The sequence below is a fragment of the Lepisosteus oculatus genome, chromosome 9 (assembly GCF_040954835.1).
Source record: "Lepisosteus oculatus isolate fLepOcu1 chromosome 9, fLepOcu1.hap2, whole genome shotgun sequence".
In the NCBI taxonomy this organism is placed as follows: domain Eukaryota; kingdom Metazoa; phylum Chordata; class Actinopteri; order Semionotiformes; family Lepisosteidae; genus Lepisosteus; species Lepisosteus oculatus.
In genome coordinates this window covers 9,164,510-9,304,446 of record NC_090704.1, presented here as the reverse complement: position 1 = coordinate 9,304,446, position 139,937 = coordinate 9,164,510, and the positions used below count along the sequence as shown (strand labels likewise).

Below are 139,937 nucleotides of genomic sequence, written 5' to 3'. Positions count from 1 at the left end.
AATTTTAGGCTGCAGGATACCTGCCCTACCCTAGATGCTGGCAGAGCTTGTAACAGTGGGAGAGTGCTTATCATTTTTCCACATTATTCTTCTAGACCTCGGGAAGTGTACTGGAATATGTTTTCTTCATGTTTAATGTTTATCTGTTGCTTTCTTCTTTCCATAGATATACTGTACAGTTGAACAGAAAAATAAAGCAGAGCTTGGAACATTTGACATATGGGAATGAGTGAAGAATCTAAACAGGTGGTCAACAGCTTCTTCTGTGCAGCAGAAACAAAAGGATAATACTGCAGCTATAGAGTATACTGTATTTTTTAAATTGGGCTCACATTTCCCTTTATATACAGCACTTTCATTATTATCAGTAAGATAACATTCTTAGCTTTACTCAAACCCAGCGTTACTCATTTTAAAAAACACAGAAGGGTGTTTTTTCTATGCCACCAAGCCTTGATGATTTTCTTGTTTTATTAGATCTAATTAAATGGTTACATCCACTGGACTTCTATTGTTGTACAGTATTTTATTTTCTCAAAGTTTAAGCCTCACTGTGCGAAGAAATCTGTATTGTTGACAATACACATGGCGTAATAAGAAGTAAATAGGATAAAATATAAAATACTTAGTTCAGCATTATACTGTATATAGCAGCTTAGTGATAGAAAGAGGAGTAGCTTTGCTTGCTGCTGTAATGGCTTAAATATGATTCCATGAAATAAGAGGATCACAATCCTGAGCCTCAGTATTACCAAAGAATAAGGACATGTTTAAAGCTGTTCTTTTAGGGGGACAAAAGACAATGACATTAAAATGTTGTCTAAAAGCAGTTATGTAATAAAGAGTTAATCTGTTCTTGAATTTTAAGGAGCGAGACTTAAAGCCCGCTATCTTGCGCGGTTTTTTAAACATCTCTCTGTCCTCGATATGAAAAACATTCATCACATGTCCCTGTCATCTCTATCCAGTCTCTGTACAACAGTAACATTTGCAATAGTAATTGTTGCTTGCTCTTGCCCCATGATTGCTCAACTGTGCCTTTGCATTATCTGTGTTTTTTGTTTATATCTTTCCCTGCAATCTCACCACAGCATCACAATGAGTAATTTTCACAATATAATACCGCCAAATACAGCACCTGCAATAGCTGCACTGAGTATAGTGCTGTGTGGGCATTTCTGAAATATCCTTCTTGAAACCCCAAAACTAAACCTCATGAATATTGCTCTAAACTGCTGTTCCAATCTGTATTCCATCACACATGTATGCGAGTGTTGCTGTTGCTCATAGTTTTGGGAATATGAATCTTCTACAGGTGGTTCTGAAGACTGACAATATTTTTTATCATTTTTTTCTTTGAAAATGTCATATCTAAAAGTTCAGGGGAGGGGAGTAAAATAAGGATAGTACTAAGCACAGTCTTTAACAATAACTCCCTAGGTATAGCCAGCATAAGTAAAAGATTCACTAAATAACTGCATTCTATATTGTAATTAAAATCAATAATGCTAGGAGTCTTATTTGATTTTCCTTTTAGTCTTTGTGTACAGCCATTTCTCATAGTCAAAAATGATCTTTTTAGACATTGTGCATCATGGAATTGGCTTACAATAAGGAAGAAAATAGGCTTAACAAGGATGTCTGGCTTGTAAAACTGACATTTATAAATGGAGCTGAATTTCATGTTCCTGTGACTCCAACCTAGCAGTAGATATTTCAGTGATAAGTTCAAACTCAGGCTCAGCTATCTTTTGAACTAAGTAATCAGCCAAAGGCAGAATATTCATCCAGATCCCTGAATGGAAGGGCAATAGCTAATTATAATATTTTTAATTTTGGATCTGTAATCAAGTGTGATTTATTACAAAGTGCGACAGCAGCTTTTAAAGAAACAGCCGCATTTGTAAAGGTAACTCATAATTCTAGATAGATAGGCTATAGTTAGTGTTAGTTAATAATAATTACAATTTAATTTTGTTTAACACATATTTTTAGAAAGCATTCTTGTTCACCTTGGTATCAGCAATCTAGACCGTATCCTCTCTGAGACTGGGATTCTAATGTAAATGTTTATAATATGTGTTTTGAAAAGTGTTTCATTATTGGAAGGCCTTGTGTCAAAAAAGGGACTTTCTACTTAAAAACTTTCTGTTTGGCTTCCCAAAAAGACTAAGTTTTAAAAACGTATGGTTTTTACACCGTAAAAAAGCACTTTGTTATTGCCTTTCTTTCTATATACTAGATAATATGCAGATTTTGGTTCTGCACTTTTCATCAGATTGTTCAAAGTTTGTTCAAAGATTCTTCATTTATCAAAATGCACACAGAGATTAATGAATGAATGTATCACTTTCATGTTAAAACCAAAGCACCTTTTTCAGTTGACAAAGTACAACGTGGCTTTAAACCACTAACAACAAGTGCTGATGCAGCAAAGGAGTTTGATGTGCTATGAAATGCATCACTCATTGCTGATTAAATGTAAGCTTTTGAGACCAGAGGACCTATGGTGGGATATCACTTTACCGATAACTAAACTCCATTTAATTTAATTAGTGAAACGTGTCTGATAAAAGTGTTAACAAGGTAATATTATTTATCTCAGACTAAAACTTAGTTTATATTGCCTTGAAAACAGAAACATACAGTAATATGTGTTCCTGGCTGTAACAATTTATTCAATAGAACTTTCTGTGAACCCAGAAAGGGGTCATGCATAATATAGTTTTTCGATAAAATTGTAAAATATTCCATATAGCTTTAAATTTACATAGTTTATATTCCTTTTTGCTCTAAATGTAATTCATATTGTTCATCACTTGAGCACATTATTATTCTAATCGGGAATATAAAAGCTCATTTTTTGTCGAAAAAGTAAGATCTAGTCAAATTCAGTGTGCTCTGCATTGATGCAAATCTAATATAAAAGCAAACAAACCTTCTTGGGTTTGTTTGCAAAATAAATAGAATATGAAATCCATACATTTTAAAATGTTAGGCCGGTTCTTACATTCATTTCATTTGGTATACCTTATGGAAAAGTGTCAGCAGCTCAGATGGCTTCTACAGATAAAATCATTTGAAACCTCCAGAGTTGATTTTAATGTGAAATTATTTCAAAGAGCACCACAAAGCTGAAGGGTCCTAGTCATGGAAAAGCGAGTGCAAAATAGCAATGTTTTTATTTGGTTTGGCCGATTTGGAAGAAGTCCATGTCCTGTGTGTCTTGGAGATTAAAGTTTCAATTTCTGGAGCTGCCTCAGCAAAAGGCCTGTCTCCCTTGTTTAGCAAGGTAGACATCAGGGACAGAATGAAGGCTGGCCTTAATAGGCCCAGGCATCAGTGTGGGGTGTGAACTGACACAAACCGCTATGAGTGAAAAGGCTCAAGGCCTTTCACAGCTACACAGGTGAACACATTTTTTTTTTCTAATTGTATATACTTGACTGGTAACTAGAGAAACTTAGTTAAGACAGACAGCCTGACACCTGGATTGTGATTAGTGTCACAACTTGGGAAGTGTTGTAAAGCAACCTACAATACCTATATACTGTAGACACATACTGTATACAGTAGCAATCATCCCTGGCTGAAACGAGGGTATGGCTCTGACCAAAATCTCAGCGTCATTTAAAAAAGGAATGGAGCGAAATATTACTGGCCCAAAACCAAACAAATTATTACATATTTTACTACTTCTTCCATATTTTTGCATTATTCCTTCTGACTAATGGTACGGGATTCTTAGCACAGAACTTCATAGCATTTATTTTGTCAATTCATTAGTTCAGAGAAATGTACTGTAGCATCACCATTAGGGGCTTCCAATTTCAGTTTCCAACCTGATTAACTGTAATTTATAATAATTGACCATTCCATAGTGGGTGTGGAAAAAAATAACAAATATTCGCCATACAAAATCTCAGAATGCTGTTCTATTGGACATTATTTTTTTTATTATATCACTGTGAGTCCCTCACCAGTGTTATTCTTCTTAATATTTTATGCATCACAAATGTTCAAGGCAACTGTGGCTGACAAAATACAAAAGAATACACCCCCACTACACACACCCTCAACATGCTTATACATTAATAATATTACAGGGGAATCTGATGTTTCAGGATGGAGAGTGAATTACTCATTTAAGAACCATATACCGTTATCTGTCTTTATCTTTCTCTCAGTGTGAGGCTTAATGGCTCTGATTGTTTTCAAAATTACATTTAGACAGGATATTACTGTTACATGAGCTCTCTCCAACAATGCCATTTCCCTTGCTTACACAGTACATTACCCAGCAATGTTCATCTGCACAAATCCTTTACAAAAATAATTCTGAAATCTTATGGCTCTGTGAACAATAGCAGTGCAATCAGTGATTTCAAAATGTATTTAAGGAGATGTAATTGAAATCCTCATGTAAGTATGTTGCAGATTTGGTTATTTGTTATCTTAAAGTTTGAAGTGAGAGGGAAAAGATTTCCATGACATGGAAATAACTATTTTTTAAAATGGATTAGTCATTAGTTATTTTGCCCATTAAGGGCTATTATCCCATTAGAATCTGGGATTTGGAAAATACTGAGTTGACTTATACTTGTCCTAAAATATAGTATGTGCTACAGGGAGGCCTATCAAGCTCAGAACTATAGAATAAATCATGTATGACATGTTTTGAACATTTTCAAAGAGCGCCTTTGATTTTTAAGGAATTCAACCTCAAGTCTCATTGATAGCATAGCCTCTTTATGTTATCGTTCATCCAAACCCTGCCAGGGCTGGGCCATTAATGATTATTTAACAAAATGCATTCCTATTCAAACCCGCAGGAAGGTTCTCAATGACAGCTCACATGACAAAAGGTCAGAAGAAGACTGGTCAGCATTAATTAAGTAAAATTGGTGAATGTCAGAACTGTAAAGGTCAGTCTTAATCTCCTGTTATTGCCTCCCTCTCTTACAGCAACTATGTTGTAGTAGTTAGGCTTATATAAATGCTTTACTTTCCAAGTAGAATTTTAAGATAAAAATATATTTTTGCTATATTTTAACAATCATACTGAAATAATACATTAAATAAACCCATTTACTGTACTAATAGAACAAAGGATAACTTGAGAAGCTATCTACATACGATAGTTCTCATTATACAGATATGAAGTGGGCAGAAAACAATATTTAAGCAATCAACCTTCTGTTCTCTGTAAAACATTATGAAAAATAATTAAATCCCAATTTTAATTAAGAATTAGCACAATAATCTTCAGACTCGAAATGTTCTGCAAAATAATACACTGAAATATTAGGCAGCCTTCAGATGGATGCATTACAACAAACAGGTGATACTCTGAATATTGTATAATATATTTAGCTCACTTTAGTTTATGGTTTATAATTCTGTATTACTCAAAGCCAGATGCTTTATATAAAGACCACTTAATGTTTGATAAATATTACAGTATGTGATTACAAGGATGACAAAGATTCAGCTTTAAAAATATAACACCACAGTAATTATGTCCTACTGATCATGTTCACACTATAAGTATTTTTAGAGGTAAGCGCTGTCCTGATTGTATCATCTGAGTGCAGTAATAACTAATGGACTTTTTTTGTGTTTGCATACTGTACAATATATCCTACAGTGTTCAGTCCTAGATAAAAAAAATCCTGTATTTTGTTTTCTTGTTGTTTCATGGATGTAAATTAATTAAAACATTTAGTTATTGAACTTAATCCTATATACTGTACTGAATATCATTATATCAGTCAGTACAATAGCCTAGTAATAGTACTAATTGTAAAATAGTGCACATTTCTAATATTGTCTTTGGGAAGCACAGTGTAGTGTTAAGGTCACACTTAAAAATGTGTTGTTTTAGTTTTTGTACAGACGGAAATCAAAAAATTATTTTGGTCCAAGCATTATCCTGTTCTGTGTGAATATTTCCAACTACTGAAAATCTCTGCTCTCTGCATTTTATATTTTATAATGTGCAATATCTCCCAGATCCCTGGTGACTGCTCATATTGATCATTAGCTTTCTCTGCGTACTCCGTTTTAACATAATTGCTTTGTCTTTGTGAAGTCTTGTATTTTCATCTGTGCTTGTGGAGCTTCATAAATAGAATGAAATACTAGATTCACCATTATCTGTTTTTTATAATGTCTATTATTTCTGGGGCAACAAAATCATTTTCAACTGAAAGATACTTTTGAATCTTACTTGTTAAAACAAATAAGATTCAACTTTTGTTTAACTTAAAACAATAAACACTTTAAAGCATCCAAAATTATATTGGGCTTTAGAACCTAGAACACTATACAATATGTATACAGTATATACAGTATAATTTGTACACAACACAATTCCTGTTGAAGTATTATTTCACATTAGTGGTACTTATAATTATTAGTATAAATGTGCTTACTGTATATATAAGTCCAGTATAAGGTTTCTCTTGCACATATTTAATAATTGGGCAATTTGCACATATTCTGTAATAATAGTGGATTGATTTTGCTGTCCGTATTTAGCACTGAGCTTTTTTATGTTCTATCAGTGGTGCTGCAGAACAATAAATAAATAGCAGATATTGCCGTCCTAAATGAAATTCACAGTTAACACCCCACTCGCGCTCAGTACATCAAGTATCCAGAGAAATGACCTGCTTGTCAAGCAGAAAATGCATTTTGTCAAGCAATATCAGTGTCTGTCCTGTCAGACGTTACATTTATTGGTTCTGAATGTGGCTGTATTGCAAGATCATGAAGTATTGTTTGATAGTACAGCTGGGTGCCTCAACAGCTCACAGACCAAGTATTAACTTGTCAGCCCTGCTGACAATTACACAATGCTGTAATACCAGCTGCTGTCCAGGCCTTCCCTGCTCCTCACTTGTAGAAATACAATTTACATTACAATTAAAACATTTCTAATGGATGCAGGTTGATGTTTCCTCTGTAGGGGGTAATACGACTCCTTCACAATACCATATTAAATTATGTATTTGAATCTGCTTATGCAATCTCTGGAAGTGCTCTTGCTCTAATTGCTGAAAATATGGCTTTTATAGCTTACAATATTATGAAAAAATGATAGGAAATTATTTTTTAAAACTCATGTAAAACATGACAATACTTAATACATTTACCTTACACTTTTGCTATTATGAGGTTCAAAAACGAATGAAAAATTACATATTGTTACATATTTTAATTGATATCCCTTTTTTTGATCAGCATGTGCCATCAGTCATTTATGCCGTTTTCCAAAGTACAGTAGATCCACCTGTACATATTGATTTCAACTACTTCACAAATCAAGCTCCTTTGGCTTAATTTAAACTCAGATTGTGTTTAGTAATATAGAACAAAAACAGATCTACGCAAATTGTATGAACCGGTAACAGAATTTAGTGATACAGCAATTTAATAAAAACTTAATTGATAGGACATGGAACACAGAATTCAAAAACAAAAATATGGAGGAAACGGAAAGCAAAATTCCGTGAATGAAAAAAATATAGAAAACAGAAGTAATTTAATTTTTTATTTAGCGAGAAAAAGCATAAAGCCATTTCCATCTAATATTAAATAAAATGCCTCTGTGTTCAGAAAAAAACAATCCCTACCTTATTTGCCTGTAAATTATAAAGATATACAGCTATTTACAGTACCTTGTAATATCACATCTGAGACAGAAATAATTTATATTGTAACACAATACATTACACGCTATTTTAAAAGGTTACAAAGGAGAGGAGGCTATTCAGTGTATATAACTTGTTTGGTTGCTAGTGGCGAATTGATGTGAAGAACTTATCAAGCTGTTCCTTGAACAACTGCCTTTGTTTTTTTTTAAAGAAAAGCTATGTGTCGTGTGTACTACCTATAGTACTACTGTATATGGTTGTGAAACCTAGACCAAAAATAAATGTGAAATCTCTAGATGTCTCAAAGAAACATAGTGAAAAAATACAGAATTGCAAATTAGAAACATTTTTAAAAAAACTACACAGGGGTTTTAATGCATTGAATCTTTTAATAAAAATGCCATGGTGCCTTAATAAAGCAAGGTTTTAATAAAGCATAGTACCTTAATACACACCATGCAGTTCTGGGAAACAATTCTACAGAGCAGTAACACATAGTAATAGATTTTAGTTCCCTGGCTGGACTTGAACCTGGTCTTCAGGGTGTCTTTAACTAGGAAATTTCCACTGTGTCATATTTGCACTTTACTTTGGGTCTCCTGGCTGTTTAGAATCATTAATGTTTTCTAAATGCTCCAGTGCTTTCAAAGCTCATAGTGTACACTGAACTGTAACACATCGCCTGCAGGGAGACAGATAAAGGAAGGAGCTGGAGGATTTTAAAATAAAATCAAAGACTAGCTTTACTAGTGTGGTTTAGATTTGTCTGTAATGAAAGGCTTTTTTAAAAAGAAAATAACTTCTGAGTAGGTCAGGACCAGAAGGCTGTCATGGAAATCATATGACACTTGGTAATGAAATTTTGTGATGTGGCTATTGATGAATAGATCACCAAAGGATTCTGTATGTACTACCTTCTCAAGTACACAGACGATTTCCCAATTATTCCGGGTGCACAAATAGATGCACTATCCTGTAAGAAGCAGTTTACTGTATGTTTTTTTAACTATATACTGTATATTAAAAAGGTAGTGTAATACACCTGGTGAACAAACCTAAAAAGACATTTGGAAAAGGCAGTCTTAACATAAAAAATAATACCCAATAAGGAAAAATATTATATTTGTGTTTAATACTGTATATTCATCATTTGAAAGAAAAGAAATAATACAGAAGCTTCAAAATTCAGTGTATTCACAATGTAGAGATACTATGGACATTGTGTACTTGAAAGAAATTGTAATAATCAAATGCTTGTTTTCCATGCCAAAAGGTGATACACAAAGCATCACAACATACTGTAAGCTACTTTACTTTAATTCTGTACCTCTAATGGCAGCTGTTATCTTATCATCTACAGTATCTGCTCAATGAACTATGGCTTCACTGGCCATTGTATTATATTATATTTATACTATGATGCTGGACTAAGAATTCAGTCACCGTGAAATTTAAATTACTCCTTTTCCCACCCAGGGATATCATGAATTGCACAATGTTCTGTATAGATAATTGGGCAAGAAAAAATGTATCCACTTCCAAGTTAGTGTCCAAGAAAGTAAAAAAATTTTATGAACACATCTCAACTTTGGAAACAGAGTGGTCTCAATAGACTTTTTATTCTGCTTCACTCATTTTTCGTCAAGGCAAGATACAGTATTTCCAAAATGTAAGAAATAAATATTTGTATATTTAAAAAAAAAACAGAATTGTGCAAAGTAAGTGTTAGGAAGCTGCATAGATTAAAAAAACAAATATTGTACTTAGTTAAAAAGTATTCTAATTGCCATGCCTTATTATTTCAAGTCATTCTTGTTTTACAATCCTGTGAATGTCTTTAAGAGCTACATTAATCAAAGCCTTTCAATTAAACTATTTTTCCTCGGGATAAAAAAATGTAGTTCTGCATACAGCGAAAAGGCAAGAGAACTATGAAATGAAGTGACTTACTTTTTTTTGTTTTATTTTTTAATTTAAGTGTGTCTGGCACTTTTTCATCGTTAGGTTTTGTGATGTTTACAAATTGTCATTGAAAACTGAAATGTAAGCATTAGGAAAGCTAAACGTTGAAAACTGCAATGCAGAATTTCACAATTGCAACATAGATTGCCCTGATCTATAAAAAGGGGCCACATCCAACTGTACCGTACATCCAGCTGAATTAACAGGGTCTAAAAATGTCAAACCCTGCCACTGCTGTTGCACTGCAGAAAAAAGTAATATAATACATATTGCAGCTATGCAGCACTCATGGATATGGATAATGTTTTCAGTAATTAGCACTTCTGTTTGGTAGTGAAATGTGAGTGATGGGCTTGTGTCAGAGTGGCAGAACTTGATCATGAATCCCTGCAGACTTGGCTACAGAAAAGTCAATGTGCAATGTACAGTTAAATGTGCTTTTAACAGGCTAGCCTATAACCTGTTACATATGCAAGAAAGACAGTTCTGAAAAGCCCTTCACTAGGGACTGCATCACCCTGTGTTAGTGTTTAATGCACATACTGTACTGTACATTCAAGTTGCAGTGAGTAGTTTGCTGGTGAAGGTCAGAAATATGAAATCCAATAGCCCAAAAGCAGAATGAAACAGGCAATGTTACAGTAGTTCTAAACTTTTCACAACCTGTTTAAACCAGAAATGATTACTTTAGGAAAGAAACAGTCAACTATTCTGATTTTATTTTAGTATTCATAGGAGATGTTTTGACATACATTTTGTTATAAAAAATATTATTCGATTATTTGTCTTTTAAAGAGTAATATGAAAAAAAGAAAAATAGGAAATAACTGAGTTCTAATGTGAATAAGATTACTAAATTAATACATTTTTAAGAGGCAGCAAGATAAATTGTAGTTAATTGTTAAATTAACTTTAAACTTGGTTACTATCTCCTTCTGAATATTTGTTGTAAACTAAAACAGTCTACCTTAAAATAGGGTGCTGAGGTGCTGAGGAATGCATTATAAATTGACTAATAAAATAGAATATTCATAATACAATAGAAGGCCTTTGCCATTTCACAAAAAGTAATTAAAATAAAAGTGCAATAAGAAATAATATATTGTATATCTTGTGAAAGAGAAACTATGCCTTTCTATAAGTAAAATGATATTCTCTAAAGGACTAGGGAAGATTACAGTATTGTACACACTTTTGTGGCTGCTTGCCTTCATAAATAATGCACAGAAATGCTCTGCTCATTTCCATCTGAGATAGCCCTGCATTATGAAGTGCAAGTTAATGGATAAACTAATTGCAATAAACAGGAGTGGTGTTTAATGCAGTGAACACTTTAATAGGGAAAACAGTCCTAATTAGTGACTGTAACTGATGTGACAGCGGGTGCAGCAGAGTTCTTCATTCATCAATGGGGGGCTGAAGCTTATGGCAGCTTTCTGATCATCTCCCTCACCGCAAGACCTGAAAGCACCTTCAAAAAGCTTTTCTCCCATTGATCTGCAGTCAGAGACTGACTGAGAAGCAAGTACTACTGCCAGCAACAAGATGGATAGACTTTATACTGTAAAATGAAAAATGCCCCCCCTTTAATAAAACACAAACAACATGTTTAACAAAGGCATGAGTATTAATGTATACAATTAAACCCCAACATGATTTCTGCAATGCTTTGAAGAAGCGCCATATTAGAATAAATGGCTACTGTACTGTTCTGTAAAAAAAGCAGGCACATCTCTAAAATACATTGAAGAGATGCCAGACTAAAAGCAGAATGGCATGCTACTGCTGAATACCACAGTTTTGCTCAACACATCATATCTTTGACGTGTACTACTGTAGATCAGTAAAAAATAAAAAAAACATCATCCATTTAAATGAAATGGAATTCAGGAGTTTGCGGGTCATTGTTTTACACAAAGTTAGTGGCAATGAACCCTTTTTACAGTATGTTGGGGGAAAATGCTGTATTGTTTCCTTTCTTAAAAGCCTAAGGCAATGTTTTTCAATACACTCCTTTGGACAAGCAAGAAACAGGGGTCTTGTTTCAATCAAAAGATTAAATATTTATTTCCTATACTCACTGTTTTACAGAGCTGACACTCTCCCTTAAACACACACAAGCACACACGCAGAGACACACTCGGTTATGACTCAAGGACAGATGTTTCTGAGGCAAATGAAAGAGAAATAAACTATTACTTGGAAATGAGTCCGTATAGTAAAATAAACTGTATAGCTATACAATACTACTTCAGACTTTAAAACAAGAATTGAAAAAGAAAATAAACAAAAAAAATACTTGATTAAATTGATACTTAATTATTATTCCATAGAACAATAAATACATATTAAATAAATCTTTATCCATTTCATTTGAATGGTTTTGCTTTTAATTATGTTCTTGGTGTGAATTTCAATAACAAGATTTAAGTAAGTCAAACAAAAGAGATCATTCCACCTTCTGTATCTTACAATGAAGGTTACTGTACATGTCATCTTTAAAACAAGCTAAAGTGACTTTCGTTGTATCCTATTATTGAAAAACTTCATGTATTTTCTCCCATAATTTAACTATATTTTAAAAATGTATACAAATCTTTCAGGGAGATTTTGAAAGGAAACAAAATGTGTTTGATACTATATTGATGGTTTATGAAAGGAATATAACTTACCAAAACTGTTTTACTATTCAGAGGTGTCAGAACCTGTAACCTTATCCTAAACCCTAGACCTTTTTTTGTGTTTAATCCCAATGTTCACTCTTGCTCAGTTCTAGTCCTAACCCTCTTGTGACTCTACTCCTTACGCTAATGCTAACACAAACAACAAGAGGTAGCCCAAACACTAATTCTAAACTAATTCTAATGCAGAATATGCCAATAACTCTTATCAAAAACTCTTATCACAAACCCCAAACCTAACCATAGTCAGTCCTAGCAATTTAAACCTGATCTAAAGGTTAATCCTAACCCTAGTAAAAAACAATAACACTTTACTCTTTTGCCGCAACCTAATGTATCAATTCTAATCAATTGTGTAACCCAACCTAGATCTCCATCCTTATCACAAATAGACTTAACTCTATGCTTCTTGAGTTGAGGCCAAATTTTAATCCTTTTGCTTAGGCCTCCACCGAATTCATAAAACATGATCCTAACCCCAAACCTTAATCAAAACCCAGTAAGATTTAATGTTATCCTAACCTGCTTTTTCTTCAGTTATCAACATCAGAAACTGCCACATCTCTACTCTTATTGTCCAATTTTAACTGTAAATGGTAATTTTATGCATGTAATTTCCCCCATAATGTGTAATTAATCCTTTTCTGTATAATTTGGTTTCATTTGATAGCCAATAGTTGTTACCTTAAAAAAAAAACACTAAACCATAATTATAAGGTTAAACATAATTCTGAAGAAAAGAAAGTGATAGCTTGCCATTACAACCATCAATGAGTATTTCAGTAAATGGTCCTGGCAGATCCACTGGCCTCTGGAAGAGAAGTTGTCGCCCTTAACTGAACTAAAGAGTAATCTGACTAATTGGGATAGTTTCTTTTTTCTTATGAACATTGCCACTTCCCACCTTCCATAAAATGATGCGAATGGTCCTAATGTTGGCATTGTAAACACCAATTTAGATGGTTAATAATTGGAATGCACGTAGCACTTTGCTAAAAATGTACAAGGAAAACCCCAAAGGACATGTTGGGTCGCAGCTTTCAGATTAACATAACTGTGACAACACCCCAACTTATGAATGTTCAGAGGTATGCTAATTAAAGCCTAAGTTTAAATCAATACCTCTGAGGAAACATTGCTACAAAACCTAACTGAACTGCTGTTCCTTTACAAAGGGCTCATTAAAGTAAGTCAGCGCTATCATTGTGTTACTGCTGAAATTGTTCTATTTACTGAAATCTCGCAATGGCCTCCTAATGCACTGCTTTAAATTTTAATGCTCTGTTCACACTTGAGGGTCCGGGGCCATCAAGCATATCAAACCCAGATGCCCATCTTTCCAGAAGATGTAGAAGTATTACATTAGACAGTAAATCAACACTGCTTGTTAATTATTTAGGAAAACAAAGTGCTGTAGTCATAGACACTCCACTGTGGAGCTGCAATGTTTAATCTACATAATGTATCTGGAGGATGGAAAAGCAGAAAATGTTAAGGCCTCTGTCTGAAGGCTTTTGGTGAAAACTGCAGTGATGTTTCTTAAAAAGCATTTAAAAAACATGTACATTTAAAGACTTAGAGGCTGGCCTCTCAATTTAGTAATAATAATTTTATTACAAATATGTATTTACTAGCCAGATAATTATGGACTACAACACAGATTGATGTGGAATCAATGTAAAGCATCATTGAAACGCAGTGATCATCAAATCAAAGATATAGGCACTACTGTGCAGTACTGTATATAGCAGTATATTATATGAGGAGGTGCATTTGAAGAGCTAATTTGTAAGTACAGTAAGTGCCTGAGTCACTAAGCCTCATGCTGTTATGCACGTATTGTATTTCTACACAGCTTACTACCTACCCATACGTTTGTGACTATTTACAGCCTGATTTCATGCAAACATTTATAAGAGACCAGTACATTATAATTAGTTTATGGTCTCTGCAGATTTTGAGGAGACGTGTTAAAAACATGGTACAGCATTTATTGTCTCAAAGCAAAACTGGCAGAACTCCATAACGACTGATGAAGTTCAAGTGAAGTTTTCAAAATTGTATTTGTTAGTGTATGCGCTTGCATTCATGTAAATTACTGTGCTTCATGCCATTTTTGACTTTCTTTGTTCTTATTAATGTTTCTAAAATAGCATTTTCTTTGTTTACATAGAATCATTGTGATAACATCGAGAAAGCACTGCAAAATAATATGTTACAATATGTTTTATATATGTGTGTGTGTTTGTGCGTGGGTGGGTTTGGGTGTGTGTACGCTTCTGTAAAAACTGCTGCTATCATTGTTGTTTGTTAAAATTATGCACATGGGCCGCTTACGAATCTGAAAAAAAAATAAGTAGGAGGATTTGGCATAAGGTCAAGAAATAATAGGGGAATGTGAGAATGTGCACTGCACAGCAACCATAAGCCTAATTATTTAAATAAGCTCTTTTTCCCTAGGAAGCACAATGCTATTCAGTGTCTAGATACATGTAGCAAGATCCTTCTGTTCACTGGCTTTTCTCTGCTTACTGTGACCTCCTCCTTCTGTCACTCATTAAAACAACACCAGCTAATTGAGGAGAAAAAAAGTAAGGTGCAGTTTGTCAGTCTTAATGCGTGATTGAATTTTACAAACTTTTTTGTCTTTAAGATGAAACATACTCTGCCATATCAGAGACAACTGTTTTAACACCTTTTCCTCCACCTTGAGCTATCAGCTGATGACATTCTTGAATCTTTAAAATGTAGATAAGTATAGCGTATCATATACTGTACCTCTAGACCTAGTCATTTTCCTGAATATGGAAAATATGGCAAATATCATCTCTTCATCTGCTGCAAAGTTCACACAGAGTAAAAGATGTTTCCATTTTCTGTTGTGTGTCTTACTTGCATTCATCATTCTGAAAGAACCATCTGACAACACGGTTTATAATGTCTTGAAGAAAGGGTAATGTAGATTATCATGCAAATAAAACAGAATGCAAATAAAATAGCCAGGGTAGTGCTAGACATTGATATTAAGTTGATCTTGTGTCAGTAGTGAGATATGTCATTTCATTTAATCAGGCTGTTTTCTGTTGAACATTTTGTTTTACAGCAAAATTGACTTATTTTTGTTTCATTTTATTCCTTGCTTCTATATTTATAAGAGTCTGTGATTAGGTAAACTATCTTCCCAGTTCTCACTCCCCATATCTCTCTAGCATTAGAGAAATTCCAATGTACATTATAATGAGTTTTGAATTTACAATATATTTACAATATGATTTACTACCCTGCATTCTGTTTGATTAACAGTCTGTGCGAGCGATTTGTCACGTATGCTATTTGCTACAAACAAATTTAGAAGCACTGGGTTGTTGTACAAAAAACATAAGGAAGGAAATCTTCTTGAATGGAATTACATATAACTTGGAAGCCTGAAAACTGTAGCATTTGATAACACTTTCTATTATGTTGTGTACATGTTTTACTTGCGATTAGAATTCTATTTTATATATAGATACTGAATAAATCAAAACTAAATATGATAACATCAGTTATTATTTATACTCTTCCTTTCTTTTTAGATTCAAACCTGACTTTTAATAAAGCAAATCTAATTAATGCGAAATTTATTTTGTTTTTAGTTGACTTTTGACATATTCAGCAAAACCACACACAACTGTTCATTTACTTGATGTTCAGTATTTTCTAATTGGAATTGTTGCTTCGATAATAATGTTATGATTTATTTCGGGGAGGTTTTCAGTGTTTCTATCCTGTTGTATAAATACAGTTTTCTCAAGCAGATGGAATAATATTTTTTTTCAGGTGTTTACAAAAAATCTATTCTTAACTTTCTGCATTACCAGTTCTGCAGAAAGTGTTTGTGACTTCAAGTCAAGTTTCAACTCATTACAATAAAGTTATTTATTCATTTTTAACACATATTGTGTTAGAAAGTTAGAAACAAGTCACATTCATTAATCATCTAACAGGTTACTTCTTAACCAGACAAACAATACAGTATCTCTTTCTTTTGATGTTTCTAATAGGAAAACAATACTGGATAATCTATAATATAATGTACTGTATACATTCATCCTTTGTTAATAGGTTTGTTTAAATGCAAGAAGTAAGAAATTTCTTATAGTCCAGAAACTTCCACGGCTGAGGGTGTTTGTTCATATGAAATAGTGTTCAAATACAAGTTAATCTACACTGTCTGAGCAATTTCCATAACTCACGTTTTTCAGAGGCAGTCATTAGAATGCTAATGTTTGATAACAGAGCACAGTGGAAGTATTGAAATCCTGATCTCCTTTATAGAAATGCTTTCAAAGATAAATTATTTAAAAATGCTGAGCATTTTAGCATCTCATAGAAAGATTAAAAAAAACATACTGCCTAGCTGCTAGTGAGTCCTGAGTTCAATACAGGTTCAACATGAGTACAGTCACATTTAATTTAGACTTCAGGAAACAGACTACAGTATGTGTAGCTAGTGGAAAGTAAAATATTTGATTATTTATGAGATAATTTTATTCAATAGTTGTACCAGTCACTGAAACTTTGGCTCTTCTGCAAGCTACATGTAGGTTGATAACAAACAGTGCATATTGAAAAGTGTGCTAGCACTAGTTGGGTGAACTGTTAACTATACATTAAAAAGCAGATAATCTGTAATCATGTTCAATGTCATACAGTATATACTACAGTTATGCAGAAAAGAACTGCAACACATAAGCCTAAAGGATTTGATCTGAAATGTTTAAATAGAGTTAAGAAACAAAAATACAGAAAAATTAGCACATATTGTATCAAAGAATCCTGATATTATTTTATGTAATGTGACTGTCAAAATGAAAGCATTTTGAAACTAGTTTCAGGTATGACCTCCCCTTCCATTAACACAACCTTGGCAGTATTCACACATGTAGATCAGATCAGTCCCGTGATAAACTGCTGTGGCATGTTCTGCAACTGTGTAGCTGCAGTCAGCTGGCAAATGTTGGTTGATCATGGTCGTCTCCTGTTGATGTTATTAATGAGTTGGTCCTACATATGTTCTATTGATTAGGAGATAACCCTGGTCACAGCAAGACATTGACATGTTTTTCTTTTTTTTCTGGTGTCATGCAATCATAATCTGGGCTCTGAGAGGTCTTGAATTGTCCTGCTGGAGATTGACACTTCTGGCCTGGCTTGTAGAAGGAGAAAAACTGTTGACTCTAGAACTTTGTCAATGCATGATGGAGTGGTAAGATTGCTGTCCATCTAACTCAGACAATTTTGTGCTAAAGGATATTCCTTCCCACATCATCAAACGTCTACTGCCACACCTGTAGGCTTGAATAATGCACCAGTCAGCATGACACACATCATGATACCATCACACATGCTACCTTCTGTCAGGTCTGTCAAAAGCAAAACCACATTCATTGGAGGTTACAACACTTCATCTTTCACCATCTCTAGATGTTTTCTAGCTCAGAAGAATTAGTGGTCCTGTCTCTCAGTACCATGACATAATATGGAACACTTGAATGGCCTCTGAGCATACAGATCATTTTCTTGCACAAACTGAAATACAGCAGCATGCTGAAAACAATTATGCATATGGATCAGAGGGGTGTGACAATCCTAAAGTAAACCTCTGCCTTCCAGAACTTGACCTGTCCCTCACATAGATGGTTTCCTTTTTTTGGGGGGGGTCTAATTTGTGGACAGAAACGTTTAACTCATAGACTAGCCACCTTTAATCGGATAGATTGCAACTCAACAACCTCCATTACTAAATCAGGGCATGATCATAGTTTCCACTGTTGTTGTGATAATTAATATCATATCTCTTTAAATGGCAATTTATACAGATTCTTTATTTTTTAATTGTACCTTAATACAAATACCAAATATGAAGAACATACACTGCAGGATTTGAATTCCGTATTTGGTATTAGAAGGATTTTAGTGCTCAGTTAATCAAGTAAACTACCCGTTAACTATTCAAAATATAAATGACATTAGATACTGTAATACCTTCTGAGCTATTGATGTAAAGTGTAGACTATTTATTTTTTCAAAGTACTTCAGTATAAACTGTATACATTTAAAAAGGCATCAGAAACACAACAACTGAGTACTGAAACCTAAAACGTGTTATGTTTTATGTCTAGTTGCAGACATAAGCATTTGTACGTTCAATTTAAAACAGCATTATTCCAAAATGTATTTGATTTAAAAAGATTGTTAGTATTATGATGGGTATATTAAGTAGTGAGAGCTTTTGTCAGAAATGGTTTAATTCATACAAATTCTTCAGACATACTACTATGGGCTTGGATCAGTCAAGCTCATACTTCAGTAAGCTTTGAATAGATAGAATTGATCAATAGTCATGGCTCAGCAAACAATATTAAACTAAATGAAATACTGTAAGTGAATAACATACAGTAGTTTATAAAGAAGGGTGAAAATCTATTTGTTCACAGCCATATGTACAGCATGTAGCATGTATATGGTAGTTTATATATGCTTTTGATTTATTGTTTGCTTGTTGTCTCTTATCTTTTTTGCAGAACACACTTGTTTTTCCTTCATTTTTTTATTTCTCTAATTTCTCTCTGATTAGCTTGTAATTTTCTCTTTTTTTGTTTCTTGAGAAACTTAATTGGATTTCACAGGTTAAAGGTCTACATGCTGAAAGTTCAAGATAATTCTTTTTAATTAGAGGCAGCAATTAAATTGCATGTGTTTTTTGGGGAGCGTGTCAATCCGTGTGTATGATCGCTGTCACTGACGTTATGATAGAAAGGGGTCACGTTATGCAAGCAGGAGCAACGGAACAAACAGTAATTGTAAGTGGGGGAGGTGTGTGGGGATGGCTGTGTGTGATGTGTGTGTGTGTTTCTCACTGTGCAGGTTCTGTAACAGTTCTGTTATTTCCTGTTAAATACAACAGAAAGTACCTCAGATGTTTTTCAAGTCAAAATCATTAATTTTAGACATATTTCTTTTGAACAATTAATACTACTAATGTCTTCATCGGTGTGATGCAAAGGCCCAAAATAAACATAGCGTAGCTTATATTTGATATACTGCCTTCAGAGATGGTCACTGACATTTCCTTTTTCTTCCGTACAAATGTATTTGTGTTTGCAAGATCTACACCTGACCAGTCTGTTGGCGTTTGTCTATTCAGAAATAGGGGATAATAAACTAAGAACTAAACAATGTCTTGGAGAGAAATAATGTTTGGTTTAATGGAGTCAGAGGCATCATAATGCATCATATGACATTCTTGGATCAATTAGCTGCTGAAAAACCAAATTAGCTAGATGGGCTGAATGGCCCCCTCTTGTTGTAACTGTTCTTATGTTCCACTATTCTTTAGGTGAGAATTTTCCAGTCTCAAAATTAAAAAATATATTTAACCATTAATGAACAGGCAAAAATATTTCCCAGTATTTCCTAGGTAGCTTCAGTCTAAATATCATTTATTTACATTTGCTGTTCTCAATGTAGATTAATAAGCCCGGGCTATGAAGACGCTGTGCTAAGAAACAAATGAGCATTTTCAAAATCATACACTTTCTCACTAACTTCAGCAATTTAGTTAGTTATAAGCTGTGAATCGTTGTTCATCCGATACATAAAAAGGGTATGCTTTTACTGCTTTAAGATTTTGTTATTATTTTTTTTAATTCTTACCCGCAATGAAGTAAATTATAATAAAAATAGTTCTTATGTTCCCTCTCTTGTATTAGCATACAATTTCTTTCTTTAAAAAGTGAAACAAAATAACTACAGTGGCCACAAAATGTGCTGAAAATCCTAGACCACTTTAGAAAGTAACCCAATGTCCTCAACTGCTTCAGTAATGCCAGACTAACAGATTGTACCACAAAATTGTCTTTAAAATCTTAAACTTTGGTTATTTCAGATAAAGGGCTTTGCAACTCATCATAATCATTGACAATGTAGTCAATAACCATAATGGTTACTTACTGTAGCTCAAATGTCCTGCTATCATTTACCTTTACCTTTCTTCTTTTTTCATTTTCATTTCCTTATTTGGGAACCTGTATTTGAAGGCACCTTTCAAAACACTATATTTCAGGAAAACATATATCTTTATAAATGTAAGTTAATGTTGCACATGGTATATTACTGACCAGAAGACATCTATTCTGAATGTTTCCACGGTAACAAAAAGCTGACCAAACAGCAATAAACTGCATTCTGTGACTTAACAGCAGCTGGAAAACATGGACAGGAGAGTCAGAGTGAATGAAAGCAAAAAGCTGAAGGAGGGATGAAGAGCAGGGACTAGCAAAGGGAAAGAAAAAACATATTTTGATGGAGACAAAAGGCATGATGGGAAAGAAAAAGATAGTGATACAGTAATATGGGGGTACAGAAGGAGTATGAGGAAGAAACAGAGTAATAAAATCTTGGTAAAAATAAAACAGTATGTGGAGAGCTGTGGTGCATATTATTTATTTTGCATCAAAAGATCATCTGAAGATTTTTTTCTGACTTTATCCAGGCATGTTATCTCTAATCCTATGCAACAGCTGCAGAATGGCATACCTTTAGATGACAAAGTCTGTTGAAATAAAACGATTGTACTTTCATTATCCAGCCGTGCCTGAAATAAAACTAAAAGTTTCACACTTGGAATATGCATTGTTTTGTTCGTTGGATGAAAAGTTTGCTAGAATAGTGCACACAGAAAAAAAAAGTCTTTCAACGGTGCCTTCAGATCTTTCTGCGTTTGGTTTAAAAACAGTAAATCTCTGATGGGGCTCTATCTAATGCACCAAAATACACCCACTAAAGAAAAGAAAATACCCGTCATATTGAAATACCTGTGCTGCTGTATTCTGTCAAAAGTTATTACTGTTCATGTCAAGTTTATCATAAACAAGACTCAAAGTACTCTTTAGATTCTTTACAAAACTGCTTCTGTTTATTCATGCTAAAATCACTCCCTCTTCCATGTTCCTCCAAGAGTGAGGCAGCATCTTTGCTGACTTGAACCCCAACGTCCCATTAAAATATTTCTGCAGCAGTGGGAACATTATAATTATTACGTTATATGGCATTACTTGATCAGAAGCTCAGTACTAACTCTGCAGTGAATGTCATTTAACCATCATCACCCTCTTTAGTCTGCTAAATATATTCCTTCACAATACATTCTTGTTTATTAATATAACATATGCCTGTATTTGTGTAGTAAAAGACAAATTGGAATAAAATGCCATGATTTATTTTTAAGAATGTGAATACTAGAATGAACTCTGCTAATCGAAATACTTAAATTATTGTAGCATAAAATGCGAACTTAATATCATTTTGTATGATGTTAACACAATAGGCGTTTATGAAAGTATTAAGTAAATTGGTAAAATACTAATTTTAGTATTAAACTACTGCTCATCTAACATTGCTTTCATCATTCTTTTAGCCAACAATCCAATAGATTTTATAAGACCCTCCAATATAAAAATTGTAATACCCACAATTATCATTTGAATTTAACATTTAAAAGACAAAAAATAAACTTATCATGCAATAACTAATTTATAGTAACCCACCAACTACAGAAAATATGTTATTATTGGACTTGCAATAACTAGGCAAACTAGATTACAAACTGATAACAAACTTTAAAATAGATTTTTAACAGTTATTTGTGTTAGAAATACAGGGTTTGATATTAAATCCAATGAGATACTGTAGTATTGTATAAAAGGGCCTTTTTTTGTGGAAAAGGGACAAAGAACACCCAAACAATTTCATTTAAAAAAGCTGTGTCACCAGGGCCGGGTTATTTTCTTGTAAGAGTGGAATTAAATTGTCTTTCTAATTAGAAACTACAGTGTTTTTGACAGCAAAATGGATTTTTAAGTCTCCTTGCTTAAAATGCAATGTGTTGTAAGCTTCTAAAGGGTTGCCTGCATTTTCTTAAGCATAGATTCTCCAAAAAAATGATTGCTAGAGAGTTTTGGCATAATTGGCTCTAATGCGTCCTACATTATCCATTTTAGGAGCTGCATTCAGAAACAGCAGCAATAAGGGATTTTCTAAAGGCAGTCTGGTTTGCAACACTAATGGACCTAACAGGAAGGAAATGCAATTTGAAAGAAGCTGATCTATGTAACCTATTGTTGAGGGGTAATGTTGATCTAATTATTAACTGTCAGTGATGGAACAGTAATACTCGATGGCTTCCAGTCAGACAGATTTTGGGATTCTGCCATGCAGCAAAATGAAGAGCAGTGTGTACAGGATTCATGGGGTTTCTGCACACTATTGGCATGTACAACAGTGTAGTCTGGAACACATTCATCTTAATATCTTTTGTCATGCATTTATAACATTGTGTTTTCTAGGAATATAATTCATATCCATTTTAAATATGATAGGGTGATATATTTTCCCATGCTATTTCTGAGGTGCAAATCAATGGGACTGTTGAGAGCAAATGAAACCACAGCAAAATGTTGCTTGTTTATACTGTATGACTGGAGCATATTGTAACAAGTCAGTCAGATTGCCCTCACTACCGTGTACTGTATGCCAAATAGACAGCAGTATGGTAAAGGCAACTGATCCTAAAAGCTTGAACTGGATTATAACATTTTTAAATTGGGGTGCAAAGTCTGCTGAATCATTTGAGTTTGAGGCACAGAAGTACTGTTATGCAGTTTCACCAGATTTGCTTACTGATCCTATGTATGTGTACTGAATGTGTATCAGTAGCTCATGTTAATTTGGTGTAAGTTCCTGTGCATGTGTTTTCTGCTTTCTTTGTTAATCTTACAGTATCTCCTGGACCCACTCTTGTCCTTATCACATTTCAAAAGGCAGGGAGTCTCCCCTAGAAGCTTAAATTCTGAGTGTAACACTTTAGGATACAAAGTGCTTTCTTAAATCCAGAGGAAATTAAGAGAAATTATCTGGTAAAAAAGTGCAATAGTATATAACAGAATCAAATACAAACTACTGTACATACTCCTGTGGTTTGGCTGCAAAAGAAGATAGCTACAGCATACTGTACTGTATGTGTTTTATAAGCAACTGTAATTTTACAATTGAAGAGAATGTACTGCTTTATTTTCCTTTTCCATCATAATATAAGCAGGTGACACATACTTAAATAACTAATCACAGCGCACACACAATGAGGCACTGCTGCAGTAACTAAGTAGCTACAGTAACTGCAGCTAGAAATTATTAATGCCGTATGTGAATGGGGATAGAACATTAAAACACTATGCCAATATAAAAACTAAATCCTAAGCACAGAGGGGTACAGTACTAATAACAATTAAAGCAAATTCAGTAGATGAAAAGTAAAACCTAATATTTTAATTTCTCAGTTCTAGAAAATACTTTCAGAGGCTAGTCCTAAGACTAATAAAGGAACTGCAATAATTTTCTGAGATTCAACAAAAGGAAAAAACTGATGCCGATTTTAATTCTTATTTTGAGTGGCACTAGTTAACTTTTCGATATTGCGAGTGGTGACATTTTTAATCTTTCTCTCTGATGAACATCACCGTAATACAATAAGCCAACTGCTGACGTTAAATGGAGGTGAGGTTTTTATCATTTCCATATCATCACTATGTGTAATAGAGCACTTGTTCTGAGGTTGTGTATGTTTGTGGCAGAAAGGAACAACATTTTGAATTAGATACAATTTACAATAAAAAATAGAAAGTCACCATGTTTCAACTCCATAAAATGTTAAAGTTTCTAATAAGTACTGTATTCATTTATATTTTTATAGAATATATATTGTATTTCCTTCTCCTTTTACAAGAAATTCATTAAAGACTAAACCCCATTTAAAGATATGTAATAAAGAATACTTACTAAGATTAAAACAGTGTACTGTATGTTTTCAAACTGTATTATTTCGGTAAAGCACAGACTTTTTTCTCCCCTTGTGGAAAACTGTATTTTGTGTCATCATTGCCAATTCATCAGCACAAGACTACATCTAATTCTGACCTGACTTTCCTGATTAAATAAAGCTTATAATTAACTAACATGATTAATTAATCATTCAAATACTTCATAATAAATATGTAATTCTTCAATATGGGGTGTTCTGAGAATTTCGAAAGACAGACTCATTCTATAGTAATGTTTTCATGAATACCTTCAAAACTCTAGATTAGTATTTGTAATAAGTTCTAGTTTTGTAATACGTTTATTTGGGTAAATAACTGTAAATGTTTATAATATACATACAGTATCTTCCAAAAATCATGTTCTGAAGCTTTAGATTTACTGAGATTGGTAAGCTGTGGTAACGCAATAACAGTTATGTGCTTTTTGCTGAACTTTTAAAAAGCTACTGTCAGTACTGTAGGTTGTACATTGGAAAGCAAATATTCAAATAAAGAGATTTAAGCTTTTGCTGAGCAAAAATAAATGCTTGAATATCAAGTTTAAATCAATCAGCCTAACAAATTCTATTATATAGCAGAAAGATAATAAGATTTGCTATAAATGACCTTTTCAGTATTCTATGCATTAACAATCTAGAATCCACATAGAAAAAGACCTGACCTTTGTAAAATTATAATAATATTGTCTAATCTGGATAGCTGTGGAGCAGGGTTTTCCAGCTTGTATCAAAGGTTACATAGACCACATATTAATATGTTTCAAGGATGTTCTGTATATGTGAATCTAAATCAAAATCTTCACATTAAAATCCAGCATTGTCATGTGTATTTCAAGATCAACTGTCTACAAAGGTCAATCTTATGTCTTTTCATACAGGTTTGCACTCTTAAAATTGATTAGCATTGGGAATAAGTTTACAGAATTCTAACTCAACGAACTGTGCTGTTGTAGCTTTGATGTGCTTTCAATTAGCCATTAACATTGAAACACATTTTCTGTCTGGTATTACCTTAAATGACCCAAATCTCCTATCAATAATTAATGTTTATAGCCACCACAGAGAAAATGAATTCAATGGCTATAATTATATTGGTGAAATCCAACTCTATATGGTCAATAGTATCCCTTAAAAATAATTACTTATAAAAACGTATATCTCATTTATACCTCAAACTTCATTTAACTTAGGAAATAAATATTTATACATTTTGCAAAGTTAATAATAAACATCTATTCAATTTATTCAAATTATATTTTATCGTACTGTCTGTTCTTTTATTCAGATAGTGAAAGGAATACATTACAGAAGATATTATCATGAAACTATATAAAACAGATCAGAATGTGGATTTATTCCCATGGAATCTATACTGTAGAGGCAACAGAAGCTTTGAGGAAAATGAGAAAGACATTTCAGCATTTTTTAAAACCTTTCAAAGAAAAACCTTGAGGAACCATTTTTAACAAATGTTTTGTTTTCTTGTTTTCCAGGAGAACATTTGCTTAGTCCTCCTATTCAAAGTTAAATCTACTGTAGGGTTTCACTGTTCTCTGAAATACATTGGCAAATTCAGGGTAAACCATTAAGGCATCAGATGTTTAATGGCAAAGCCTCAGGAAAACTGACCATTGTATTTCTTTCATAGAAAGTTAAACCAGTTTTACAATTAAATTATTTATTCCTTTATTTGATGCCCAGTAGTTACTGTACAGTATATGCCCTTGGAATAAGTACCACTGTTAAGGTTTGAGGGGAACTTTGAAATAGTTGTTACCTGTACAACAGTGACATCTTTTGGCTACTCCAAGACTTAAATCAGTAGAACAGCAGTTTAACTTCACAAAATACAAACAATGCATTATGTGTATAATATACAGCACATACTGTAAGTTAAATAAATGGATTATATAAAGATGTCAAAGAATGCTTCTTTACAGTACTCATGTAAAATATTTTGTGCTTCTAATCCAACAAGCAAATACTGTAGCATAGAATTTGATTACATTTGTGAATTGTTAAAAACCAATCATTGATTTAAAAAAAGCATTGTACCCATTTGTTTATCATGTTGTTTAATAAAGAATTCACATCTTTTTATTTTAACTGCCAGTTTTTCCAAGCACATGCATCCAAAAACCTTAGACCAGCCCTGTTTGTATCATGGAATTTCCAGCTAATAAATTTGTTGGAAGAAATTATTAAACTTTTTTACATGTAAAATTAAAAGATGATCCATAATAACAATGTAAGATAAATGAAACTAGTAGTTTGAAATAAACATTTTCTCACACAATGCAACCTTGTATGATGAAAAAAATTAAATGTTAAATATATTAACAAATACTGTACTGCAGGTGTTTTGCAAATGTCAGCCACACATATTTGAAATACAAAAAGGAACACAATTGGAGACAAATAACTCAGGTGTGTTATTTGAAAATATTTTATGAAATAACACAATTACAGAACCAAACCTAACTGCAAACACTCCGTTCCTTGCATCCAATTTACCCTGTAAGTATGGACAATTCATTTGGTATGAAGTATTTACTTAGCACAACAGAGAAAAGTAAGGATCTGTATTTCCTATGATCCTTAAAGCAATTATTTACAAAACAATCTACATTTAATTTGGACTCAACTTTTTCAATCAATTCCAAGTTTCTACAAAGTAATAATAAGTTAGATGTCTTATGATACAAATTATATTCTAATTTAACAAATTAGAATACAATTTTAATCTATAATTAAATTTAACAGTAAGAGAGTTTTGAATACAAATGTTTGTGTACAGTTTTCCTTAAGTCACTTTGTTGTCATGAAACATTTCAGTTCAAGGGTGATTTTAAACTGAACAAAGTGCATTGCCATGCATATCGTCTCCTGAGAAGCTCAAAGATAGTTAAATTCTTTTGTATTTCCCAGTAATATCCAGGTGTATTTCTCTTGAAATATTAAAAAAAAATAAAATAAAACATAACAACCATTTATATCTATGAGAACTGGAAGGAGTCTTCCAAATTAAACATTACTAGCTCAATCACAGTATTTCATTATAAGTAATGTACTGTAGCTTTTTGTAAAATAGTCTTGAAAATACAGTATTTAAACCATAATGACCTGTACTTCTAGGCTGCTTGACATATGGTTAATCTAAAGTTGTTATTTTTAAATATAAAGAGATGCATTGACAAAATTAACATAACCACTTGTAATATTGGTAGGTACTACAGTACATACTGTATAATTACTAAGAAACACTAGCATCTGAAATGCCTTGAATGGTCCAATAACCCTGACTTTGAAACCTCACTCTGTCAAAGATGTTTTAGACTGAATGGGTTAGAGCAGTAAGAAATATGATACACATTCCAAGTCTAATGTTTTAGGTAGAAAAGCCATTTAAGAATGAAAAACACTTTCTGTGGTTAAACACAGCAGTAGTTAAAACCAAACATTGCCAAACAACATCTCACACACCCACACATATTAAGTGTTCTTTGAAGAATGCCAGCATGCAGTATTTGGAAAGCATTTGAAGGATACATCCAAATGTTAGAAGTTATGATTTTGGCCATAAAATCTTTGGTTTTGTAGCATGCATTAATCAAATTCCGGAATGAGAGATTAGTTTTTGTGTGTGTGTGTTTTTGTCCATAGAATAAGGGAGGTTACTGTAAATATTATTTAGAATGTTGTATATTTTAGTATTTTAGCCTGGGAGAAACTTAACATGACTTCAAATGATAAATCCCTATCATTTGATACGAATTCACCCCAGAACAGACTATAGGATTATGTCATGTTTTGAAGAATGTTATACACTGTGGTGATCTATTAATAACTTATTAATATTGCTTACTTACTTATAAAATACTTATTGATATACACATAATATTACTAAGCTTTTAAAGATATTTTCAGAATATCTTACATGGATCTACAACTGAATGCAAAGTAGAAGACATCATAAACAGTATTTTATTTTGACACTATTTAAGGGAGTGGAGAATGTCATGTTTAATTAGGAAATTAATTTTGTTGGACAAAATCAAACAAGAATCGTCTCTTTGATACCAGATTAATGTAAAATAACTAGAATAAATGTGTTTAAATAACACACAAGTTTATATACAGTATCGAATTTATGATTGCAGGTAGAATCTGCTGCAAAGAGAATATTTTAGGGATTATATTAACACTCAATTCTTCTTTAGATCCCACCCTCTCACAAACACTGGCAGTAAACTCTGTCTCCTGGTTCCCATAGAAACCATAAAAAGCATGTCGACTCAAAGAACTATTGATGTCAGGGGGTTTGTTTGTTTATTTTTTTAAATCTAACAGTTTTCTTCCTTTAGAAGAATAAAGATAACATTAAATAGAATGTTGTTGCTGGAAGCTTCCAAATGCTACAGACAGAGATATGACACAATGACACAAATTTAAAGACACAAGCACACATGCCTTGCAGTGCAGAACAATCCTTTTCAGTATCTTCTTGAATTGCTGCACATCTAATTTCATAGATACAGTGCACCTGCAGCTCGATGGCTTTGAATTATGTAATACTGTACTTATTGCAATAAATAGGTAGCAATACAATCATTGTGTTACTAGGAGAAATGTTATGCCAATATAAACAATACAGCATGAGGTTTTCCCTCCTATACTGTAATTATAGTCCATGGCTGTGGTTGTAAATAAACTATAAATGTATATTACTTTAAATCCTTGTACTGCAATCTACTTACAGTGAGTAGGTTTTTTACAAAACATATTAACACACATCTTGGAAGATGTTTTTTTTTCTCCAAAATTTAAGTAATATATCTCAGAATGTAATATTGCAAAAACAGTAATTATGGTAACTACTGTGTAATCTAAAGATGCTATTGCTTGCTAATGGAGTGAGGTAATAAATGCCTGTTGAAACTATCACCACAGGAGTCACATTGGTTGTCATTAATAAGGGATAAGGACAGAGGCTCATTGCCCTTAAACAACCCAGGTAAGCCAATGTGATTATATTATGTGCAGTTATCTTGTAATATTACTTCAATATCTGACCTGAAGACACTAAGTATTTTTCATGTCATTGTGCGACAACTGATGTGATCTTTTCTACAAATATGTACATATATGTACATACATATGAGTAGAACATACTACCTCTTGGGTGTGCAAATTGGGATGTTCCACTCCAAAGAAGAAGGTTCTGTATTACAGGCATCTCTTATGCTGTTCTACTGTTACTGTTTTCAGTATCACTTGTTTTTTAAAGATTAGGGACTTTTAAGTTATGAGGCAATTAATAAATAATTAATAGTGTTCAGAGCTCTGATCCTTGAGGGCTCAATCATTCTAATTTTATATCCATATTATCTTAAAAATAATTAATTTAACACACAATCTGCTAAACTGTTCACAGTTAAATTGTCCCTGCTCTTTAGATTACTTATAATTACCAGTTAGATAAGGGCTCTCTGGGATCAGATGTGGAGGTCTTTGCTGTAGTGAAGCAAGGTTACTGCCAAATTGTTCAATCTGTTCTATATCTGCCCAGATATATTATGAGAAAGCAGAGCAATATTACAGTGGTACAGGAATTGAAAAATGCACTCAAGAAACATGTGCTCTGTCATGTTAGAAGGTACACAGAAATATGCTATTCATTCAAATTATAGAGACAGAGAAAGTCAAAATGAAATAGTAACACAGATCTCTTCTATAGTATTTCACTTTGTAACAGATGGAAATCCTGAAGCTCACTTTCAGTGGTGCAGACGCCTGGAGCCAGTGTCCTGCTCCAGGGAGAAAGGATATCTTGAAGTACGTATCTTGTCAATTTCACATTGCAGTGTGTTAGAGTCACCAGTCAGACGATACTACTCATTATCAAAACCATTCTAATTTACTGGCCTAGTTGTTAAGCTCAACCGTGCTGCACTTTAATGTAGGTACTAATTAATCAGGCAAATCAGGACACATCCACTCAGACTTTTAGATGTCAGAGTCCCTGTAGGCATCACTGGCTCCACTGCCACACAAGTCCAACTAATGTGACATGGACAGCACAGCAATTATGACTTTGAAGGTTCTAGTAATTTATTAAGTATGCATACATCAGCACAGAAGGAGAATTAGTCCCCAAACAGGCCAAATCAAAGCCAATGTGTTAGTTTCATTAAAATAGCCATGAAAAATGATTAATCCTTTGGCAATGGAGATGCACTGACATTGTGGCACTTGAAGTGCATTTGTGCATAGTGAATTTTTGACATTATTGCATATTCAAATTAGACCTTGGGTGTAAGAGAAGTAATGAAATTGTTAGAATCACTTGTAAAGGAATCCTCTGGTTACCTGTTTCAATGGTAATTCCTCTTTTGTGCTTTAGCAAGGTAATAATTTTGACCATGGAAGTGAAACAATTTGTGCTGTTTAGAATGACTTGAAGTATACAAAAAGGGTGAGGTGTTCAGACATCGATTATGTTTTTCCAAGTATGAAATCGTAAGGGCTTTCCAAAACATTCAAATTAATCACAATTAAACCTGTATGTACAATACATCATTCTGATTGACTAGTATCTGTTTATACAAAACAACCTCAGCTGATTTAAGTGGTGTCCAAATTAAATTACTGTAAGTTTAAAAAGTGCTTTTTCACCCCCTAAGCCTTCTAACACTTACAATTTACAGTAGGTATCTCTGTAATATCAGTGCAAGGAATTGCATATTTCCTGTTAAACTTAGACATCTTTTTCACATACAAATTTCAATTCTGATGTTTTGTTTTGGGGGGACAATCTTCATACAAACTTTATCTTGAAAATAAAATCACAGCACAAACCAAGATTAATGAGATATTTGAATTGAGTAAAGTTCTCTGAGAATTTAGAGGCTGGTAAACTGCAGTATTTGTTTTACAATATCAATAAAGAAACATTTAAGAAAATAAAGATTACAGTTGTCTACATCTAAATCTTTCACATATCCAGCACCTGAGACTGGCCTATTGAGCAACGCAGGTGGTTGAAAAAAGTCCGTTTTTTTTACAGATGTAGTTCATTTTGGTGATAAAATCAAAAGCCCGTTAGCTCTCAACTCACGAAAGAGTGAACATTGACCCAGCAAGTACTGTAGAGTACGTACAAATTTAGAAGGGAAGTGAAATAAATTTGTCTCAGTTGTTTCTTGGAACTTTTCATCTGTTTCATCTACTGTGTCCTCCAAATGTATTCATGTCCCTGATGAAACAGGAACAATAAAAATCTAATAGCAGGAAGACCTATAGACTGGATAATGTTTTGTGATTATAAAATATAAAAATGCTATACAGTAATCTTAACAGCATTGTATAGACCAAGGTAATATTTGCCATAAATAATTTATTTAAGTCCATAAAAAATATGAGTCATGTTTATTACAACCCTTCTCTCACAAGGATTACACTGACTAGACGCCTCCTGTAGTGGGCTATGTGGTTCTGGCACTTCAGAGGGGAAATTTATGAACATTCCACCATGTAGAACTAGATCCTGGAGATAGAATCACAAACTTTCAATTGTATTGAGGTCTGGAGACTGAGACCAGACAACAATATTTATTTTCTAAGCAGTTACCCCTTCCTTTGTCGATCTGGATGCACTGTCCTCCTTTGGGATCCTTGTCATGGTGGAATGTTTTTGACTCCAAATAAGCTTCTTGACAGAAAGGACCAGATAACCATCCTCATATGAATGGCCTCCGTGACCTGTGAATGCAAAAACAAAATGTCCCCCTCAAAATATTTCACAGTGAGCATAGATATTTCTCAAAATGCGCTTCATCTTTTTTATACCAAATACAACCCTGATTAGCATGTCCAGATAAGGCATTTAAATGATCTATGGCAATTTTGAGTCACCCTTATTTGTGGCACACCCACAGAACTCGCTTCTTCTTTGCAACCCATCCACAGACGCCCAAATTCCACATTTGTGTAGGCAACTTTGAATGGCAGTTAAAAAAAAACACTTATTTCGCAGCCCATAGTGGCAAGATACACCTGCTTCTTATTCAGAGGTGGTTTGCCACCTTAGTAGTAGTTTTATACTATTATTTTACACACTATTTACTATTTACACTATTTTGTACTACTAGTTATAATGGACACTACGTTGGAAAGTGGTCATGTAGATTAAGCTTTTCGTAGATTCTTTTAAAGCCATCTACCAACATGTTGTGGTCAATGACCAATGCCTGCAGTGTCCAAAGAGCTACCAGACCATACCTACAATATAATGATGCATATTGCTGCTGAATGTCTGCCCTCTGTTAATGTCCCAGGGAAACAAGAAGCTTCAGATTCCTCTATATTGTTCCAGAGGCTTTCATTCCACTTCTAAAGAGAAGAAAGGAATTGACGATTTTTTTACTTAGGGTTTTACTTAAAGGAATACTTTGGAGTGCAAATGAGAGGGACACACAGAACAGTTAATGTTTCTGGAATTCAATAAACAATTGAACCACAGAACCCCGAAGAAAACCATAGGGAGCCATAGGGAGAACATGTAAACTCCACACAGAAGGGTTGAAGCCAGGACCTTAAACCTATAAGGCAGCACTATCCACTACACCTCTGTGGCATGGAGTAAACATTATTAACATTAGACAACATTATAAGTATTAAATATTAAAGGCCTTTTTGGAAGAAAGTATGGGCATGCTGTAAAGCTAAAAAAGATGTATAGGTTTCTAAATAATATAGATGTAAACATTCCAAATAATAATGACATTCCTCATATCAAAGTTACATAGGGCTATGGGTTAACATAACATGTTTTTTTGTATTCTGAGATTCTTTGAATTATTCCATAAAAATACAGCGCATATAAGCTGCAAAGGGCTGCTGCCTTTCTTGAACTTTAACAATGTGCTTTAATAATGTTTTCTGACATTATCACACGCTTGCATTAACATTTGACATTAGTAAAATGTCAGCAATAAATATAGGAATACATTATTCTGTTTTTTATGTAACATACACACTGTGATTTCTACATAACAAATCAAATCTCCAAAGATGTGTATGAATAACAAACTTCCACCTAAAAATAAAAAGTCTATAACAAATGTTATGCAATGTATGAAATACAATATTAAAATATCATATTTTGTAAAGCAGAATATTTGGAATGCAGTCCTAAAAAATATTTCCTAAACTCATCTTATGGTTGATAGTATCCTTCTATTAACTGTATTGCTGTTTACATTGTTTTTGGTTTTGGATTACACAATTGGGTGTGAAGCTATTCATTTGTACAGTTTTTAAACATGAAAAAGGATATTTTACCTACGCACTAAAACGTCAGAGGTCAATTAGCACGAAGGGGGGGGAATCTGCACAAAAAATGATTTACCATTTAAAAGTTATTCAGAGGTTAAAAATTAGACCTTCCCTTCATATGGGCCTGGGTGAAACAACTGCTTTGTTATGAGTTGTCCCTTTTCTGTTGATGTTATGAATTGCTCATTTGAATCCGTACTGCTGATGTTTTGTTTTGTATACCATGTACAGTACAGTATGTCCGCGCACTCTTTGGGAAACGTGTGTGTACACAAATGTGTTTGCGCTAAATGTGTTAACTTTACAGATGTGACCATGTCGTTGTCTCTATACTATCCCCGACGACTTTAAACTCTGTTGCCTCCCGATTTCAAACTAGACAAAAGTGTTATGGCAAATCTTCGAAAATAACTAGGTTGCCCGCATCTATCTTTTTCTGAACCTCTTGTGAATGTTGTCTAACCTGTTTGTCAGGCATATTATCACGTAATCTTAAGAACTACAGGTGCGGTCATGTGTCCACCGGAGGCCTTGAGCTCATGATGACAATTTAATAACAAAGCACTATAAACTGATAATCGCAACTAAAAGTTTGTTTATTTAAAACCAGTCACACTTTCGATTCCCACGTATGGTTGCGTTTTTTTTTCTCTCTCGGAGATTGCAGTCTTTCCTGTCTGCGATATTTCCGTTGTTGCGCAGTGAGAATCTGATTTTCCAGGCGGAGGCTTGAGTTGCAGTGCTTGCCGCTGAACTGAACTGAATACCTTGCTGGGTTGTCCGGAGTTTGCAGGGAGTTGATATGGATACTTTGAACAGTGAAACTGCAACAGATTCCGCTGTATGCAGCACTTTTGCCAAAGCTGCACCGGATTTCTCCAGGCAAATGCTAGACTTAGATGAAGATGAGGACCTGGAGGTTTTCAGCAAGGTAAGAAAAGGGTAATAAGAGACTGTTTTCCATGACAAGATAAAAAAAAAGTTCCCGTGAAGAGCTGAATGCATCGGGAATTTGCTACGTGGTTTCACTAGGCTGCGCGTTTTTTTTGACGGTGCACCGAGATTAATTCGTTCGAAGTTGCTTTAGACATTTCACGAGGTTCAAATGTATTTGCGAGAAAGAACTGTTTACACTCCACTTGTAGATTCACGATGCCAGGTTTGACTTCACTTCTTGGTATGGCTTAAAAATAACACGTAAAAATGGCAGATGCAAGACAAGCGCATATTTAGTTTTATTGGCGTATCAAAGTTCAAAAGCTCGGGCTTCTGTGTCAGGCGCAAGGAGAGTGAGGGCGCTTGCCAATAATTTTGAACTCTTCATAGAAGGAACAAATCAGAAATAGATTACATTCTTCACCCATACTACATACGGTACAATGTAAAAACAGTGAAGTGAGAAAGCAGTGGGAGCCTCGTTTTTTTTTATTCAAACACATGTACAGTTTCTTGTTAACTTTCTGTCGATCCCTTATTGTGATTTGTATAGTTTTATTGCAGTTATTGGCACGCGTTAGAGGGTATGTTAGCAAAACTACTTTACAGTGATCAACTTTGTATCGCAGTTCATAAAACAAAAAAAAGTTGATATAATACTTAAGTTCTCCAGAAAGCATTATTTGCTGTTCTGACACTGTCACCTTTCTGCTTTAAAGTTGAAAGGCAAATTGGGTTTAGCCTGTGTACTAATCAAGCATTATAACTAAGAACTGTCGTGCTACACAATATTTGCCATGGTCTGAATGTGGTCATGCACTGTTTGACTCATTAAATACCGATTGTTTCCTCTTATGGTTTCAAGCGAATCACTGTTGAGGGGATTTTGCTTTGCCGACTGCTGACAAGGCAGTCGCCGTGTTTTGTTACTGCTGTAGGGGATGTCATTATAAAAGCAATGATTGAAGTATACCCCGCACTGTATACGGCTTGTTTGCATACTGTAGCTATTCAGAATTTGAATAGGAAGAAAGCGTTTATTGTACAATGCAAAGTTATGTAAAAACCAGAAGTCCTGGAAAGTTTTGACTGTCACTGTTAAAAGTGAAACGTGTTTGCATATATCCATTCAGAAGAAAAAAAAATGTGGTAGTGGGTGTATTACATGATTTTAAGGTGTTTTAGCATTATATTGTTAGTACTAATAATCAGCAGCAGTTCTGTTAAGTATGAAATATGTGTATTAAAAGGAATAATAGATAATTGTTTGTTGTAATATTTAGACGCCAAAAATCGTGAAAGTCCATCAGGCCTATACAGTACATTAATTGAAAATATATGGAAACTTCATATTTATGTAACAGCAGCCATTTTCCCTGAAACATTTATAAGGGTGTTTTTTAAGAATTCAGTTGGTGTTTCAATTGAAACATACTATTCTTCATTGGTGTAAGAAATTATAGGATTTATCTTTTCTTTTGAACAGCTTTAATTGAAACAGGGCATTAAATTAAATTGTGTAGTGCCACATGTAATTGTAGTTTATTAATGCAAAATATGACTTTTTTATATGAAGTTTTTTTTAGGTTTCTTCTTTGGTCCCCTGTAAAGTCTACTTTGTCATTAATCAGCTCATATTTCACAATATGAGCGGGTGGTGAAAACTGCCCAGTCCATCACTGGGGTTGCCCTCCCATCTATACAGGACATTTATGACAGACGGTGCTTGAGGAAAGCTCTAAGCATCATCAAAGACCCCACACACCCCAGCTACAGACTATATGATCCGCTACCATCTGGAAAACGGTACCAGAGCATTCGGGTCCGCACTACCAGACTCAGAAACAGTTTTTACTCCCGCACTATCAAACTATTAAACTCCCAGCCTCTCTCGCTCTCACCTATGATCTGAACCTCACAGTGCCTTCTTTCTTACCAAAAACCCAAACACACATTGAAAATCTACCTCTACCATACATGTCAAAAGCTCACTCCCCGTAATTTCTATCCCTTTATTTCATTCTGTTGATGCATGTTTTTGCACATAACCTGTTACCTTTTTGTTGTTTTTGCACACTGCCTGTTGTCTCTGTCTTTCTTTTGTTGTACAATTGTATTGTTGTTGTTGTTTTTCTTTGTACTACTTACAGTATGTCCGAGAGCTAGCTAAATCGCATTTTGTTATACCATATACCTGTATATGAGTGAACTTGAACAACACTGAGCACATTTCCCTATCTGTAAGGTGCTCTCTTATAGTATCTCGCACAAAAGCACAAGGTAAAGAGATGGTGTTGGAAGGAGGACAGAGTCATTAACCACAGTGCACAGTTAGCAATGTATGAGTGTTCAAGACCAAAGAATTAGTGAACAGATTTGTGACAACTATTTCAATAGTAGTAAAAATTAACTAAAAGTTTGGGTAGCTAAATCTTTTCCTAGCTATCAAAAAACACTTATCCCCAGCATTCCCAGCATAAAAGCATTCCCAGGGTGTACGTGATTCCCACTAATTCCATTTGGATGACCCAAACCTACATACAGTAGATGTCCTGTACAAGGCCTCCTCAACTTGTGATGCTCGCAGTCCACTCCATTCCAGAATAGTGATATACCCAGCTACTCAGTTAATGTATTGATCTTACTGATCATCAACTAATTAAGGAGCTGTTTGTAGGAAATCTGTAAGTGGATTAGAATGACCACAGTTTGAAATGGTCTGCTCTAGATTGTCTTTTATGACAGATTTGGGCGTAGAAGGCATCTCATTATTGTCATATATGTGTTAGAGGCCTGTTACCCAAAAGTTCCATTTGCTGCATAATTTTCTTTTCAAATAAAGTTTGCCTACAATTTGTCTGTAACCCTTTACTGAATCTTTTTAATGGTATTTTACATGTTCAGGATACAACTTTGACAGATGGCAGCTCCTTCAATGCTTCTATGCCAACATCCCCCTCATCAATGATTAATCAGTATAAGTTTGAGGAAGAGCCAGACACTAAAGATATATTCATTACAGTGGATTGCCCTGAGAGCCATGTGACAGCTATAGAGACCTTCATTACATACAAGATTTCAACTAAGGTAAGATTGATTTGGTGCTGAACTTCTGGTGTTTTATAGGAGTAACTAAAAAGTGCCATAACAAGAAAGAACTCAGTGGCTTTTTCTTAAAAATTTAGAGAATATATTGGGGGTTTCTCTGTTATTCCTGTCTTGACTGTTTTAGATTTTGTAACATTTAATGTGTAGTATCTATATCACAGGATTAAAGCATCTTTTTTTCAATACGTACACATTTTCATATAGATGTTAAGTCCAATCCCATGTTTTTTATCATAATTGTATGATTAACATACATAGTTCCTATCATCTTTCAAATGTTACCCTTAAACGGTTCTACCAAAAAAAAACATTAGTTAACTTCCCTGCTTTAAAAATGAATGTGAAGGGTTTCAAAGCAACCTGAATTTGTAATATAACTCGACAGACTAACTAGTGTAATGTCTGTTAAATCGGTAGAAATTAATTGAAAACATTGTTTTTTGTCTAACCTTTACTTTCTTCTTTCAGACCACTCGTAGTGAGTTTGACTCTTGTGAGTATGAAGTCCGCAGACGCTATCAGGATTTTCTTTGGTTAAAAGGCAAACTGGAGGAGAAGTATCCAACTTTAATCATTCATGTATGCGATATGCTTTAACTTCCTAAACTGTTAAACCAGAGCTTATTATTATTGTTATTATTATTATATGATTTAAACATCTTTGTTTTTGATAGCTTTTTATTATTCTTTAAAATGAACCTTTTTTCACTAATACTAAGTTCTATAAGTAAAGCACTTTCATATGCAGACTGCAACATTGTTAGAGTAGTAAAATATTTAATTTGGGGGGGTTTGTTTTTTAGGAAGAAGGCTAAAGATCTAAGTGTGCTCTTCTTTTTTGGATGACTGTATCTTTTTTTTCCTTTTAGCCACTGCCAGAGAAGTTTATCGTAAAGGGAATGATGGAAAGATTCAATGAAGATTTCATTGAGACGCGCAGGAAAGCACTTCACAGATTCTTAAACAAAATTGCAGATCATCCTCTTCTCTCTTGTGATGAAGACTTCAAATTTTTTCTCACAGCACAAGCCGAGGTAAGATTACTTCGATACACTTAAGTCAGAGTTTTATTACCATTCAGCATTAAGTAGCTCAGGGTGAAATGGATTTTGCAGAGTTTAAAGATGTGCATTTAATGTGTCCATAGTGTCCATAAACCTATTTATATTTGCATTTTTCATATTTTCCTGCTAATAAGTATTGTTATTATAATGACAACATTATTTGTTCCTCTATTAGGTATGTATTAGCAATAGCAAATGCTTATTGTAAGATTGCTAATTCTAACCCTTTTAATAGTATTTTCAAATCCTCTGATCACCTCTGTTTTGATTGTGTTTGAATTCAGGAACATCTTTGCAGGACATTAAGATGAAGCCAGTGTTACCTGTTCACCTGTATTTCTTGCTAGTAAATTTTGCTTGTCTGTAGTGATTACATTTTTGTTTAATTTCCCGAAGGACAATGAGATACTACATTCTTCATAATCACTATTTATAATCCTTGATTTATTTCAGTGTATCAAAACTGATTATCATGCTGGTAGAGATGCTCGTTTCTGCTTGAATTTCTTTTATAAGAAGTCCTGGGTATTCTTAAATGTATTGGGTATCATCATTTCTTTGTTAATGAACTGTTCTTTGTTTTTCAAAATGTTCTTATTTTCTAGGAGCTGACTTCTCACAAAAAGCAGGGCCCTAGCATCCTAAGCAGGGTAGGAGAAACTGTGCGGGCAGTCGCTGCCTCAGTACGAGGTGTTAAGAATCGACCAGAGGAGTTCACAGCAATCGGTGATTACGTTGAGACGTTCAGTCAAAAGATGATTGTGCTGGATAAAATTACACAAAGAATTTCCAAAGAACAGAAAGGTATGGCTAAAATATTAAATCGCATATTAGCCATCATAGCAGGTTAATAAAGGCAGATCTGTGTTTCAGTCTGGGAAATTTGGTAGTTTGAACATACTTTTAAAGAGTCATCTGCCAACTCATTGTCTTTTTAATATCTTTCATAATACAATCTTTTTAGTAATGTTAGAATGTCTAACAAGGACAGAACATCTGTAAATCCTTTCTAAAAATGCAAGTGTTGTTAAGTAACATTACCTTCAGTGTATTATCAAACATTCTGTGATGGCCTTTTATTCAAAGCCAGTTATTTTTATTGAAGGTTATATGCTAGGTTTTGTCCACTTCTACATTCTGAGTATCTCCATAGTAGCAAGTAAAGCAACTCTCCCTTCATTTTGATTTAAATTGAACCAACACGGTGTTTGTCAATTTTCTTTCAGAGTATTTGGAGGAGATGAAGGAATATGGTCCAGTTTATATGCTGTGGTCTGGATCTGAAGTAGAACTTGGGGATTCTCTTAAAGATATGGCTAACTGCATCGACAAATGCTGCAGAGAAACTGAGGAGCAAGTGAATGCACTGTCTGAAAATGTGGTTCCAGTTCTGCATGAATATGTTCTTTGTGCAGAGACCTTAAAGGTATGTTTCTCGTTTATAAAGACACGTCTTGCATATTAAACTCTTATGGCAGTCCACATCATTTAATGTATTTAAGGGAATCCCATCAAGGGCACTTAAATAATAGGAACTAGGTGTGCGATGTTGGTTTTACTTAAACAGATTTTGGCAGAAACTGTAAGGAGAAGATGATTATTTAAATTACAGTAAACCCACCCTTTAATAGACTTTGGATTTAATGGACAAACTCTGGTAAGGAGTGTTTTTGCCTGCTAAAGAAGGGTGGTGTTGAATTGCGATCCAATACATGAAATTTCAGAGACAGTGATGGATGGATTTAGAGATTTCACTATAACTTTATGGTATAGTGAATAAAAGAACCTATGGTGAAGCTTTGAGTGCACCCACTGAAGAGATGGAAGCATTCGTTAAGGAAATTAGTAAATGAATCCAAGTTGAAGACATCATATTATCCCAGCTGTACAAGGCTGATGTCTCGATGAGACTGGCCTCTTCTGGCGTTCACACCCTGAAAATATCCAAGCGCTAGATGTCTGTGCTAGGACCTAAAATCAGCAAGGAAAGGATCTCTCTATTACTGTGTGCAAATGCTGATGGCTCACTCAGATTGCCACCCGTAGCAGAGCCCAAGGGTCCTCAAGGATATGATGAACAAGCTTCCAGTAGTCTATTACCATTCCAAAACTCTTGGTTTACTTCTGACTTTTTTTTCTCATAAATGATTTTTATGAGCCTGAAATATGTCATTGGTGATTTAATAGACAGCTGGCAAGACCGGACACCCCTTTCCCCTGTTAGTCCAGTAAAGCAAAAGTGTATTGTACTGTAACTCAATACAGTGTATTTATATGAACAGTACAATAAAGTAATATTAGTGCTGTGCATTAAGTATTTACATATCCATAAAGCATATACTGTATATAGTGTATATTTTTCTCATATAACAGAGTGTTTTTGGTTCAAACGGACACCTCTTTCGCCTTTATAGTTTGTTAAACTGAGGGTTTATTGTATTTCATTATGGGTTAAATATGTTTATAATTTTATCATTACTACAGACTTCAAAGATAGCTGTGAAGTCATAATTTTTTACAAAATAACAGTTTGGGTCTCACCATATACTGTCAGATTTTAATGGTTCTTCACCTTGTTAACAAGCTTTCAGTTTTTAGGCTGTACTAAGAAGACGGGACAACATTCAAGCTGAATATGAAGCAAAAAATGATGCTTTAGCAAATAAGAAGTCAGACAGAGACTCAGTAAGTGCACAATGTTTTTTTTCTCCCGTAGTACACGTCTTTTAGCCACTTCATAAATATTAGTAGTTTCTGTCTTCACACATTTTCTCTTAGTTTTAACAAACGTATTTATGTTCTAAAACAGGCCAGTTTAAAGTTTATACACATATATTGCAAACATCTATTAACTTTAAAAGGTGGTCTGAATATTTAAAATAGTTAAACTAAGCACTCTGTCATAGAAGGTCAGATGTTTTTGACGTTATGTGTTATGTCAGCAGTAAAATCATAGTTTTGAGGCAATAGGATGATACCACTCCAAAATTGATATAAAATTTGAGGTTTGATATTTGAAACATTCAATCTCGCTTGTCATCTCAGAGGTTTTTACATTTATGGTGAGGAATTGAGTGCACACTTCTCATTTCTTTCAGGAAGAAAACATAGAATGGACAGTAGTTAAGTGCAAAAGCACAATTAAAATTCAATAAAATACTAAGAAGAATATGCAGTATAGTTAAACTACAGATAAGCTGTTTCTTCTGGACTGATAAGATACTGTTTCAAAATAAATAGAAATTGGAAACAAAATGAAATTAGCTGCTTCATTTTAGTTGTGATCATTTCTGCCTACAGTTAGGAATGATTTCAAAGAGAATTTTAGTTCTTTGTAAGTGTGGTAAAGTGTGAACTCCAATAAACGTATATTTTTTGTGACACAAGAAAGAGAGTGGTGTTCAGACGGTAAAAACTGAAAAGTGTGTTAGACAAAGGCCTTCAACTTGTGCTTTGTAAAATCACTTTCATTACTCAGCATAATTTCTTGGTACTATTCCATTATAAAGGTTTACATTTAGGAAGAAAGGTCTGTCTGTCAAAGAAGGTTTATTGTCTTAACTATATGATTTAGAATTGACATTATACATGGGTTTTATTTAGAATTTGAGGTATCAAAGTAATCTCTTCTAAAAATAGCCCAATAGCCCATGTGCCCAACATAAAGCACAAATTGTAGATTTAGTTTTGAAAATTGTGCTGTGCATACACATACAGCCTTTTTGATGTAATGTGTTACAATTTGTGTTGTAAGTAATTTGGGACAGAAAAAATGAATTATTTTTTTTCTTTTTTGTTGTTAATTTATACTGTTTTCATCCAATGTCCACTGTTAAAAGTTGTCTAGAGCGATTTAAATGATGTATATATATGCTTTGGAGCATATACATTTGTAGCAGTCTCTTGCTAAAAATTCCTGAGAAGTTTTAAATAAAGTCTGACACCTTGCAGTAATCAGTACCCTAAACAAACAGAAAATCAGTTTTACCAAATAAAATAAGTGTTTGAAAAGCAGTGTGGGAAGATGAACTTGCAAGGGATAAAAAGTTTTAAATGATTTAAAGAACTGAAATGTTGCAGAAGTGTTTTTTTTTCCTACAGCTTAAGATATGCTAACTTGTTTAAAATCAGGATTGCTTACTGTCACAGCTAATGATTAACACATCCACTGTGTCACTAGCTGAAGGACTCTGATCTAAGCTTTGTCTTTGGGGGTTTCCTCGGCAAAAACCCTGAAGAAGCCAAACAGCAGAAGCAGCAGAAACTTGATGGTGAAATTGAAGAGGTACACTGAGAGCATAGAAAATGCTGCAGAGCTGCTTAGTCTTGGGCTTTGGCTTTCTTCTGATGTTAACTTGAGTTGGTAATGTTTTAAAACTTTGTATTTCCTTAACCAAGTCTGGTATGATGCTTAATTAAAAGAAGTGATCTTGCCATCCTGTAACTTGTCAGGTTGTTCTAAATTGTCCAGCAGAGTTGCATGGATGTTACAGGTTTAAGTCAATATTTAAATCTGTATTTGTCCTTTCAATATCAAATTTGCTATCCCTATCATTTGATATTAAAGTGTATGAATGATACGTGTTGTCAGGCACGCACAAGCTCAGCAAATGCTTCCTAGTAAACCGTGCTATTACCATAAACTTCAGGCTTTCTAGCAAGATTAAATGCTGTTTAAAATATACCATGGGTGATAGGCAAAAGCATTTCAACATTTTTCCAGGCATAAACTGTTCCGTTGAATCACTGGATATTTTTTTAAATGAGTCATTATTGCCACACAAGTTTTTGAAAACAAAATCTGTTTTGATTTGGTGGTTTTGCCAGAACTTGATTTCTTAATGCTTTAAAATGCTACCAACTCAGGATGTTAAGGGCCCCATCATTAAAACGTCGAGTCAGTGAAGAGAGATCCACATCAGGTTGAGAACAAATTGATTTCTCTGTTAAGTAGCATTTTTTTTTAGTTTTGCAGGATCCCTTAATCCTGTTCTGGGAACAGATTATTTCTGAAGATAGCTTGCTGTGCAAACAAGTAATATGTATATAGAGCAAAAAGGATAAAGGGATTTTATTGCCTTTCATGTAAATGTTCTATTTTTTAATGCATAAACTATGTAATGCAACGATAAATCCATGTGTATATAGGATTAATATGGTGGCAGTTTTTTTTTTGCATTTTTATGCAGTAAAGACATTTCATCTTGGATTCAGCTGCAAGGATAATAGGCTGATGTACAGGGGCAATATGTTTTAATTACAGTATACAATATGTGCAGTAAAATTAGGTGGATTTGTGAGGAACTCTCTTGCAAGTTTTTAAGGATGGGGCACTTATCATACCATGCTAAAATTCTTAATACATTCTTATTCCCTCTAATATGGCTTTGCTTCCTTGTCCTCTGTTAAAGCAACTGTGCAATTTAATAAGGCTGTTCCTCAAGTACTGACCTGTATTTAAAAAAAAACTGCTTTTATGTGTGGACACGAGGAGTTTAGCGATTTAACATTGCTTTGAGCGTTTTTGGGCTTAACATTTTGCAGTTTTTTTCTTTCATTCTCTACTGAAGGATGTGACTAAGCTTATTCATAGTGAAAACACATTTCTTATCATCTTTTGTTACACAAATATACTCAATCAGTTTATATACAATAAAATCCAGTCAGAGTAATACAGTTTGTATCACAGCAAAACTGTCATTCTAATAAATAGGTTTTAGTTTGTGCCACCTGAGGTTTTATTTGATCAAATCTAATTATTTTTGTATGAAAGTGTAAGACTAGAAACAGACTCCTGTAAGTCATGCATTAACCCCCGTGCATAGACTGGTCAGGTTCTTACCTTTGTAACCAACCAAAGCATATACTACAAATTTACTAGCACTTAAAGAGTGAGTAAAGAGCAGTATGCTTTACAGGTGTCTAATTTGTTAATAAATGTTTTGATGTGAGTAACTGTAATAATATTGACATCCATTAGATGGCAGCTAAGTCAAAGGTAAACATTGGTTGAGTATTCTAAGCTTTAGTCTCCTACTTGCCTGTTTCATTATATTTATCATTTGAATTGTTCACCTATAAACCATATACTCTAAAGAAAAATGTTAAATTTTGATCACATGTATCATTAGTGTACAAAGATGCAAATACTGTCAGAGTGCGCTATATATTGTGTTTGATATTGGGAGGTCTGTTCCTACATGAACATTTAGAGTTATCTCTGGAGTGTTCTGATGTGACATTCTAGAGCAGTCATAATGTCCAATGAACAGCCCTTTAAATAAGGGTATTAAAACCACATGAGGTAGAGCATGCCTGCTCTCCAGTAGACCAGAGCTTGCTGTTCTATATAGCAGACTTGTATACACACGGCAGCCTTTTTTCTGTTGTATTGTAGATAGGCATGTTAAGGTTTTTTTTTCATACTGAGCCCCTGAATGCAAATTTAATAGTAGTGAAAAACATTCTGCTGCATTTATTAGCACAATTGTCAGGGGATGGATGATTTAAAGGAGGTTTCTTCTTATATTAAATAGGAACTTTAGCTTCTAGGGGCTAAATCATTCATTTAAATTGTATATAATGCTGCTGTCTTAAGTGTTCCTGATATATCTTTGCTTAGAGTTGCGTATACATGGAATTGATTGACATGTCACATTATGAGCCAGAGGAAAAATTGTGCAGGTACTTGAATCTTACTAGAATAAACACAAAACAATTTGAAAGACTGAACAACAATGATTGAACCACTGATTAATCTTTGTCTAGACCATTGTCCTTCAGTTGCTTCATGGTCTTCTGGGATTCAGAACTGTTTGTGCTTCACTATAGAAAAAGTCTTGGCACTGTGTTTGGTCTCTGGTACCATGTTTTTTCCAGTGTTAGAATTTTCGGGTTACTTTTTCCAATGGCTTTTATTAGGAATCTCTATTTCAGCATCAAATCATGGTGCAGCAGTTCATGTATTGTCTTTATGGTCATTTGTCAGCGGCTATATCACCCTGAAACTCACAACTGGCAGCCCACTGAAGCTCAGCAGGTGTGAGCCTGGCCAGTACCTGATGGGAAACTTCCTGGGAAATCTAAGGTTGCTACTGGAAGAGGTGTTAATAGGACCAATTGGGTACACTCACCCTGTGTTGTGTGTGGATCCTAATGACCCACTATAGTGATAGGAACACTGTTCTGTTAAAAAAAAGTTCTGTCTTTTAGAAGAGCCATAAAACCAAGGTCCTAACTCTCCATTGTCATTAGAAATCCCAGGAGTTTCTTTAGAGGAGTAGGGGTGTTACCCCGGTGTCCTGGCCAAATTTCCCCCTCACCTTTATCAATCATAGCCTCCTAATAATCCCTATCTATGAATTGGCTTCATTTCTCTGTTGTCCTCCCCACTGATAGCTGATGTGTTTTAAGTGTACGGGCACATTTTGGCTGCCATCGCATCATCCAGGTGGGTGCTACGCACTGGTGGTGGTAGAAGGGAGTCCTCATGGTCTATTGTGGGACACCGTTTGCTCGTGTGAATGCAGTGATATCTACACTAAATGAGTACTCTCCAGGTTAGCATTTTAAATTACTTTGTTCTTAATTGACTCATCTGGCTAAATGAAATAATGTGAGTTCAGTCTCACTGATTCTTCATTATGAAATATAGTAGTTTGTGTTCTTGTAACATTCATGTGGTATGTTCAGTATTGAGGCTCTTGCTTCGTGATGCACAACATCTGTAGTTTGGAATTCTGAATGCTTTGAATGTGATACTTTAAACTGAGTTTCAATATATTTTTCCACCTCTTTCAGCTTAAAGAAGACATTGAGAAGCTTGAAGATAAAGTGGAGTGTGCCAATAGTGCTTTTAAAGTAGACTGGGAAAGGTGGCTGAAAAGTATGCAAGGTGATCTGAAAGCTACATTCCTGAACATGGCTGACACAAATATTAATTATTATGAAAAGGTGAGATTTTAAGGTGAAAAGAACCAAGTTTTGTCGTTAACTTTTCTAGCCTTGGTGTAGAATTGTTTCAGTGAAGTATGTTTGCTTAACGTTTTTCTTTCTTTCTATTATTCTTTCTTTTATTATTTATTTCTTACAGCGGTTTATATTGTTTGTGACCTACTTTGGTGTGTAAACTTGAAAGAGTGGCTAAACTGTCCTGTTTTTTTAATGGAGTTTCTGTGTTCATTTCAAACTATATCAGCTGGATTCGTAAGACATCAATTGCATAGTGTAATAATTAGGTATAGATAAAAATGTTACACTTCAGAATGGGAGACAAATATGGCATGTTAGTTACTGTACTGTATGTGAAAATTATACTGTACTAGAACCTTTGTAGTTCAAAGTCTGGCTACTTTTGTTTTGTCAGTAATAAACTAATAAGGAATGTGTAAGGTATTTACTAGCACTCAACAAGCAGTCATTCAGTAATAAGGTATTAAGACATCCTTTTTCTAAAAAGTGTAGTTTTAATACTAAAGTACAATTATCCTAGTGCTAAGTCTTGCAGCACCTGCAGTTTGTGTACTTACCACATGAGGGTTGTAGTGGTTCCATGTAATTTAAAATTTAATGTCCAAAGTGGATTTTTAGGTTGTAAGTATGCAACTATTTTATTAAAATATTATAAAATATATTTTATTGGCCATATAAATTGACACCCTAGAAGTTTCAATATTTCAATATTAATCCACTGAACCATTAAAAAATGTGGCATTGATTTTCTTAATTACAAAATGTAATGTCAGAGAGTTTGCAACATTGTGTGACAACACATGTTTTAGACAAGGCTTTGATAGTGACATTATATGACCAAGGACATATTTTGAAAAAGAGACAATTTTGATGTATTAATTTAATGTGATAATGGTTAAAGCTTTTGAATTATCAGGTGTATTTGAAGAAAGATACAGTACACATAACAATACAAATGACTTATAGATACGTATAGTACATGTATGAATTGTAAATAAATGAAAGTGCATTTTTTAAAATAATACTTATATACCCAAGCAACCACTAAGCAACTGAGATAATCCGAAATAAAGATAATGAGAATTAAAATATAATCAGCTAGCTTTAAATGGTGAAGCTATAAACAAATTATTTTGCAAGTTCAGAAATGTATATACAGTCCATACAGAGAGTCAGATATACCCTTTCTTCTTATACCCAAATATACCCTTTCTTCTTTTAAGTCTTTGTCACACTTATATTAATCTCCAAATGTGCTACAGAGGTAGCAGAAGGCATCTGGTCTGATAGTATTGATTGCTTTACTGTAAATGTCTGCTGGAATATTTTCCAAAGGGTTTATTATTTCATAGGTAGGTAAGACTGAAGTGATAAGCAATTAATGGCTTGAGGCTTTTAATGATTTATGTAAGATGAAGTGACCCCAATAAAGAAAAGCTTTGCAATACTCGTTTAGATTCCTGGATTAGGCACACGGTTCACAGAATTCTTAAACCTTCAAGGAAGTGCAATTCTTCTGTATGCAGCTGTCACTGCAATAATGTGCCCTGCTTAGCCTGAAGAGAAGGCAGTGGCAGTGCTCCGCTTTGAGGTCATGGGGATATATATTTTTACAGTGCCAGAACTGGAATATTAAAGTGACAGTAAGAACGCAGAGCCTGTACTGAAAAGTCTTGAGAGCCAGATGCGTGTTCCTTCTAAATTTATCTCCACACTTAACACAACAGTGAGGGAATTTGTATCTCGCAGTCTACCTGCAGCTGTGAGGGCTAGGTAGATGGGGTTTGACATTTGGCTGGTCAGCATGGGTATTCTCATTGATTTCATTTCACACTTAGTTTACTTTTAACTTGCTTCCCCCAGCCTCAGTGAATCCTGATAGCTCTCTAGCTCATTTTCATCCAAATGAAGACAAAATACTTTTCTGAAAATGACTCACCATGTCTCCTCCACACCTCCCATCTTCCACATGTTTTTTTATTTCATTTTTTATTAAGCACTGTATACGGCATGTGTTACCTCTGTATGAGCTACCAACTTCAGGGGATTGCCATGGAGACACCATAGCAACAAGAAAATTGAGGATTTTAAAGAGAAGTATCCTTTTACTAAATCACTCTCACGGTTCAAATATTTTTCCCTAGTTTTTTTATTGGAATTGTATAAGGTACATGGATGGTTTTAGATGTATTTTGAACAGGGAAGAATCCACATGTGTTGTTTCCTGAGCACATTTACTGTATCTTCTTTAACAAGCAAGAGGAAGGTTTTGCTGGCAATCTTTCCTCATCTAAATCCCCCAACCACCACTCACTCCCCCTTTTTAGCAGTCTCAAAGCTGAGTATATTCTAGGCATTCTGACACACAGCTTCAGCGTCGACAATGTACAGTATGTTTGCTCAGTCCTAATCATCTCCCAGTAAAGATTTGTGATAGTAGTTTCTTATTGTTTCTTCCTTATCCTCCTATCCTCCTGCCTGGCTCTTCATATCCCAGTAGTGTTTCAGTGGGGTTAAGACCAGCATATCAGTTTCAGAGCCTGATTATCTCCTTTTCCTATGGAAGCCATACAGTAGCACTGTTACACATTCTGAGGCTTTCCCGATTGCATAGTTGTCAAGCCAGTACCTTGTTTTGGTGTGTACAAGAGGTTAGTGGAGGAAAGAAACACGTCATCTCACTGTATTTTTAAAATTGCCGGAAAGGAACTGCACTGTCATGGGAGCACTTTAACTACCTTAAATATGCTGTTTATTGTCTAGAGTGGCAAAGGAATGACCATATGACAATAAATCCAGTTAATACAGTTATTATTATGATGATGAAAGGGCTCTGTAAACATTTTTGTTCTCTCTTTTGTGAACATCTGACTGTCTCTCTTGAATTTGTGAAATGACTTAATTTACAGCTGCATTTGGCTGACATCTCAAATTTGGTGCATGTAACTATTGTATGTCTTATACACATATTGTGCTGTTTTAAAATCTAGTGATAGATGTTCAGTTTTATTTATTTATGTTTAGCTGTGGGGTGAGTGTTGCATAATACGTCTAATTTGTGTAGCAACACTTTATGAACAGTAGCATGTAAGAACATAAGAGAGAGACTGTTTTTGTTCATGTTAAGCTGGGTTTGGGAGTGGTGGTGTAATGCAGTTGTGGAGGGTAAGGAAGTACCCTCAAGCAATATCCAGTTATCCTTCTGATAACACCCTGGATAATAAGCCTCAACTATAGCTCAAAACCCAGTCTTGGCAGACTGAAATTCTTAATGAAGACAAGGTACAGTGTCCAGCTGTGCAATTCTCATCATTTGAAACTCCAAATCTGAATAGCTCTGAGCAGCTGGGCATCCATATGGCATTAGCACAAATATCATCAAACACTATAAAGAGCTCCACAGGTACTGTAGGTCTTTATTTTTCATTTCATTCTAATGGAAAATTCTTAGATTTCTGGCAGTTTAATTCTGTTAAAGGGTATTTTAAAGTGTCTGATTATATGTAATGAACAGACTCTTCATTTGTCAGCATGGGTTTTATAGATAGCACAATCGCAAAACTAAGTCTTAACTAAAGTTTGTTAATTAATGAAATTGAGATATATACAGTAAATAAATCTGTATTGATTCTTTTTATTTATCCAGTGCTGTTTTTTTTATTTCTAGTGTTTTTTGTATATAAGGGCCTTGATAAATCACTTTATAAACTGCTTAGTTTAAGGTAATACAGAGAATTAACTCAAGGGAGATCTGTTAAGGGCCATATACCAGGGGCCAGTGCTGATCCTGGGTATGGTGGGTGTGTCTGCAGGTTTTATTCCAGCCCATACCTTAAAGAGCTTAACTAGCTGGTTAGTGCCTTAACTGTACTAATTTAATAGCTTCTCTCAGCTCTTAAGAAAGAATAGTGGTTTCCAGCATTCATTTGTTTAACTCTTGGGAAGTGTCAAGGCAAATTGTGTGTATACTATATATGATTTATGAGTGTAATTTTCTCGCACAGACTTACCAAGGTTTTTCCACTCACTTCAATTGTGCCTATAATGTTTGCTTTCTCACATTGAAGTTCAGTTAGATCTGATACATTTCTGAAAGGACTGGTGATTGCTGAGACTCCTTGGACAGACTGTGAAGTGTCATATATTTTGTATTTAACCTATATTGTTACCTTCAGCTGTTGAGTGAGTATGTGGTGCAGCAGTTAAAACCATTTACTCGTATAAGCTTTTTTTTATGAAACGTTTTTATTGAATGCAAATGAAGAAAAAGTTGTGTTTTGATAGTATGCACCCTCCTTCAATGCACTGTACCTGTCATGCCAGTAAACCCTATTTATGAATCGAAAAGGGGCAGAATAAGATGTAACAGACTTCACCATGGTAAACCAGATGGCAGGTTTTATGAATAACCCCCTTTATGCCTAAAATATATCAACAGATGGGAGGTCTAATTTAATTATCTGGAGAGGTTTAAGTGGTCACCCAACAGTTGTTTTCCTCTTTTTCTGTTGGCTCTTTCTATGTATTGCTGCATTTCATTGAATATTTGCAGTTCTTACAAACACTGCTGAGCTTGTAAGAAGGGGTAATTAAAGTATTACGCTTAGGACAAAAAACAGAAACTTTAACAGATCATGTTTTATCCTTGTTTCCTATGTATATGTACTGTAAAACGTACCTTAGAAAATTATATATGTGTTTTTTTATTGGATGTCAACATGGTTTATATTAAGATTACTGCTAGGATATTTCAAATTTAAGTATATGTGGATCCCATAGCATTTTTCATTGGCATCATTGAAAGAAATCTACATTAGCAATTCAAGCTAATATTTTTTTTTTAGGATTTGTCTTTTCTGGAAGCATTCTTTCCAAAGTTAAGAACCGCAAACCTGTGATTATTAGTTTGTTTCTTACATGCTAATAGCCACTTAGCAGGCACTGTCAGAAACATCTAAGGGAAAGGTCAGAATCAGGCTTGCATCCGCTGGTAAGCTGCCATCTTGATTAAATCTTTGTGACAGTTTGTCAGCTGCAGTGTCTTTGAATTGGCTTCAAGTCTGTTCATAATCTCAGTGATTCAGAAGAGCTTGAAAACTTGCGGTGTCAGAGGAGTGCATTGGGGCTCAGAACAAACATTAATCAAAGGCTTGCCAAATGACAAATAATAACTCAGCTTGGGACTGACCTGAGCTTGTGAATGAAATTGGATGCTAAATTTGAAGTAGTTTTGTGTCTGACTTGCTTCAGGTATTAAAAAGACCAGTTTCATTTTTGGTTTTGATTTACTGTTGCAGTGTATGAAAAAAGCATTTTAAGCAACGAGTGATCTGTCATTGGTAATTGAAGCCTGCTGATTTATAACAATGAATTTATTTTTTATTTTTTTCCTGCCAGGTTTGCACATCCTACATTACACAATAAGCAATTAACTTTTTTACTGAATTGTGTGAGCCTGAATCGAAAACATAAAGGTGTAAAGTTCCAAATTGCAATAAAGTTGATGAACACTTTTTAGAGTTTAACAATCTCTGTGTTTATTGTTCAGTGCCATCCTATTATGGGAACTGCAGTGGGGTTCTTAAATTCTGTTTTGCCCCAAGAGAATTGAGTTAAACATTCTCAGTGGGGAGGGAGAAAAGGGTCAATCAAAGCCAAACCATGCTTTTCCCTTTGCTGCTTCATTAAGATTTAATTGATTTTCTCTTTGAGGAACAAATGGCATTATATTGTGTTATTGAATTAGCTATGACTGTCAGAAACGTTTCTTAAGTAAATAAGCAATTTGAATTATTAAGGCTATATTATCACACATTTTCAGTACAAGCAGAGATAGGGGATGTTAATATATGTCTGCTTTTAGTTCTTAAATGCTTAAATTAAAACCTTAATTGTTATTAACATTTTATTTTGAATACTGCCTGTATTACTGTGATCTGGTGGCCTTTTGATGAAAACTATATGAAGAAACTCTACCTTAATTTCTGTTTCATGTTTTGCAGTGTCTTGCCATATGGGAGTCCTTCCTCATTTCCCAAAAAAATGAGCTCAGTGTGGAGAATGGCAGAGATGAGTAATTCTAGGACAGCCTCCGGCACTCTTAACAACTGACCAAAGCAGTACCCCAGGTTACTTAAGGACATTTATATTGAATTGTGTTTTTTTCCACCCATTTATTTTTATATTATAAAAATACAGACCATGATGCATTGCCAAGAATTCTGTCTAAAAGTCAACCTCAGGGTATTCAAGTGCCACAATACATTGGATCAGGATACTCAGTTCCACATATGTGGCCTTGTTCATAAAAGATGCATAAATAAATACGAATGAACTGTGGGGAAAACTGATGCACATGCAATTGGTATTTCTGTTCTACTTATATAGGATGGAAAACGTTAAGAAATATTTAAGTAGTGGTTGATTTCTTTTTTTCCCCACTACACATTCCTTAGCTTTGTAAAAAATAAAATGAAAAATAGAAATTAGAAGCATTAGCAGTAAGCGGTTAGTTGTGTAAGCAAACCTAGCTAGGTTAAAAATGTGATTAAACTTCAGTGTGTGTTTTTGTAAGATTAACTAGGTCACTGATGCATGGCTTCAGTTGTGCATTTATTATAGTGACTTGTCTTTGGTCACCGTTAATCCATTCCTCTGTGTTACACGGGCTTCTTGTGAATACATGAGTTGATTTTTGCCCTACTTTGGGCTAATTAATATTTTATATAAAAAGTCCTTGCTTTATAAATGCATGTGACAAAACCATTTTGCCTAAACTGGTGTTATTCTTTAAAATTGTTGTCCATGTTGGCTTGCATAACAGAGTAATTTTTACGGGGAGAATTACTGAACGTAATCTTACGATTCACAATGAGCATCCGTGCATTCGTATAAAATTAGATCAGAGAAAAACAATCCCAGTTTGATTCATGTCGGCCTTAAAAACTGCTCTGCTGTCAAGGATTTCTCTATCAAAAAGCTGCCTCTTCTCATGTATCTGATAGATGCATACTTATCTTTCTTTGATGGTGCCCAGCAGAGTATTCAATATAGCTACAAAAAAAGAAGCTGCACAGCTTGAGGTTTGTAATCCCTTAGCATCATTAGGTGGTGAGCATTTATTATTACTATGGTATATATCTGGGAATTTAGCTATAAACGTCATTATACTGAATCTGCAGTCCAAAGTAAAGGAAGAAAATGGTTTCGTATTTTGAAAGTGAGGCACACAGCACTTAACGTACATCTCCTGATAAGATGTTCATTTTTCTTGAGCTGGTGGCATTTGAGGTGTCAAAAAAGTAATGAAAATGTAATAGTTTACCGTAGTAACACATTTAAAACATCTGAAACATTTTGCATTTATCTTTTCACATTTGTGAAGAAAATCATTTTCTACCTTAAAGCTAGAATCCTGGATCGTTCAGGCATGTAATTTGGATGAAAAGTATACACCTAATGCAATTTCTGTTACTGACATACAATGTAAACTTTTTTTAATGATAAAATTATCCTTTTACATATGTTTTTGTTTGGTGAATTTTAAGAACTGTTTTTTTTCATTTACCCTTTTCTGAATGGCTAAATGCTGATATTTAATCGCTGGAAGTTTATTTAAATGAAACGCTTACAAAAAAAACAAACCTCAGCCACATTACATTTGTATGATATACCAGATACAAAACTGGGTTATTGGCTTGGTTTTATCACATTAAATATTAAATTGTTCTCTTTAAATTGTTCTCAGTGGCCTTGGTTTATTCTATTTATAAGTGTTTTCCTTAGTATTACAGCTGTACTGAGCTGTGTCCAATTTTATTGTTTTGAATTTTTTAATTCCACCATTACTGCAAATTGTAAATTTTCTGTTCAGTAGTATCAGTTTTGTTGACTGTTTTAGGTTGATACGCTAAAACATCATCTTCAGTCAATATGTACCTATTATATGAAATAAAACATTTGTACAAAAGCTGAGATTTCTGTGTGACTTTTTACTTGAATGATGATTAAAATCTTAATTTTTTCCTTAATTTACAACAAATTAGACGTACAGTTCATTAGCATTTAATGTGGTTACAATGTAGTACCTATTCCTACTGTGAACAGATTTTCTCAAAGCAAAAATGTAATTTCCTATGAGCATAATGCCGTGCATTTTCAGTTCTTATAATAGATTAATATTACTTTTTTATTTTGTGTTTACTTCCATACCAGCTCTGAAAATGAAACATTAATTTGAATTGTTTACTCTAAGAAATCCAAAATTATATGCAATATATAATGCAAGCAATGTACTGTATATGGGTCCCCTTCTGCACCCACATTTAGTACATTCTAGATCACTTTGGGATCCTTTGAGATAAAAACTACTACATACTCTAAAATCAGTTGCACTGATTTTCTTCTGGAGAGAAAATAAATGCAGAACATGCAAGTACGATGCTTTCTGCTTAATCAAATTACAGTGGAAGTTCATCAATGAAGCCTTTTAATTATTCTGACCCTATTTCCATCTTTCTTACTGGGCTTAAACTGATGGATACTGGTGTTCGACTTGTCCAGATTAAAGGCTGTTCAATGTTTTTCAGACTCGGCTTTGTGCCTATGCCTTTGCTTTGTGAATAAGTATGTATTTCACGTAAGAGCTAACAAAAGTCCCCGAGGTTACCATGAAGTCATACATCAGAAATCAAGCTTCAGATGAAGCGGCACCATTCTAATAAGAATAGGAAGTGGAAGAAAAGCCAGAGGTCTATATACTAGGGATTTTGCAGATCCACAAATAAATTCCTGATTGACAGTAAAGAATGGAATTGATCTGTGATTAATTGCAGTAAAGAAGGTCATGCATTGTCGAGTTCTTTTTCACTAGTACCAACAATTGTTCAGGTGCTTTATAAGTTCCCTTATAAATGATTATTCCTAATGTCTCAGTGGATAACTGAAAGTGTTAGAAAAGGTAACAAACATAAAATAATAGAAAACCAGGACAGAACAGTTTCTAAAACATACATATTGTTGTAACTTTGATTACCTGTGTTTAGCATGATTTGTGTTTAGCACTTCAGAATGAATCTAATAATTATCCCACTAGTGTGTCACATTAATGTCTTGCTCTTTATACTGAATATCAAAGAAAATTGCACTTACAGTGATTAACACTTCTCTTCATTAAAGAAAACTTTAAAACCAAAGTATTGCATTTATACACTTAATTATATTATTTACACTCACTCTGCAACCAAGTGCTCATTATGAATAAAAGCCAGAAGACCTCAGGCCTTCCAGGTGAGTCTAACGTGCCTGGGATGAAGTCATTTTACAGTCACAAATATCTCCAACCTTTTGCATAGTAGTGTAATCTTCCTGACATTTTAATACAATTGCACAACATTCAAATAGCTAATTTTTGCATCCAAAGTGAAAATTTTGAATAATAATGCATCGTTATTGTTATTGTTACTGGTTGTAACTACTGTACCTGTTATTGTTAGTGAAGATATTCTATACTAAAGAAAGGATACTAAAAATCATATGGTACATACAGTACAGTAGGTTGTTCATTTGCCATGTTAAATGTGGAGTTTAAAAAGAAAGCAAAAAAATAATATTCATAACATTTTAATATTTTGAATAATACATTTATACTGGTATTTGTAATTATAATCATGTACTTAAAATGGAATCATGCAAAGGTAAATATAAAGTACTGTCATATGAATGATTAATTGATAACAATCATTGCATTGTTTCTGGAAATCCATATTGCGGTTTTCAAATTGGTCTGAAATCGATTCTTCAACTCCTAAGGTAAAGGATCGGTTCATGTGTGTTAAGACTACCTTTGGCTTGAAATATCTTGTACTGTAAGTAAAAAATCGTACTTCTCTTGAGGTAGAGTTACAGTAGATGTTATCTACTCTATGGCATAGTTTGTTTTGCTATTTAATTTACTGATACAATGCCTTTTCAGACTTGTACAGTTTTAATTTCGTTTCTTTAAAGCTTGCTGTCATGATACTCCGAATCTCTAAGTTTCTGTTTCTAATTTGTTACTTTTTTGAAGCTTTCTATCATGATACTCTCAATCTCTTAATTGTTACATTTAATTTTAATAATGTCACATCAATATACTGTATATATAAGCTTTTCCTGAGAATAAGCTCTAGATACAGCATATAATTTAGGCTAGAATTACACTGCATAAGAATCTTTGAATGCCCTTGTGGCATGAAATAGTTAAGTCAAAACACATTAAACCGAAGTGATAAGATAAAGGCTGTCTCCTTGATCTAAGATGCTCTCTAAACTCATTCTTTGTTGACTTAAGTATCTGAAGTCAATCATTTAATCTGTTTGAATATATTAGATATAACTTTATGTTTTGCAGTTTTTTTCTTTTTTTGACAGTATTTTCAAAGTCATACTTTTTGCAAAACATTGGCTGGTTATTGCTAGGGGAAAAAATATGGTTACATGTTTTTCATTTAGGCTGCTTTCCAGTTCTTTTCACCTGAGAACCACTGGATCATTTGAGGGAACTATTTTATCAGCTGACTTTTATATTCTGTAAATAGTCTCAGTGGGTGGTGATTAGTTAATTAATGAGGTGATTGGTGAAGTGTTTAAAAGTCACATTCTCACATGGGGGGGAAGGTCATCAATTAGTAATGTTTGTATAGTAACCTCTCTAGGCATGTAGTTTGAGGTATGGAACAGGGTAATTAGGCAGGTGTTTTTCCTGGTTAACTAGTTGCCATTTTTTCCCTGCAATGTCTGGGTGTATTGTAAGAGTTGGAGTGGATTGAACCCTGTGGGCTGCAGGGAGCTTCTGTATCAAGGACAAGCATGATGGCCATTTACCTGTCTAAGTGGAAGAGCTGGAACTGATTAGTCCTGATCATAAAAGGAGTTCTCCTCTGCCTAATGTTATGTGGAATCTGATGTGTTTATTTGTATTTGGATTATATACAAGCAGTTGTTTCCTTCTCACTGATTTCCTCCTTAAGCATGACCTTGGATTTTCCATTGGGCATTTTATGGCTATAAAGGAGTGGACGCGCTCCAGCAAGATGTAGGAGGTTTCAGGAGTATTGAGAGCTTAGAGCCTTTGACTGAGGTAAAGAGACTGCAGGACAATGGCCAGAGATTGGTCTACAAGACCCCTTTGTGCCGGTTCTGTGCTACAATAAATGCCCTGACTGTCAGTAGAAACCATGACAGACTTCGCTGGAAAGAACTGTTAAAAAAAAGCATCATTCTAGTACAAAATATGATATAGTGTGGAGTCCCCTGTTTAAGTTGCCCTTCCCTCTCTTTGTAGTATTGTACATCCAATTCTCCAGCCCAGAATGACTCTTAAAGTCTTGTTGAACACAACTGTACTTCTGGTTGTAGTATCTTGAGTATGGCTGTATGTATGTATTTTTAGAAAAAAATGAGAACCTTGTTTGTTTTTGCCTGAAGGCAAATGTTTGAAGGATAAGTACAATTTGTTTTGTGTGTGTGTGTGTGCGCGCACACAACCTGTAAGAAAAGTTACTAGTCTTTGAAGTAGTCAGAATCTGTAATGACATGGACACTGCTCCTGTTGGGTTATTTCCATTTCCATGAATTTGTGTACCTGTAAAAGGAGAAAGAAACATGTACTGTATAAAAGAAATAAAGAATAGTAACTGTTCCTTTGCCTGGTTTGGGATACTTTGGGAATGTAAAAGTACTACTTTATGTGTTACTGAAAATTGTTTGAATGCTCACTTCTCATGGTAACAATATCTGGTTTTATTGCTTATACTGTACATTTTAAACTATTAAAGAAATGTGCACTTTAGAAACCCTAGGTGCATGAACCTAAAGCATGATTGGATGTATAAATAGAGCATAATCCTGATATTGACTTTTCCATCAACGAATGGGTAGAAGGAAACTCTTGAATTGTACTAATGTAATAAAATTGCAGAAAACTTTTATAGGGCTTATCTTCACTTTGATCTTGTCCTCAGATTGTAAGTTTTTGAAAAATGAGTTATATGGTTTGGCATGAAAAGATAGTCAATGCCGCATTCTAAAGATGAGAAAAGCAAACCTTTGCCAGACATTGAAGAAGGTTTTCATTTATCGTTTTCCTGTACTTTGTCTTCAAAAGCTTTAGAAAAGTGAAAGCTCTTGTTTTAAATTAATATTCACTTTTAAGCTTTATTTTTTTTGCATTGGCTCAAATATTTATTCTGCATTTGAACTATGGAAAAGCCTCTAAATACAATAGCACAATCAAGATGAAAGAGAAGGCCTTTTGGTCCGTCTAGTTTGGTTGACAGTATTTTCAAGTTTCTCATCCATCCATCAGATTCCACAACAAGAAAGGGCTGGATAACTTCCTTTGTCCCAGGCTATTTTAAGCCGGTCTCCTTAATTTGCTTAATTAAGCAAATACTGTTCCTGGTTACTGTTGTGTATTATAATTACGAGGGAGTGACCAGCATCAATATTGTATGTCAACATCATGGCTTGCTTATGTGTCTGAGTAGCTGTTGCTACTCTTAGCTGAGTGTTTCAAAGAATGAGCAATATTAAGGACAGGCAATATCGAAGAAAGTCAAAACCAGCAGTTAGCAGGTAATCCCATTCTGTGTTTTTCTTCCTTTTTTAACTTTGTAAAGAAATGTGGGTACTTCATTTCTCCTTCACATAGTGCTCTAGCAGTAAATAAATCCATGTCCCATATAAACCATTTTTTACTCTTTCTGTAGCAGTTTACTGTGTTGTACAGTAGCTTTCTCTCTGCCTGGAGGGATGCATCTGTCACAAACCAAGGACATGGAAAAAGTTAGTTTTATTGATTAATGCTGTTGATTTTAGTCATTAAAAATGTGTATTTTCTAAGTTATGAACAGCTAAACAGTAAGTTCTGCCGTATCTATTCAATCTGTGGACTTTTCTGTTTAATGCCCAGACTGGCATCTGATAAACGTAATGGAAAACATTAAGGTAGAATAATCAAGCCATAAGGATACAGTTTTATTTATGTTTCTTAACATAAATTGAGGATCTTTGAAACCTTAATGAGGGTATTATTCCTTGAAAATTGTTTTGTACATTGTATTTACAGTATACCTGAGAGTAGCACCCATTTTGACAGCTCATGAAGCTGTAATGTATTTCACAATGTATTTCAGGTGGGTAGCTGCGTCAGCATGCGTAGGCTGCAAAGGAACAAGTGATAGGTTTATTCCATGCTGGAAAAAAAAAAGAAAACACAACATTTCGGCCGTGGAGCCTTCATCAGGTGTTTCACAATGTGCTTTTTTTGTTTAATTTTAGCTGTAGTAATACATTCCAGAACGAGAGTTATGTAGCACTAAAATAAACATGATAATTTTAATGAGTCAAACATTAACAGCATTAATAACATGAATCTTAATACTTAAAACATATCAGTATTTGCAAGATAATCTGTATTGTGTTATGAGCCACAAGTAAACTCAATCTGTTAAAAAAAGCATTTTGCTTAAGACAATATTACCTATGTCAACAGTTTAATATTGACTTAATCTATTATTTCAGCCTTGCAACACACAGTGAAGCTGGGTGTGTTTGAAGACGTCTTCTACAGGTGGCTTTTCTAGTGCACCATTTTGTTAGGTGAAATTTATGGTCAAAACTACAATTGCGCGGTCCCATGTTGATGTACATTTTTGCATTTTCTCTTTGATCTGTTGTCTGAATGGCCCTAAAAGCAAAAGTTTGAAAGAAAGGGGTTAAGCTTTACAAACTGGTGCATTTGGCGTTGAATGGACTGACATTTTAACAGATACAGCTCACATTTATTGGGTATTCCTGACCCTTAACCCTAAAACCATACTCATTGAGAACACCATTCAACACATCTTTTTCAATTACACAATGCTTGTCAAACAATGAAATTGTACCATAGTTCATGCAATTTCTTTGGTTAGGCAAGGTTGCTGAGTCTTTTCAAACTAATATGTTGAAGCCCTGTGTCATATTTCCCACTCAAAAGAGTGGAAAAGTTGCATTATTTCTTTGAAGAAAATCTGACCCCTAACCCTAACCTGCCAAACCCAAAGCTAGGGTTACGGTTAGGATTTTTAGAAAACATAGAGGATTTTTGTCGGCAAGGCTGTGTTTTAGGGCAGAAATGGAATTTAGGAAAAGCATTATTTCAATGTAATGTTCACTTTTTTTTCTTGCATATTCTGCATGGCTCCATACACTGCATTGCCCTAAATGGGACTGTTGTCTAAATTGGCCTAAAAGCAAAAGTTTGAAAGACAGGGATTAAGCTGTTCAAACTGTTGCATTTGGCATTGAATGCACTGGGATTTTAACAGATACAGCTCACATGTATTGGGTATTCCTGACTCTTAATCTATTTAACCCTAAAACCATACTCATTGAGAACACCATTTAACGCATCTTTTTCAATTACAGAATGCTTGTCAAACAATAAAATTGTACCATAGTTGATACAATTTCTTTGATTAGGCAAGGTTGCTGAGTCTTTTCAAACTAATATATTTCTCACTCAAAAGAGTGGAAAGGCTGCATTCATTGCAAGTTTGCATTGAATGCATTGGCATTTTAAGTTACATCTAAAACTTATTGAGTAATCCCGACTTCAACTACTGTACAGTATAAAGTATCGTGGTACTGACTCGTGCAACATATTCAGTTAGGGTTTAAATTTTATGTCCCTTCCTTGTGCTGATAAAGCTGCAGGGTTTGGCCATTGCCAGCTTTAAATTGATAAAATAATCCTCAGATTTTAAATTGATGTGATGGAATGGGTTTATCTGTTGCAGATTGTCTAATTTGTAGTAGTTAGGCAGAAAAAAGGGGAACACATGTTTTGAAATGTTAATGCAAGTGAAAATGTTTCATTAAAGGAAGACGTTTAATTGGACTGCATTATGAGAAACCAGTGAGTTGTCCCTTGTGTTCTGCCTACACACTCTATGAAAGTTCTGAGTTTCTCCTGAGCTGGGGTATATGAGACTTTTTAAACAAAGTTTATGACACATGATCTGTAGCATACTGTATTAAAAATGTGTCTTACAGGATTAATTGTGTTAGTCAGAAATGTGACTAAAAAGTGACAGAAGTGAAACATAGATTGGTTGGTTGCTTAAGGATACGGAAACTACAAATTCAGACGAACAACTTTAAGCTGATGATTAATAAAAGAGGTATGGTGCTGGAAATCCCTGGATGTGTGGTTGTGTACTTATACCAGTGACACAGCTTCAGGGATTAACTAATTAAGACTGCAGAGGCTGGTCATAGTGCTATAATGCTATCAATCACGACTTACTGTAGTTCACCAATATTCTCATTCATGTTAATACAATAGTGTATTATTATTGCTATAATAACCCAATATTATTATTATTAATAATAATATTTTTTATTTATTTTGTATTACTGTACGTATTTTAATTTTTCGTCTGTTGTGATGTCTTTGCTTATCTTGGGCTGGGGTGCTGTAACACCTCCGTTTCCCTTCGGGATCAATAAAGTCTTATCTCTCTATCTTATTAATAATCTCTTTAAAAATATTCATTTTTCTATGGGTCGTAAGGCTTGATGAATATGGTTTACAAAGAAATTATTTGCATACATACATGGTATAAATCTCTGCTTTTTAACATTCCTGAGAAAATGATTCAAATTTTGTTTCCAGAATTGAAGAAAAGGAATGTCGATACACAGGTTGGAAGGTATGTGATGTGGAAGATGCAGTGGGTAAGTCAACAGATCAAGCTCACTCATATGTTAGAAATGTGTTGCCTTTTCAAAGTATGGTACATCCATACTGTATAAAATTAAAGCACCAGCCATATCTGTTCCTTTCCTTCCTAATCTGTACAATAAAACAACACATGAAGTAAAGAATGTAAATATTTTCATTCCTGACTAAGGGCTTGTATTCTATTCAATGTTTGCAGGTAAAAAAAAAGGAATTACTGTTGTAGAAAGCAACAGATGCACTTGAGATTGACCACTACCCATTTTCAGGGTTAATGTTTGTGCCTGATGGTCCCTTAAAAAGAACTGTGCAATCAGATATTGATTGCTAACGTTGTGTGTGTACGCTCACCCATTTATTTTTATTTCCTTGTACCTTGCTCCTCAGCCTGATGATGCATTGCATGATAAAATACACTGCTGCAGTTGACTGCTGTGAGAACAAGCTAATCATTTACAAGTGGTATCTTCAGCAAATGGTACCATTCTGGGAAATAGGACCAGCCCTTCCAGCTACTGCTTTGTGGCACAGGATTTTCCATGACTTTTTGTGGAACACAAAAAATTACGTTAGTTGTAGTGTCATTTCTTCTTTAAAAAAAACGTATCAAAAATAGTTTTCGTTACCCAAAGGTATCTTTTCCTGATAAAATATAGAAACAGTACATACGTATCTCCTTAGAGGTTACATATTCCAGAGTTCATGTGATCGTCAGTGGTTATCTTCTCATATTACAAATACTTTGCAGGGTTTGTTCTTCAAATATCTATTTAGCATTCTTGAGAGTATCTTTCTCTGCCAGTGTATGCTCAAAAGATTTGTTACTTTGAGTCAGCAGCTGATGGATTTGGGTTTGATGCCAGAAAAGTTTTCTTGATTTTCTTCACTTTATCTATTGAGAAGCCAAACCATAAAATCTGGCAATGTGCACTGAAGCACAATGCAGACCTCGTATTATTTCTGTGTACACTATTTCAACTCTATGCACAAAAAATCTTATTTTATATTCCTATTTTCCCTTTGTTATACAGTACGTTACATTTCTGCAAAACATCTCTTGAGATGTGTTATGCATCAAATTCACGGAAAATAATTCCTTGATGTATTTCAACACTGTGACTTCCAGTTACAAAAAGAATACATTTAGATTACGCTACTCTCTGCCTATAAGCTTAAATCCTTTTCCATTAACTACCAAGAAATCATTCTAATCTTTATTTTTCTGTTATTAAAAAACATTTTTATAATATACTCTACTGCAATACAAGTTATACTGGTAATGCATAAATGTGAATATAACAGTAACAAATATAAGAATAATTACAAATGAGAGGAGGGTATTTGTAATATTTAGCCTGTTTGTTAGTCAGTAGTAAATTGATCCAAATATCTTATCCAGGAGTTTCTTGAAAGAATCCAGGGTCCCAACTTAACCAATAAATACTGTAGTTTGTCCACATTCTCACTCTTTGAGTACAGAAATGCATCCTGTTCTCCTTTTAATATAGTTTCTTAAATTGAGTAGTTTAAGTAGACCAGAATCCAGATAACTGATGTAAGTTAAAAGCAGTAGTGATTGTAGGTAATGTAGCTCAGATTCCATTTAGTACTTACTGTATTAACCAATTAACCATTAGTTGTTTCTTGTTCAAAGAATTCTTACAATTTGGTAAGATCTATGCCATAGATGATTTAAATTATTTTTTTGATTCATGTACTACAAGCTCATTGCCTGGAGGAAGGCAACCATCAGGCCTGGGACTCTAGAGGTTTTTCCCCCACTGGGAGTTTGTTTTCCTCCCCTTCACTTGGTTTGCTGTTGCTGTGCAATATTGTCATCTCTATAAAGAGCTGGGATGAAGAGTGGCAAACAAGACTCCATAACAAAAGGATGGATTGGTTGATTGATTAAAATGCATTACCCAAAAATGATACGCAAAAGATATTTTGTACAAAATGGGAGCTGCTGTCTGAAGTGGCTCAGGTCAAGAAAAAATATCAAAATGTGCAAATAGTCAGAAGAAAGCAAGCATCTACTTTAAAAAAACAACTCCTCTTCATTCTTGAACCTCCCATAAAACTAACACAAATATGAGAAGGATAAATTCTTTGTGGCCTCCTCTTTCTTCCTTGTGCAAAGAAGCAGTATGCTTTCAAATTCTATGAATGAGATAGCACAACTCTGGTTTACAAGACTGAAGCCTATTGCTGGCTGACTGTGAATGAGAAAATCTTATGAAGTAGATCTGCTAGGATGTTTTTCACATGAATTAACCCTGGATATGTCCACAAAGTCATATTTAGGCTAAGATCTAGTAAGTGCCCATTTCACAGCTGACCACAATGTATTGTATTGACCCACTCATATTTTACAAGTGTTATGTGTCCTTCCAAATTAAGCTGTCCTTTCTCATAAGACTGGACAGACACCCTTAAAGAAATGTCCTATAGTATACTAGCGGGATAAAAAAATTAAAAAACCTTAACTTAATTCTGAACTAATTCTGTGCACAGTCTAAAGTATAGTATCTGACACTGATATGATATAGAGTAATGTAAATGAGGTACAAAGGTTTTGATTTTCAAAATATTTTTATTTATTTGTTCATCCATAAATGGAATACTTTTGTTATACAGCTACTGTACTTATTATATCACAACATTAGCAGCAACAGTTTCACTTCTTGTTCAAAATGTTTCCGTGTATAATTCAAGACCAAGGAATGTATTATTATTACTGGACTGGAATTGATGTAGCTGCCATGTCTTTTTAAATTGATTCACCTTGACTCTCAGACAACAGAAATATGAATTTTGTACTGCATGTACTGTAAATGTACTTCACCTACAAAGCACAATTTATAAACAGAATTAACTTTTTTTTGCAAATGGCACATTCATTAATATTCTAATGCATTTACTTTCTTTGTAAATTATACGTTAAGAGCATATAGTACATTGCATATGGAACCAATCTGAATTTTGTCTCTTTTCTCTCAGGCAGTCAGATTACTCTGAAACATCAGTCATTACTTTAATTTACTTTGTGGCTGAAAATTACATTGAATTTGTGACCAACACAAACTTGTGTTAAAGATCAAGTACATTTTAAGTCCAATCTGAAGAATTGTGACACTACAGTGAAATCAGAATATATGCATAGCTTTAAAAGCCCAATTGTAAATTCTCATTATTCATGCTAAAATTGTACATGCTCATTACCCAAGTGATTCTTTCTGTTTCTTTTCTTTTTTTTCTTTAATTTAGCAGTCAGGGTCAATACTAGAGAAGGCTGCTGGAAGTATATTATTGATCTGCTTTTGCGGGGGTGTAGTTGGATCAGACATTTATAGTTATTGCTTCTGATTAATCATAGCCTTGACACAGCTAAGCAGGCTCAGCAATTCTAATGTGCTTGCTTTGTAACACAGCCAAGCTGAAAAAGAAGTACATCCTCTCAGGAAATATTTTGTTCTGTGATGATTAAGAGCACAACCAGGGCATGGAATATAAAAAAAAATATACATGTACTGTATGTGTGTATTTGTATATGTTATGGACATATAGACTTTGCATTCAGTCCATAATAGACATTTACATTTATTCTTCTCAATTTTTCATTATTTCATTTTGAAGTTGTATGAATCTGGAATTGGCCCTGTTTTCAAAATCTCTTTCTCAGTTCATGATCTGGAGAAATCTAAGACTGAAATTTTCAGTGGTGTTTGTCACAATAATAAATGTCATAAATGTGGGTTCAGCTTATTTTATCGGAAGGTTGTTTTGTATGCTAAGTAAACAATTATAAGTCTAAGTGCTTGTGGAAATAATATAACCTCATTTATACACAAAAGCTTCCGACTAGAAACTATAGCTGCATTACTATAATTTCTTTTTCCTTTTTAGTAAAGAAACATTTTGTATTTTTAATTTTATTTCAGATACTGAATTTCTTGGAATCCCAGAAGTTAAATTAGTACGGACACAAAAATGCAGAAGCCTAGATGAGAACAATATTGTCATATCATCTCATTTACTGGTTGGGCCTCTGTCATCATACGTCCAAGATGGGCTTCTTAAAGAAGATCTACAAGCAACTAGACAATTGTCTGCCAAGTGTTTCTCATTTGAAAGCTGCTCCACAAGAGCTCTCAATGTTCACCAAGACAAACAGTTACAGAGCACACCCAACACTGCAATTAGAATAGATTCATTCCTTCCAACAAAGCCAAGAAGGGCACACAGGTGCAGGAACCCCAGTGATACTTCCTTCAAATTTTCAGAGATTAAGCAGATCCTATCTCTGACACATGGTAGCTTATCAACCCCATTTACCCAGAAAGCTATGCAAACTGCTATCAGCAAAGAAAAAGATGCCAAAATAACATCACACCATCTCACCTATACCGATTGTGCATTTCAGGGATTTTCAGCAGTGTATCCAAAAGAAACGGTACCAACCACACTTCAGGACTTTAATCACAATAATTTTTGTGCTGACCATGCCATGCTAAAGTCTGCATCAGGAAGCAGCATATCTGATGAAATAAGAGCACTAAGCAATACTTCACAAAGCTGCACTTCCATGATTCTTGGAAATAAGTTTAATGTAGGTGACCAAATAAAGATCAACCACATACAGCACCTGTTGGACCCTGGAACCTCAAGTTGCTGCAGTCTAAATTGCTGTTTGGGTTCTTTAGTGCAGGCCATGGCTCAGTACAACTTACAGTGCATGCCTTCTTCTTTGCAAAGGGTAGTGATTAAGAGATGTCATCCAAACAAAGGCCAGCATCCCACCAGGCAAAGAGGGAGAAACATGTCATACCAACAGAATCAACAAGTGATTGAAATACCCTGGAGGAGAGTTCAAAGGGACACAGCGAGATTCTCAGAACAAACCATTGGCAGTGGAAAACAGAGACCTGAGGCTATGGTAAGCATATGTTTCTTGTGCATTGACATAGAACCTGACAGAGCACAGGTACACTTGAATAAACTGCAACTTTTCTATTTATTACTGAACCACAAGAAGGAGAACATGAAAGCAGTATGTCAGTGTGAATGTCAACAGTGATATTTCCCAATGGTCCATGCATGCGACATACAGTAAATATGGATCACAAGGTACTGTATAACGCACTAAACTCACAGATGAAGGAACACCTCGGATAGTCTGTAACTAATTCTCATTGGGAGTCATTTAAATATTCTTTAAAAACAATTCTTTGTGTGTATTTCTTCACATGCACATATTTTATGGTATTTGTACTTTCTGTGACCTCTAAAGTAAGCTTCATGGTTTCCTAATCAAAAGGTGGAATTCTTCAGCAGATTCATACCTAAAAAGTAAATTTGGGCTGATATTGATTAGGTACAGTATATAGGAATAGAAGGCTAAAGTAAAAAAAAATCATGCATTTCAAAACAGTTTTTTTTCTTTGATTAAAGTCATTGTGCACAGGCACTTTCATAAATCTATCCTGGACTCCATTTCTTCTTGAACAAACAGACACTCCCCCCAGTGCAGCTGAGATCAGGGTATGATTAGCAGAGTGTAAAATACAAGCTGTCATTCTCCATTTAAAACCCTTTGGAGATTTTGCATAGATTAGAAATGTATTACGTGATTAATGGAAGAATAAGTATCTTGAAAAAAAAAACGTTCTTTATAAGTTGATATTGTCAGTGCAACACTTATAACAATCAGCAACTCAAGTAAAAATCCTTGGATAATAAATGTTATTAAATATACCTTATATATATAAAGAACAAATATATTTTGATCATTTTGATTTATTGATCAATAATGACCACAATTCAATTGAGTGGCATTTGTTGCATAAACACTACATCCCATAGTTTGAGAATTGTTTAAGCACAGATCATAAAATGATTTAAGCTCCTGATTTTTAAGACAGATGTAAAATGTAAACAGACAAAGCAAAACACAGAAAGGAAACAACATATCCCTGTTATCAAAAGATCCATGCCTTTATATTATCAGCATGTTGGATGCTAGACTAAGTGCATGCACTGTCACTCACTGTCGGGAGTGTTCACAACCAGCTATTTCTAACTTGTCAAGATATTACAGCCCAACACAGACCATGAATTACAGGCCACGATCTGGAAGACCATAAGTCACAAGTCAAGTGATTGGGGGGGGGTCTAAGTGTAAGGGTCTGGGCAGATACAGTATATCTCGTCAATACAGACGATCCCCAAGTAGTGATTTATGGTAACCTGACTCCATGGTTCTACATTAAACATGCGATCTCACTTACTGTCCTTCCTGTAGGCTCATACTAATGTAGTAAGTGTTACAGCGGGACAATATACATCTTTATGCTGCTTGTGTAACAATGGCTTTCTTGTGAGATGAGAATGCAACAGTTAATACATTTAGTAGTAGAAGATAATTTAAGAATCTCATGCAGCTGCCTCTTGAGAGAAGGCTATCACAACATTTTATGTATGTAAAGTACTTCCTGTTCTCATTTAAAATGCATTTCCAATCAGTTTTCTCGTGTCCTCTGGGTCGTGTTTTCATTTTGATTCTGAAGCAGTGTGCCGAGTTGACATTTGGCTCAGCTCCCCTCCTAGTTTTCTCTCTTCAAGGCAAAATATTCAGTTGTTTTAGTCTGTCAGTGTAGAATAGTCATCTAAGCCCCTGTTTGCTTTTCTCTGGACTGATTCAAGAGCAACAGTACATTTTTGTAATATGGAACATTATATACTAATGGAGTAAGTAAAGGTTTATTCCATGCTGAAAAGAGAGGAAAAGAAACACAACATTTTGGCTGTGGAGCCTTCTTTGGGTGTGTCACTTAGTGGCTAAGTACTTGAACTGTATTATATACTGTACTAATGTTTTGTTTACCTTTTTATTGCTTCCCAACATTGACTAGAAAATGTAAATGATGGTGAGGATGGGCAGGGATGACATCTGGAGTTTAGGGATTTAGAGACCAGTGAACAGTCACGTGCTTGGCCAGGCTCTAAGACAGGAATTACACAGAATATCACAAGACCGCTTCGGCAACCTAATGCAAAGCTTGCATCACAGATGTACAGTACAGCTTTTATTACTTCCAACATTGACCATGCACTCTATCAACTTGTGGCTGTTACAGAATAGTCCCTGCTGATCAGCCCCATTGGTTACAAAGAGAAATTACTTACAAATACTTTCTATTTTTTGGTATTTTTCATAAAGGATCTTTTCTCGCTCACAAATGAAATCGGAAAGCCTTGAAGAAAGCAATTCTAAATTAACTAGGGTCCAGGGTAATCAATGACTAGCTTGCAGGGAAATGACATTTTTAAAATGCTTCACAATGCTATTCATTTCCCTCTGAGGCTTCACTTTCCACCCAGGGTATTCTGTGATGAGCCTTTTTCCCCTGCAGAAAAAAAAGTCAATTAAAAAAAAATAATCTGTGGAATCAAATGCAGTTCACATTTGAAAAAAGGGTTCTCTCCTTCTCTAAAAAAGTTCTTCCGTCAAGGGAGGAAATTAACTTTTGTCCCTGGTTTCTGATACCTCGTCCCTTTTCTTCTTGTTTGATTTACGACAGGAGAGATTTTGTGAGCCAGACTCCCAGCGTTACCAGACTGCTGCAGAGCCTGAGATGCCAAAGGATTGTGTCACAGTGCCACTTATTCTCCAGGTTATTAGAGAGAGGATGAATCAAGCCTCTACAGAAAGAAGTTCAATTCACTAGTTAATTACTTTTACTTACCTTTTAAGGAAATTCCTTTTTTTGAAATTGCTGTAGATTTTAAACTACCACTAAATGATAAACCCTAAAATATCACTATAATGGAATATTCTGCTTTTTGGTCATATCTTTTCTTTTTTTACTATGATGTTTAGTGTAATCAGATATATTATTTTTTGTAAATAATCATATTTCTGTATAGCAAGGTCTATATATATATATGTTAATAAACTAGGATTGACTAGGGCTAATAAGGGAACACAAAGAAATAGCTTGAAATTGAAAGATCCCTCTGCAATTAAACTCACACAACTTGATAAAATATTATGGTGTAGTTTTGTTAACTTTATTGTGCAAGTATAGTTTATCTTCCTATTTACTGATAATGTTGATATTAACACTAATACCTATAGACAACGTACACAATTTCTTCTAGATTTTTTATTCAAAGAAATCTTCAGACGATGTAATTTTCTACAGTGTAAAAGGTAATGACTTCTTAAAATAACAAAGGAAAGAATATATGTAATAATTGTACAACAATGTGAAATCCAGAATTTTAACAACAGAGTTACAAAATCATTGGCTATCCAGATGATACTGTAAAGGTTTAAATAATGCAAAATAAATCAATAAAGCCATTTCCTTGATTCTTTAAACAGATGTGATACATTAATCCATTAATATATTAATAACATATATTAGTCCTTTAATATCTGTGATACAAGCAAATTCTGGTTCAGCGGCTGTAATATAAAATTCCATGGAAAAATAAACATTTTATTCAAAGATTAGAGCCCAGAAAGCTGCTTAAAGTCATAAACTGCCATCAAATCTCAGCATTAACACACTTATCACTTAAATTAACAGGTGCTGAAGTACGCTTAATTCAAATGCAGAAAACCACAAAGCAAGCAAGTGATTTTCATGCAAAAATTCTTATTGTTTCTATTACTCATAGTCACAATTATAGTAATTATCATGTAGTGTACATGGTTCTAAAAGGGAAAAGGAGCAAGAGGGGGGAATGATGCATTTAATTTTTAGGATATTGTTAATTATTCTGGCTATTGTGAAGCAGCTCAGAAGATATTGAGAGTAGAAATCAGCTTGGTTAAAGGTGCAAGTTATATTCTTAATCTAATCACCTCCTGCCGAGAGAAGTTTAATTATAGTGATAATATTCTTTGATGATATTCTATGATTTGTGCCTCTCTGGGGAGTTATTATGAAGCCTCAGCACTGTAGTCAGCTATTGTTTACATTAATGGGTTAGAAACCACACATGTTACTGCTCTGCAGATTACTCTGATAATGTTAATAGAATTTGGGGTTTACATTGCATAATATTCAAAGGACAGTAAGTAACAAAGCATATTTGATGAATAACATATTCATCAAAAATACAAAATTAACTGTATTGCATCCACGAAAGCATTGCACAGTTTATCTCACAATGCTATTTTAAGGTTAATTTAAGCCAGTCATTTTTTTAAATAAAAACCTTTTATTTGGCTTTTACCAGGTTACAGAATGTTAACAATGATGTAATCCTCAAGGGCCTGTCATCTGTCCCTACGTTGAAAAAAACAAGGACAAACAAAAATATAAAACCTGAACTAAACATTGAAAATATTCACTGTTCTTGCAGACTAAAAAAACAGCGCATGAAAGGTACCGACAATGGGAATGTCATTTGGCCTAACTAGCTCAAAATGGGTTAATATCATTTGTTTTCTAAAGGTCCCAGCTGTGAACGAGTTTTGTGAATGTTTGTGGAAAAAGTAGCATTCATACTGAATATATTATTGTATATAAACATAAATTTTAATTATATTACTGTATACTGCTCAAACTAAAGCAGAAAACTTTAGACTATTTCAAAACCTACTATTAAGTGAATAATATTATTATTATTTAGATACTATCGATATCTTAATTGAGACACATCCAGAGAGAGAAAATCTTATTAAATGCAAATTTACGAATGCTCAAGTCCTTTCAGCAACAAACAGACAAGAAAGAGGCCAGCTAGTGCTCAGTTATATCTCCTGGTACATTCAGACACAGCCTGATGAAGACGCTGTGAGATCCCATTAGGCATTGAACTACCTCCAGAGTGGTACCATCCCTGACCATGCTGATGACCTCTGACAGGTTCCGAAAACACCTACTGTAACACAATCTGAGTCACTGTTTACTGCTCCTACAACAACACCACAACTACAAATCCACATACGATATAAAAGTGACCAAGAAGGTAGGGAACTGGAACATTATATTATATATGAGTGCCTGTAAATCACAACACCTGGTGACTTCAAATCATGCTGAGTTAGTTTCAGTAGCCTATTGGTTCATCCATGAGCAGTGACCTTACTATACTGTACATGTTGACCAACTCATGCTGGCTATCTCATGTTACAGTAGCTCTGTTGTAATATTTCTATCATGTAATCCTTTAATTGTTTGGAGCACTCAACATATAACATATTTTATTTACTTACAGTATTAAGGACCTGTCTACCAATGAGTATGAGAGTAAATTATATTTCTCAGAAATAGTTTTGAATATAATTGTTTCCTCTAATCTAAAAATGAACACATTTATAAAAGGTCTAAACTTGTCTAAAACCCTCGATCATATCATTTCTTAGTAGGGGATAACAATAATGGTATAAGGAAAGAAGACGTTTGGTGCTCTCGGCACATAAAACAACAAAACCTTTCCAAATATGAAGGGTGACATTAAAAAAAAGTCATAATAACTACTCTACTTATGAAGACAAAAAGCAGTATCCTATGAAAGCATTATGTATCAATATGCTTTTTTGTGGAATGTTGATATGTATTGTAATACTAATTAAACAGCATAATGACTTTTAATTTACCAAAATAGATTGTTTTATATATTATGAAGGTGTATAAAAAGTAAAATTGTACCATACATAGTGAAATAATGCTTATCCTCTGCCAACAACGAAAGATGAAATTTGACACATCAAAGAGAAAAGCAGCATGGACAACAGAAACTGTTAAAAATACCTTAATGTTATTACTAGAGGACAGATCTTTTGACACAGTAACATGCCCTGAGTAACTCTGCATGTACTGCAGGAATATTGCAACAGCCTATGAACTCCAGTTTGCCTGAGCTCAATCAGAACAGCTCAAGATTTCTCCAAGCAAAAAATACTGATTGTCTACTGCAGCCAAACCTTCATTAAGCTGTAGGCTGTAGCTGTAGGCTTAAGTCCTAACAGCCTCATGGCCTTTTCACATGTACCATCTCTAATTTAGGATCTATAAATTGTGTATGTAGCCAAACAGAAACATAAATACAAATCTTCATTTTCTTGTTTAGGGTACTTTAAAACACTTGTGTCTTAAATGACATATTTTGTATAGAGTGACTATGTTCAAGATAAAATGTTTTGCTTATGACAAACATAAACTCAATCTTTCCTATTAACCTACTGTACAGCAATGGATAGTTTCTGAAATATACCAAGAGGGCATGTAACTGAAATTACATTAAGGGTATAGATCACAAATGTCCCATGTACTTTTCTATGAACAATTGCTTTATATATAAAAAAACAGGACAGTAATAGATATTAATTTATTGCAATGTGCAAATATGGTATAAAATCAGAAATAATGAGTGAAGATTAATAAATACATCAAAAACATCAATATAAAAAGAGCCAAATACCCTAGATTGTCTTCCTTCTTTTCATTTAGACAGTGCAATCAGCTTCCATTAATAACAATAATGCTGCCACAAAAAGACAAGGTTCATGTATGAAATGTAGCAAATGTTTGCACAAAAACAAGACCTTCTTGGCATCTGTGCCTCATGTATGATTTAGTACAAAATCAGGGGAGAAAGAGGGGGTATTGTCTCTTTAAATACTGCAGTTTTCCATCTGGACTGAGTAGCCTTTGTACTAATGCGGCTGAAGATACTGTGATCATGAACAGGTAATCTCAGGATTAGAATAGCACTCCAACTATGATGACTGAACAGTGAACAGCGATGATGTCCAATGAGTAGAACAAACTGCCACTTCAACGTCATGTGACCTCAGCGAAGGCGATGTGATTCTGAAGGACAAAGAAACAACATTAGACAGGCATTAATTGAAATTGAATCTAAATTTAGTTGAATTGTTTACCTGGCACACCCACATATAAGAACCAAAATATACATGGTGGGTAGCTGCGTCAGCATGCGTAGGCTGCAAAGGAACAAGTAATAGGTTTATTCCATGCTGAAAAAAAGAAGAAAGAGAACACAATGTTTCGGCCGTGGAGCCTTCTTCAGGTGCTCACACCTGAAGAAGGCTCCACGGCCGAAACGTTGTGTTCTCTTTCTTCTTTTTTTCAGCATGGAATAAACCTATTACTTGTTCCAAAATATACATGTAGGTTTTATTATGTTTTAGACAAATCAAATCTTTTGTATTTTCTCTTCCACTACTGCCATATACAGCATGTAATATAATGTGTATACATACATATACAGCACATTGAAAAATAAAACACAGGTAATTTTATGATGTAGTAGGGAAATTCACAGTGATGGTTTTTGACATTCTGTTATAAAACAGATGTAGTTAACTCAGCTGAGGAAATTAATTTTTCATGTTTTCTGCATGATATTCATTTTGCATAAGTTGCTGTTCCCGTTGAGTTGAACAGAAAAAAATGTCCTTTCTTTGTACTCAAATACCACTGTCTTGAAGATAGACTCTTATTAGTCACAGTCACAAGAGTAATTTATCAGTAAGTCTGAACAGACTATTAAGTGTGCTGTTAAAATTTAATGTTTGCATCATTGCAGTTAAGGTGATATAATATTCCCAAATGCAGTTGTCTGAAAAACACTATTTGCCTTTATTCTGTGCATGTTAGTTTTATAAGTGGTCATAAAGCAAGCAAAAGCACAGTGTGTGGATTTGCACCTTTGATCTTGAGCAGCCAAACCTGCCACTGATAGACTGGTGGTACTGTTGTCTTGGTAGAGCCATCATAGCAAAAGGAAGCAGTGATGCATTGCAGGCAGAAATATCTTTGCTACCTTGATAATCTTGTTCAACTGCCATATAACCCTTGTCTGCCTCCCATATCTGAAACCAAATGAGGCCCCTGTGAGATGCAAATCAAGCATTTATGAAAAGAAGCTGAATCCACCCTGTAAAGATGAACATTTTGAAACAAGAAACAAAAGCTATTAATTTCAGGGAACATTTCAAGATTCTGAGGTCCTTCTGATCACTGAATATTTATACCATCAAATGTACAAAGAGTTTTTTACTAATATAGATATATTAGGAAATCAAACTGTACAGTAGTTTAATGTTATGAATAGTACACTTCCAAAAGCAGTCCTTTTTGAATACCTCCTTCTTCAGGTACATTTTAATTTTGACAACAGAAATTTTGCACAACAATTTGTCTGTAATGTAATGTCATTTCTGCAATTGTCGAAAAACCTTCAAAAATAAAGATCACTGGGTTAGCAAGGTCTTTTATATTCCTTCACTGATTTTTGGTTAACCTTCCATGTTATACAATAAAATAAACCAATTTTGCCCATGTCTATCATGTGAATTAACTAATTAACATACTGCTTTGAAGTTGAATGGCTGTTCAATTTCAACATGCGCTTCAATATTACTTTACATCTTATGTGGTTATGATTAAGATGAGAATGTAAAGTCCCTGAATGTTCCAAGCATCTGTTTTACAGTAGTTTATGCACTTTTTTCTTTTCTGACATCCATTTTCAGGAATTTCTATTTGACAAAAGCTATGATGTCAGAGTGATTGTAATTTCACATTAATCATACTTTATATGACAGTTCTAGTTTTGCAAACAAATGTAGAGCTATGTTTTACTTTCCACAACCAAAGGTATTAAGGGAGTCACTACAGCTCAACAAAGAATTTCATTTTTTTTGTGTATTGACAGTACTGAATACTAAAGGCTAGTTAATGTACTAACAAATATTTCTACATTAGTGTTCTTTATGTGAACATTTGTAGAAAAGTTTGTGAATAAGATTAATCTCTTCCAGTATTCTGGTTAAGGCAGAGCTGATCGTGTGATGGTACAAATATTGCCATTATTCAGTGTCAAATAATTAATTCATAAAATGTATCATGTAATATAATAATTTAAGGAAAAATGTGGCACACTTAACTGGAATCATACTGTGCCAAAGCCCATATGTTTATTTAGATAAATAACAATATTACTTTTATACCTGCCACTTAATATAACATGTACTCTACACACCTAATTGTGCACATACATTCTTTTATATGTTCAACACTTGTAATGTAAATATTTATATCATTTTGAAATTGCATTACACAACACATATTATTTAAAATGATTTAATTTGCATAAACATGAGTGAAAAATAAAAGTCCTGGATGGTTATGTATGTACTTGCATGTGATCTTGTTTTGTAAGAATGTCTGCAGTATTCTGTATAGAAAACATTATTTAGTGATCTGCGGCATTTTGAAAACCAAATTGTCTAAAAGCCTTTTTTGAAACCAGAAAACAACAGATGAGAGGAACATGGGCTTGTATCATTCTGATGAATTGCATGCTCTCAAACACGTTATCCTTAATCAAAAACGTTTCCCTTAATGCATCTAACTGAACTGATGATCTATCAGTTTGCTAACACAAACACTATATATGTTTTATATAGAGAGAGAAAATCAAACCACTCGGGGGGGATTTTCTTTTATCTTTTTTAGTTACCTCAAGAACAAACAAGTTTTTAATCTATAAGGCTCATTGTTGCCAGCTTCTAAGACTTTTTTTATCTTTATTTCAACTGCTAGCTTTAAGTACTATTGCTAGGGATGATGATGGACACATATTTTAAAAGGACAGCTGCCAAAGGAATCATGTCAAAACAGACAGAAAAGAATAAAGCAAATAAAGTTTTTCATAAATTCATAAAATCGTACTTGTGAAATTACCATGGATACACTGTATGTTAATATGTAAGTGGGAAAGTGAGGTGAATTTTTGTATAGGTTTTCAAACATACATTAGTTGGGGACCTGTCTTATTTTCAGCACAATCCAATTGCAGACAAAACCACAAATGTTTTGTCTCTTTGTTTATATATGAGAGTACTAAAAAAGATAACAGAATCACTTTTGTGATTTAAAAGTTCATGCTTGAAGTTTATGCCAGATCTCAAATGGAATGAGAACAGATGAAATACAAGTATGTGTTTTAGGTCATACTTGTACCAAAAATGCAAATCCAATAACTTATTTGCCACCACAGCAACTCAGGGTATGTTAAGGATATTATATTTAGAGACATTAGTTCAAATTCTTAAAAAGGTGAATCAGTCCCATACGACAAAAAGTGTAGCCTGAGTTGTGATGTCACTGGGTAACAAAAACATGTTTCTGTCAATGTGATGACTTAGTATCCTGCACTCGACCAGCATTAATGTATTGCCCTAGGCTATGCTCATACTGAATTCAGATGAAGCAGCAAAGTTGACCCCAAAATTTCACAATGAAAGAGAACGTGTAAAGTAAAAATGTATAAAACCATTTTTCCATGCAGCTTTATTGTCTTGGAAAACATGAAATCAGGGTCTGATGAAAGTTTTTATATTTAGCTATTTTTTAAGGAAAGTACTGTGAAGTCCAGTATAAATGTCTATTCTAAGGTTTATCAAAGCAGTGATGCTTTGGCAGTTGTCTATGTATGACAATAGGATGCATTCTTCTGTTAAATATACGTAAAAGTATTAATAAAAAAGCAAGCAAACAAAATTTCAGTCATGACTGCCAGTAGCTCTGGATATTATTAAAATGCTGCTATTTTAATAATTATTGGAATAGCTAAAGCATATGGGGTTTTGTTACCAAACTGGGTATCAGTAGTAAATCCATCCATGCCAGGTCAGTGGCACTGAACACCAGGCCAAATCAAATTCTTCTTTGCTCTTAACCTCCAAAGACTGGCAGTCGTAAGTTCTTCACACAGGTGCGCGTTGTTGCGCACATACGTTTATTGCCTTGTGTGATGAAGATGTTCGAACCGGTTAATTCCTGTGATCCAGGTAAAGAACCTTATGAGACGAGCTTTAAGAGAGTTCGACTGAAGTACTTCTTCTCCAGTATTTCCAATCCCACAGGGCTGTGAAACCTGAAGCATGTATTGTATTAAAAAGCAAAAAATACATAAAGTTTCATATAAAATAATGTTTATACTTCTGTTAATGGCTAACTTCATTCCAGCTTTATTACTTGATTAATTAATTTGAAAATTCCTTTCTTCGTAAAAGTTTAAATGATGCTGCCCATTTGTCAACAGAAATCCAGAGGCTGGTTTAAAAGGTTTTTAATACAACACATCTCAAATATTTCCTGCATTCAAAATAACATTCCATCAACTTTCTTTGGCACATAGAACAATGTGACACACATCTAATTGAAGTGCAAAATGTCTAACAATTCACTATGCAAAGTTCTAGCAGACGTGTTAAATCCATGACACATCTCCGTAGAAAGTACATGTATGATTATATTGACATCAAATGTGATTTTCCTTTGTACAACAAAACCCCAAAATACCATCCCATTTTGCTGCCGAATGCTCATATTAAAATTGTTGTGGAAAGTATTGCAGTTTGGATGAAACACTGTTTACCTGTGAAGCTGTGTATTTCTCCAAAGGACTCTCTACTCTTGGAAGGTTGATCATAGGCATGTTAGTCAAGTTGTCAGTTTGGGGTTTTTCACTCAGCAAGGTTTTCCCTTTAAAGTTATGGACCACACAAACCACCTTTAATAATGAAAAAAAGGAAGTACAAAAGAATAAAAGAAAACATTTCAATTGGGATTCATTTTTACAAAAGAATCATAATCCAGTATGGCGTAAACAATAAATATCACCATATTCCCTGTCATTAATTTAAGGACTTCCTGTTCTACAGTAGTATGTGCTCTAACTTATCTTTTCTTATGCTTAAAATTGCCATAGCAACTAACCACCCTGATAAATACAGCTTCTGAAAAGGCTTTTTGAAGCAGGCATAAATGTAACATTAAATGGTGGAGAATTAAACATTTCCATAAGAGAAAATTGACAGGAAATTAGTAACACGAATAACCTTATCTTCTTTTAACATAAGTGCTTTCTTTATGTTACTTCATTTCACTGAATGGAGCACAACACTGATGGAATAATAAATGCAAGAAGTATGAATTGAAAATAACAACATGTTCAAATGGATTTACCCTATTGTTTATATAAACAGAAATCAGCTAATTGGTTTGCTTAAATTTTTCAAAGACAAAGTAATATTTAGAAACTATAAAAATGATGATGAGTAGTAGTACGGCTATTTTAAGCTATTAAAACCACTTGCTGTTAATATGCAATTGTTACACAGTAGTATGCAATTTGTGTTCTGAAGACTAAAGGTATTGATGTCTTCTAGATATCAAAGCATTCTTAGAAAATAAGACACCATCATCAAAGTTGTTTAAAACTGGCTTGGTTCTGTATCTCTGTATGTATGTTTCAATAAAATCATTTATACAAGTAATACCATATCACTAATTTTACATTTGAATAAAGGCGGGCATTCTTTACACCATTGTTTTACTATTTTTTGTCTTTGACACATTCAGTATTTTCCAAAATTTAACATTTTAAATTGTTCGAATATAAACAACAATAAAAAAATATATAAAAAAGTAGCATGTGAGGTAACTTTGTGAGAGCCATCTGTTAATAGGAAAAGCCTGTAGAATCAGGCACACCTAATCTGAATGAGTAATTAGTCTGATTGAAATTCCACATGAGGGAGAGGAGCTGTCAGGATAGGCTCTGCATGGAATTATCCACACCTTCACGTTAATTGAGAGACTTATAAGAATAGCTAGATGGCTGAGTGTGAGAGAAGTCTAGATGACATACATGAGGAGTCCAAGTCCAAGTCCAAGTCCAAGTCCAAGTCCAAGTCCAAGTCCAAGTCCAAGTCCAAGTCCAAGTCCAAGTCCAAGTCCAAGTCCAAGTCCAAGTCCAAGTCCAAGTCCAAGTCCCATAAGTCAGTTGCAACATCAGGGATGGAATTGTTAATTTACAGAGGGTTGTCCCTGGCCAAATAGGATAGTTAATAATGAATTTCCATGCTGTTAGTGAAGATCTAGTGCTTGATGAAGAGTCAGCTTAAGCTGAATTGTTTTTATACCTATTGTGACTGGGTGACATGGAGTGATCCTGAGTGTTATAGTACCTGCTTGTTAAAGAGTAGTGACACAGGGACTTAAGAATTGGAAGACCTGGAATTAATTAGGTTGAAAACTAGTACTTAGTGATTAGATGAAAAGATCTAATAAAATCTAAGCAGTACTGTATGTAATGTCAGAGTAAAGTTTAATATGAAGAGCAGCCAAGAAAGAGGATTGTAAAATCTTTGAGAAGGGTATACCCTGAAAGAAGTAGGATCCTGGAGGGGGTCAGAAAGAAACTTATAAAATGCAAAAATCTAAGGAGACATACTGATTGAAATGGACTTTAGAGCAGTGGGTGTGTGTGCTAACAGATGTGCCTTTCCTACCACCCAAATCCATTTCTATTTTTTTTTTACCTCGGTACAGACAAGCAGTTCAATGATAATTGAATATTAAAAGTACTGTCAAAGAATTTTCTTTGTTTTTAATGCCTTATGAATAGATCTGCATATGTTGTGTATATCCTGTAAACACTACACTATATGTATATATTTTTTATATAGTGTATATAGTGATCTGAAACAAAGGAGGTCTAGAGAAATAAGGGGATATATTTAGGTTCACATAAATAGCATTTATATGAGGGTTTAAAATCCTGTTTTCTATATGACTAAGAAAACTCACTTCAGCCTTCAGGCACAGAAGTTCAAAGTGGTACCTTAATAAAATACCATTTAAATATCCTTCACAATCAATTAGACTGTGTTTGACATAATCATGGCCAATATTTAATCAGTGTGAAAAGAGAAATGTCTAATGCGTGATTACCCTGGAGTCATATAAGAAGTGAGAGACCAAGTAGTATTCTTTTATAAAATGCCTATCCCTTGAAGTATTGTACCACTGATTCCTGTTGACTGGTTTTATGTGCCTCCCAAGATAGAAGAGCTCAAGCCCTGTCAGGATGGGTTCTGGTTTAATCTTATCTGATGCTGTCTCCTTTTAGCATTTAACAGATTTTTGGAATAAGAAGTTGATAAGTATCATGTGTTTCATCTCTGTGTACGATTCTACAATGTACATGCAGTAGAGATGGGATTCTGATTTTAAAGATCAACTCAGAGAGTGAATATATAATCTGTTTAATAGCGTATTTTGCATTGTGATGCCAGTGCATAATTATCTACAATATGTTCTTCCAAAATGCCAAAGTGATTTAACTGTAATGTGCGTTTTTACCACAAATAGACAGGAATTTTGGTAAAACAGACTATGACACATGGCACAAACCAAAAGCCTAAAGAGTGTATTATTCCCATCTGAGGTCATGTGGATAGTTTGCTATCTCCCTTGACTCTGTTTCGTCTTACAGTACTAAGACTTCAGAAGCCTCTGGGCAGACAGACCTGTTTTTTCACCCCTCCTGAACCAACACAATGGAACATGCAATCTTACCAGAAAAGTTGCTATCGCCACTCCTATAATAAATCCTGCAATGACATCTGACCAATGGTTTCGGTATTCTGCTACCCGATTTATTCCAGTAAGAAATGCCAAGCACATCAACCCCAGAGACAGCACAGGCTTCGCTAATCTCGATCCTCTGGCTTTTACTGTGCTGGTGATGTACATCTAGGAAATAAAAACGAAGTTGTTTTTCAAGATGCTGCAGTGATAAAAGCCAAGCAACTGGATTAATCCCATTGATTGGTTTTTCAAAGTTCTTTAAAACATGCACTTCCAGCCACATACCGTACAAAATTAGCATTTTCTTTCACTTCTTAAAATTTTTCACTAGGAATAACAACACTCAAGAATCACAGTAAGTGCACCAAAAGGATTATGGAGTGTTGAGTGAAAATTTGGCTTAACCCGCTAGGCTGAGGGCTGACCTTCTGCCCAGAGGATGAGGAGGCTGGAACCCCCATGAGGAGTGAGGAGTGACCAAGGGGCAGCTGCAAAGGTGGAGGTGGGATGCAGAAAGACATATTGTATGTGAGGGAGAGAAGTATAGTATTTATAGAGTTTTAGGACAGGAAATGACATCTGGAGTGATAGCTAATTACTGACAGCCAAGTCTGATTGAACCTGGTTCTTGTCATCCCTGCCAAACTTTCGTTACAAACTCTACTAGGTTACTATCCCATTGAGAACCTGGGCTGTAAAAACATATTTAAAAGTGTGGTCTGAGGAAAACCAGGCAACTAAGAGTGTATGTATGAATCACTAAGCTTAATAAATAACTTGAGCTAAACGTGGATTTTTAAATGTCATGCTTCCAGTATAAATCATCTCAGAAAAGTACAGGATAACGTATTTTAACTATTTGACATTTGTAGAAAACTATACATAATGAAAGTAATACAGATCAGGTGTAGTGAAGATATTGATCACAATCTAGTGTATTCAAGAAAGTTATCAAGTAGATAACTCTACCAGAAGAAACACAGACCATTATTTTTGTGCATGTATACTTTGCCATACACAATATAAATGTATTTCTTGAAGATGAAGATAAAAATGTAATGAAATAATGGAAGGGCATTCATTGCTTTAGCCCGAGGGGAGTTGTGTACAGTACCTCTAGAATAAAAGCACTTTCATTCAATCCACAGATTAAAAGAGACAAATCTGTTTTGTACTCAGTCAAATTATGTTTCCTCGACGTAAACACAAAAATTCATATCTAAACAGAAGGAACATTATAAACATCATAAACACATTCCGCTGTTGTCCTTGAAAGAGAAACAAAACCTTAATGTATTTTCATATCTTGACCATGTGTTAAATTAGAAAAGAGTGTACTGAAACTGCTTGTGTTTTTTTCAAGAAAAAACCCATATTCCAACCCTAATGACATGTCTTTTTATTTATGTCTTTTATATATAAAGTAAAGTAGCAGCCAACTGTATGTAAGACAAATGCTGAGATTCAACATTAAGATGTAAATTAAGCATTGCAGGATGACATTTACTGTATATTGGTCTCCAGATACAGCATGTGTAAGTCTCAAACTCTATAATAAATACTGTCTCACTTATTTACAAAGACAACTGAATTCTCCTTTCTGCAATATATACTGTAAGCAACAATTTGAAATCCTTCCTACACTGTCTGCAACCACACACTTCACACAAATATCATAATACACATACTGTACATGTACAGAGAATTTTCATCCTTCATCCAGCTTTAAATCTGACTGACTCCAGCCACTCTCATAGAATAAAAGGAAACTCTATTTTAACCAGCGAAAGGAGGGAATTCTTCTCATTGAGCAGCCCAGCTGCAACACCAGCAGATCCAGTGCCTGCTCCAGGAGGTGCTCAGAAGAGCAGCTGGTGCCGGCTGTAAGCTAAACAGGGAAAGCTAATAAAAAAGAAATGAACTCCCCAGAGCAGTGATGTCTATAAACCACCAGGGAAGGGCAGCAAACATAGGAGTGATATAAGATGAGTTCTATGTACAGTATTAGCAAGTTGTTCTTATTCTTTAAATTTTGGTTTCAGGTTATTTCTTGTGGGAAAAAAAATCTGCCAACATTCTGCCATCATTACACCCTTCGATGTAATGTTAATTCTCTTCAAAGGAAGGTTGTTTTCTTAGTGATACAAGAGAGTCATTTATGAAGGAGGTCTTTTGAAAGAGATTTATTCAGAACTGTCTCAACTCTCACATAGCAAGAACACATTATTTACATGATGTTAGTAAGCTCATTTTCTGAGCTTGTTTTCTACACTCACAAAGTTTGATCTTTACTAGTAAGTAAATTATTCACTTGCTTAGCCTTGAAATAAGGCCTTCTGTTTCTACCATGAGGAACAAAATACAACACACTGTAGAAACTAAAGCATTGGCAGGTGATTATGATGTAACTGGAATCAATCTAAGTTTGTTTTTGTTTTCCACAAATGGAAATTAAGAGGATGTACTTAGACGTTTTTTAACAATAAGGGTTTTGGGATTGTGGAACAAACTATCCAGCCGTACATAGATGGAAGTGATCCTCCTATCAATAAACTACAAGCAACGAAATAAATTAGATGGGGTGGATGGCCCCTCTCATTTGTAATATTTTTCCATTTGAATAACAGTGGCAGTTTTTTAGAGTATACTAAATAATTTTTCTCTCATGCCATGCATTTCCTAAATTTCCCATATTTTCCCTCATTGTTTCCACACGTCTTGACGTTTTCATGTCCAGCTTTTGCCACTGGCTTCATTTACTTTAATTGTGGCATGCTAGACAGCAATATTTTTTTAAGAAGATGCAAATGGATCATTTGCTATTGTAGAATTTGTAGAGGACATATTACTAATATAATTTCAGATTTGCGTCTTTCAATTTGGCATCAAGTAATGAATATAGGTTCATTTCATAGAATAAAATGTTCCATTTATTATAGAGACAGACATTTTTGATTACAGCAAGGCTGGTGTGTGGAATGAATGGAGAAGTTTGTGACTGTTCCCAAGAATATGATTTCAATAACAGTACTGTATGTCCAAAGAGAAAGCTGGATTTTAATTAAAGATAGAGAAATCTTTGTTGTAATCAAGTTCTAAAACAAATTTATCTTTAATTCCCTTCTTTCAATAGAGTGAATCTAATCAACCAAAACGATGAACATAGACAGACTTTCTTGTTTGGAAACCATTGCAATTTTTATTTCTCTACTATCACAGACAAAAGTATAGACATGTGCACTTACCGAATAGTGCTATTTCCATCACTTTCACAGGTAATTAGGAATTAGGTAACTCTATTTAGCAGATACAAAATAACCCAGCTTTGTACTGGGGTTTTAAGAATTATTTGGAAATTAGATTTTTTTAAATAATACATTTATTTAATTTATAATATTTGATGCTACATAGATATAAGCAACAGGAAGAAGATTCTTCACAATTACAAAAAAATCTTTTAGCTTTAGCAGTGTTATCAGTGTCCCACCAAAACTTTAGAATTCAAGGCCGCTGCATTTTGGAATATGTAAATGCTTTTAGAATGTACATGTCATGAATAGCAATAAACAAACATTTTAAACAATTAAATGGCTTTTTTATAGCTGGTGATAAACCAATGTATTTTAAAATCTGCTTTTTTGATTTCCAGAATTAAGAATAACAGCTTCTATCCTGGATAAAACCAGTGGAAAACAATATAACATCTGACCTACTTAATCTGTTCAGATGTTAAGGGTAAATAGTGCATGCAAATATTGCCTGTTGGGCAGAAAGTCTTAGTCAAAAGGCCCTGTGTGCTAGATGTCACAGATGAAGCCAATGCAGAGGCTAAAAATCATATTACTAATAATAATCCCCACTGAGTTACTAATTATTTTATCTTGAAACGAAAGAATGTCATTGTCATCTATTCTACACCCTATGCAGAATGATCTTTATTGAGTGATGTTCTTGTTAAGGAGCAAAAAAGACAGCACATTCCGACTAAGAAAATGAAAACTAAAGCACAAAAATGGCTTTAATCAATTTTTAAAGTGCCACTTCAAGCAATTCAATTCCTACGGCAGTGTATTTTAAAAGACAATTTTAACACCAGCTGTTACACATCACATCAGTTTTACCCATTTAGGAAAATTCACAGTATTAGTGTTTTTTTTTCTTCATTTTTTACTATTTGCCTTTAATCTAAAAATGGCTTTGGAGTGGGATATATTTTTGGAAATGTGATTATATATTTAAGACCTACTGTATACAGTATGCTAAGAAAATGTAGAGATATTTAAATAAAATTACCAAGAACTATCCATAAATGGTTTTAAAATGTCTTTAAATGTACAGTATACCATGTACTTTATAAACACTATTTTTTAATTCTCATTTACTTATGGGAAATCTTAACATCTGTATGCTAAGATGTAAAACACTATAACACAATTAAGAACCAATGAGCCTTATGACAAAAGAAAGCTGTATTTTCGGCTAACTGAGCATCAACAGAACCGGAATCATGTGTCCAACTTATTCCTAATCATCCAGAGATCTTGGTATTGCTAAAGACCAATGCATTTCTTTATTTGAATATTTTAAAATATTTTTTGTATACGTGTTACATGTTACATGTTACACGTGTTACATGAGACCTTTAAATATATTAAAAGCTTCCTTCTAAACTCAATACAGTAGAAGGTAGGTATATTTTAACCTTCCTTCTATATAAAGTTATTTAGCAGAATAGTTAGCAGTTGTCATTTCTAAATATACAGTACAAGGGCCATAGCAATTCATTATTATGGGTATTGTACCCACCATGTTCTTTAAGATTCTGTTTATAAAGCTAATGATTTTGAAGGTCTTCATATTACAAGTGTAAATGTTTTTTTGATGGAATGTTTATTAAATAGTCAGTTATGCCAACATACATTAAACAAGAAATTATTTTAAAATGTCTACTGCCATAAATTGTGTGACTGACACAGGAATGATTAACCTGTTCAACATAGAAGGGTTTTAGCTTTGTTGTTTGTTGTTTAGATTTGTTTACACTGTACAAAATTCACTTACTGGGTTCCCAAAACACAGCTGAAAGAGAGATCCCTGTTACAACAGAGAACATGTAAAATACTGAAGGATGATTGCTTTGTGAATTGGGAATTCAAGATATAATCTCCCGTGCACCATTTACAGAATAACTAGATGGAGCCTCAGTATGTAATCCAGTGTGGTATAGTCTAACGACAACCTCTCTTGTAAGTCAATAAAACCTTCAGAGAAGCAAACCTCAGATTTCAGGAACAGCCTGGTACAGTATGTGTAACCTTCATCAACATTTTTTTTTAATTCAAAAATAATTTTTCCGTGTTGAAAGCATGGAGACGAGCATTAATAAATTCTTAAATCATAAAGCATCAACTACTGTCAAATTGAACACTTTTGAAACTCAAGATGAAAATGAAATGACTAGTATTAGACAGTAGATGCTAACAATGTGTACTTACAGCTAGGTAGAGGGCTGCATAAACACTGAGTGCTGCCTCTTTTGATGGGAATGTCTTTCTGGCTCTTAAGATGTCATCTTCATTGCCTGTGCAGGCCTCCTGGTGACTGATGAACCGAATGGCCTGTTGACAGCCCAGAGCAGTGTAATTGGGTTTACAAACAGTGAGGAAATGTGGTGCAAGGTTCCCCGTCACAACCTGTCCAGCATTAACGAATATATCGGTGGCAAAAAGTCCAAATATATAGACACCTACAAAGAAAGAAACGAGTTACTATATGACTCACTTTACTATATATTCACTGTAAATGGCATTCCGATCTACCTCATACCTCAACAGGTATTACAATTCTGATCATTCAAAATGTTATCCCAAATCCTCTACAAAAAGTGTACAACTAGCACAAAACAAACCAGTGAAAGAAACTTCATCTTACCCAAATAAAACCCAATCAATTTTTTACACAAGAACGGAAATGTGATAGTACATTATATAATATTTTAAATACTTCTCATGTAGGAATTATATTTCCATGTATTAATATATGTTCATTCAATAATTAAATCAAGTTTGGATATCATACTGTAAATATGTTTTAACAAATAAATTCACATGTTGTCTGTCTAAGATATTTGCAGGAAGTAGAATGCCATGCACTTTTTAAAGTATGTTCAACACTGTTCCCTATGGCCACTAATTTGAAATTTTCTATGCTTAGTTTATTAAGTTGACAATAGAAATATTTAAAGGAATCATAGGCAAATGTACTTGACATCTGCTTCACTATCTTAAATATTTTATTCAGTTCATGATCCGTATCTGTATGTTCAATTTTTTGTCATTACAAAGTTTAAACCAAAGTCATGTGTCTGTTGGCGTGTTAAAACTCATAACAAGTTTTCAGCTTAAATTAAATTGTTTTCATTTAAAAAGGAATAGATATGTTAACACTGGTAAAGGAAAGGAAGATGAACAAGAAACAAAGGGAGGATATCACTGAAGACATACAGTATCTATCACAAATCAGTTATAGATCCATAAGGTTGATTCACAGTTCATCTGCTCTTAAACAACAAATTATGAATTCCAGTTCAGTGCATTTTAATTGGACAGAAACTCTTCTTGAATTATTTTTGTGCTTACAGAAACTTTCAGTGTCACATGATCTAGAGACACCATTTTGAAGCACAAGCAGTAAGGGTTCGGTGTTGTCTTCCAACAGCAGGCATGTTGTGCCTTCATACAGTACAGTATGGAGTCCATTTAAAACAGTAATTACAATACATGAAAATAAATACCCTTTCTAAAGAAAGTACATTCTAACAGTGTCATTGCTGACAACAGAGGGGCACTGCTGTTTTAAAGTGAGTTTTGGATTAGTTGTATTTCTTGTCAAGTGACATCAGATTTCAGTTACTTTCCATTAATTTAAAAAGAAAATGACTGATATCACCTTACTTGGAGAAACCCAGAGTGCTGTGCTTTCAAAAAGAGAAAGACGTGATTGATGGTGTTGTGCCACTAATGAATTAACTAGAAAACAGTATACTTGGGGATATTATGTTTGTCTACAAAGAGCCAGTAATCAAAACACAAATGAAATTTGTTGCTAATCAGTAAGGTGCTAAGCCTTAAAGCCTTCAAAAATTAAACTTCAAGCAGGAATAATAAATCATTGCCATCTAAGGCTGGTACTTTTTTTAAGAAAGTTATCCAAAAGCCTGCTGTTTTTTTACAGAATGCCTTCCTGATGGTATAGTCCAGTTGTATTTTTCACTCTTTTTTTTCTATTGTAATTGAATGCTTTCTTTTCACGATTTACTTTAAGCATTGTTTCCTGTTGGCAGCAGCAGGACTGTTTCTTTATCTGTGGTACTGTATGATGTATCTGAAGGGCTGCAGAAAGTGGCTCACACCAAGGGTCTCAAATTCAGCTCCTGCAGGCCCTGTGTCTGCTGGCTTTTGTTCCATTCTGAGTAGCAAATTAAACAATCCGATTATTTATTATGTTCATTTTCTTAGTCTTTTACAGTTGATTAAACATTCACTATATTAAAGACACCTGCAAAACACCTCAGAGCCTGGTTGGAAATTATACCGCTAATTAAATAATTACACTAACTGTGTAAGTGAACAAGCTATGACAAAAACAAGACAGTAGACCTCCAGTAACTGAGTCTGACCACTGGCTTTCACACTTGAAATACTGGACTGCAGTTTATCTCTAGAAGAAATCATCACTGTCCTGGAATGTATTTATTTAAGGTCATCCTGTTAATTACTTGTTGTGTTCTATTTTGCTTCAGCATCTTGAATATACTGTATCTCTCTGGCTGAATTTTGTAGTCTTGACTTACACAGTAAATCAAGCATGAATGCCCATGTACTGTATTTGAATGTGCTGCTAGAATATTAATGGGGGTTTCTGTGGTATCTTAATTTAAGAAGAGTTTAAGAGTTTTAGTAAATATCACCAGAAGGACATAACATTAACATACAGAACATATTAGAGGAAAGATGTTTTACACTACTTGCCCTGAAAGAACCTCAGCAACTAATTTAATTCAATTTACTTTACATTGCTTCTCAGCATTTCATGTGTTTTTTAGAAAAAAATAAAATTTGGTTTTCTTCTTGATTTCAGCAACAATTGTTTATATTTTCAGAATGATTTCCATATTTATGCCCTTTGACACTGATGCTGCATCTATGACGAACCTCATGGATCATGGGCAGGTAGGAAAAATGAAACTCACACTGGTACAAACTTTGATGACCGAAATATTTCTAAAATTAAACTTTAAAAAGTGAGTCATTATACACATTTTAAAGACTGCAGGTTTCACAGCAACTGACATCATCTGAAAAAAGGGAAACTACTGTAAAAAATGTTCTTTCTGGTTCTGTAAGGTCAAATACATTATTTTGCTGTAGTCGATGATTGCAGGCGATGCTAAGCAGAGAAAAAAGCCTGCAGTTACTGTATGTTACAGCACATGTGTCACCAATTTATACAGTAGCTTTCATGTATTGTATTTGTAGAATTATTTGATAAAAAGCTAACCCCTACAAATAAGACAATATTCTGCTAATTTTCTATGTAAGATCAAAGACTGCAATTTCATTTACTTTCGTTTTATTTCCAGCAGCACCAAAGCATTATTTTCCTAAAATTTACCTGTTTGCTAATATTGCTTTGCTGGAATGAAAAATGTGATCATGTGAAATGTCTAGAGTTTAGGACTGGTGTGTATATTTTTCTAGGCTTGGACAACTGACTCATAAATTTAGGTAACCGGAATGATAACCTAATTAACACCCAAGTATTTGGTGTAGAAAATGTTTGCACAGACTTAGAAAGCAACAAGATATAGCTCCATGAATTGTATGTGTATAAGCTCTCCTGATTCCATTTGATCACTGAAGAACTCATTACTCATTACTCATTATTTAATAATTATTTTTAGTGTATAAGGCAGCAAAACAATGAATTTCCTTAAGGGTGTAACACCATATGGAGAAAAGCCATCTTGAAACAGGAATATTTAGTCTGCATTGTATTGAGATACTAAAGCAGGAAATAAATAAGGATTAAAGCAGCCTGAGTGGGATTTTCATCGAGGCACAGAATATAAGGCTTGTAGTATTCCCATCTGGACCAAGCATTTAAAACAGAAAAGAATCTGTGGGATATGTGACGAATACAAAGTGTGCTTCTTTCTCATGAAGATTATCATTGATGTTTTTTCCCCTCTTAGTTTACATAGCCAGCAGCTTTACACTCATTTTTGGAGCACACTTTACTAGGAGACAGCGAATGGAACCCACCTGATTCCATCAGGATTCCAGAAGTAAATTAATTATACAGATGAAAGGGTGCTACACAATGTGAAGTGACTTATTAACATGAAAACAATAGTGTGTTACACATCCAAAAATATGGTCATGTAACACAGTATTTTCATCAAAGACAAGGTTGTGATTTTTCCATGGTGCTTTGTGTGAATGTAGTAATAATAGAATTAAACATGTGTAGGTGATATAAGAGATTTGAATCCTATTATGAAAACGTCCACATTGGTTGGAATTTAACATAAAGCAAAACATTTTTCTCCTGAAAGCCAACATCATGTTTCTTCTCTCGTGCAAGTAAACATTACTGATCATAAAATGAAGTGACAGTTAGCAAAAAGTCTGTCATACCAAGGAACCTGACAGTTCTGCGCACAAATGGGTTGAGGTAACAGCAGTCTCCAGTGACTATGGTCTTCTCACGGTTGTCAAAATCTTTTGTAGCATACTGAAGGAAAAACAGCACAGATTCTGTAATTGTTATCTAAAAAGGGAGAAAAGAGAGAAACTAAGTTAGAAATTAAGTTGCTCAGGAATAATGCAAATTAGTGATGATATTCAGTTCTCAAATCCTCTGCATAAAGTATTGGTTTCATGTGCATGTGACCTTCACTGAAAGAATTCAAGTGGCATCTGAGAAGCATATGCCTATGCTACTTACTGTATGCAATGTTATACTGTCAGTAAAGCACATTTTTAGAACTTTTAAAATGTAAGATACACATTGAAATTGATCATTCTGATTTGATGGGAGATTATTTCATAAATAAGAAGGTAAAATCAATTGTGATACTACTGAACTGCACTAAGAATCACACATTACACACTAAACAATATTTACACATTCTAAAGTTAAAATGCAAACCATTTGTAATTGAATCAATATACAGTATAGCACTTCTCTATTTTAGTGTTACTGCACTAAATTACACAATACTGCTTTATACTGTATGTTACATGGTAAGGTGGAGATGTCAGACACTATACAACAATATGAATTACTGATATACAAAGCCTACTGTATATATTATTCATTTTTTTAACTATCATATGAGTCTGTTTATTATTCAGAATTAGCACAGATTAGAGGAAAGCTGTTGAGACATTCCTCTTTACCATTTTCCTAAGTGCAAATAAGAACATACACACATTACAGAAATGTATGGTTGACAGATTGTCACTTCCTCATGTACTAAAGGCATTTGAAAGTACATACATTGGGTAACTGTCATTGGAAATGACATAAGTAATGCAAAAATGTCATTTTGTCAAGCACAAATGCTATGAGCATTTGTTCCATGTGTCTTTTTTATCTTTAAACACTGTGGACATTTGATCTTGAAGATTCAGTCATCAGCCTCCTGGGGTATTAATAATAGTTATTCTATTTCAACATACAGTACCTTAAAAGCAGCCATCAGAAACAGAGGCACTATAAAATGTAACAATAATTTTTGAAAACAGCAATTTTAAAGTATGTTGTGCCACGTTCCTTACTTTTTGAATAAGTATTTAGCAATAAAATTGCTTTTATTTAATGCATCACTGGCACAGAAATACAGGTCAATTTGCAGTCACAAATTATTTCACAGTACAAAATATTTGATTTGCTTACAGCTCAATATTTCAAAATGCTAACATAACAATTCAGTATTCAAAACATGTATAATTTATTAATGCAATGTTTGTCTTGCACCTTATGTTAGGTGTAAATGTACAAATGTGTAAATTCAATATAACTTTGAAGAACAGTCAGATAGCTTGATATACATTTTTCTGAACACTGAAGTGAAATCAGTTTCTCTCGTGGTAGGTTTATGTGGTACTTTTATTTAAGCCTTTTATTGTGCTTTGAATAATAGCAGGTTGTGACAATGATAATAAATCTCAGATTATGGGGAAAATACTTTAATACTATGAAACCAAAAGTGTGCTTTTAAACTGAGTTATAAAATTTTTATTTGAGGACTTGAGATTTTTTTCAGTTTTGCATATCTTAGGCAGTAACCGCAAGCAGCAATGGCTGGCATTGCTGCCTCACGGTGCTGGGGCCTTGGATTCCATTCCAGACTTGGGCTGCTGTCTGTGTGGAGTTTGCATGTTCTCTCCGTGTTTGCATGGGTTTCCTGGTGCCCTGGTTTCCTCCCACAGTGCAAAAACATGCTGGTGAGTTAATTGGCTTCTGGCAAAATAGGCCGTAGTGCGCGTGTCTTCGCCTGTGTGTCTGCCCAGTGATGGACTGGCATTTCGGCCAAGGTATAACCTGCCTTAGGCCCATCGCTTGCCGAGATAGGATCTGGGTCCCCCATGACCCTTAATTGGAAGAAGCAGTTAGAAAATAGACAGATGGATGGATATATATGAAAACTGAAACAAAAGGAAATACAAATGTTACATCTTGATGATTCATTACTAGCAGATTACTCTGTTAATGATCATGAAATATTATGCCTGTTGAAACGGTAGAAAACATACCCCTTTTTGCACTCCTTGTTACCACCTGAGTGTGATATGACAAAAAGGTTAACAGCATATGGGCGGTAATTATATACTCTGTATATGCTTGTACTGTAAGTAAACGAGTGAACAGATAACCTATGCACACATAGAAAGCCAATAGATCTGCCTGTTTTAATCATACTATAATGAAAGGTAAGGAAAGGGAAAGGTTATTCAATCTATCTACCTTCACAAGACTCCAGGACAGTTCTCAACAGACAGGAAGCTGCATATTGTATTGTACTGTGTATTTTACTTGAGCACACCTACTGTAAATGAACACTATCATCCAGTACTGTAAGTGGATATACTGTAACAAGGCATTATACAGTACCATTGGCATGGGTAAAATAAGATCAGTGGATCCTTGGTCATCTCAAATGTTCAATTTTACTTTATGAAGCACTTTTCCTTGATAAATCCTGTTGATAGCATTTATGTTATCAATAATTAATCAATAATGGAATATCAATAATTTGGCTTTTCTTGTTAAACTTGATATTTTATATCATTTTGTCCTGATATTGCATATAACCTGAAACTATCTATCATCACATACTTTACATGTTTATTTTATATTTGTGAAGGTCCTAATATATACTGTATATTCTGTAATTGTAGTTTTTATGCTTTCATAATGTATTATCATTAAATACACCTCATCAAAAAAATGAGTTGAGTCACGTTACTTAACCTTAAGGCAAACACATGTGTAGTATGTAATGAGCAAAACTGAAAAGTCACTTTGTTTTTTTCCTTACATTGTTTTAAGTGGGCTGACCACATCAAGCTCCTGGTCATGTCATGATAACTTAGTTAGCTAGAGGCAAACAGCTGCATGTGAAAAGCAGTATACAAGCAATGGGAAAGGGCTGCTCTTTTAAAAAATTACATTTCTGCCATTCAGTGCTGTAGCTAAACCTCTTCTGTCTGTATTTTATCCTTGGCTACATACAGTATAATGTACTGTATGTAGTATGCATATGTGCACTAAGGACTGTAAAGAAAAATGCACATTGTATGTAAAGAAATTAGTTTAAAATAATTTACCTAGAATTATTATAAACATTCTGCTTCAACCCACTTAGTTGTAATTCAATATTTAGTCCAGGTAACATAGACCATAGATTTATATAAATATTATATATAATTTATATAATAATTGTTTGAGTTGCAGCCAAACCTTAAAACATCTTTTAGGATGTGCATCTAATAGGCTAGATTAAACCTCAAACTTCAGTATAACCATGAAGCACTCAGAAAATCCCTTAATATCTTCTTGCATTTTAAGCAATTCATGAATCCCTGAAGATGAAATGCTAAAAGCTTTATATTAGTTCAGCTCTCTATAGCTCGGAACATTTGATGGTGCAAAATATTTTATTGCAATTTTCCCATTAGTCACCTTTTGGGATTTGACAGACTGGCACACTGTACAATTCATGCATGATGATGAGATTATAATTTATCCCTGAAACATGGATTTGTCTTTCTCATTGTACGATTTCAACAGAGATGGAAAAACAAGAAATAGTGTGTTTTGAAATGGACAATAATGTCTGTTAATAATTGTAAGGGTTTAATTCACATTTGATTAATGTGTTTTGCATGCAAATCAAGATCAATTAGATATTCAACATGCAGATAACTAATAAAGATTATGTGTTGTTTTGTGTAGAAATCATTAAAATTAAAACAAAGGGAATAAAGAGATGTTTTTGTAATGTAACATTTTCCAGTGTATGGCATGCCCATTTAATACTTCTGACATTAAAAATAATCTATATTCAATAATCAGTAAAGTTACTTACAGTATTTTCAGTATACAGCAGCAGTGCCACCTCCTACCCTGACTGCAACACACCTCTGAAGCCAAGCAAGACTAGAACTATTCAGTACCGGGCTGGAAGACCTCAAAAGAAAACCAGGTTGTTGGATGGTAATACTAGTGGATTGGTAGATAGTTCTTTTCCCTCTGGACCAATAGTTCTAGACTAATTCCCCAGAATTGTACTGCGCTGTAGGAGGTAGAAGATATTAAACCAAGGTCCTTACATCTTTGTCAGTAACGATCCCGTGTGAGGTGGGAATACTCATTGACATGTACTGTACTCAGCTATATTTTTTAAATGTGTATGCTCGAATAGTGTTTCTTAGATCCATTCTAAATAATGAACATGCTTCATATGGGTATTATACCTCAGAGAGCTTTCTTTGCAAAGCATAATGCATGTCAGTGTAGACATAATATATTTCTCCCTAGGCACCCAAACGGTTATTATTTGTGCTGTCCTATCAGTAACAAGAGGAATGTAGTTTTACTTTTAGTTAGCTTTTTGTCCTTCCAGTAATCACATTTCTTATATTTAAATGTATGACATCTCAGCTAAACGATAATTCTCAGCTCCTTTTTTTACAGTTATAGTACTACATCAGGCTTCTTCCATCTCCAGATCAGTCTGAACAAGCCCAAGGCTTAATTCTGACAAACAAAAGGCAAATCTGGATGGAAATAAATTAGTACATTTAAGAGACCAAAATTTTCTAAACAGCTCATTTGTAATTGATTTATGTCCTTGTTTGCACAAAGTGGACACTATATACTGTATTGTAGCATTTTTTAAACAGAGGTTTTAACTCACAGGTTGTCATTTTACTTCCTATATTGGCTTCTAAAGATGCATGACCCTTGTAATGGCATTAGGGTCCAAACCATTATAGTAGCTTTTACTAATGAACACTGTTACCTCCATTGTGAAAAAAAGGTTGATATGGCATGCATTCTTATCAGAAAAGAGTGGTTTATTAATCCTCTAGGATTCATGTAGAGCCTGGAATGACACAGTTTGACATATTTCTCTATTTTCTTCAATTGTTTGAGCATTTTTGTCAGTGAGACAATTAAATTGGAAAGTAGTGTCCATCAACCCATCCGTCTTCAATTCCTGTTAAAGAGCAGGCAAAATTGTATCCATCAACAGATGAATTTATAAAAATCATTCAATACAGAAAAACTCATATACGGTAAATCATATACAGTACGCAATATCTTATAAAGTTTTAGCTAGATATGCATATACAATAAAGATATTCTGTTTGAAGAGTGTAGCATGTGATACTTGAACATGATTGCCCTAGTCAAAAGACGGATATAAAGTCTATATCAGGAACTTAGCTTGTTTGGCTGTGCTGGTGCAGCTGGCTGTGATTGTTTTCCCCACATCAGTGAATTAATTTGCTTTGGTTATCCAAAAGGAGCAGATGGGTGTAACACTTTTTGTGCAGTCCTGTAATGAACAGACTGCATTTTGATTTGTTCAATTGAATAAATAGAAATGCGAACACTGCATTTTGAACAAACAGGCAATAAACAGACGGCAATATGGTTCTTTCAATTTGCTCAAAAGGGGGGAAATGGGAAGTCTCTGACTTCTTTTCAACTAAATGGAGTTTAGAACAAAAGGCTGGGTGGAGATCCAACCCTAACCTCAACCACCTCCTACTTACGATAAAGGTGTATTCCATACTGAAAAGAGAAGAATCACAATATTTCAGCTGTGGAGCCTTCTCTGGATATCACAGCTGAACCATTGTTGCTTTTCTTCTCTTTTCAGCATGGAATAAACCTTTACGTGTTCCTTTGCAGCCTACGCATGCTGGCGTAGCTCCCTACTTGAACTTATACAGTAAGTATCCTGCTTCTTGCTTATTCACTTCATATTCATATCTCTCCCTGCACCCCATCTTTGTTCTGGTAGCAGCTCCCTGGCTCACTCCACATTGCTCAGTACATGAGTAACTCACTCACTCAGCCAGGCCAGTTACCCCAAAAATGCTCGCTGTTTGAATCCCATCTTTCCTTTGCCTTAATTAGGGTTTGAATGCTAACGCAGCAAGATACTGTGCTCAAAAAGAAGTAAACGAAGTAAAACAGAAATGCAGGTTTGTTTTGTGAAACGGATAGCACTTCTAATGTAATTTTACTTTGGTTGTAAGGAGCAAGGAGAAAGCACTACAGAACAGGGGCAGTATGGTGATGTGAGGGTAGGTTCCTGGATTTGATTCCATAAAAAGAAGGTGTGAGTATGTTAACCTGAACTCAACCTCTCAACCTCCCAAGACAAATTAGTTAGGTACTACTGTCCCTAAATTGTCCCTGAGTGTGTGTGCCCTTCAATAGACTGCTATCTTATCCATACTGTAGTTCAATCCCACATTAAGCTCTATACTCTATACTTCCAGGTCAGGCTCTGGGTTATCACAACCCTTACCAGGAACAAACTTTGTCAATAGAGAGATATATACATTTTTTAAAAATCAGATTTTTCTTTAATACAGCATTACAAACAAGAAGTTCAAATCTATTTTAATATATACTTTCAAACAGTTTATAGTATTTTTTGGTAACAGTATTTTCTAAGCCAAAGACATGCTTTTTTGTGATACATGAATTTACAAATCCTGTTTTATTCTATTTTAAACCAGACAATTCCCTAGGAATTGTTCAAATAGTATATTATATTGCAGAATTAAAATGCATTCGTTTTTTTTTGCCTTTACTTAAAATGATCTCTTAAGGGTTTGTAAATGTTCTTTATTTGTCTCTCTAATTTTCTTCTTCATTATTTCAACTCAACAAAACATCCCACATGCACGTTTTAAATTAGTTCTGTACACTCTATTATTTATACTTTACAAAAGGAAACATGGACTAATGACTGAGGAATTAGCATACAGTACATATAAGAAAAGCACCAGGATCTCCTTCAGATCCTCAAGCTTCTCATGATTAGCAAGAGACACATGAGTTTGTGCTATTTATGGACACTGCACTGGAAATACATCAAAGGTTTAAGAGTCATCAGTGCTAGTAAGCTTGCTAGTCTTTCACTAATAAAAGGATTTGTGGCCTTGCCCACAATAAACGTCAAATAAAATCTGATAAGGTGCAGTGTTGGCAACAACCACATCTTTTTTATCCTTTTAATGTCATTCTCTTAACAAACCACATATTCAGTGGAAGTCAAATGTGCCTCACTTTCAATGCATCAGTGATTCATCAAAGACAATAGCTTCTTAAATTCATATTGTGCTGGCAGAACAATACATAAACGAGCTATGTTAATCATTATTAACTTAATTAAAAGCATTCAAATCAAAGTGCCTGTAAATGATTCATAATATTGGACGGAAAATGAGTGTAAATAAAAGCTGAGTGGCAGAATGAACTCACATTTCCTCTTAATAGTGGTAAACACTGGTTAAATCAAAATAACAGATGAGGATTATTGGTGTTTAGTTATTTATTTAGTTAGAGAATAATCCTAAGTAAATAATTCCATGGACGTTTAATATTTCTTGATAATAAATCAGGTATTACTTTAGTTATGCATTTTTGCTGGATCATCCAGCAAGTATTGTACATTTCTTTATCTGCATTTATATTTCTACTACAAAGCTAATCACTATGATGCTTACAAAGGGAAAATAAATTGCAACTCAAGTATGAAAAGGATGCTAACTCAACATTGAGGGTCTGAGGACTGCTGGGAGTTCAGCAAAAGTGACATTACAATGTTAGCCACATCTTCCACAATGAAATCTGTTACAAATGGATTTGTGACTTCACTAGTTTTTCAATGTTGTGGCGTTACTTTTCTTTATGTTGAAGGACATCATACAATTTTCTTAATGTCTAAAACGTCATAGAAACACAACAGTCTGAAAAACTTAGGGATTTACAGTTTTGTTGAGACAATTTGCAGAACAAAGAAAATATATTGATGTGAACAGCCTTGCAGAATATTATGTAACCTTTGTGATAATTTCAGAATAAGTAACTATGGGCAACTTCTGATTGGCTTTTACATACAATTAAATGTATGTACATACAGTACATACATAATCTATTACTGTATACTCTTATGCAATAGCAATCATTGTGCTGTTGAGGACAAGTTAAACACAAAGACAAATCACCTACACAGTACAGTTCTTAAAACGTCACAAAGATCATAACACTTGGTAAGCTCCCCAGCATCATTGACTCATGTGAGCTAGGTTTACAAGCCCATACCCTCCAAATAAACTGTGCATCAATATGTTAAATATTTTTTATTTTGTCTGTTTCTCCTTACAGTAATAAAACAAGGCAAATTCAGGAAGAGGAAGAGGGAACAATCTAAGATTTTAAAGAATTTCCATACATTTAAATCAGTTGCCACAAAATAAAATACAGTAATAAGACCTATGATGTAATAAACTAGTTGCACTAGTATATGATATGATATATTTTAAATCATTCTAAATCCTGCTACTCTACTCTGAAAACGTACTACCTAATACCAAGATTAAAGGCTTCAATCTATTTTCCTTTAGGCTACCACAGTCAGTGATTATATAATCTTTTCATGTACTAATAATAACCTCTTCCAGAATTCTAACTGAATTCTGCTTGTCCCCCCTTCCACTATTTTCACTAATTCCTTTTGCAGGACGCTGCTCATTTTATACTGCCAGAAGTATTAACAATTATCAGTGACTAATAACAGAATGGGGAGGACTAAGAAGTGATACACTCTTACTGTATCAGCAATTTCTCCCTGTTTGAAACCTTTCATTTAAAAATTTGTTATAGCTAGGTAACTCCCACAAGTCATTATCTTTTGCTTAAGATGTGATTACAAATTATCTGGGGTTGCAAAAACTACAGTAGCAGTGTGAATCAAGACTGTCAACTTTTATTTTGTGTGTGTTGTCTAATCCTAAACACAACATTGAGTCAACAAAGATGACAGTAAGAAATAAGTAAGTAGTTGCAAGTAACAAAACAAAATACTTGGAAGCCCTTGAATATCATATGTTTTCAGCAAAACCTTCATATCATAACTTTTTCAGCAAATGTCTGCATTCCATTTAGATTCAGGGAACCTTGATAAGAGTATATCTTGTAATTCCAAATTAATGTAGAGTTTCCAGATTGTTGGTAGACCCTCACTTGCAATGTATCTGTGATTCAACAAATACATTAATTATTGATTATATACTTTCTAATGAATCAACGGTGGCCAAGTGAGTTGTTTAGATCTGCTTACTACAGAGGACAAGTATGAATACCAAACTCAGACATTGAGCGAAATAACTACCGCAGGCAAGTTTCATTTTTAAGGCAACTGTTGTTAGAGGTATATTTTTCATAAAATCCCCTTACAGAATGAACAGTACTGTATATCATGCAATTTTAATTAGTTCAGATATTAATACCATATTTTCCTGGCCAATGACATTATCTTTATCATTGTTTTTGTTATTACACACTGTATGTTTGATGGCTTCTCATTCATACAGTACATAATTAGCTGTAGCAGTAATAGTATTTTTAGCAATTACTGTACACTGTATTAATTCCTTGTATTTTACAGTGTTCTTTATAATTTCTCACAAAGCGCTTAACATATATTATGGGAGGCACCTAATCTGCAACTGAAGTGCAGCACCAATCTGGGAGACAGCACATCATCAGGTGGAGAAGTGAATTGAGAGGAAGCTTTAGGTAACAAGACTATACAAGATCAGAGTGTAGACTGGGGTTTTACAAGGATTTCCAAGGATTTGTTTCAGTGCCAGTGTACACAATGTGGGGCATTACATGGTAAAACAAAAGAAACATCCATCCATGCATTTTCAAACTGCATTTTCCAGTTCTGGTTTGTCAGGGAACCAGTACAGGCACAAGGCAGGTTACACTCTGGATAGGATGCCAGTCCATCACAGGGCAGACACTCACAGTCACGTCAACCAGGGCCAATTTTCCCTACCAGTAGGTTTTTGGACTGTGGGAGGAAACCGAAGCACTTGGAGAACTCTCGCATGAACACAGGGAGAACATGCAAACCTCATGCAGATAGCACCCCAGGCCCAGAAATGAACCCAGGACCCCAGTGCTGTGAGGCAGCAAAGCTAACCACTGAACCATAATGTTCAACCAGGCATGTATTTGGCTTATACGGTTTGATAGAATCAAGATGTCTTACATAGGATCAGACAAATACAGAGATGTACTGTAAAGCAGGATGTCGTTACAGTAAAAATGAAACCTTTTTGCCAAATGTCTAATCAAAGTAAATAGATTAAAAACAATAGGACAGAGCTTTAAGGGACACCTGAAGAGAATGGGACAATTTTGATCTTAAAATTCTTAATGGCAACAATTTTTCCCCAGTTTGACAAATAAAACTAAATACACTCTAATACCAGTCCCCAGTCACAAACTGCATGTCCAGAATTACTGGGTTAACACCCCTTCTTATGAACAGTGCCACAAGGCCAAGGAGTTTGGGTTTTGTCAAATCTGTGTCTATTTTCCACCATGTGATCATAATCTGTTTGCATTGGCTTCTGCATTATTGATATAAATTGGCCTCTGGGTGCCGTGTTTTCATCTGCTATTAATTTCACAACTGGAATAACAAAACCTGACGTAAAATTGTTTGACATACTGTAGGGAGGTAAAGTCCAATAAGCAGTGTAGATATCACAGTGTGCCATCCAATTTTGAAGGACAAGAAACATAACTGTACATTTCACTATTTAGGTAGAGTAAACCAAAAGCTATGAAAAACAAGATACTGGGTTAAGATAAATGTACTGAATCCTTTGGATAACAATAGTTTAATATTACTGTGGTAAATTAGGTGGAGTCTAACAATATGTCGTTAATGTGCAATTACCAATTAGTAAATGTGGAAGCGTTAAGGCTGGTCCCCTGATCTATTAGGGCTGAAAGCAGACACTATAGTTACAGAAATATACATCTTATTAATATTGGAAAAACATTTTTAACTAACTACTTTTAAACCAGCCACCAATTCAAGGATTCAAAAATATTGTGCTTCAGGTACAGTATCTTTGTTGTCGTTTCTTTTTTAAAAAAATGACACCACAATAAAAAAGCTGAAAAAATTCCATGGTGAATTTACAGCGTTGTATAGTTTGATTAAGACATTTCCTGTTTTGCTCTCCAATTTTCTGTTGTACACACAAACATGGAACACATAAACAACAAGCACAAATTCTGCATTGATTCACATTGAAGTTTCCACTGTTACTTCATGTATTGCTAATCAGGCTGGCAGATTTTGATTTCTGGTTGTTGCCATGACTAATAATTTAACCTCCCTATAAACAACGAAAATAAGTAATTGTTTTTTCACAGCTGTAACGGTTTGTAGCACCAACAAGAACCATTTTAAAGAGCTACTTTATCTAAAGTGGCCATTTACTATCCAATAACGATTGATCTTCTTTACTTCAGCCCCCAAGGTGTGCACTCCTCTGTTTCATGGGTTAAGTTAAATAATTATCTATTTAAGAATGCCTGTGACTTGTTAACGATGATGAATAGGATTACTTATGTGATTATTTAAATTAAGTAAATTAAAGTAAAGGTGTATCTAAGACCCTTACATTTTTCTCTTTCACTTCTGTGGTTTAATCCATCATTGTTTCCAAGCAAAACTCCCATTGTTTAGACAAATATCTGCTGCTTCTACACAGCCAGCAATGATAATAAAAGACAGGATGGCACACATCAGGACCCAATTCAGTGTTCAAGAGACAAGAGAAGACACGGTACTTGATCTTTTTGTACCTTGCTCAATTACAAATCAATTGCAAAAAGTCAATGTCAGCCAAACACCAGTCCCTTGCGATCCTTTTTTGTCACAATAAATAAACTTTCAGTCTATACAAAACCTTTCAATGCTTTCAAAAAGAAGTACATGTACAAAATGGGCCATACGAAATAGGCCATACATAAAGGGAAGCCATTAAAAAATCAATTGAATTTAAAAAATCACTTCAACAGCATGAACTATAATACTTGTAATATGTAGCCCACAACAATTTTAACTCAAATGAGTTTTAAAAGACAGTGAATACGAGATGTGAAAAGTGAGAAATGTATGAAGTAATGTATAACATAAAGACATAAGTGGTATTCTTACTGTTACTGTTTTTCTCCATCAAAGACTTCAGTAGAACAATTATCTCTTTCACCTGGCCTTTTATTGCATACATTAAAAGTGTACTACAGATGGAATTCTGTGTGTGTGGGTTGCAATATGTGGGTGTCGTTGCAGACTGTTATTATATGGTTGTATTTTTAGACCCTGCAATTAGATGCTGTGCTATGCATATTGAGTATATCAGTATGTTAGATCTTTAACATTTCCTTCATACTTAGGTACCTTGGGTCACAGGAACTGTCATAAATAATTTGTTTATTTTACTTTAGCAATTAATGCTGACAGCCACATTTAAACAGGCTGTTGTACCTATATTTTTAACATCACATTATACATGTTCATGGTGTGACATAGTATAATACAGACTGCTTAACATCACATCCAAATTAAAGGCTTCATTGTTCATCCTTTACATTAAGGGTGGTTCAAAGGGATTTTTATTATCATTTATAATATCCATTCCCATTCAGTTCATGAAAAAACAAGCTGTTTTCTAACGTGTTTTTTCTTACACGCTTGTGTAGAATAGACTAAGAATAGAAAGAGATGACAAAACTTAAAACGTAATTGGAGAATCCACTGATAAAAGCTTTTAGCTGTATGTAACATTTCTTGTTTCTATCTACTAATTGTTGTAGTGAAATCATGATTAAAGCCTACTAGTCCTTTGGTGTTGCTCACAATACAAATCTAAGGAGGCAGCAACCACAACCATTTCCACCCTACGAGACAGGCATCTCCGGCAGACCTTTTAAATGTGTGCATTCAACCTTTTCAAGTTGTGTACTTTCAGTAGTCAGTGGTGTGACTTAAGCAATTAAAATGCTGTTGCATTTCACTGTGTCACAGGTTCCATTAGGAAAATGAAAACTAACAATAACATATCAGTTTTCTGCAATACTGACAACATTAATTGTGATGGAGGCTGCAAATGAATTATTTCCCTAATTTCGATAAAAGTATTATTTAAATTAATATTTTACAATAATTAGACCGATTTCGGTTCAATATAATCAGATTAATAACAATGATTTGAAATCAAATTCAACTTGGTTTCTTTTGAATAACTGCAGGTGGTGCTAAACATTAAAAGAAATTAGCCAGACTCAAACGTGTTATGAGATATTATTTTAATTTTTTAAAATATCTTAACGCTGTGGCTTGCGTGTTTCCAAACATGAATGAATAAAACATGAATACAGAACGATGCTGTAGAACTCAGCCTCTTTATCTTATAAACTGGTTTTAGAGTACATATAGTATACTTAGGCTATTTTTTTGTATATGATTGTAAATACGACTAAGCAGTTTAAAGAAAGTCAAAATCTGGATTTGGATTGTTTCCAAAAGAAAATCCCGGGAATTTCAATATACAGTATGCTCTAGAGCTATTTCTACAGAAAAAGCAGAGAAACATCCTCTTCTTGACTACTTCGTTTTAAGTGAGGCATCTTCTAGGGCACACACTTTTGTGGAAATCAGTACCTTTCGTTATTTCGTTTACTGAGTTTGTGGTGTCCAAATCGAAAGGATTTCAATTTACTGCATAACAATCGCGTGCTACAATTACAGTATATTGACTGCAGAGCAAAGTATCTAGTACAACATGTTAAGAAGGCCGATTACATTACATTTAATCGTTAAACCTTTTAAATCATAATTCATCATGAAACACAAAACTTAACAATGAATTAACATCCTGTCAGCTCTTAATTGGTGAATTGCATATCTTTTCCTTGTTGACTAGCATTCATTGCTAGGGAGCGAACCCGTAAACCACTGTTGATAATTGAGAACTTGGCTATTGATCATTATCCCCAAGGACAGCGAATACAGTTCACAGTGTATAAAATAGAAGAGAGGTAACTTACAACAAGAGTAGGGACTCCCGCGACCACTGCATACAGCAGAGCTGGAGGGATGGCACTTGTATCCTCCGGTCCAAGATAGGGCTTCGTGTACGAGCTGTCAAAGCAGAAAAATCCTTGCACATGCACGTTGAAAGTGTCGGTGTACTCGAAGTAATATGCCAGCATGACAGTTCCTGCCATTATCACCAGCTGAAAATAAAGCATGATCGTGAAAGACAAAGGAAAGAACATTTAACAACAGGATCCAGTGTCATAAAAACACCACTATCTGTCTCCCTCTCCCTCCTAATGCAACCCAGTCATAGCTCCCTCCAGCTCTGTGTTTCTCCTGCATTCACAGCTCATTAGAAGGGCTAATCCATAAAACATTGAATGATCCGCAAAAAAATGCGCCCTCTTTCCACCGTCACTGTTTAAGGGCTGTGGATGTACTGTACTGAGGAGAGACCGAAATTAACAGAAAACGGTCGTGTCGGTTCGCGTCTACGAGGTTCAAGCAGTCACCTACAGTACTACTTGCTTTAAGCTCGAAATGATTGACACAGCGCTGAGCTCCATCCCCTAAACAGTTTTGCTCACCTCTAAGCAACTTGTCAGACCATTAGGCTTGTTCCTCAATAAGCTACAGTAAATCAATCACTGATTTCGGCTCAAGGGTGCTGATGTCGTTATTGTAAACTATGTGATTTGTTTTGTCGTTATTTGGAGTAAGATGCTGTTTGCACTGCAGTTTGTACCGCTTGGGAAATTTTAAAATGACATCTACAGAAAATCATCCAGAATTGTATCACTGTATCACTAAAAATCTAATGGAAATGATTTTTGTGGTCCTGGCTTTAATACATGAATGTTTACAGAAAAGGATGAATTGCTGTGTACAAAATAATTGAAAAAGAAAATACATTTCTAGTAAACTACATTTGTAGTTTACAGTAAATTACTACAAAATCCTTTTTTTTCTTATGAACCATAGTTCTACTTGAATTGTCTGTACATTACAGCCTATCAAAATCGAGTTTGCACATCAGTATTAGGGAGGTATGGCTATCACAAGTGCATGTTTGCATGTCCACATGCTTAGGCTTTAAAACAATCATCAGTGACTCTTACATCACTTCTAATTATTTTAATTTGTTTAACAGATAGAGGAATCGTATGTTTCAGCAGTCCATTAGATGTCTGATTTCTTAAATACCACAGAAGTGAAGCAGCCCTCTGAAACACAGGATAAATTAAAAATCAAATGTCTACTGGTGTATCAATACCATACCTACATTAATGCAGTTGGGCTTGAAGTTTATTTATTATCAATATATTTTTAGAATAAGCAAGTAATTCTAGAACCCAGTAAAGGACTTGACTGTTTGAGATGGAAAGGATTAGAGTGGGGAGAAAGTGCTCTGATTCAGTAATGATCTGAGAATGAGCCCCGCAAGCAGCTCAGAAGTTATCAGCTTTGTCACATTCATCTTGTTTTCAGTGTGTTGGCGTCAAGGGAACAACAACAAATTTCACATCGCCTATTCCTTTGTTTTAATTGAAAGAGTGTCTGGCTAGGACCCAGATTAGATCAATATTTCAAAAGATCCTCTACTCATGCACTACAAACAGTCCTGGCTCTAGTAAGAGCCCAGTCCCCCTCTCTGCTAAATTGATATGGGGACCCTACGAAATGCAAATGAAACCATCAAATTTCAGATTTAAGTAACCTAACCTGTAGCAACTGAGGCTATAATGACTTCCAAGAAAAAGGAAATGTTCAGAAAGGTCAGAAAACCTTGGAGAGTTCTACCCCACTTATCCAACAAAAAATGACTGATGGGTATTTTACCTTACTGTGATTGGGACATTTGTGGGGACACCACCATGTGATATTGTACTGTACTGTATGTTGGGCAACAAAATCTAAAGCTAAATTTACGAGAACATTTGATGGATGGTTTAATGTCAGGTAGAAGGAAGAAACATCTAACAAACATCCCAAACAAGTGATTTTGTTTATAATCTGTGGGTGTACCAAAAGTCTGCTGCAATCTATAACTAAATAGATTTAGCTTCCACTGAAGTGGAGTTACAGGTTTCATAAGGTACAGCTTGTATTGAGCTCACACACTAAAGTAACAAATGAATTGTACAACAGGAGTAAATACATGTCATATTTTGGTTTTGGCTAGACTGAAGTTCTGCCTTCTGAGCAAAGAGCTGATAAATGAGGTACAATCTCTCTTCATGAGAGATTACATGTCAGTTGGATTTATTGAACATTATGGTTGTTTACTACATTCTTCAGACCTAGTTACTAGAGCACCGAGAAGCACTGTAATAATTCCGAAGTATTTCAAAACACTATAATTTGTTCATTTTGACCTAAATCCATAATAAATTAAATTACTTGTTCTTCATTCAAACATATATTCATAGTCCTCCAAAGTACAATAAGCTATAGCTGTTCATCACAAATCCACCACCCAATTTAAATAATTTGATGTGGATAGGAGGATACCTAAATTCACCAATGTGAGAAAGAAAGGGAGACACACACTACGAGCATTTCAAAAAGAGACAATCATAATAACTAGGTCACAAGTACTTCCCAAAATATGTTTTAAGTCTCCAACCGCATGGTATTTAGAGGGTTTTCATAAAATGTGCCACTTCCAACTTGTTGAACCATAAGTTAATCAAATACATTCTGCTGCATAAATCAGTCTTTAGAAATAATTTTGTTAATGCTTTCTTTTGCCTTTTTAGAAAATGGTGCTGTTTTGCATGGCAGAGTACGCTGTTCTAGTTGTGTTACAATTAATTTTCTTCCAGTTCCTTTAAATGTATCTTGAAAATGCAACTTTTCTTTCTAAACTTTTGAGTCTTTCATTAAAAGTTTCTTAAAATAAAATAATGCCTGTTTAAATGCTCTACTTTAATCAAGGAAATGTTTCCTTTTGAGTAGAAAGCCTCAACTGAATATCACATCTGATTTTCATACACAGTGTTCTAAATATCATAAGGTATAGAGCAGGTGCCAAGGTATTGTAAATTTCACAAACCATAAATGTAAGAAAACCAAGGCAGAAACATTTTCAGGCAAATTATTTTCTAAAAATGCTGAAGCACTGTGCAAAATCAGAAAGCAGACAGGACCTGGTAGTATTTCTAAACCTCAAAAAACTGCAATCACAAATAATACTTGGATTTTAATTCATGGCAAACTGTTATTTTATTTAAGATTTATGGAGAAGAAAAGCAAATACTCCACATCAATTTGGAAGGTAGGCTTTTATTTATTTTAAAACAATCTGTTTTGTGGAAACAAGAAGGATCTCCATTGTAACTGTTGAATTGTGCTCCTCCTGTCCTTTAACCTTAACAATCAGAGTCACATCAGGACGGTTCTGTAGAAAAGGGTGCACAGGAGGCCCCAGGACTTGTTCGAAATACAGTAACACCAGGTTGCCATCAGTGACTGCAAACCCAGATCTGCAGCAACAGGAATTCCTGAACTGTTTATCACACTTAGACCTGCCCATTTAGCTTGGTGAGTTGACTCATGGTCTCCCAGGCCGTCATTGACAGAATGTGCTTGGTTGTAATATCTTGGCAGATTAGAAGCAACTGAGAACACCCTAGATGACAAATGACAGTGCAGTTTAGTCCCGCTTCCAAAATACCAATGGAAAAAAGCGTTGTTCTGTTAATATGTGGGGCATATTAGTTAATTTCTGTGTTAGTGTTGAATTTTCCCTAAATCTGGCATTCAACAGGTTAAAGTACCTCATCCTCTGTGCCCAATCAGCTCTCTAACTAAAGTGATTTAGTAATTATCCAAAAACCAAAGTTACTCACAACAATCACAAGAGTAGCACATTCAGTTACAGTAGTTAATAGTGATCCAAAAATATTAAAATCCTAAGGCTGCATACTTTAATTTTCTAAAAACGTTCACGTATATGATATGATATTTTCTTTTGCTGCTTAATATAAATACATAAGTAAAACAAATAATGCAAAATAAAATGTTACTTTATAGAGTACTTATTTTTGATAGTTTGTCTTAATGTATAACAGAATATACAAGGTGACCATTATAAAAATTGCTGTACACTTAAGGAAACCTCTATTGTTATCTTTTTGTCATTCATCTAACAAGTCCCAGTGCTCATTCTTTTTTTTTCAGGAGTATATTATACACTTTAGCTATTATATATGCAAAAAAGTTTGTGAAGGAGTTTTACAACAGCATCTAAACTACAGTACATCCCCCTGTGTTTTGATAAGATCCTAATTAAAATTCACAATTTTGATATAATCACATAGGATTTCTAGCAGTAATTAAAAGAGCTGTGTCACTTCAAACCAGCTCTAATCAGGTATAAAAGCTCATTCGAATGGGTATGTAAAGGGAGAATGACAGAACAGTAATTCAATTCACAGAGTATTAAACACAACTACAAACAAACTTTTAACATGATTTACTGTTACTTTTGTGACCTGGTATCACAAACTGGGTTTGCCCTACTATATACCTCAGTGAAAATACAATCAGCATAACATTTGCTATATTCTTTCATTTTAGTTTTGATTTTGATTACTCTTTGTTTTAGAAAGTAGGTTATGGATGTCAGGTTTAATTAAACTTTTTGTTTTATTTTATTTTTATTAACAGTAATCAAAATGACCCTCTGATAAGCCAACTTCTCTTCCACCCTATGTCTCTGTCCCAGTCCTAAGGCTGTACTTTATTTAGGCATTAAAATCTTCCCTAATTTGTAGCAGATTTGTAAAGAGAATATGCTCAAATGTCTGAATAAAATGAAAGCAGATTTGACTAGATGGTCTTCTGCAGAGGCTACAGTATTTGGTAAGATCTCCATTCTAAAAATTGAACAATCTGCCTTGCATTTATTTCTTATTTTCAATTGTCCTCATTTCACGCCCACCACTATACCAACTACAACGTACCACCACGATACCAAGCAATCTAATTATTTAATCTGAAGATATTACTGGCCAGGAGCTCAGTTGATAACTGAATAGGACCTCAAAGCTTCCACCCAAACAGGACTAAACCAAGTCATCATGTTTAAGTGGGTTTTACTATAACCTAGTCAGCTACAGTACAGACAACATTCCCCAACACCATATCATCTCGACATTGACATTAAAATCCCATCTACAGTCCTGTAATTAAATGCTGAAAAGGCTTCTGATCACAGAAAATGGGGATGGTTGGTATTAGTAGGCCTAGGGACTGAGTTTGATAAATTGCTCAAGACTTTATATGCAAACTACTCAGTGATGATGCTGTCAGGCTGCAAGTGTTACCACAGTTCTCTGAGCTTCAGCGGTACTCTTCAAGGCCTTTTTCATTCTATTCACTGCTGTTTGCCATTTCATTAGAGCCTTTTCACACAAACATTCGGCCAACCTGACACTTTTGTCCCTATTAGCATTAAAAATAAGCAAGATCACATCTCACTTTATGCTGACAGTATCCTATTACTGTTTGAGGATATTTCCAAAACACTCAATTTCTTACTCTGTCTTTTCAAGGATTTTAAAGTGGCTTCGGGATATAACATTAAGTGAAATAAGTCTGCCCTGCTGCCTTCACATACTTCACTGGCAAAGTTAATTCTAGCTGTAGACACACTAGTGGCTAAACATGATACAGTAAGTACCTTGGTGTTGAAATCTACCCATCCCTCTGCATGACTGTTTGAAAATGTTTATGTTAGAAAAAATGAAATATTTGTACTGTAAACAGATGGGTGCTATTTTCTAGTTTCCCGTAGACCAACATTTCAATGTATTTTCATGTATTGGACTAAATTGCACTCTGTAATCTATAGATTTTTGTGGACGGATATACGACCACCTGTCAAATACTTGTTTTATAACTGTCTATATGAAAATATATTTTAATTTACAGTAAAAATGTTGTTTTACACTTAGTTTTATTGGTGAATTCACTGTGTGACATTTGTTCTTATGGAATGTGTTCAATGCCTGTAGTATTGTGCCATTTATTTCAAATCCATCACAATGCTGGGTACAAAATAATTAGTACTTTTTTAACATTTTTGCTTTTACTGAATGTTCTTAGGAATATCCTTTCACAGACAAAATTGAATGTGTATTCTGAGATCTTCATTTGTTCATTAAAAATTGTCCTTCAGAATACAATCAAGCAAATGAAAGTAACTTCATATTAATTTGCGAAAAGGAAACCGAGTGATTAGTGTTGATACTGTATGTAAAGTTTTATGACATAGTGTTCTATAGCTCTTGAAGCTGAACAATGATGTGATTTACCTTTTGGCAGATTAAGTGGCAATTTGTAGGTTGGCATAGGCATTTTAAAACATCTGTTGTGGCTTTTAAAGGCTTTAATTACTATATTCCCTTGTTAAGACATTAAAGTGAGCAGGAAAAGTCAATATACAGTAAATATAGTCAAATAAAAATGGGTCAGATGCCATTATACAATACCTCTGTAGTGAATGTTGATTACAGATTTGGATTTGGGAGTAGATTAATTTGAAGGTTTCCACCACGTTCACTACCTTACTACAGTACATCTTTCTCTGTACTTGTTAATTGAGGTATTAGCAACATATTCTCTAGAGCAGGTCTTACTAATAATGCTAACCTGATAAAAAAGAAAAAACAAATTTCCTTTTCTAAAACTGTGAGTACATACCCTGCTGGATCATGATCTTGTTAATTACTATGATTATGCCTCTCAGTAAAATAAAATAATGATTTGAAGACAGTAAGTAAAGATGCTGGCTATGAAATTATTCTTTCCAGCAGATAAGCTAACAAACACAGTATTAATCTCCTTGAACAATTATTTTGTCTTTTGGATATTTATTATAATGTAAATACATCTTAAATGAAAAAAATGTTATTTTGCTGGTGGGACAGGTGAAGATGTAAATGGTAAGAATAAGGTATGCAAGTGAATTAATAGGATATTATTTTGGAGAAAAAAAATCAGATCTCCAGCAAGGAAACAAATAATTGAATACATTTGGACCCTTCCAATTTATGTAAGGATTGTCATACAATTGTTAAGTGCAACAGATGCTATGAATACAAATACAAAAAAAGCCATAGAACAGCTCATTTAGATCATTCATTAATGAGCATGAACCTCTGAAAAATTACAGCAGGTTCTTTTTTTCGATACAAATAATCAAACTCTATACCTACAGTATTATAATTGAGCTCTATATTGGTTGCCTTCATTTACATAGAATTCATTCTATAGACCTTCAGAAGGAGGTGCTTCTTCATTATTCTTCCTTGTATATCCTTGACTATCATTCACCTGTCATAAAGCTGAGTTTAAAGACTTCTTTCAACTATAAAAGAGTCCTCCTCACAGTACACTGAATATCACACTTGTTGTGACCTTTGCCTGTATGCTGGAAATTCTGCAATGCAGTGCAACTCCTTGAGTTGAGATGTTTTTGCACAGTGCTGTTAGCACCTAATGCTGCCCCCTAGAGCTACGGGGTTGAGCCAGTGCACTGAAAATGTCCACTTGATTTCAAGTCACTTAAACTGCACAAGTGCTGTAGGTGTATCCAAGCCTGTACCATCTGAGCTTACTGGACAAAAATAATATTCTGTAAAATAATATTCTGTGGTAACTCAAGTCCCACAAATGTCAATGTTAATTGTTCAGCAGTTATATTATTACAATTTTAGCTAGTAATTGCAGTGGTTGGTTTTTCATGATGTATTATGCTAGCAATCCATAGTTCAAGCATATTAAAATAAAATGTCAAGATAGTTGGTAGTTGAATATAACCAGGTTTTGAAAACAATGCATTCCTGATTTGTATTCCCTTTCATATTTTGCTTTGGTTTTGCAAATCTTAGCATGAGCTTGAGCAGATTCTAATAACTCCTTGTAATTTCAGTTATCATATAATCTTTTTTGAAGATACAGAAATAACAATGATACAAGTCTGTAAATGTTTATTTTATAAATGTATTTTTTACCTACAGGTCAACCCAAATGTTTAAGATGACCCAGAACGAAGCCATTTTGCCCTCCTGCGAAGATCACACACAAAAAAAGGATCCTAGACTGTCATTTGCCGCATATTCCAGAACAATGATTTGTTTTTAAATGCTAAGTGACTTGTCAAAAACAAATTCGGTTGAGTGGGAAAAGATGTAACTAAAATAACAAATGTACTGTATAAATGTATATTTAATTTATTTTAAAAATATCTCAATAGGCAGAGCACTTGTACTTTTTTTGATTTCCTCATTCTAGATGAATAAATACTAGATATTATAAGGCAAACTAACAGAGAAAAACTTCAAAGCGCCAGGCTTCAAGCAGCAGTCTTATCTTGCGTGCCATGCTTCATAAGAAATTCATGCACTGTCTTCCTCATACCCCTGAAGATTTCAAAGGATCCTGTTAGCTTTTTGAATGAAAATGTTTGTGGCAGCCAGAAAAATAGTCCGCTGTAAAGGAGCAGGGGGAACATGTTAAACTATCCCTTTCTTCACATCTGCCCCGAACATCAGGAAATGTTAGCTGGGTGAAGTGGATGAAAAAGAAGTGTGAATATATCTTATTTTTCATATGAAGTGGAATTCACATTCACCCAACATTTTGCAAAGATCATATTCCATACACTGTTTAAAATGTTTTCAATAGATACTGTATAAAGAAAGAACCCACATTTTTTTTCTTTAAGTGCAAAGGAACAAAACCATTCACTTTTTCCTCCACCACCCTCTCTCACCAAGTGGGCATTTCATCAGTCTTGTGAGACATTTATTGAAGATGTTCACAGAAAGAGGTATCTTACTGCTCAGAAAAATAGCAGTAAGCTTAACCTATGGCAAAGTGAAATACAGGTAAAGCTGTAAAGCTTTATAAATAAAAAAAATCAAAAACTAATAGTGTTTGCCACAGAAGGTGCTCTATCTGTTCTCTGATGCTGACTTAAGTGTGCCCTTACTGACAACGGAAAGAGGTGTTTTATTCAAATTGATTTTGACTAATTTGACTAATTTAGTATTTTGAATAATACTAAAAATATACATAAAAAACTTTAGTCTTATTTTGGCTTAAAGATGTTGTTTTATGGGGTTTTTTTTTGTTTTTACCATGTTGACTTACTGTGGTCTCCTTAGTTAAGCATTATATACACAAAAGCTGCCTTACATTGAATAGAACTGTTTAACAGAACACAATAAATTCAGAGTTTTTTTCACATTCTCAAAAACACTTAATGTTGCAGCATAGTTTGTTAGAAAAGTTATATATAGTATAGAGATCGTATTTATATTATTGTATTTTCGGTTTTTTTCGCTGCAAATATCTAAGAGCAAAATGTTTAAGGAGGTTAAGATGAAGTTTCTAAAAAGACATACAGTATCATGATATTAATAAAGTGTAAATATAAAAAAAAACCATGCCATTTCCCTTTTCAGGTTTATTTCCCTATGTGAAAGTGTAAAAAAGGCCACGAAAGAATAATCACTGAATTAAACTAAAATTGTTCTGGGTTTATACTGTACATTGCAATGCAAGATAAAAACCTAAATTTAAATCTCCTTAAAGAATCTAAATATTCAGGGAAATAGGGAAACGCTGATTGAAGTCTTTGAAGAGTTAAAAATGTTAACTGTTGTGGATATCAGCATCAGTTAATTCAATCTTCCTCTGGCTGGAAGACAAATATATTCAATACAGTATGAAGTCGGTTTTATTTTTTTAAGAGTGGGCAATGCTATAATCCTGTAATCCTGCAAACAGCTCTTTCAGGAACTGCGTACGGTTTGCATTAGGACCTGTTAACACCTAGAATACTTCAACTGCAGACTCCTGAGTGGCTTAACTAGAAAAGGCATGTATTCACAGGACAAACTGAGTCCTTCAGTCTGCACATTGCCAGTTTAAATCTGGTCTACGTCATAAGCTGACCAAATGGTACAACTGGCAAAGCACCACTAGGGCCAAATGGACTTGTGGTATCTCAACTCACCATGAAACAGTGACCTGCCAAGTGCCTGCTGTCAGTGAGTAGCATGATTCCTCTGATCAATGTTAACCCTCCTGTGGGCTCTGTGGGAATTGCAGCACTATGAAGTATAGTACCGTAGGTACAGTAGCTCTCGCAAGTACTGTATATACAGTAATGTGTTGTGAAGTTTACATAGTCTCCAGTCCTAGTACTAACATTATGCTGCTGGTAGTTTTGTTAACAAACCAAGTCTGTTTCATAAACAGACCATTCTAATCAGATCATGTATATATAGCAATCTGTAATGACCATGAGAAACAGTATTTAAGTCACAGAAAACAGTACTGGTTTTATTTACTGTATGCCTACATTCCAGGAAACAATTCTAGCTGAAAATTGTAATTGTACTAAAATTTGGAAGTACGATGCAATTTGAATTATGCAAATTAATCGTGATGCAATAAGGAATTAAGGAAAACAATTAGGTAAATTTGCTTTGAATGCACTTTTGCACAAAGACTATGAAAACATTTTATGACTGTTCTGAAAAAATACACGACAAACTTTTGCTGTTTTAAAATGATAAGTGATAGGATTACTCAGTGCCATTCCTTGAATGTGTTTGAATTGGGTTTTTTTATAAACAGGATAAAAAAGCTGGCAAAAAATATTGACTACATTTAACAGTCAGTGCAAAAATTGCAAAATAGAGTAATGAGTCTCACTTTTGAACAGACTGTGAGATGAAGTGGCTTTTCAGCTTAAAGACTAACTGTAAACAACATGCTTACAACAGCTCATTACCAGAGCTACAGTGAGGAAATTACGGTATTCTTTCCTTCATTGCTGTAATGTCAGCACACTATTGTTCAAGAGACACAGCAGGGAGGTCCTTGCTTTCAGTACAATTTAGGAAAAGACCAGAGACTGAAGGCATAGTGCTCCTATTTAAAAAAAAATGCTGAAAATACTTAATGATAACAACATTTTCATTTTATTCCATCAAATTAAATGCCCAGCTGGTGCTGCCAATTGTGTCCAAGGAATATAGATATTGATTTTCTTAGCTTTGAAAGACCTCCAATTGATCTTGCCTTGCAAGAACATGAAAATTCTGCCCACTCTCAGTGATGGCTAGCTTTGTACTAGACTCTATCTCAAGTAACTGGCAATCAGCTTCATGCTTCACAATTATCGATTTGAGCTGCTTTAGGATAAAAATTATTTGTGGCTTGTTTGCAGGCAGTAAGTAAAAGGCCGTACTTGAGCCTAGAGGGTCATCAAACCAGAGCCTATACTTGTTTATGATACTTGTTTATGAAGCGTTAAGTGGAGTTAAGTTGAGCATGTGACACCCTCTAGGAAGGGATGGTAGTCCTTTGTAGGGTTAGCCCCAACAATGCTGGTACCCATTCATACAGCTGTGTATAGTAAAGCAATTACAGCAACACATTGTACTCAAGAGCTTAACTGGAGTGTCTGTAAGAGAGGTTTGTACCCACAATGTTTTAGCCAGGGGTCCAGACCCCTATCTACTACTTTGCAATCTCTGTCCCTTGATGAATATTTGATTAAATGTTGAGATGTATGTCTTAGAAATGCTTATTGTTTCAATACATTAAGCATTCAATTTCCATTGTTTTTATTAATAGCTTAAGCACAGTGTTGGTTATGTTTTATTCAATAATGCAGCCAAGAGTCATTGAACACTCCTTTAATTTATTTTCATGTCTCTACACAAGGAGACCGAAAAATAAACCCTTCTCTTATTTGCAGTGTATCAGTTATTGCCTTAAAAATGATCATGTGGTCCTGTGAATAAAATTGGCTGTGTTTTTAATAAACAACTTTTTAAAGTGCAAATACAACTCACAAGAAGTTAATGGAAGTTGAACACAAACTGAAAGAGATTTCTTTTAAAAGTGTTTAGTTAAGGAACAAAAAATAGCTCTGAACTGCACTTCCTTAGACTTCCTGTGATTATAAGGTTTGCTTAGTTCTCGCCTCCACACAACACTGTGGTATGCTTCTGCCTTTGTTTTACTATAGACCTGTCACAAATGATGGAAGGAACTCCTTGTTACAAGTCACATTACGTTCTCCAGTGCTGCAATTCATTTGGGGTGAGAAAGATGTTTTTTGTTAATTGTTACACAATTGATAAGACTTTTTTTTTTGTAACCACTCAAACATTTTTTAAATGTAAATGAGCTGTCAAAGCAAAAAGCTCCAGAGGATTAATATATTGAAAAATAAATTATCACTTTGCTTACAGGAACATCAAGTGATTGAACTAATTTATGAAATACCTCTATGACCATGCTTGAAACATCCCAAGACACATACTGAACAGTGCCTTGCAATAGTATTCACCCCCTTCCAATGATGTTGCATTTTATTGAATTACAAATGACGTATTTTATATGTAGCGGAGCAAGTTCGGATACGGTGACGTCAGTGCCCTCACTGCGCGTAGCAGGGACCTCAGCTGGCTTTAGCTCATGCTGCTGGTTCCCTGTTGCGTTATGCCGGAGACCCGGGTTCGCGCCCCAGGTGCTGCGGGACGGAACGGGCGGCGGAGGGCACGAGTCCGCGCCCGTTCCGTCCCGCAAGTCACCAACAGGTCACATATACATAGTTTAAACTGTATAAGTCCCCAACCAACTTACAGTAACAGAGTTTGAATACGTTTTCGAAGAACAATGGGCAAAATGTGCACCATCTTGGTATGCAAACTTGAAAAAGACTTATAGCCATACATTCTGCCAAAGGTGCTTCCATACAGGACTGGAATCTGATTTCAGGCACTTGTGGGCTCTGAGAATAAACAACTGTACTCTGAGTCATATTACATATGCAACAATTCAACAAAATGAGACATCACTGGAAGGGGGTGAATACATCTGAAAGGCATTGTGTACTGTACTGTATATTGATTTGTGGTAGATAAAATGTCATTTGACACCAAGATGATGCTACACTACTATACCTGTTAAGTAAATTACCTGCCCTAGTAGAAAACCAGTTTAAGATTCTTTCTGATGTTTCAAATTGACAATTTAAGCATATCTCTAAAATCTATATCTATGGCAATTGTGATCGTTAATAATAGGCAGTGTTGTCATACATTTGTGATACACTTGACCCTTTACATGTTCACATACAAGCCCACAATGTGGGGTCTAGGCTAGGGTATGGTCTAGGCTAAATGTGTCAAAAACATTTATATCATAAGGTTTACCTGCTTGTGTTTCGGCCAAGTTTTACTAAGATGTTTATTGGCTGAAATTTTATTTTTTTAGATTTGGATTCTTAAAATATATTATACATACGGAAGTAGCTTTAAAAATTAATCTTATTTAAAGGCAAATAAAAATGTAAAAGATTAAAACAACTAGTGATCTGACTGACTTTATCAGTTGCATGTATATTTGAAGATAGTATCTATTACTCATACAAGATGCATAATTTTAACCTATTCTGAGTTTGTGGTGTTCTGCTTTATATGGCCATATGCAAGTACTGTATTTTGGTTAAATACTGTACCTACTGAATAGTAATTCTGGTCGTATGAACCCATGTACTCTATACACTAGTTTCACATAACACTAGATATTTTAACAAAAAAAATATTGTTTATACTTTCCTTTCAATGTGTATAGTATTAGAAGCCTTAAATCTCATTTGGTCTCCAATCTGATGAAATAAGAATATTTGTTCATCAAACGTTTCAGACTTGGTACTGATTGGTAGATTTCTATTAGGCAGAATAAACTAAAATCTATGTCCAATCAGATGTATCCACTACTTTAAAATATTTTACCATATTAACAGTACTTTAGACCAACAGACAATTATCAGTTGCAACTGTATAACTAACAGTGAACAGTGCCCCGTAACAACTATTAAACAGACCATTTTGTTGATGTTTTCATTAGTATGGTACACCAGAAGTTAAAAAAAGCATCAATATTGCAGCTCAGTGAATTGGCTGACATGATTTCCTGTGCTTATTCAATATTGCATTCTTTACTAGATTGTAATATTACTTGATATGCATAACATGTAAAGGAATGATCAATTGTCTTTCTGTGAAAGAAATAAAGTGGTGAGTAATATCTCTTTAGGAAGATAAATAACAGGCTTTAAAACAAGAGGATAGCTCATCTGCCTTCTCCTGTTATTTCATTTTTATGTTTGTTTTTCCATTACAACTGTGTGTATTTAATTATTTGCTGCTGTTGTTTCAGTTTGAAGTGTAAGCTGTCATTCAATTAAATTCATTGGATAACAATGCATTAGAATAAAATTCAGAAAGGTTTATGGCCAAAACGTTTTTTAATTTCTTCACACTTTCTTGTAGGCAGTGTTTTCAGGAATGCTTGTGTTTTCAATAATGCTTAATGTGTCTGCCAAATCATAGTATAGGCAGAAAAAACAGCAGGCAATTACAGAGAAGATACTGTATACAGTACACTCAAGTTCAAAATGGTATAAAGTTCCCAAAATCTCCTAAGGAACCGTGTCATTTGCAACCATGTCATATTGGTAAACATTTCATGAAATGAGTTGTTACATTAAATGGTCCCTGGTTTCAATGTCTTTTCCTTTCACCACCACAAGTTCAGAACAACACTGTACACTGTGGTAAAAAAAAGATGCATGGCCGGTCAGCCACTTCAGAAGCCACAAATACCTCCACTCTGGCTGTTCCAACAACTGTGAGTGTGGCATTGTTGCATATCTCAAAAAAGAGATCTGGGAATTTAAATCATACAGTTTAACTGACAGAAAACCACGACATAAAACAAATTGAGACGTAGTGGCAGTCCAGGAGAGGAAAAGACAATATTTCAGCTATCTTGCCACTCTTCTTAAATCCTTTAGCTCTTTCGGGAGCATACAGTAGGTCATTCACAATGCTTTTCAGTGGGCTCAATGCTACACTGATTCTTTCCATCACCTTCCATGATGTTCGTGTTCATTTCAGTTTGGCCTATCCTGTTCTTCTCCAGCAGTTTCTTGGTCTGCCAGGTCTCCTCTTCCCCTGTGGCTTCCAAGTTAGGGCTTGCCTGTTAATTATTGATTTTCTCATTCTGTGCCCGATTTTGCCCTTATTTTCTACGTTTAACCTGTTGTTCAATTTGTTCTTGTTTCGCGCTCTTCCATAGATCTTCTATTATGTTTGGCCAGTACACTTTATGCCAAGGATGTGTATCAGGCATTTATTTATCAAGGTTTAACACAGTTTTCACGCTTGTGTTTCTTTTGGTTCTCCGTGTACCTGCTCAAACTATTAAAACTGACTTGACACTGGAGTTAATTATTCATATTTTGGTCTGATTTGATATCTTTTGGGAGAAATTTGTCATAGCATTAGAAAAGTTTTTCTGGCCTTCCTTGTTCTGGTCTGGACGTCTTTGTCACTCCCTCCATCTTTCCCAGTGACACTTCCCAGATAAGTGAAGGTGTCCACTTCTCCCAGTTGTTCTCCATCAAGTGTAATGGGCTCATTTATAGTATAATTTAATTTATATTCATAACTTTTGTTTATGATGTGCACTGGAGACCATTATAGACTGCTAATATTCATAAATTGCTACACTTGAGGTGAATTTGGTCATTATTAATTGGTAATGGGTTGACATTCTCACTCTGGGTAATTAAGTCTGTTTGACATACAGTATAAAGAGCTTCGTTGTGGTAGCTGGGCTTTATACCATCAAGTTTTTTTTGTATCCTGGAAGATTATGTCACACTTAACACTCCCTTCACTGTTTCTCACATTATTTTAAACTTATGGGGCAGTACACTTCATTGCAAAATTTAACATTAGTGCCCATTTTCAAACACTTTTTTTCCAATGCTTTCTTTTAATGATCATATAAGAGGAAGGTGCTATTCTGTTGAAATTCTGAATGATTTAAAAGCGAATGAATTCAATTGTACGTATTATAGGAGATAATGTAGAAATCCATTCACAATCATCTTCACATACTGTACCAAAATTAAAATTGGATTCAGAAAGAAAGTTTTGTACAGATGGGCAAATTTGTAGTTCTGCATACCTGTATCACTACAAAACGTTCTATGCTGTTGTGGCCTGCTCGCTGGTTAGTCTTATAAGCTGAACAAAGTAAGTGAATTTATACACAGACATATGGCAGCAATATTTATACACAGACATATGGCACAATGTAACCCCACATACATTTAATTTAAAAAGAGAACTGCAGTAGACTTTATTCAAGAACATAATCATTTTAATGCACATTTTTTGTCACATTTTTTACCTTTTTGCTGTTTTACAGAGGGATACTAATGACACTGCAAGTTATCTTTACCTCAGCAGAGATCTTAAATAATTCTGAAAAGGAAACAACAGGTTAGAATATGACTGTTTGACAATTATTACACATTATGTAGAGGTATACAGTACAACATGATGTTTAAGGACAATCTTTGAAATAAATTAAAAACAACACCACCTAGTGGAAACAGAACATATCAGAAAGCAGTATTGTTCACCGAAGTCAGTAATCTGAATGTCCTAACAGATTTTCTCATAACACAGTTTTAGTTTAACTATTCAACAGAATAGCTGCAAACAAATGGTAATTAAGGAATCAGAAAACTGAATAATTATACAGTATTGAGAATACACTGTGCATTACCACACACATTTAACATTTTAAACCTAAAAGTAATTAAATGCAAATATACCTCCTTTTTAAATAGAAAAACCTGATAATGAAAGGCCAAACTTCAGAATTAAAGTTAGGGAGCATATACAGTACTTACATAAATATTTGAACACCAAGGATGAAAAAAAAATCTATGCACAGTGCTATACTATAACCGCAAAAAGAACAGTAAAAGATTACATTTTAGTAACCTCTGTACAAGCACATAAGGATACAAACAGAAATCAGATGGTATATTTAGATTTTCACAGGGCTTATGACTCACACATAAAAAAAAGTTCCACTAAAAAATCAATTCTAAACTTAAAGAGGTAGGCATCCAAGTTAACGCACGTATTTGGACGTAAAAGTGCAAAAGTGCATTTGGATATTCAAATTAAAGTGACATAATTAGCAGAGATCACAGGGATTTGGGATTTAGACCACTACTCTTCCCCCTGTATATCAATGCGTAAGATTCTGGTGATGTTATTGAACTTATTTTTTTTAATTAGGAAGATCAAAAAGCACTGTAGAGACTACAAAAGAAATGCAAAAAAGATTAAAACCAAATTCAAAATAATAATACATTTAATGTAGACTCGTGTACAGAGTCCTACAGGCAGGTATTGAAAACATAAACTACAAAAATATAGAGTGGAAAAAATGACCTTACAGAAGCTGCCCCAAAAAAAAGACTTAAAATGAAACATAATTTTCCGCTACTTAACAATACTGGAAAGGAGTAAAAACACATAGGGTTAGGATATATAACTCAAAGTTTTTAACTTAAAACTAAACTTTTAACTTAAAACTTTAAAGAATGTTCAATAAAATGGGAGATATTTGGACGGCAATAAATGCTTTTGCAAGGCACTTGATGTTGGGAGTATGTATCCAGTATACTCAGCATCAATTTTCTCTGAAAAAGTACAGCATAACGTAAAAGAAACTAAATGCTATGTTTTTTAGAAATCAAGACATTTGTGTATGCAGTATATAACAGAGTTGTGACATCTGGCCCTTAGGGTTTCTCTATAGCAATGGAAATTGTCAAAACATAAGCTGTCAAATATGATAATCAGGATTTTGAACTCCTTATCCTTTGCAGCCTCAGCTGATGATATGCAAATACTGTACGTCTGTAGATTATACATATTTACATATTGTTATTCTTGCTTTTACAAGAATTTTACCCAGCAGTATCTTTCAAACATGACTGAATGAGTGACTTCTAAATAAATTAATACGAGCCAGTAACAAAAGGATTATGATCCAGAATTTAATTTGAAGATTGTGCGGTAATGCAAAAGTAAACCATTGGTTCTGCTGGCTAAGGGCACCTTGATGTTTTGTCCTCTAATATCATGCTGTAAAAGTAAGATAGCATGTCACACTTCATCCAACTAGCCAGTACAGTGCTAAGTCTAAGATGGTATCGTGCTTAAAACATTTGAGTTTAGAGAAGGCTTGCTACTTGAGTAACATATTATGTAAGAGAAACTAAAGTGTTGTCAGAATCTGACAATGGAACTTAAAATTTGATGATACAACTTAAGGCACTGATGTATTCAATTATAAAGTATACAAACTATACAAACTATGGTGCCTTCCAGATTTAATAATTCTCCCACAACAAAAAGCATTGTTCAGTATAACATAAAGATCAACAGATTAGATTGTTCTTTACTTTAAAAAAAATAAAAAATGTTATATTATAATCTTAGTAGCTGTGCACAGAAAATAATGAAATTAGATTGTAAAAGCACAGATGCACACAATATTTTGTTAATATTTTGTAAATCCTCCTCTGGCATGGATAATAAGAGACACATTCTGTAGTATGCTATGAATTTCTGACACTTCTGAAAGGACCATTCCTCCAGGCAGAATTGTTCTTGTTTCTTCTGGTTTCGTTAAATGCCTTCTTTAGTTTGAATCGCAAATGTTCAATTGGATTGATCAAGACACTCAGTCAGGATTATGGATTTCATGTGTAATTAGCTGATAAAATGTCAATTTGGAAGTATCTTTTGGACGATTGTTATGCTGGTTGGAATGTCCATCTTCTTGGCAGAGGAAACCAGGTGTGTGGCCAAAATGTCCAGGTGCAGTCTATGCTGGAGTTCTCCCCATCTTAACAGTGCAAAGTAACACATGCAACATAATTCAACCCCACCCCATATTTCACACTGGGCATGAAGATTTTTTCCATCATGAGACTCATTTTTGTAACCCTGATGGGCACGTCTAAAATCCACAATTTTCATTTCATCTGACCAGAAGACATGGTGTCAATTGTAATTTAGATGTAGTCTGACAAATGTGAAATACATCTTTTTGTGGTAGATCCTCAGTAAATTGGTAGTACCACTGTTAATTTAGAAATGTGCAGCAATGTATGTCCTTGTACATGTAAGCATGTTTTAAGAATGACAGACCTTTGTCGAATAGTACTGTAAAACATGCAAGCTTCATGTAGTGCTTACCATAAGGAGAGAACATGCTGTATGCTGCAGGGGTGCCCTGGAGTGTACTTCAGCCTAATTCTTGACATGCAATTTAAGACTGAAGAGGCCAGTCTCTCAACCTATTCTACACATCCTAAATCAATTTCTGCAAAAAAAAATCTATTCATAATTCATATTGAAACAGATATCACCCAAATACGTAGGGGAAAAGACACTCATATTTTGTTTTTTTCTAACTATGTGAAAAATAGGAAGGATTCCATGCTAGTTCAACCAGACAGAAAGAGGGTCAACCTTTTTAAAACCTACAGGTATCATCTTTAGTGTAATTGGACTTATAGTAATTGGGGACAACAAGCTTAGTTCTTGAATCCAATGATTTTGAACCTCTCTTGACATGTAGTCATTTGTAAAAAAAATGCACTATGTGCTCTTTTTGTGTCCTGTCTTAATATAAAACTGACTATATGGTGATTTACTAAAGATCTTACTAAAAGAAACACATTACTAAAGAAAAACACTACAAGCCTGTCAGTTTGTATTGTAAAGAATTAACATTGTCTTCAGGGGGAAGGGAAAACTTTAAGTTTGAGTACAATAAAAATCAAATATAAAAGGAGCAAAGCCTTGTCTTACTAGGTCTACCGTTGTCAAAAATGATCAAATAAATAAACGTTTCTATTCCAGCCAAAAACCAAGATGTCAAAATCAGTCTTGCAATTGAAATGACTAGAGAGAAACAGTCTGGTTCTGGCTCCTGCTGTGTAAGGGTATTAAACCTACATGATGTATGACAAAGGCAATGGCAATTAAACCGAACCCAATGGCTCTGCTGACTCAAGAAAACCTAGAATACTGAAATCAGCTGAGGCTCAAGCAGCAGCAGCAAAATATCACCAGTGGGAAGAGAGTGTACCGGATTTCTTTTAAATGTTAAGCTTTTCCACAAAGGTTATGCCATATGCATTCTGTGTTTCTTCTGTTGTAACACCTTCAGACTTGCAGATAATTAGTATCATCAAAAGCGAAGCAATGCATTACTATAACCATCTGCACAAAAGGAGTCCCACTACAGTCATGACTACTAATTTAAACAGGCCCTGTGTTACAAACGTTCATTCAAAGCTGTTAGAGCTATCAATGTTAGTAAGTTGACTTAAGGAAGGAATCTTAAGACAGGTGTATTTTGTTCCATGTATTGTATGTTTTAACTATAACAAACTTATAAAAAAGGAAAAAACAGTATTTGCCTTCTTCCACAAAAACTTAACCTAATCAGAAAATACACATATGATACATACACATAAACATACATATATAATATGTAGGTATATCTTGTGATATAACTCAATTTATATCCTCCTAGTAATATGAATATTAAAAAATCAGCCACATTTTTCCTTTCAATCATTTGAAAAATGTAAGAAGTAATAAATTATTACTAAGTGAATAAATATCTCCCAGTGCAAGCTCTAATATGGATATGCATTATTGAGAGATCCATACCAATACTTACAGCAACAGCTAAATACTACCCTAGGAAACAAGCACATTGTATACAAGACACATGACACATACTGTAAGTATTAGAGTTTCTGTTAAAATGCCAACATGGATACCAATCCCATCAGACATGACTGGGATTTCAGAGAATTCAGATGGTAAAAAAGCTGTCAGAGAATGCTTCCAAAAGTTTGTTTGTACAGTATGCTGTTTATACATTGTTAAGCACAGACTGGAATTATTTTTTCTAAACAAACATAAGAGTAGATTTAAAACATGAAAGGAAAGGAAAAGATGGGCGTGTTGAAATAAAAAAATAATAGTGTTTTAGACCTTGCAGCCAGAACAATGCTCTAGTGTGAACTGCAGTAAATCTAGCAAATAATCTGGGGCTGTAATTACTCCCTCTTGGTTTGGGGTATTTTTTCTTGGATTTGCAGCTTGTTGATGTGCTTTGGACAAGCACAGTCTAAGGCATTTTGATTTGTTTTAATATTCTTGTGTTATGATAGCATTTTTTTATTCTGTTTTCCTACTATATATTTTTCTATTATTTTGTCTTATATGCCTTATATACCCACTACCTCTCAGTACTTTGATTATTGGACTTAAATCACATCATTTGGGCTTTATAACCTCTTGGTCATGTGCTAGAAAACTGCAGGAGAAACAGGACGAGAGGGATAAAGAAGACTCTGTGAACAGCTCTTCTGCTGTACAGGAAATAGAAGAACACCACATCCTAGGTGGAGACATACAGTAAGTGTTATTATTTTCTGTGTTCTGTTAATTGTTCCCTCTAGTCAGTAGTAATTAAAACATTGTTTTACTTATTCTTACCTGGGCCCATTGTTCTCTCTTGAACCCACATGAAAAAAATATCCAAACCAGTTACATTTTAATTTTACCCCTAATTTATCCACCAACAGGAACTTATTTTTGGACTGTTCTGTAATGCCACTTCTTGGATGTTGCTGTGTAAGTACAGTCATGTTATACATTTACATATTTACCAAATATGTAACACAGCTGCCATGCCTTCTTTTACAATTAAAATCAAATTTCTGGCTAGCCGTATCCTGGGGGATTTAAATGCGACAGTTGCTCAGACAACATGTTGCAGAGACAACTGCCCGGGTCGTCATCCCTCCTCTAGAGGGCGCTCCTACCATTTCCTGCATTGTTCTTAGTTTAGTAGTTTCACCTGTGTCTCATTCCCTTTGCCTTATTTAAGCCCGGTATCTCTGTTGATCCGGGCTCAGCTTTGGAAGATGGATGCCCGGAACCCCGCCTACCACCGGGCACAGGAGTGGCCCAATGGCATAGGCTTCATCACAGCGTCCTAACCTCTGAGTCCAGGGCCCATTATGGTTTTACCCTTCCGTGTTCCTACTTCCCTGTTCCTGTGTTTGTCTCGGATGGACCTCCTGGCAATGGACTTTGGACTGAGCTTACTATCCCTTTGGACCCTATCGGATTTGTCGCCTCGGCCTTTCCCTGTGCACCGGATCTCCCCTGCCTGTTGACCCGACCTAACTTCGCTGTGCCTCCCCCGGATTATAACTTCCGGATTATACCGTCAGACATAGGGTCTTTTACAACGCATTTCCACAACAACAGTAACAAGGCAGCTGTTTTAATTTGAGGAGTGCTGGTACTTACCTAAAAAAGCAGAGGAATTACAACACTACCACAGGATTAAAGCATTTTCCCTAGTATATTATTTTTATCTAGTGTACTGCCTTCCATTTTCACGGCAAAATAATTAGACATAAATATTATACACTCATTCATTTATATAAAAATTAAAGATGTACTTAAGAGCCTGAATTATTTATGTTATATGTTATAAGTTGTTATACAGTACAGTATGTTATACTGTATGTAGTAAGATATATTTTATCTTAAAATAATTCCCAAAACAGCAGAAACAATCTTACCTCAACTAGGACAAAACAGTAGATAAGGGTACGGCTTTTCTGAACCTCCCTTTGCAGTGGCATCCTCTTTATATTGTTATCACCTACACACAGAGAAGACACAATAGTAAAAACCTGGTATTTATATTGAAAAAATGAACCATGTGAAACATCCATCCCTTTTCTAACCGCGACATCCAGTTCTAGGTGGTGGGGGACCGGAGCCTGTGCTGGCAAGCAGCAGGCTCATGGCGGAGTACAACCAGTCCACAACAGGGCAGACATTCAGACACACAGCGCACTCACACCAGGGCCAGTCTTCCCAGAAGCCACCTCACCCACCAGTGTGTCTTTGGACCGTGGGAGGAAACGTGAACACAAATTCCAAGGAGAGAGCACCACAGGTCCAGAATTTAAACCACAGCCCCAAGTGCTGTAAGGCCATAAGGCTAACCACTGCACCACTGTGCAAATAATAAAATAATAATTACACGTATGATTTTCAGGCTTTCAGGCTTCTGGTCTTTTAAGCCTTACGTATGGCAATGGCCATACAGTTTTCAGATACAGTATATAATGATCAGAGATGACAGGCACAGCAGGACATGTCCACCTGGGCAGTCCATCTAAAATCCCGGACTAAGAAAAGAGGGTAACACACAATGCATTCACCCTTCAGAAAGCAAGTTTTAAAACTGACAAAGTGACAACATAGCAGACAAATATTAGTCCCTGCTATGTGTGTATGTGGTAATCTGAGATACATTTTACTCTCTCAATACAGAATAATGCAGTATGTAACAAATAACACAGTTTTACTTTTTTACCAACTAAAATTTTTGAAAACAGAAACTTCAGATTATATGGTTGTATGAAAGCAGAAGACAGATTGCCCTGAGTGATTTTCCCCATCTCTAGTTATGTGGGTGTTTGGAGATTTTACAGTCACTGGGCACAGCTATGAGCTGGCTTTTTTTCAACAAGACTGTGATGACAATTCACCACTAGGTGGACTCTTCTTCTTGCGTCATTTTTTTTTCCTGCTGAAGCCTCAAGTGAATTATTTTGTTATACTTTTAATTCCACTTCATTTTGCATTAGGGAATGTATTTATGAACTAAACATCAGCAAATTGGTTTTGCATGCGCAAAGCAAGTATTTTAATAAGAACAGCAGTTACTGCATTATATAAATGCCATTCAGTTCTTCAAAGCTGCCACCAGATGGCAAACACTGCAATGCTCTTAATTCAAGGTACAAATTAAGATCCAGCAGCACACAAAAACTGGCACAGTGAAGCAACCATACAGTAATCATAATAATGAAATAACGATGTCAAACACGCTCTGCAGCTTTAATGAAAATACTGACGTTAAAGTGGAACATTTAGTATTGCGGATGATGGGAATGTTTTTAAATGAAATGTATTTTTAGACAAAATATAGTATCCATAAACATAATTTCAGTTAAATGCTGCATCTGTTAGCTACTGTGGTACTGAAATACCTTTGCTTCTACTCAGCTACAGTATATCTACACTTAAAATCACCTTGAACTGTTATTTAAAATTGCCATCTGGGGTTAAATGCTATTTATTCATAATCCTGTGGTTATTCCATCTCAGTGTCAAATATTACTAGACAAGACATATCCAGTTTGACTTTATGGAAGTGCCTTAAAAACTGAGAACAGGAATCACCCAAAGTGTGGAAATATGGAACAAGCAACTCAGCCATATTGTTGAAGCCAATACCCCAGCTTCTTTCAAGAAGCCACTGAATGAGATTCTCAGATTAACCACTAACAAATGCACCAGATGAGATGAATGACCTCTTGTTCGTCATTTTTCTTTACTCTTATCTTCTTATGAATGGCTCTGCTAAATCCACTTATAGTACCTGTAGTTTTAAATGGGCCTTTGTGCTAATCAGTTGGTAAAGACTATGTTCATAGAAGAAGAACCCACGATACTCTATACCTCTCCAGAACCAATGTTGGAGGTGCCTGCTGTACACAAGTCAAAGGATATTTTGAGGTCCAGTAAATAATTTACAGTACTTTCTATTTTGGTGCAAGGACTAAAGTGAACATTATATAAATATTATAAAAACATTCCTTTTTAATTAATTTAATTTAGTTTTTTGTAGTAATTTAATTTATCTGTGAAAGTCAAGTGCTGTATAAACTATACTCACTCGTTTTGTAAAACAAAGCTTTTGAGTTCATAATTTTTTTTATAATTGTTGTTCACTTTGGATGAAAGAAGGTTAATCTTTTTTCAGGTCAAGGAGGAAAATATAAATTTAGGCCATACGTCTTTTTCCAGGGGGACTGAAGCAACCAGGCCATTTTCGTCCTTTGTGTCTATTCTAAGAAGGTCTTCATATGTGTTGCAAAATTACATTGAGTGTGGAAAATTACAACCAGCCTGAAATATCCCTTAATTTGTGGTGCTTGAATATTTTGCATAATATATTTAAGAAACTAATTAAAATCACACACGGTGATTTTAAAAATAGCACTTTTCGCCTTAGTATTAAAATGAAATTTTCATTTGAAAATGTATTACTGCTATCACAAAAATATAATTAAATCATTTTTTAAATACAATTTTGTTTCTGTATTTTATACAGAAAAGAAAAGGGACTAAAGACTGGCATGGTGACATATTGGTTAACATTGCTGCCTCACGGTAAAGGGCCCTGGGTTCAATTCTGGACCTGAGCTGCTATCTGCAAGGAGTTTGTATGTTCTCCCTGTTTTCATGTGTATTTTCTCCAGGTGCTCCAGTTTCCTTCCACAATCTAAAGACATACTGGTAGGTTAAATGGTTTCTAGGAAAACTGGCCCTGGTGTGAGTGTGTGCCTCTCTGTGTCTGTGTGTGCCCTGTGATAGACTGGTGTCCTGTCCAGGGTGTACCCTGCCTTGCACCCATTGCTTGCTGTAATAGGCTCTGACTCCCCCATGACCTTGAATTGAAAGAATACTTTAGAAAATGGATGAATGGAAAAAGGAATAAACCAAGCAAAAACAGGCCCCAAAACTTTTTGGGGAGAGGCTGTTGCAATTATGCTCCCTGTCGGTGCCTGCCCTAGATTGACAGAAGACAGACATATTGTAAAGAAAGTTCTAATATAGTATATTTGTAACTATTTAAGGAAAAGGAAAAGGTTTGGGTTCATGTTCAGAGTTGTATACAGTATATTTTCCACTTGCTTAGTTCTATGGCATTCTGTGCAATCTACTGCACAGTATTATTATTATTATTATTATTATTATTATTATTATTATTATTATTATTATTATTGTCATTGTAGTGTAATAGAAGATGATCGTTTTCTTCACTGAGCAGAGAACACTCTCTTTATTTATCTACCGTACAGATTGATAAGTAAAGTGCATATGTGAAATGTCCACAAATACTCGTCAGGGATCAATCAGAGAATGTCCGTCAACACACCAGGGCTCTCACAGTGTGCAGGTGCAAACTGTAATGTTGTAGATAGAATGACTTCTCATTTGAATCACCCAAAAAACACTTGGCACCTACCTAGCAAACACTCCACAAATGTATGTATTATGGCTTGTGCTGTACCATAGTAATAACAGATACTGTGGCATCTACAGTATGTAGATACATTCCTATCATTGTATATCAGTCCATCAATCCTGGATACATTGTTTGACACTGGTCATCTTGGACTGATGCACAAATCGCATATGTCTATGCATTATTTTCAAAAGCTTTCACGCAATTCATCCAGCCTTTTAAGTGTTATAAAGGTCACACCATGTTGTGCAGTCAGTCTCCTATGAATTCCACATGGTTTGACACCTTCAATGAAAACAAATCTGTTGATGGCTTGCTTCTCATTTAAGGTACATTCTTGTGCAGGCCATCTTTACAGAACAACTGCACTTAATAGGGAAGATGGATACTAAGTGTTCATCAAATGACTCATAAGAGTCACATCCAAACCACACATAATACAACAGCATTACACCAATATACACGTTTTGATAGTGAACCTCACTTCAGCTTCTTACTCGCAAATGTGAATGCACTAACTCTAGTCACAGGGATAAAAAAGTGAGAGTTGGAGTAAAAATGCACAACTTGTATGATTTAAAATTTGTATGTACTAAATGTATACTGGCAGAACATGCTGCAGCATCCTTGCAGATAAAACTAAATCAAAACCCTCACATGAAATTGTTCATCTACTGTAGCTGTTTATTGCCATCAGTAGTTCTTGTTGTCATTAGCCCTTCTTCAAGGTCCATAGGCATAGCATAGAAGGAATAAGGGACACATGCATTATTCTGATTTTCTTTTAGGCTGCCTCTTGCAATTTGCTTGACAGCTATTCATTATCTCGACAAGACGTTCATTCTTACTAATTGAACATGTTGTTCTTTCTATCTTTCCTTTGAGACTGCTGAAAACTGTTGATTTCACTAAATTGTTATTATTAATGAAAATTATAAAAAAACACTTTAAGCGTAATTAACATTTGATTTAGTCAATGTACTTTGACTGTTAATGCATTAGAAAAACATGAATTAATACAATTCTGTTTTCCATAATGATTAATCTTTTCTACAGTGTTTGACTGTTTTAACATTACTGAAAGTACAAGAAAATTATTTCTTAAACTCATTTTCATAATGCACTAGAGTGGATGAAGAACATTTTCATCATAAAAAAACTTTGCTTTATAAAATGTGAAGTTAGGTAAAACATTATTAAATGTCATTAATTTCAGTTTTTTTCTGTAGTGACAGTAAAATACATGAAACAAACTCAACTACAACATTCATATTACTCTTTTCAGGAGACTTGGAAATGAACTACTGTATAAATGAATATATGAATATATATTCAATTCAGAATGTTGCACTCTTACAGTAGATGTACATGTACTTGACAAGGTGACATCTGATATTTGCTCAAGTGAAAAATTATAATTGTACTATGGCAAAACAACTATTTTCCATGATTGACCAATTTTTGTCTTTTAAATCAGTTTTAAAGGACATTCAATGCCATAATCAATTGATTACTACTGTATGTGTGTTACTTGTTGATCAGTATACCTACTGTATATTACCAGCATATTGTCAGAGTATTTTAAACACTGTATCATTATAGATTAACTTTTTTCACTTCAAAATAGAAGTGAAAACATAACCTCAAATTTAGTTGGTTCCATAATCTAGTCCATGCTCATTATATGAATTAAAACAGAAAATCAAATTATTCTAAAAACAGACATAAATCTTAAAAGGTAATAGAATTATGTGTTAGAAACCAAGTTTAATCATGTAAATCCCTCTTTCCAAAGTACATTTGGATTGTGTTGAAGTTATTTTTAGTTATACCTAAGATTAGATGACATAATGAAACTACAGCATTCTTCTTGTTAAGAAGATTTTTGTTTTAATCAAGTATTCTGTTTTTCACTTCCTTAAAAGGAGTCATAGTATTACAGTAAAACGACCTCCTATTTTTACTGTGTGTAAATGATCTGTAGTGTACAAGTTCACTGTTTTAAGAACTTGAGCTCTCCCATGTAAACCTTCCTACACTGAATTTGGAATTAAGATGCTTCTTCATTTCACAGGAACGTAATCCAAGTCAGAAACGCAATCTAAACGTGACAATTCCAGAACACAGTTGTACAATAGTTTAAATAGTAAATACAATAGTAAAAATAATACAGAACAATCACATGATCGTGCTAAATTATTCAAGGCACGTATTATCAATGAAAGTAAAAGACATTCTAAATAAGAAGAAGGGTTAAAAACGTGAGGATTCCAGATTTAATCATTAATACTTATTAAAAGTTAAGTATTCTATTGTAAACACAGAATAAATAAACCAGCTAAAACAATTAGAGTAAGTTTTACGGTAGACATTATTATTACAGACAGTAATGTACTACAGTACATGTACTATGTCTCAAATGGTTTGAATCGCTGTATTAAAACCACAGTATTAACAACGAATATGGAATTATTTAAGTACATTCTTTTATCAACACACTATAGTTTATGATTTCTTATGTTTTTAGATTGAGAATTTCTTTCTCCATCCTGACTTCTTCCTCTTTTTTGATTGTCATTTCCACCTACAGTACTGTACAGTAGGTACAGTACGTCCTTGAAGTAGTTAAAACCTCTCAAGGCAGGAAACCGTAGTTTTTCTTCAGTGGTGCATTGTAGTCTTTTTTCATTCGCAGCACGTACTGTATGTACCACAAATACCATATTTTGCAGACAATTCCCTTTAGTAACACAAACTCCGCAAGGCTGTATTTTGTTAACGTGATGATAAAACAATGTAAACTACAAAAGAAGTCCTACCTTGGACAGCGCCTGCAGTTTCGGTTCACAGCGGTTGCAGAAAGGTATGCACGCATTTAAGGGAACTAATTTTTTTTCTATTTTTTCGATCTCTTTTCCTGAACTCTTTTTACTTGCAAATAACTTCTTTTTTTTAAAAGTTATTGTTCCTTCAACTAATGTTTAGCTGCTTTTAGGCGACTTTGTTTGCCTGTATTCATTTAATTACTGTACTTCATACTTCGCGTAGACTATGCAGGAACGCGCAGGCGCTGTTGTGAGTGTCCTTTTCAGTGTAATTTGGCCCTGGAAGTGGAGTCACTATAGAGTTACTCCCCTTTTTCCTTTTACTGTACAGAATAGATATCCCTTTGGGAGTTAAAAGGTGCCTTAGAAGTAAAGCATTGGATTTTATATTAAAAATGACTAGGCAGTTCAGCACATACTGTATGCAGTACATAAAGTTAGGAAAACAACTCAGAGTTAATACGTTCGAAAATATGTAAAAACCTGTTTTGTTGCACTGAAGGAGAAGCCCTGTGTTTGTTTGACAAACTATATCTAAAAAACATACCAGGATCATCAGATTTTGGAAAACAATTAATGAGTTTCTCAAATTAAATCTGAAACTTTTGCAAATGTGTTTTCATGGAGTCAAGTTTGAAATTAGCCTTAATGAGCGTGGACTTATTGCCAGCTCTGGCTAGCGATTTTGTAGATTTTTCAAAGGACACTTAGAAAAATGTGCAACCTTTTCAAGCGCAATTCACTAAGTGTGTTCTCATAAAATGAAATGTGATTCCCAGAGCTGTGCTGCCCTTTATATGGGCTAATAAGGTGTGATATATTCATATTTACAATGTGGTGAATATTGCATTGATAAGGTACTTATTAAAAGAAAATAAATCTGAATCAGCTTACACTCCATATATTGTAGGAGTCAATTTAATTTACATAGTAGTCTCCAGATAATAAAAATTAATGGAATATAGCTGCAATATGTACAGTACAAGTATTTACCCCTCTGCCCAGTCTGTCATTTACAGTACATGAAGTTTACATAAGCTTTAAATCAATGTTTTAATTCTTGTCAACTTTAAATATTATTTATGAGGGTCACAGTACAGTATAGACATTATAATGCTAAAAGTATATTCAGTATATAGTATATAGATGCAATTAATGGATTTGCATCTACAGTATAGTAAAATTAACAGTTCTCTAGAATTCTTTCTTGCTCTTATGTTCATTGGTGATACAGTATATATTCAACATTTCTACCAACACAGCTGGGAAAAGCTGTATGATTCCCTGTTATCTGTCAGTACCAGGCACTGCAGTTTTGTTTGCCACTATTAACATTTTGTTTCAATATAATTTATTATGGCTATTAGAAAGCACTGCTTAATGTTTAGGAGATTGTAAATAATATTTTTCCTGAATTTAACTTTAATTCAGTGCTCTTGGTTTCTATTTCCCTCAGTGCAAGACACACTTAGGATAAAAATTAAAATATACCTGTGGGATTCAAATTAATTACCATCTTGATTAATATCTCAAATGAATTCAACCTTAGCAAAGTAGTTTAAGAAGACTGAAAAATCACCTTTTTGGTATACTATTTACATGTATTAGTAATTATACCTACTGTATTTGATTCAATGCATTAAAATAATATGAAACATCTTGTTAATAATGGAACTAAATACTTTGGTATTTAATGCATCATTTGATAATACTTGAAACTGATGACAAATGATTAAAAATACCTTGTATTTTTGTAGAACTGTTAATCCCACAATTATGTAACTTCTGCTTTAGTCATGTAAATGTATGAAAGAAAACATGTCAAAAAGTTAAGGAACAGGAGATATGATTAGGGATCTGGAATAAATTTGACTAATCATTTATCTATATGAATTTCTGTCACACTATCGTTAAAGAATTAAGTTCAGACTCAATGATTTTTTTTTTACTGATCTCAGTTTGTTCCAGATGTGTAAAGGAAAAACATATATCTATAGATACTGTTGCTCATCTGTCCACAAAGATGGACATGCCTTTTCACATGAGAGGATTAGACTTATTTGCAGGATTCTGCTGCATCAATAGATATGCAATATAAATGCATCCATATAAACAGTATACTGTACATGCTTCTCAGAAGAAACTTCATAGCAAATAAACAAAAGTTGCCAGCTAGTTTAGTCTCTTTAGGCTGAATCAAACTAAAAATATCTGTAGAATAAATGATGATATACTGTACATCATGCCGAGGCTTCTGGGAAAACCGGCCCAAGGTGTGAGCGTGTCTGTCTGCCCTACAATGGACTATAATCCCATCCAGCATGTACACTGCCTTGGCCCTAATGCTTGCTGGGATAAGCTCTGACGGCCCCATGACCCTGAATTGTAGGAAGCAGTTAGAAAATGGGTGGATGGAAACATCACTCTGAATACTTTCATACTGTTAAAAAATACGAAAATAGAAGTGATTAATCGACATTCGAAATTAAAGAACCCACTTTAGGGTTGCTCTGTGTTTCTCACTACAGTGACACAACATTGCTGGTGGATAATATACTAACTATGAGGTGCTGACTTCTGGTTGTGGTAAGGCATGGTTTTCACTCTCCCTGAGGCTTTGATCACTCAGTTGAATAAATGATCATTGTACTAAGTGGATGGTTGCACTGTAGTGTTTCTTAACTTGCAGTATTAAGTGATGGTGAAGACATAAAGTTCTTTAAAATTCTCTACACATGAGAATAAGGATTGGGTTTTGCTTTAAGTTCAACTACAGGATGTGTTTAAGTTTTTCTATCCAAACTCTTAGAGTGCAAAACATTTTAAGATAAGCAACACCATAGTCATAGAAGGATGTAATTATGAAACTGGTACTCTTTCATGTTGTGATCAAATCTCTTTATTTTTTAATTCAGTAAATAAATCAAAATGTCCTTTTCGGCATTGCAAATAAACAGGCAACAAGAAACGCAAAGGATGTGAAACAAAAGTATGATTTTTTCTACATGCGATAATTCCCCAAGACTGACTTAAGAATAGTGTTATATTATCTAAAAATTAAATATCTGAGGACTTGCCACAGCGTTGTTGTTTTTGGTGGACCATGGGCTTCATAATTAAGTCTTGATAGTTTTTGTGCATGTGTTTGTGTGTGCGCGTCTCGCTTGCTGTGTGCGCGCGTATGTGTGAAAAAGCTTTAACCCAGTTCTGACGTCAGGTCGCTTGATATTTTACCTTAGCGTTATCCTGCAACACAGTTCAGTAAGTAGATATCTGTTAACGTATAGAGGAAGGGAGAGACAACCCAGCAAAATATTAAAAACAAAAACAAATAAGCGTACTGCTTCAGGTGTGCTATTCGTGTCACATTAGCGTTAGCTAACCTTAATTGTATTGGATTTGGTATTGTTCAGAGTAGGCAGCATTTTGTACAGGCTGGTGAGCCGTAGAGAAATCGCACTCTCCACCCGTAGCGACAGTTGGGAATGTAGCTCCAGCCGTAACCGCTTGATTTTTAAAGGCAAGATCGTCTTGGATTTTCTTAACTACAGAAACCGCTTATTTCGCCCGTAATAAGACAGAGGCAAAAGATCCAACATGTCTGCGAAGGAAAGGCAGAAAGGAAAGGTGACCAAAGACAGCGTTACCTTGCTGCCTTGTTTCTATTTTGTTGAGGTAGGTGTTCTTGCATTTAAGCATCTTTGGAGAGTACAACACAATGCGTCTCCAACAAGGTTGTTGCCTATGGAATAGCAATGATAGCAGTATGGAATCAGTGTTTTATGCAGTGTGATGCATTATACCTTAGGTCTGCAGCTCTCTCAAATCAAGTGAGGTTTTTGTGGATTTAAAGGATTAACCGCTATGCACTAACTAGAGTATATTTGCATGAGAATCACGTTTAATAAAATGTCTCCATGACCACTGGTATTACGTACTGTGGCTTTCAGTACCTTGAAGCTAAATTTTTCCTGCCACCATTAAATTAATATATTAATTGAATAAATAATTAAATGAAACGTTAATACCTCCCAGTCCTGTCTGGTTTGCGTTAGCAATTGGAAAAACTTAACATTTTTTATTGAGTTCGCAGTACTTAACAAGAGCAATGTTATTGTTCAGTATCTCGTATCATTAATTCTTCAAATCCTTTAAAGGGTACAGGCAGAATCTGCATGCATAATTAGATATTAGTCCCTAGCCTAAAACAGTTTCTCGTGCTAGTTTTTCAATGGAAATGTGTCATTATAAAGACATTTGCTTTGATAATGTGTTTGTGTTTGTGTCGGCAAAGCGTTGATCTGTTTTTTTAATGTTAATTTCAGGAGCATCTTAAACGCTATGGTCATTCAGACAGTAGGCTATGTACTGTATGTGAGTGACACATATATACATGTGCTATGTAAGCTCTAAAATGCAAATTAACCACTTTTAAAAGGCTAATTATAGCATTACATATAACTTATTACTCTAGGTTGTCAAGGGAGTATTTATAATAAGGACATGCAATATTTAGTATTTGATATGATTTATATAACATAATCCCATCATTATTGATTGGGCACAGATGTTTGTCCATAATTAGCTTCCATTCTAGATTTGATGTAGAACGGTTTTACTTTCTGTGCAAAGAAACTAATAGAAAAGAGTTGCTTTTTTTTAATACAAACGTTTTTTTTTCAAATTGTAATTTTGTTGGAAGTTATTATTGCTCAAGAGTAAGTGTATAATGTTGATTACTTACAGCTCTATTACTGCAAGTTCATGTTAAGGCCTAACGTACTATTTTCTAAAGTTACAGTAGCTGTTTTTTAGAGAAATTCTGTGCTATGAAGTTCATTGTTTTATTCTACTAATCATTTCAAGTGCAAATTAATCATTACTGTCATACTGCAATCAAAGTAATTTTAGTTACTAGTTTTAAAGTATAGTTCACCCATACAGAAAATCGCATCTGTAATGTCTTCAATGCAAACTCACAGCAAGAAAGGTAAAAAAGTCTTGACTGCACACTAACACTGTGACATTTCTGCATGGTTATAGGTTTAGAGCATCTCAGTAAAAAACCTTGTTTTTAGTTTTTGCTTTCAGGTTGAATTTGAAGACACTTTAAAAAACAAATAAGGTAACATTTTCCTTTTTAGGATAATATGTAAACTTAAGAAAGGAAACAAAAAACTGTTCCAACTCATGGCCTGAAAACAATGACTGCAGCATGTGTATCAGGCTCGCATTAAAGCAAAATATATTTTCAACAGGTAAAAGAAGGCTGATGTAACACACAAAGTGCAATATGAACAGATGTGTTAGCTTACAGCTGACAATGAAATAATTGTTCACATCCATCAGTGCATATTTTATCTTATATTGATCAAAGAATGTTATAACTGTGTAAGATTTTTATTTAAATTAG

General features: G+C 34.4%; 4 protein-coding genes across 9 annotated transcripts in view; 3 read left to right on the top strand and 1 right to left on the bottom strand.

Moving 5' to 3' along the window:
- The first annotated feature begins 34,082 nt into the window (after positions 1-34,082).
- snx7 (sorting nexin 7) lies at positions 34,083-53,825 on the top strand. 2 transcript variants are annotated; one of them, XM_015355636.2, is made up of 10 exons: positions 34,083-34,485; positions 37,395-37,577; positions 38,067-38,177; positions 38,468-38,632; positions 39,268-39,466; positions 39,889-40,088; positions 41,261-41,347; positions 42,843-42,947; positions 46,463-46,615; positions 52,636-53,825. In XM_015355636.2, the coding sequence occupies exons 1-10, from the start codon at positions 34,357-34,359 to the stop codon at positions 52,708-52,710; spliced, it is 1,407 nt and encodes a 468-aa protein (XP_015211122.1). In that variant the 5' UTR covers positions 34,083-34,356; the 3' UTR covers positions 52,711-53,825. The 2 variants fall into 2 exon arrangements, with proteins under 2 accessions (XP_015211122.1, XP_015211124.1); XM_015355638.2 differs by lacking the exon at positions 42,843-42,947 and having other exon boundaries at positions 34,084-34,485.
- Positions 53,826-59,161: 5,336 nt separating this feature from the next.
- LOC107078405 (uncharacterized) lies at positions 59,162-70,758 on the top strand. The gene is made up of 4 exons (XM_015355659.2): positions 59,162-59,248; positions 62,334-62,395; positions 66,341-67,335; positions 69,980-70,758. Exons 1-4 carry the CDS (start codon positions 59,193-59,195, stop codon positions 70,124-70,126), a joined length of 1,260 nt encoding a protein of 419 aa, XP_015211145.2. The 5' UTR covers positions 59,162-59,192; the 3' UTR covers positions 70,127-70,758.
- Positions 70,759-70,807: 49 nt separating this feature from the next.
- Positions 70,808-134,788, bottom strand: plppr5b (phospholipid phosphatase related 5b). 5 transcript variants are annotated; one of them, XM_015355658.2, is made up of 9 exons: positions 134,519-134,788; positions 128,170-128,252; positions 105,572-105,760; positions 91,528-91,660; positions 87,325-87,575; positions 81,818-81,994; positions 78,831-78,965; positions 78,187-78,326; positions 70,808-74,230 (listed from the first exon to the last, which is right to left on the bottom strand). In XM_015355658.2, the coding sequence occupies exons 2-8, from the start codon at positions 128,230-128,232 to the stop codon at positions 78,189-78,191; spliced, it is 1,086 nt and encodes a 361-aa protein (XP_015211144.1). In that variant the 5' UTR covers positions 128,233-128,252; positions 134,519-134,788; the 3' UTR covers positions 70,808-74,230; positions 78,187-78,188. The 5 variants fall into 5 exon arrangements, with proteins under 5 accessions (XP_015211144.1, XP_015211142.1, XP_006634951.2 ...); XM_015355656.2 differs by lacking the exon at positions 78,187-78,326 and adding an exon at positions 75,091-75,255; XM_006634888.3 differs by lacking the exon at positions 78,187-78,326 and having other exon boundaries at positions 134,519-134,786.
- Positions 134,789-137,739: 2,951 nt separating this feature from the next.
- The window catches only part of plppr4a (phospholipid phosphatase related 4a), a 23,116-nt gene continuing 20,918 nt past the window's right edge, over positions 137,740-139,937 (top strand). Inside the window, exon 1 of the mRNA XM_006634889.3 lies at positions 137,740-138,199. Within this exon, the coding sequence (XP_006634952.2) occupies positions 138,122-138,199 (78 nt within the window). The 5' untranslated portion in view covers positions 137,740-138,121. The remainder of the gene's footprint in view (positions 138,200-139,937) is intronic.

Excerpts from the sequence above, each read along its gene's own strand:
- plppr5b (XM_015355655.2), bottom strand. The coding sequence starts at position 128,232 with ATGCCACTGCAAAGGGAGGTTCAGAAAAGCCGTACCCTTATCTACTGT. Across the intron at positions 91,661-105,571 it reads CGGGAGTCCCTACTCTTGTT|ATAACAATTACAGAATCTGT; the intron begins GTAAGTTACCTC and ends CTCCCTTTTTAG. Across the intron at positions 78,966-81,817 it reads TGGCGATAGCAACTTTTCTG|GTGGTTTGTGTGGTCCATAA; the intron begins GTAAGATTGCAT and ends TCATTATTAAAG.
- snx7 (XM_015355636.2), top strand. The coding sequence starts at position 34,357 with ATGGATACTTTGAACAGTGAAACTGCAACAGATTCCGCTGTATGCAGC. Across the intron at positions 39,467-39,888 it reads AATTTCCAAAGAACAGAAAG|AGTATTTGGAGGAGATGAAG; the intron begins GTATGGCTAAAA and ends ATTTTCTTTCAG. Across the intron at positions 40,089-41,260 it reads TTTGTGCAGAGACCTTAAAG|GCTGTACTAAGAAGACGGGA; the intron begins GTATGTTTCTCG and ends TTCAGTTTTTAG.
- LOC107078405 (XM_015355659.2), top strand. The coding sequence starts at position 59,193 with ATGAGCAATATTAAGGACAGGCAATATCGAAGAAAGTCAAAACCAGCA. Across the intron at positions 59,249-62,333 it reads TCAAAACCAGCAGTTAGCAG|AATTGAAGAAAAGGAATGTC; the intron begins GTAATCCCATTC and ends TTTTGTTTCCAG. Across the intron at positions 67,336-69,979 it reads AACAGAGACCTGAGGCTATG|GAGAGATTTTGTGAGCCAGA; the intron begins GTAAGCATATGT and ends GATTTACGACAG.